This window comes from Panthera tigris, chromosome C1 (genome assembly GCF_018350195.1).
Source record: "Panthera tigris isolate Pti1 chromosome C1, P.tigris_Pti1_mat1.1, whole genome shotgun sequence".
In the NCBI taxonomy this organism is placed as follows: domain Eukaryota; kingdom Metazoa; phylum Chordata; class Mammalia; order Carnivora; family Felidae; genus Panthera; species Panthera tigris.
In genome coordinates, this window is record NC_056667.1 from 19,535,813 (window position 1) to 19,675,884 (window position 140,072).

At 49.7% G+C, this 140,072-nt stretch overlaps 5 protein-coding genes across 17 annotated transcripts; 2 read left to right on the plus strand and 3 right to left on the minus strand.

Moving 5' to 3' along the window:
- The first annotated feature begins 8,158 nt into the window (after positions 1-8,158).
- CEP85 (centrosomal protein 85) lies at positions 8,159-38,015 on the plus strand. Of its 5 annotated transcripts, XM_042995490.1 has the most exons (15): positions 8,159-8,248; positions 12,960-13,033; positions 16,111-16,263; positions 21,855-22,171; positions 22,442-22,549; positions 23,372-23,505; positions 23,931-24,048; positions 25,144-25,329; positions 29,118-29,270; positions 29,496-29,647; positions 30,796-30,910; positions 32,023-32,073; positions 34,488-34,595; positions 35,721-35,946; positions 36,320-38,015. In XM_042995490.1, exons 2-15 carry the CDS (start codon positions 12,979-12,981, stop codon positions 36,478-36,480), a joined length of 2,037 nt encoding a protein of 678 aa, XP_042851424.1. In that variant the 5' UTR covers positions 8,159-8,248; positions 12,960-12,978; the 3' UTR covers positions 36,481-38,015. The 5 variants fall into 5 exon arrangements, with proteins under 5 accessions (XP_042851424.1, XP_007078216.1, XP_042851425.1 ...); XM_007078154.2 differs by having other exon boundaries at positions 21,855-22,549; XM_015535715.2 differs by lacking the exon at positions 8,159-8,248 and adding an exon at positions 8,306-8,767 and having other exon boundaries at positions 21,855-22,549.
- Positions 38,016-38,311: 296 nt separating this feature from the next.
- On the plus strand, positions 38,312-40,726 carry SH3BGRL3 (SH3 domain binding glutamate rich protein like 3). Of its 2 annotated transcripts, XM_042995493.1 has the most exons (4): positions 38,312-38,372; positions 39,241-39,391; positions 40,010-40,177; positions 40,295-40,726. In XM_042995493.1, the coding sequence occupies exons 2-4, from the start codon at positions 39,344-39,346 to the stop codon at positions 40,358-40,360; spliced, it is 282 nt and encodes a 93-aa protein (XP_042851427.1). In that variant the 5' UTR covers positions 38,312-38,372; positions 39,241-39,343; the 3' UTR covers positions 40,361-40,726. The 2 variants fall into 2 exon arrangements, with proteins under 2 accessions (XP_042851427.1, XP_007078215.1); XM_007078153.3 differs by lacking the exon at positions 38,312-38,372 and having other exon boundaries at positions 39,197-39,391.
- A 718-nt stretch (positions 40,727-41,444) lies between these two features.
- Positions 41,445-63,949, minus strand: UBXN11 (UBX domain protein 11). Of its 7 annotated transcripts, none has more exons than XM_042996314.1 (15): positions 63,852-63,949; positions 59,391-59,496; positions 58,570-58,598; positions 57,875-57,973; positions 54,107-54,207; positions 53,555-53,609; positions 53,003-53,079; positions 51,911-52,032; positions 44,869-45,088; positions 44,503-44,580; positions 43,487-43,520; positions 43,189-43,292; positions 41,936-42,009; positions 41,720-41,860; positions 41,445-41,632 (listed from the first exon to the last, which is right to left on the minus strand). In XM_042996314.1, the coding sequence occupies exons 2-15, from the start codon at positions 59,459-59,461 to the stop codon at positions 41,473-41,475; spliced, it is 1,365 nt and encodes a 454-aa protein (XP_042852248.1). In that variant the 5' UTR covers positions 59,462-59,496; positions 63,852-63,949; the 3' UTR covers positions 41,445-41,472. The 7 variants fall into 7 exon arrangements, with proteins under 7 accessions (XP_042852248.1, XP_042852244.1, XP_042852247.1 ...); XM_042996310.1 differs by having other exon boundaries at positions 43,189-43,331; positions 43,424-43,520; XM_042996313.1 differs by having other exon boundaries at positions 43,487-43,541.
- A 10,509-nt stretch (positions 63,950-74,458) lies between these two features.
- CRYBG2 (crystallin beta-gamma domain containing 2) lies at positions 74,459-103,069 on the minus strand. 2 transcript variants are annotated; one of them, XM_042996655.1, is made up of 22 exons: positions 102,947-103,069; positions 100,817-100,886; positions 98,530-99,254; positions 90,544-93,166; positions 90,062-90,109; positions 89,864-89,976; positions 89,569-89,698; positions 87,581-87,720; positions 86,377-86,503; positions 86,099-86,134; positions 85,612-85,748; positions 85,329-85,455; positions 84,906-85,045; positions 84,682-84,808; positions 84,415-84,447; positions 84,212-84,324; positions 80,700-80,829; positions 79,229-79,368; positions 78,753-78,876; positions 77,715-77,873; positions 76,189-76,348; positions 74,459-76,085 (listed from the first exon to the last, which is right to left on the minus strand). In XM_042996655.1, exons 1-22 carry the CDS (start codon positions 103,060-103,062, stop codon positions 75,997-75,999), a joined length of 5,607 nt encoding a protein of 1,868 aa, XP_042852589.1. In that variant the 5' UTR covers positions 103,063-103,069; the 3' UTR covers positions 74,459-75,996. The 2 variants fall into 2 exon arrangements, with proteins under 2 accessions (XP_042852589.1, XP_042852590.1); XM_042996656.1 differs by lacking the exons at positions 78,753-78,876; positions 79,229-79,368.
- A 2,045-nt stretch (positions 103,070-105,114) lies between these two features.
- ZNF683 (zinc finger protein 683) lies at positions 105,115-112,887 on the minus strand. The gene is given in 8 exon segments (XM_015535704.2): positions 105,115-105,538; positions 105,540-105,835; positions 106,881-107,009; positions 108,558-109,261; positions 110,926-111,130; positions 111,793-111,917; positions 112,655-112,737; positions 112,878-112,887. Coding segments are annotated over 6 exon segments (1,731 nt in total). The 5' UTR covers positions 111,907-111,917; positions 112,655-112,737; positions 112,878-112,887; the 3' UTR covers positions 105,115-105,255.
- Between the last annotated feature and the right edge of the window lie 27,185 nt (positions 112,888-140,072).

A 140,072-nucleotide genomic window follows, 5' to 3' on the forward strand; every position in this document is an offset into this window, starting at 1 on the left:
GGCTTGTGCTGAGTGTGTTTGTTCCCATGAGCACAGATCCTGTCTCTTTCGTCTGTATCCTGGGTACATAAACACTGGGAGAAAGTAAAGTACTGGGTGAATGTTTGTTGAATGAATGCAAGTATTGTCATTCCCATTTTGCAGATGAGTAAACTAGGGCACAAGGAGATTAAAGCCTGTCCAAGATTACAGCCAATAACATTCATTCCTTTTACTTTTTCTTCAAATATTAAGGGCCTACAATGATAAATGTAAAAAACCAAAACCCAAACTGACATTTCAAAGTGCTACACACTATGCAATATACCTGACATGCATTACATTTAATAGCTAATACTGACACAGCATTTACCCCATGCCAGGCATGTTCAAATTACTTCACATATGTTAATTCCTTTAAGCCTCACAACACACTGTATAAGATAGTTGCATTTTTATTCCCATTTTATAGATGGAGAAACTGAGGCTCAGTTCACACAACTGGTAGACCTTTCTCGGTGCTGGGAAGGCCAGGTCCTTTACCTTTAACAGCTTGTGGTCAGAAGAACAAGCTGAGTCTCCTGACTTCTAGGTTGTATTTCATTAATATTAACAGATCTTCACAGAGCACAGTGAATCATTCATTAACTCACTGATTCCTGAAAATAGACCTAGGAAGTATTATTTCCCCCCACTTTACAGATGAGGGGATTAGAGTGGGTTCAGAGAGTTGAAATTACCTGACCAAGGGCACACCGTTGGTCTATTCACACTTTAGAGTCCGGGTTCTGAAATACCACCAAATCTGTCCTAGCATGTAATTCTTCCTTTGTCAGGAGGAAATAGAACCTAGTGATTAAAGGTATGGGCGGGCACAGCAGCCAGGCTGCTCCCTGAAGAAACTTGAGCAACCTAATTAACCTTTCTGAACCTCAGTTTCCTTATCTCCTTAAAAAGGAAAGGGTCTGTCAAGGTGGTATCTAGAATGGACTTATTGATGGTGAGCTTGAGCCCCAGAAAAAAGACCATGGAGTAAAAAGACTAAATGAGCTTTGAGGAGTACAAGAGACAGAGATCAGACAGGTGACTCCCTAATGCCCAAAGGAGGTAGCATCTGTGTGGACAGGTAACTCAGTGGGTAAGTAATTTGCTGTCCCTTAGGCTTTTGCATTGGCTGGTTTCTCTTCCTACAAACCCTCAACTGAGATACCCATAGGGAAAACTGTCATCTCCTTCAAGTCTTTGATAAAATGTTACCATTTCAAGGAAGCCTACTGGCCCATGCTATTTAAAATTGCAACTACTCTCCCCTCATCCATTCTAGATCAGTTTCTTTCTTCTGTGTATCACCTCCTAACTATATGTTATATTACATGAGATAATTTGCTTTTTAAAAAATTAAATTATTTACTGTCTGTCTTCCCTTAACCACAAGAGAATAGGAGGTTTTGGTCTGTTTTGTTCACTCATGTTCCCTAATTCTCCCAAGGAACTAGGACCTAGAACAGAACCTGTATATAGTAAGAATTTCCTTCCACCATGGAGTCTATAGCACAGGCCGATCCAAATATTACTAGTTATAGTGAAGCATTTACATTTAGGTTATTGTAACCTCAAAAAAGTCACCATGACAATAGCATGGACAGTTCAGACCATTGGCTCCTAATCCCTTAGCTCAGAATTTTCTATGTCTATCAGAGTTTGCCACTAATCCCTACATTGCCGTCAATAACTGAAGTTTCTTTTTTCAACTTGGAACAATTATTGCTAAATAAGTGATCACTGATAAACTATGCCCAGTCAAGCAAAAAATTATTGAAAGGAGAGAGCCTTAGAAAAACAAAACTAAGACAACGAAAACTAAAAGATCATCTTTCCATGAATTACCCCTAACACACTATCAAAATAATGATGAAGAGAAGGGAAGGAGAAGAAATAAAAACATAGTAGGAATGAAAAGATGGAAAGAAAGAAAGAAAGAAAGAAAGAAAGAAAGAAAGAAGGAAGGAAAAGAAAGGGAAGAAAGAAATGGAGGGAAGAAAGGAGTCGGAGGAGAGAAAGGGGAAGAGGCAAAAGTATATAAAGTATATAGGATTGATGTGAAGATGAAATCAAATAATGCACGTAAAGTTCTCAGTACGACACGCAGCGTTCACAAACAGCACAAGCGAAAAGGGGGAAATCAGTATTCGTCCGTCCACACCGCTGGCCCAAGCCAGGACTCCTAACAGTCAATGACTGCAGCCTCTTTCCACAGCTGCCCAGTCAGCAACCGGCTGCTAGGAGGCCTGCGGGTCAACGGGGCCTCTCTGCAGGTGACGCGGGCCTTCAACCTGTTCCACTTCGTGACCAGCGACACGTTCTACTTACGCAGCCGAGTGACCCTGTGAGACAAGCGGGAGGGACACCCCTGCCAGCCGGTGAGCTGGCAGCCCTGGGGGATCCTGGCAGTTTCCTTAGCCTACGCCTGGCGCCGGTGGAGGCGGCCCACTGGAGCCAGACACGTAGCAATACACCAATGCTGCCATCCTGGGGGCGGGACTAAGGCGGGGCCTGGAGGATGGCGGTGTTGGGGATGGGCCTATCCTGCCGGGGGCAGGAACCGGAGGCGGGGCTTGTGTTGCAAGGGACCAGTGGTTGACCTAAGGGGCGGGATTTGGGGGAACACACCTGGCTCCCCGGAGTCTCGCGCAAATGCCCGCCCTTGCTGGGGCGGGGAGGGACCTCGCTACCCTCAGGCTTGCATGTCCCCCGCCGACCTGTAGGCAGAAGAGTTCGCCTGGGAGAAATCGAGCCTGGGAGATTCCGATGCAAGGGCGCCTGAAGACCGGCGCTGGCTGGGTGGTGTTCGGAGCCCATCCGGATTAGCGGTAACTGGATCATTTCGGGGCCTCTCTGACTCCTCTTGCAAAGCATCCCACTGACCTGCTCTGAGACCCCTCCTACCTTCATGTCCTCACACTCCTCTCTTAATCCAGGTCCATATCCTCCCCAAACCTATATCCTCTTCAGCTTCTCCTCTGCTCAGGAAGGGTCTCCTCTCCTCACGGATCGTGTTCTCATTCAGTTTCTACTCCTCTCCTCCCACCCCCACCTTTCCCGCCACACCAGCTCACTCTTCTTGTAGTCTGTTTGTCCCTTGTGCCAGCCTACTTTTGTGTATCTTCCTTGCTGGTCTGGAACAGTCTCTCCTTTCATAACAGTCCTCCAAAACTCCGACCCTCATGGAAAAGCCTATCTTAGTAAGTCCGTTCTTATTAGAGGCAGAAGACTCATCATCACACCATTGTGAGGCCCTGCTTCAACAAAGGGTCAGCCCTCTTGCCCAATCTTGATGCAACCATGGGAATCCTGTCAGAATGTTTCCTGGAGTTCAATCTTTTTTTCTATGTGGTTTGAGTTCAATGCCTCCAGCAGCACGTGTTTGGCAGATTGGTACACAGAGATTGGTATGAAATTCTGGCGGGTGCACCAGGGTCTGGGGGGGGGTGCACACTGGGTTCTGACTGGTGCTGGTCTTGGATCCTATCTCTGCTCATCTCTGTGTGACTTGGGAAAAGTCAGTTACCCAGTTAGAGTCTCAGATTCCTCAGCAGTACACAGCAGAGTTGTCATTGGGGGTTGTTGGTACTTACAGTTAGAGCTTTACACTTTGTCAGAACCTGAGACTAGACAGAAATGACTTAGAGTAGGGGGTTAGGGTCAGGCAGGTAATAAGTGAGAGGAGATGAGTGGGGTCCACATTGAACTAGAGTACGTTTCATCCCTGTACTCCATCTCTCACCCCCATGGGAGGGACTGTCGGGACAGTGGGAAACCTTTGTTGAAAGAATGCATGAGTGGGTTACTAAATAATTCCCCAAAGTGGAATATCTAAGCCTAAATCCACTGAACCCTGTTGGTAATCATTTGTTTCTTTCCTGCAGAAGCCTGGATGGCTGTCTTTATTCTGATGGTGATAGGCTTGATGCTGTGATAAAATCCTGCCGAGATATCTTCCCCAACTCTAGCCCTTGGCTTCTAGTTTTGTTGCCTGAAGTAAGGGTGGGGTAGAGGAAGATTTAGGGAGAGATGAGTAGTTTGTCCTCTAGTTAGGGAGACAAGATGAAACCCCAGTGTGTCCCAACTACTATCTGGTAAGGAATGTGGCTGCTGAGCCTCAAGCTGTGCTTCCTCATCCCACCATCCTTTCCCATCTCTGGAACTCTTCCAAGGACAGGATTGGGCTGCTCAATACGGTAGGGGACTGGGCAGGGAGTATAGCCAATAAACAACAAGGAATTTTCCTACTTTGACTCCTTTTCTGTGTAATCTGACTACAAAGCTTCAGCACTTCATGAGTGTGTGTAGTTGTGAGAAGTCACTTTATTCTCTATAGGCATCAGTGTTTGTGCTACTATCATGTATCCATTCAAAAATGGGTTGGAACCTACTATGCCCCAGTTCCTGTGGTAAGCCTACACAAGACACAGTTGTTAACCTTACAGAAAGGACAGCTGAGTGCAGGAAGTAGGTGGTGTGGACCAGGAGACAGGACAGGCTTAACAGGTTGGCAGAGTGGCACTTTTACAAAACCACAAGAAGGCCCTTTTGCCTCTTTTTTGTTTGTTTTGCTTTTGAAATACTTTTGATTGATATCTATGACCATTTTGGAAATTAATTTCTTGGGAAAGTATTTTGCTACAAACAATAAAAGTTAAATTTAACAGTCTTGGGGCTTCTGGGTGGCTCAGTCGACTGAGCATCCAACTCTTGATTTTGGCTCAGGTCGTATCTCATGGTTCATGAGATTGAGCCCTGCATTGGGCTCTGCGTGCTTGGGATTCTCTCTTTTCCCTTCTGTCCCTCTCCCCCAATTGTGCTCCCTAAAAAAAAAAAAAAAAAAAAAAAGATGTTAAAGTTAAATTTAACAGTCTTAACATTTCATTTGCAAGAACTTTTCTTCTCATTTAATGCTTTAATAGCTCCTAAAAATTAAATCAGATGATCAGTCCATATTATCATTTTTAAAATTTTAATTAAAAAAAAATTTTTGAGAGAGGGTGTGTGTGCGAGCGAGGGAGAAGGGCAGAGAGAGAATCTTAAGCAGGCTGCATGCTCAGCATGGAGACCTATGTGGGGCTTGATCCCATGACCCTGGGGTCATTACCTAAGCCGAAATCAAGAGTTGGACACTTAATCAACTAAGCCACCCAGGAACCCCTATATTATTTTAAGCACACCAAAGTTACACATTTTTTTAAAATTTTTAATGTTTATTTTTGACAGAGAAAGAGAGAGAGAGAGAGAGAGAGACAAGAGTGTGTGAGGGGAGGGGCAGAGAGAGGGAGACACAGAATCTGAAGAGGCTCCAGGCTCTGAGCTATCAGCACAGAACCAACATGGGGCTCAGACTCACCAACTATGAGAACATGACCTGAGCCAAAGTCAGCCCCTTAACTGACTGAGCTACCCAGGCACCCAAAAAGTCACACATTTATTAAATTAGCACGCAAGTAATTACATTTCATTGGGATTTCATATTCACTTTATAGGCCTGGAGTAGAGTATTTAAATAGACCTTTTGGTGAAGGCATTAACTTTTGCCCTTATTTAAAATATATCCTGAAGGTGGGGTGCCTGGGTGGCTTAGTCCATTGAGTGTCTGACTTGATTTTGGCTCAGGTCATGCTCTATTTGTTCAATTCATGGGTTCGAGCCCTACATCAGGCTCTGTATTGGCAGTGCAGAGTCTGCTTGGGATTCTCTCTCTCTTCCTCTCTCTTTCCCTCTCCTGCCCTCTCTCAAAATAAATATTTAATATATATATATAATATATATATATATTATATATATATCCTGAAGGAAAAAGGCAAAATATTACTGATTGTACTATGCTTAAATATCTCAAAAAAATAGAATGAAACAAAATTAAGTAAACAAAGAAGCTACTGAGCTTAAACTATATTTAGTTGACTAATGAAAGAAGCCTCTGTGCTGTGTAACAATAGATGCTTATAAAATAAGCCACTAGACAACACTAATGCATGTGAAAGCAGTATCTCTAATGATAGGATTACAACTAAGATGCAGTTAGTTTATTTTCTTTTTTCTTTGATTAAGCTGGGGTGGGATATATCTGGCCAACTCTTTTTTCACTCAGGTTATAATTCCAAATTTTATTAAATTTGCAGCAAGTCTTTTTTTTTTTTAACGTGTTTATTTTGAGAGAGAGAGAGAGAGAGAGAGAACAGGTGGGTGAGGGGCAGAGAGAGAGGGAAAGAGAGAATCCCAAGCAGGCCCCATACTGCCAGCACAGGGCCCCACATGGAGCCTGAACCCACAAACCATGAGATCATGATCCAAGCCGAAATTAAGAGTCAGATGCTCAACTGACTGAGCCACCCAGGAACCCCAGGTCTTTTAAAAATAATAAAGTAACTGAAGATTTAAGACTATCTCATATCTAAAAACTGATTGTGAATATTCTCTGAAATTAACATCTGATCTTTGTTAAGACATGAAGACTCATTCACATTTGAAAATTAGTAGTATGATAATGGAGTTACTTTTAAAATACAGATATCCAGGGTACCTGGCCAGCTTAGTCAAGGTGGAGCATATGACTCTTGATCTCCAGGTTGTGAGTTTGAGCCCCCACATTGGGTGTAGAGATTCCTTAAAAATAAAATCTTTTTTTTTTTTTTTAAGTTTATTTTTTTATTTGAGAGAGAGAGAGAGAGCAAGTGAGGGAGGGGCAGACTGGGAAACAGAGAGGAGAGAGAGAATTCAAGCAGGCTCCATACTGTCAGCACAGATCCTGACCCTGGGCCTGAACCCACCAACCATGAGATCATGACCCAAGCTGAAATTAAGAGTCAGACGCTTACCCAACTAAGCCACCCAGGCACCCCTAAAAATAAAACCAAAAAAAAAAAAAAAAAAGGACAGATACCCATTGGAGAAAACTGCATAAATGCACTATGTGCCAGTTGTAAATTTAAATCTCAGCACTTCCACTATGTTTCCAGTTAGCTTTGTCTTCCATTCTCTTTATCAGCTCTTCAAATACTCTCCATTCTTCTCAGTCCTCTATATGCCCCTGTTCCCTCCCTCTTCACAGATGTTTTCCACAAAAGAAACAGAAGCAATCAAGTAGAAGTTTCCACCACCCATTAGTCTACCTCCTACCCACCAGTCTACAAATTTATTCATTTAGACACCTATCCTTACTATTTAAGAAAGGTTTCTGGTCCTAATTTAGAGAATATCCCCTAAATGCATCTATCACATCATACCCAGATTCATTATCCATTAAATCTGCTATTTTATGCCTTCTATATTGTTACCTTAAAATGTTATGAGACCAGGGTGGGGATAGAACTTTGGAGCACATCCCCAGAGTCCTAACTCTAGACTGAATTTGATCCAGTAATTAATTCTCTTTAAGTCTGGTTCTTCAAAGTTAAGAAATCCCAACTTTTTAATGCCTCTCCCTCCCAGGTCAGGTTTCCAGAAACCCGGAATTTGTCACTATCCTTTGGCTGATGGCTTTGTTCCTCCTTTTAACAATTCCCCGGTCTGATTCTTAAGTATACATTAACGCAAATGAACTTAGTTCTTTTCCTGGGGACGGAGTTTGGGTAGGGAGGCAAGATCGATCTGTTAGTTACTCTTCAACCTGAGTCCTGGTCACAGTCTCGACCACTGGCGACCCTAACCCAGCCCACGCCCTGCCCCAGCCACAGATGAGCCCTAACCCTGACGAGGCAGTGATCCAGGCCACACCCTCACTCCGGACCACCACCTGACCCTTTGCTTTATCTCAGGTGGGACCACTTATAGGTAGTGGGGAATGGGAGAAGGGTGGGCCCGGTTGGGGGCAGGGGTTCGTGGAAGATTTTCCCTGGCATCCAGCTTCCTGATCCGCCCAAGCCCAGCAAAGCACTTCAGACCTGAGTCTGGAGGGCTCCGCCCACAGGCGAGACCTGGCTAGGGGCAGGGCAGAAGGTCCCGAAGGGCGGTGAGGTCATGCGCAGAAAGATCCGTCCGCTCCCGGCGCCGAGCGCAGCGTGCAGGGGCGGGACACCGGCGCGGCCCGACTCCTGATTGGCCCCAGGCGGGCAGAAGGGGGCGGGGGCGGGGCGGCGCGCGCTCTGAGGCGCGCGGCCTGGCGGGTGTGTAACGGCCGTTAGGCGAGCCGAGGGAGGGAACTGCTGCCTGCGGCTGACGTGGTGGCCGCAGTCGGCGTCCCAGGGTGAGGGATTTCGCCGCCCGCTTTCGGCCCCACGTAAGTCCTCCTCCCCTCGGGAGCCCTTGACGGGCTGACAGACCCCGCCCTACCTTGGGGAGCCCCGGAGGAGCCCCAGAAACACTCCTGACCTGCCTTCTTCGGGGGCCGCAGGAGAGCGAGGCGCATGCGCAGAGCCGCTAAGCCGTCCTCTATGGGTCTCTCACCCGCTGGGCTTCCTAAAATAATACCCCGCACACGCCCCCTCGCGACTCGCTCGCGTCCCCGCCCTCTTCGCCTGGCTTTCTCCATCCTTCACTCCACAGCAGTTGCTTTACCTTTGTAAAGGGTAGGCCCCGTGCCAGTCGCCGGCGGGACGGCGGGAAGCACGTTGGTTGCCTGCACGCGGCACGCAGTCCCGGGAGAAGAGGCGACATTGCTCGGGTGACGACTCGTTCGTTAGCACTCAGTGGTGTGGGCTGGTCAAGTACGCAGAGCGCTAAGCACCAGGCGCCGGTGTAGTTCGGGAGGGCAGGGAGCCCTCCATGAGGAAGCGAAGTCGGGGCTGAGGCTTAAAGGGTGAGTAGAGAGTTATGGTTGGGGGACAGACAGCACTCGTGAAGGCGCCAGGCTAGAGTTTCTGAGCCGACTTTGCTCCCCGCGGGATATTTGACGACGTCCGGCGACATTTGCAGCTCTACAGCTCGGGGATTGCTCCTGGCATCTAGAAGTCAAGGATGCCGCTAAACATCCACCTTACACAGGACAGCCCCCCCCCCCCCCCACTTATCTGACCGAAAATGTCAGGAGCATCCCGATTTCCGAACCCTGCTCGACGAGGAGGAGCTGGTGCTTTGGATGAACCACAAGTTTAGTGGGTTACAGCATGTTTGTTCAATAGAAGGTATCCAGCACTTCACGATAAAACAGGAGGATCAGAGCCCTGTTTGTCTTTTACGCCAGTATATTTCCAGCATATGGCACAGAGCCAGGCGGATAGTAGGCACTCAGTGAATTTTGGTTGATGAATTGAATACTGTGTGCTGGGTCAGGAGAGCCGATAATAACAGGATGATTAAGATAACCATGCCTCGTTACTTATCCAAAGTCCTTTTCTCAGGACTTTGTAAAGATAACTTCTTGGCAAGGATTTGGCTTCTCTTTCTTTAGGTATGGTTTAATGAATGATCATGGTCATGACAGTGTGATGGTGTGAGATTTTTTTTTTTTTTTAATGTATGTTTGTTTATTTTGAAAGACCGCAGGCACAAGGGAGAGAGAATCCCAAGTAGGCTCTGCACTAACAGCACAGAGCCTGATGCAGGGCTTGATCCCACGAACCACGAGCCCATGATCTGAGCCGAAATCAAGAGTTGGAGGCTCAACTGACTGAGCCACCCAGGCACCCTGATGGTGTGAGATTCTTACTGTGCTTGTGTCAGCTGTGTATCCTTTCAAATCCATTCCTGTCTTGATGTGGTTCTCAGCAGCTGCCAAGTGTGACATTCCACACTAAGATTATAATTCTTCAGGGAGAGAAATATAACAGTCAAAACCTAACTCTTGGGTAGCACCTTGGAAAAGAGAGCCTGTGTGGTGACCAGGGGCAAAGTGAAGAAATTGTATGAGCTGTCCCTGCTCCCAACTTCTTTGGGGCTTGCAGCTCTGGCTGGGTCTGAAGCAGAAACCCCCAACTTGTGGTGCCTTGGTAACTTCCTTTATTTCTTTTTGTCACACACAGAAAAATGCTAACTAGACTCCTTTAGCATTAGAGCACAGTCCTGGCTTTGAAGCCTCTTGTGGCTGTATGACCTTCACCTCTGTAAGCCTTCATTTTTTCATCCATGAAATGAGGGTAATACTAGTAATTGCCTCATAGGTTTGATGTGAGCATTGATAAGACATGATACTTATAGAGTGTTTAGCACAGTGCTAGGTGGGTAGAAGGTACTGAATACGTATTAAATTTGTTGGATGAATAAATAGTTTAAAGGGCTTTGAAGATAGAAACCATCAATGTTGAGTGCTTTTTTTTTTTTTGTCTGCTTCCATTCACTCCTACCTTTCTTGGCTGTGTAATTGGTTATTTACATTACTTCTTGTATATTCATTTCTCTCACTTTTATTTCAGGAAATCTTTATCTCCTTCAAATGATCCTAAAAACTTCCACCAATAGCTCATCTACTTCTGAACTTAGTAGGAAAAAGTTAAGAATGATCTCTTCCATACTGTTTTGCTTCTTTTGGGAGTTCTTTTTTTTAATTATAATTCACATACAATAAAATTCAATTTTACATGTGTACAATTCAGTGGTTTTAGTACATTCACAAGGTTGTGCGGCCATCACCACTATCGAATCTCAGGAGATTTTGATCACCCTGGAAAGAACCCCCATATCCATTAGCAGTCACTCCCTATTGCCCCTCCTCTTAGTCCTTGGCAACCACTAATCTATCTATGTGGATTTGCCAGTTCTGGACATTTCATATAAGTGGAATTTATCCATTCATCAGTTGATAGACATTTGAAGTTTTTTTCTTTTTGGCTGTTATAAATAATGCTGCTCTGAACATTCATATACAAGATTTTGTGTGAGCATGTTTTTTTTTTTTTTTCTCCTGAACATATACTTAGTAGTGGAATTGCTGAGTTGTAGAGTAACTTTTTAAAAAACAATATTTTATTAAATAAAAATTTTAAATGTTTTTATTTATTTTGAGAGAGACAGAAACAGAGCATGAGCAGGGGAGGGTCAGAGAGAGGGAGACACAGAATCTGAAGCAGGCTCCAAGCTCTGAGCTGTCAGCAGAGCCAACCGTGGGGCTCAAACTCGTGAACCATGATATCATGACCTGAGCCGAATTCGACACCTAACTGACTGAGCCACCCAAGTGCCCCTAGAGTAACTCTTTAATTGAGAGTTCTTTTGTCATCCTATCTTCAACTCTTCTGAATTTGCAAAGGTCTCAGAATCCAATGAGCCTACTACCATTTTTGTTATACTTTAAAGAAATGAGTGAAGAAAAGGATTTTGATAGTGACCATTTGATATCACTACTAGGCAGATAATCTAATCCTTCTGTGTCACCATTAACACACTGAATGATAATAGCTGTATATGTTGAAGCTTTTACTGAACAATCTCTTACCTACTTTGTCAAGACCTGGGATTTCAGGGGATGGTACCATTAATGTAGATGCAGTGAATAAGTGAGGGTTTGGGTTGTTGTTACTAAGAGAAAACTATAGAGGTCAGTAAAGCATATTAGAGAAATTGTACCCATATAGCCTTTGTTTTCCCTTCAGAGTTGAATTTCACCTCTTAAGAATTGTGATCTACTGACTGATTTTGTTCCAAACTCTTTGGGAGCTCTTATAAATTCAGTTTCTAAATTCATACTTTATCTTCCAGGGACCACAATGTACCTCTTTTTTATTGACATAAACTGACAAGTAATAATAATAAAAATGTAATTAAGCACTTAATATGCGTCAGGCACTGTTGTGAGTTAATTCTAAATGAATTAGCATGCATTAGGTTTTGTCTTTATCCTCATTTTTATCTGAAGGAAGTGAAGCACATAGATATTAAGAAATTTGCCCAAGGTTACACAGCTAATTGAGAAGTCAGACTTCACATTCAGGCTGTCTGATCACACGTGCATACTCTGAATCACTTCCCTGTACTGCCATGCCTCTTAAATACTATTCAAAAATAAGATATTTCCTACTTTTAGTTACAGTTAATTAAAGCTTTTGTTTACACAGATAGTAATCAGACTTATGCTGAATTCTCACAGCCTAACATTAGAATAAATGTAAGTGTTTTAAGAAGTGGGGAAATGGGAAGAAAACCTCATGTTCCCAGCTGAGAATTGGAGTTATGCTTATGACCAAGAATTCTGTTTGTGAATCATATGACTAACTTTCATTACTGGAGAAATAGGAGAACTTAAGTTAATTATAACTGAAGGTATAATACTCCACTGGTGGTTTGGTTGTTTAGTTCTTTCTCCACTCCACTCCCCCATCCTATTTTCATGGCTAAGAAAATCCATGGCAAAGTTTGTTAATTAAAAGTAATATTAGGGGTGCCTGGGTGGCTCAGTCGGTTGAGCATTTGGCTCTTGACTTCGGCTCAGGTCATGATCTGACAGTTTGTGAGTTTGAGCCCCACATTGGGCTTTGCGCTGACAGTGCAGAGCCTGCTTGGGATTCTCTCTCTCCCTCTGTCTCTGCCCCTCCCTCCACTCATGTGTTCTGTTTCTCTCTCTCAAATAAACTTAAAAAAATAAATAAAAGTAATATTTTGGGGGTGCCTGGGTGACTCTTGGTTTCAGCTCAGGTCATGATCTCATAGTGAGTTCAGGCCTCACCTCTGGCTCTGTGCTGGTGATGCAGAGCCTGCTTGGGATTCTTTCTGTCTCTCCCTTTCTCTGTGCCCCTCCCCTGCTCATGCTCTCTCTCTCAAAATAAACATTTAAAAAATATATCATTTTTAATTTTTGCAGCAATTGAGGGGTTCTAGGATCATATAGGATCAGTATTGGGAATCTCTATTTGGTTCTAGGTTTTCTCTCCCTTAACTTAGGAAGAGAAGTAGGAAGGAGTATTAGGAGTTGCTTTGCCTTAAAAAATATCTTTAGGAGTAAAACAAGTGGAGGACTAAGGACTATTCTGTGTGGTTTTGGCAGTTTGGGTTGAATGGAGTGAGTTATAGGGAATTAAAAGTAATGGAGAGATCTGACTGGTTATTCCTTCATTCTGCAGTTGGCTCAAATAACTATTGATGGCCATGCAGGAGAAATACCCAAGTGAGAGGATCTCTCATGTGGCTTCGCCAGGTGAGTAGTCAAAGTTTTCCAGGTTAAATTCTGACTTTTGCTCTGTTGTTCCGTAACAAGTTCCTTTAAAGGAAATATTCAGCAAACAAGCATTCACTGAAATGCTTGAAAAGAACAAAAATAACAGGAGGCTATATTCAATAGAAAAACAGTCCTCTCCAAGAGAACAACTGTTTATCTCAGGTCCTACATGGCTTCCAACAAGCCCACGTGATTGTTTGGGAGGGGAGGACACATGAAGGAACAGAATGACTTTGGAACATAGTTTCATTTGAAATCAGAAAAACACAGCATAAATTACTGTGTTCTATGTTGTCTTTGTAGTCCTGTGGGTGTGTCAGTCATCTGCTAGCCCACAAAGATTGGAATTCTTCTTGGATGCCTACAGTCTCAGTTATGTTGTCACTAGAGACTCAGGAATTTATCTTTAGAGTGGATTGACAAGATTTTGAAAGCTCAGCAGATATACTAAGTGGATATATTAAGTATATTAAACATATATAAATATATGTATACACAATAAACGTATTAAGTAGATACAGTATATTCAAGTAGGAAGTAGCATAGAAAAATAACTTTTTGAATCTGGGGTATTTATGAAGAAAAGGGTACATTTTATTCAGCTAAGGATATGCTTTATTTTTTTTTTTTTAATCTTCATTTATTTTTGAGAGAGAGAGAGACAGAGGGTGAGCAGGGGAGGGACAGAGAGAGAGAGGAAGACACAGAATCCGAAGCAGGCTCCGAGCTGTCAGCACAGTACCCGACGTGGGGCTGGAACTCATGAAATGCAGGATCATGACCCAAGCCAAAGTCAGGCACTTAACCGACTGAGCCACCCAGGTGCCCCAGAATATGCTTTATTTAACTTTAAAATCCCACAGTGCCTTACAGCAGACATTTGTTAGATATTTGTTGTATTCTCCTAGGCATGCTGCCTTGCAGAAATTAAGCATTTTAAAAAGCATTTGTTGAATCAATTCAAGATTCATTCAGCAAATATTTATTGATCATCTGCTATATGCCACACATTGTTTCAGGGCTGGATTGTACAATTTCTTATGACAATTATGTGTATAACACACAAGTTTTTGGGATGTAGCAATTTCTAACAAAACTCACTGCTCTTCTGATGGCTTTTGTCTTTAGTAATGTCTCATTCGATTAATGATGGTCTTAATATTTTGATGAAGATGCTGGTGATAGGACATGTGACATAACACAAAAAATTTTGCTTTCAAATTTGAATTTGGAAATAAGCATAAGCCTCTTTACCTATATCAAAATAAAATCTTATTTTAACAAATATCTTTTCCGAATTGATGTGTGGAGTGAGCAGATAGAAAAGTGGTACCCATAAAGAATGGAAGGTTAGTAGTAGAAACAAGAAGTGATTTCCAGTAAGAGGCCAGGAAGATGGTAATAGAGGCTCTTAATCAGTTTTCCTTATTTCAAAGGGTCTGGCAAAGTGTAAGCTAACTAGGGAGAGAACGCCATATAGACTCATCAAGAAGTCAGATTACTTTCTTTCTAGTACTTAGTACAGATAGTAACACCAGCTAATCTTAGGCTGATCAGAAGCTCTGATTGTTGGGCATATCTTCTATGAAAGATTATTACTGATTACTGCATGTATATAAATTCTTTCAAATCAGGCAGTCCACTGTGACCCAAAGAAGCTCTGTTTGTTGGGTATATCTTCTATGAAAGATTATTACTGATTACTGCATGTATATAAATTCTTTCAAATCAGGCAGTCCACTGTGACCCAGAGAAAGTTAGGGTGCCTTCAGTAGAAAGCAGAAGTGTAGCAAAATTAGAAGAAAGTGGGTGAAAAAGATGGGAGAAGCACTAAAACTGGAACAAGAGAGAGGGTGGTTTGTGTTGAGATATCATTTGCTTCCCACTAAATCAAAGAGTCTGTAGAACTTTATTTTCTGATTTCAACTCAAACTCTGACACTTTAAATGGATAAGTAGACACCATTTCCTCTTTGTTTACACTGATCATCAGATACAGTTTAGAAAATTAGTGGTTTTTTAACAATAAATACTAACAAATTATTTATTGAATATTTTCTACTTACTGGCCTTTAAATAGCAAGCTAACAGAATTAAAAATATCTCATCAGTCTTGCTTTGTCTTACCCACTCGGAAATTTTAGTGGTTTCTTTGCATTACACTCAAAGTCTTAAACTCTTCAGATTGACTTTCAAGACTTACCTTGATCTGGATTCACCCTGCCCACAGGGTATCCTTGTTCAGTCAAGCAATGATTTTCAACAACAGACTGGACTACCTATTAACCTAGGGAACATTTGGAAGCATATGGGGTATTTTCAGGTTTCACAGTGATGGTGGGATGGGGTTAGGGCTGCTACTGGCTTTTAATAGTGACCAGGGATGCTAAGCCATCCTGCCACATATAGACTACACATTGAAGAATTGTCATGCGCAGAATGCCAAAAGCAACCCTGTAAGGGGAAAGAATGTGGATATTGGAATCTAAACAACCTGGGTTCAAATCTCAGCTCTATCCATTGTAAAATAGGGGTGATGATACTGTTCAGTAAGGAAGATGAGATCATGTTGATAAAGTGTTATGGCTTCTAGGTTTCAAAACATGGTAGTAGCTACTATTAAATAGTATTGTTTTCCATCCCAGTACTCCTGGGTTCTTGGTAAGTCTTATTTCTGTCTGTGAACATTCTCAACTCTCATGCTATTTCCATTTAAAATTAACTAACTCAGGGGCACCTGGGTGGCTCAGTTGGTTAAGCGTCTGACTCTTGATTTAGGCTCAGGTCATGATCTCAGGGTCGTGACATTGAGCCCAGCACTGGGCTTCATGCTCAGCATGGAGATTCTCTCTCCCTCTCTCTCTGCTCCTCCCTTACTTGTACTCTCTCTCAAAAATAAAAAAATAAAATTAACTAACTCAGAGTAACTGAAATAGGTACAGGAGAGAGAAGGGTAGGGTGCTATTTTTTCATAGGTTTAAGTGATTTATTTAAACAGTCTTGTGGGGGTTATATCAGCTGGTTCACACTAAAGGTGGGAAATGACACTTGTTTCAGGTTCCGGTGTAATTCAAAAGGGCAGTTCCCTGGGGACTGAATGGCAGACCCCAGTTATCTCAGAGGCTTTTCGGAGTCGCTTCAGCCGCTGTTCAAGTGTAGCTGACAGTGGGGACACAGCCATTGGCACATCATGCTCAGACATTGCAGAGGGTAAGTGTGAATTAATGTTTTGATTACCAATATGTGTTGTCATTTTCACATTGTGTTCCAGGTATATTGTCATTTCCAGAGTATTCATAACTCAGTCCCTTCAGCCAGGGAGTTTGCTTGATTTTTCTTACTCCCATGTTTCTTACAACTGGTCCTTTCCTCTCAATTGTTACTGTTTGTCCTATCTTAAACAACTTTCTAGTAGGTTTCTTGGCTTCAAGTGTTTCCCTCTACTGCCAGACTAATTTTAAAAGCCTGATTTCATAGTTTTCCTTTCCTGTAAATTCTCAACTGCTTCTATTACTTGGAGGATAAAGTTCAGGAGCCTTGCTGAGTTCTGTGATCTGGCCTTATTCCACCCATTCAGACATATTTCTTAACTGTCACCGAGTATGGTGTTTTATTATGTTATGAAAAAGCACAGAACTTTTGTTGTTGTTATTTTTGGCTATCTGAACTCTTTCCTTTTTTTTTTTTTTTTTTTTTAAGATTTTATTTTTTACGTTATCTTCACACCCAGCATGGGCCTTGACCTCACAACACCAACTGAGATCAAGAGTTGCACACTCTACCTACTGAGCCAGCCACATGTCCCTGAGCGCTTTCCTTCTTTAATCTGGGCCCATTCGTGCTGTTTCCGCCTCCTCTTGCCCTTCCCAGCTATGCTGATCTTATATTTCAAAATCTAGTAAAGTGTATGATAAGACTTTTCTCATCCCTTCCACCCATTACTGATCTCCCTCTCTGCAATCTTGTATCTTTATTGTGCCTGCCATTTTGGGGGCACATAAATTAAGTAATAACTGCCAGACAGTACTTTACAAGAGTTTTTTCTTTTTAGTTTGTTTGTTTGTTTGTTTGTTTATTTAATCTGTATACCCTGTGTAGGGCTCAGACTCAAAACCCCTAGCTCAAGAGTCACATGCTCTAGCAACTGAGCCAGCCAGGTGCCCCGAGAGTATTTTATTTTTGCATTTAGATAGTGAGTTCTTAGAGGGCAGAGACCTCATAATTAATAATAACTAAAAACTATTTATTAAATACTTTGTGATGGATACTATACTAAATTTTTTCTACATTTTTCATTAATGTCTTTAAGAACTCTATGAAATATTTTATTATTTCCATTTTACGGATGAGAAAGCTGAATTTCAAAGTGTTTAGATGACTTGATTAAAGTCACAAAACTAGTCACTAGTATTTTATCAGATGTCACAGCCACTAGGATGGCTATAATCAAAGACATAATAACAAGTGTTGGTGAGAATCTAAAGACATTGGAACCTCTATACAGTACTGGTGGGAATGTAAAATGTTATAGCTGCTTTGGAAAGCAGTTTGGCAGATCTTCAAAAAGGTAAACATGGAGTCACCCTATGACTCAACAGTTCTACTCCACCTAGCCAAAAGAAATGAAAACACATTTCCACACATAATCTTGTTATAGGAATGTTCATAGCATTATACATAGTAGCCAAAAAATGGAAACAACCCCAAATGTTTATTAACTGATGAATGGATGAGTAGAATGTAGTATATCCATATAATAGTACATTTTTCTGCAATAAAAAGAAATTAAGTACTAATACATGCTACAAAATGGATGAACTTTTAAAACATTTATGCTAAATAAAGCCAGACACAAAAGGCCACATATTGTATGATTCCATTTATGTGAAATGTCTAGAATAGGCCAATCTATAGAGACAGAAAATAACTTAGTGATTGCCCAAGGCTAGGGAAGTTAGGGGAAATGGAATGTGACTGCTAAAGGATAAGACGTTTCTTTTTGTGGTGATAAAATGTTCAATAATTGATTTTTGTGATGGTTATACACGACTGAATATAGTAAAAACCATTGACTTGTACACTTCAAGTGGATGAATTAAATGGATGTGAGTTATATTTCTGTTTTTTAAATTTTTAAAGTTTATTTTGAGAAAGAGAGCGTGTGTGCCTATACGAGCAGGACAGAGAGAGAGGGAGAGAATCCCAAACAGACTGCACTCTGTCAGCATGGAATCCGATGCGGGCTCGATCCCAGGAACCATGAGATCATGACCTGAGCCAAAATCAAGAGTCGGACACTTAACTGATTTAGCCATCCACGCGCCCCTGGGTTTTGTCTACATGTGCAGTCATGAAACCTTTTTTCATTTTGACTAAATAATCTTTTAAAAATCAAACAGTGGTCTAGATACTCTGCCTACTGAATTGACTGACTGTATTTAATTCAGTCACATCGTTACACAGATTGTATGCTTTTTATTCCTTTGGGGAAAAAATATACATATTTCCTCTTGTGCATTCTTTAAAAAAATTTTTTTTTAATGTTTTAATTTATTTTTGAGACAGAGAGAGAGAGAGAGAGAGAGAGAGCGTGAGCTGGGGAGGGGCAGAGAGAGAGCAAGACAGAATCCGAAGCGGGCTCCAGGCTCTGAGCTGTCAGCACAGAGCCCGACACGGGGCTCGAACTCACGAACCGCGAGATCATGGCCTGAGCTGAAGTCAGACCCTTAACTGACTGAGCCACCCAGGCACCCCAAAATTATAGTAGCCTTGATGTAGTGACCAAAGCCATTGGTCTAGAAGTTTGTTTGTTTTTGTTTTTTTTTAAAGGATCCAAGGTGTCTTCTCTGCCAAAACAGTTTTGTACAATGGTCTTTATCTTAATTCTTGTTCATTTTGTTTATGAATCTAGCTTGGTTTTGTTTGGAGCCCAGTTGACAAGAACCCTTTTGACTGGTATAAAATATAGTTCATTGTTGCATCTTTTTTTTTTTTTTTTTTTAATTGTTGCATCTTTAAACTAAACAGGCTTGGTTTTGTTTCCACCCCTCATTAAGATGTTTTACCTTTAAGATTCTCAAAGGACTGGTAGAGATATATACTTGAGAACTCAGAGGCTTTCAGCTCTTTGCTAAAGACTGAAATTGTCTCTGGCTTAGTTCAGACTACATTACTTCATAAACCAGTATGAGATATAGACAGAAATGATCAAGATTTGGCAATAGCTGAGGCATCTGGGTGGCTCAGTCCATTAAGTGTCTGACTCTTGATCTCAGCTCAGATCTTGATCTCTGGGTGGTGAGTTTAAGCCCCACATTGGGCTCTGCACTGGGCATGAAGCCTACTTAAAAAAAAAAAAAAAAAAAAAAAAAAAGATTTAGTTATAGGGAAATCTACCCCTTACCAAGAAAGCAGAGTTGTTAGAATCGGGGGAGAGAGGGTGGAGCAGGGCAGTGGGTATTGTTGAGAGGAGAGATTTAGAAATATGAATACCCTTAAAGTGGCCAAAACCCAATGATTCCAAGAACTGTAGACTTTTCTCTCCAAAAAATCACATATCCTATACTTTAAATTTTGAAAGCCTTTGAAAATTGTAGAAGGTAAGTGGCCCTTTTGAAAATAAGTGTTGCTGTTTGTTTCAAAATACAAACCAGACTTGAGGTATAACTTGACATTTAATACCAGTTTATCAGAATCACAGCAGATTCCTTACTATAAGTAGATAAACCTAATAGATAAGTGACAAATGATGAAGATTTTACTTTATTCTTTTTATTTTTTTATTTTTTAAAAGTTTGTGTGTTTGTGTGCGTGTGTAAGAGAGAGAGAGCGCATATAAGTTGGGGAGGGGCAGAGAGGTTGAGAGAGAGAATCCCAAGCAGGCTCCACATCATTGGTGTAGAACCCAGCATGGGGCTTGATCTCACCATCGTAAGATCATGATCTGAGACAAAATCAAGAGTCAAACACTTAACCAACTGAGCGCCCCAAGATTTTCCTTTGTTCTTTTGTCTGTAGATGAAACACATTCCTAGAAAATTAGGAAAACCATATTCTCCTGGGTCATTTGGTACCTTTTTTCTCGGCTTTGGTTTTGGCATTACTACTTTGGGAGTTGTGGGCTCTAAACTGAATTTGGTGAGTCTTAAGAGTGAGTGGTGCTGTAGATGAAGAATGGAAGGAGGTGGCACAAAGTTCAGTGTAATAGCAGCCCCTCATATGCTGCAACCTCACTGTCTTCTGTTCCATAATTATACTTTGAGAGCAGAGACCCTTGGTGAGAGTGGATGTTATGATGTTGTTAACAGAGGATTTCAAGTTGGGAGCTTACTATCCTTGGAAGTTTTCATCACCACCAGTCTACCTTATCCTTGTTGACTATTCCTATGTTTATGTTATGGGACATCAAAAACTGTATCCTTTGCCTCTGAAATGTTCTTCTGTCTTGGTCCTGAGAGGCAGACACATTTATCAGAAATAACTGTTGTTGTTTTGATTTGGTTTTTGTTTTGTTTTAGTATGGCTTTTTATATCCCCAAGATCATCTGAGTATAGGAGATTAGATACTTTGGCTTATCCCATACATGATAAGGGATAATTTGGCATGTCCATGTTTTTAAAGAGCTGCTTACAAACGCGTATCAGAAGATGGTAGCCAATCTATAGTAAGGTTATAGTATCTGTCCTCATTAGTTGAGTGTGTTCTGTGTTGGTTGATGGAAAGGAAAAAGAGAAATGAATTAAATTGGTAGTCCATTCTTCTCCATGGTAGATGTGCTTGGTTTGGAAATGAGTACTGGACATAGTTGAAAAAGGAAGACATTTCTATTCCTTGTCCCCTTACTCAGTTTTTTCCTGGTGAAAGTAACAGGTACGTTCCTTAATATTACTGTCTTGTTGTTTGCTTGCAGTCCACTTCCTTGGCACATTAGTTCTGTGACCCTGTAGTCTTTTTCAGAGTAGTACTTGAAAGTTGGAAATAATGTAGAAATGTGAACCTTTTGCAGTGGAGCTAATCAGAGACTTGTCTCCCAAGACCAATCAAGAGCTAAAGGAAACATAAATCGAATCTAAAGGAAAAGTGAAAAGTCACAGTTAGATATAAACAAGGGGGAAGTGAAAGGCAAAATATAAAATAGAGGATTTCAGTGTGTACCCACTTGAGAGTGCTTACTGTGCTGGAGTGAAACCTGAGAGTTACTAAGAATAACTTCACATATCCAGGCAGTCAGGTCTGGTGCGTGGGAGAGAGAATAGAATCCTGATTCAGATGCTGTACTCCCTGTCCTGGATACAGAGCAGCACTATCCACTGTACCTTTTTCTTTGGATAGTTTAGATTCATTGCTTACCTTTGCTGGGAAGCTTTCGGAGGCCACAGAGGATTCTGGCAGCCCTCCCTCGGAAAGAATATTTTTATTGGATCGGATTATAGCTTGAGAGTTCCCCAACTCCCAGAAGAGTAAGACCTAATCCATTTCCCTTAAGTAAGTGATTTTTTTTTTTTAAGTTCAGTTTTAAGCTTTGTTTGTTGACTGGCAAGATTTTTTATTCATATACAAAGGACAGAGTGTAAGTTAAAAGTAAAGCTAATGTTGCCTTTGGTTGGTTTACCTTGTGAATGGCATTTGAGATCCTAGAATACATACTTCTAAGTTAGGCTGCCTTGTCTTTCTGCCTGATACTTGTGATAATAGTGTCCACTCTGCCTGGTCTCAGGACAGAGAATGTCTGGTGTGGCAGCCATACTCAAAAAAGTATGCTCCTTCAGTTTTGACTTACGGAAAACTATTCTCTTTGCAGATTTTTGTAGCTCAAGTAGCAGCCCTCCTTTCCAGCCCATCAAAAGCCACATAACCATTCCAACAGCCCATGTGATACCTTCTACTTTGGGGACCTCTCCTGCCAAGCCAAATTCTATACCTTCTGGACCCTCTTCCTCCAAACTCCCTTTATCAGGGCTGGCTGAAGGTGTGGGGATGACAAGAAATGGAGACCTTGGTGCAATGAAACGTTCTCCAGGCCTATCTAGAGATTTCATGTATCTCTGTGGTGCTACCGGAGAAAATGGAATTGAGCAGTCCTGGTTTCCAGCAGTGGGCCATGAAAGAGAAGAAGAGGTGAGGAAGTTTGATATTCCCAGTATGGAGTCTACCCTTAATCAGTCGGCAGTGATGGAGACATTTTATTCAGATCCCCACTACCAAGTCCACTTCCACAACCCAAGAGCCGACACAAACAAGGAGTTATACAAAGTGTTGCCTGAGACCAAGAAGGCACCGGGCAGTGGGGTGGTATGTGAGCGGAATGGACCTCACCCTAACAGCAGTGGAGTGCTCCCTTTGGGACTCCAGCCTGCTCCTGGCTTCTCCAAGCCTATACCCTCTCAGGTATGGCAGCCGAACCCTGATCCTTGGCATCCCCGTGAGCGATCTTGTGAGCTCAGCACGTGTCGACAGCAGCTGGAGTTGATCCGTTTACAGATGGAGCAAATGCAGGTAGAGACCCCTTTCCTTGGATTTCACAGGTTCTGTGCAGATCTTAGAACTATATAGGTTTTGTCCTATAAATTTCGATTCTAAAGAAAACATTTGTAAGAAAAAGAGAAGATGTTTGTAGATGGGAAGTGAAGGCTTGTGAATGCCATGTTGGTGGTCTAATTAAACACCAGATAGGTCCTCCAGAGTAGAGGGTTACAGCAGAAGACCCCAAAAAGTATAACATTAACAATGATCATGTACTACATTCTGTGTACCAGTCACTAGGGCAGGGCCTTTCACATACAGAATCTTATTTAAATCTTGTAGCAATTTGATGAGGTAAATGTAAAAATTTTACCAAGTTCTTAGAATAAGTAATCTGTCCAGAGTCACAAAGCTGGTGACAGAGCTAGGGTTTAAAACCTATCTCTAAACTCCTGCTTTCCTTCTATTATACCAATTTTGTGTTTAAAAAGATAAAAAAAAGGCCTTGTACTGCTTAAGAGTGGAAAGGAAAGGAAAGAAGCAGGATACATTCTCCTTTCCTGGTTGGTGAGGACATCTTAGCCCCTGGTTTGCCTCTCTTGCCAGATAATGAAAGATAAGTGACCTTTTCTTAGAACCTAGAGCCGTTCTGAGCAGGGAGTGTCCAGTTGGCAGAAGTCTCCCTGGCAGGTTCTTTCCAGTCATGCATCAGAGCTAAAATTATTTCATAAACACTGGGCCTTCTCAGGCTGAGCCAAAGTGAACCTTGACTAGAGACCCAGCTGGGTACTCCTCAGGTGTTTTCAGGTGCTTGTGGGTCAAGGTCAAGCCTCTCTGGGCCTGCTTGTCTTCCAGCTTCAGAATGGAGCCGTCTGCCACCATCCCGCTGCTTTTGCTCCTCCACTGCCCACATTAGAACCAGCACAATGGATCAGCATCTTGAACAGTAATGAACACCTTCTGAAGGAAAAGGAGCTCCTCATTGACAAGTAAGAGGGCAAGGGGTGCCTTAAGATCAGCCTCTGCTCTCCCAGCCCCCATTGATGGCACCTAATGAGGTCTTCCCAAGGATAGCACATCCCCCTCTGTTTGGGTCTATACCTTGCCTCTTGGTAGAGCTAGGTTGATAAGCACCGAGTCCTTTATCTGACTAATGTGATAGGCCAATTGTGTGTCCTCTGCAGGGGCTCTGGAAATGCCTGTAGGGGGCAGCCAGTTCTTTGCAGCTGATCTTTCCTTATTTCCCAAGTCAGTTTTCTTATTTTCTCTTCTTCCTTCAGTAAAACAATACTGCCCAGAATGCAAGGCCTTTGTTTTATATACTATGAATCGTACTCAACTAAGGAAGGTGGGGGCTCATGTTGCAAGTAGGTTAGTGTCAGGACCCTGGACCTCATTCTGCTGGCTTTTGCAGGCAAAGGAAGCACATTTCTCAGCTGGAGCAGAAAGTACGAGAGAGTGAACTACAAGTCCACAGTGCCCTTTTGGGCCGCCCTGCCCCCTTCGGGGATGTCTGCTTGCTGAGGCTGCAGGTAAGCATTGGCAGCCAGAATGGTATTCTGATTGTCATAACTCAGTATCTTCCCTTTGCTTCTTACTGTTAGGTATCCAGGAAATAGAAAAGGGATCAAGTGATGTAAAATGTCCTTGCCCTCAAAGCAAGGACAAAGCAAAGCCCTCAAAGAGTAGACATCCTAATTATAAACCATCCCCTGTTCTGCCTTTGTGGGGGCAGAAAAGACTTAAGGGTAAAATCAGGTATGCCTTGGTGTCAGGACATACTTGGGAGAAGAGGAAGGCAGAGCAAGGTACATAGTAAGGTTCTAGAGTTGGGTGATGTTCTAAGTCTTAATCTCCCAGCCTTTAGCCAAATGGAGGGGGAGGCAGAGGTAACGGGATTTACAGCCATTCTCATTTTTATTCTTCCATGTCTAGAAGCAGCTAAAGGAAGCCATGTTTTCACTAATGGCAATGGCTCCTAAAAAAAAATCTTGCTTTGTTGACCAAGCTTCTTCTGCAATATGAGCTTTTGAGTGATGGGTATTAGACAGATTATAGTACTGGCTTTGCCACCTAGTGGACCTATTAAGATTGTGTTCTATGTTATGGCATCAGAATGTTAGAGTGAGAAGGGCCCTTATATAAAATCTAGTTCAGTCCTCTAATTTGCTGATGAAAATATTGAGGCTCAAGAAGGAGGAAGAATTTTTGCCTAAGGTCATGTAGAAAATAGAGGAGGACCAGGCCTTGAGCACAGGTCTTCTGAGATCTTATCCTGTGTTCCTTCCATTTTACTACTAGCACCTCAGGCGTTGCTTTAAGGCAGTGATTCTGAAATTTGAGTGTGCATCAGAATCACCTGGAGGGCTTGTTAAGACACAGATTATTGGGCCCTATCCCCAGAGTTTCTGATTTGGTGGGCTGGGAGTTGGGCTCAAGAATTTGTATCTCTGACAAATTCCCAGGTGATGCTGAAGATGTTAGTCCTAGAACCACACTGTGAGAAGCACTACTTAAAGAAATTCTTAGAGAAAGATGATATTTGACCACAAAGAATACTGAGGATAAGTAAAGTACGTGGGGCTGTAAGGGTAAGGAATGGTCACATATCAAGAATCTTTATGCAGGAATTGCAGCGAGAGAACACTTTCTTACGTGCACAGTTTGCACAGAAGACAGAAGCCCTAAGCAAAGAAAAGATGGAGCTTGAAAAGAAACTCTCTGCTTCAGAAGTTGAAATCCAGCTCATCAGAGAATCACTCAAAGTGGCATTGCAGAAGCACTCAGAGGAGGGGAAGAAACAGGAAGAAAGGGTGAGCTAAGGAGCTGGTAGCTCTCTAATTCACAAAGGAGTTGGCAGTCAGCCCTCTCCTGTCAAACCCTAAGCTGTTTCTGGCCCCCATTCTTGGAACTAGGAGGAGCCAACTGGGTGAGATCTTACACTGACTTTTCATGCAGGACTGGTCTACTGGAAATGGCACCTCTCCTTTTTGCTTATCTCCACAAAAGTACCACAAAGTCCCTCACTACCCCAGGTCGTGATAGGCCCCCAGCTGGCTTGGGTAGAAAACCAGCCTGGGCAGTCATACCAGATGGTACTGTTGCAAGTGTTTAAACACCTGTAGTAAATTTATATCATTCAGCCTGGTTTTTCCTTATTCTGCCTAAAAAGTAGAGAAGAATTCCATGTGTGCAGCCAGTTTGGGAATTTTTACATTTGTGCTAGTGCTCTTAGAATTGCCTTAGAGTGGGGCGCCTGGGTGCCTGGCTCAGTTCGTTAAGCATCCAGCTCTTGATTTCAGCTCAGGTCATGATCTCATGGTTCATGAGATCAAGCCCTGTGTTGTTGGACTCTGTGCTGACAGCACAGAGCCTACTTGGGATTCATTCTCCCTCCCCCTCCCCCTCCCCCTCCCCCTCCCCCTCCCCCTCTCCCCTCTCCCCTCTCTCCCCTCCCCCTCTCCCCTCTCCCCCCCCTCCCCTCCCCCTCCCCCTCCCCTCCCCCTCCCCCTCCCCCTCCCCTCCCCCTCCCTCTCCTTGCCCCTCCCCTGCTTGTGTTCTCTCTGTGTCTCAAAATAAATAAACATTAAAAAACAAAACAAAGAATTGCCTTAGGCCAAGATTGGTCATCATAGAAGGAGCCAATTTAAAATCTTTGCTTCTGTTCACAGTTTGCTCTAATGCAGATGTTCTTGGGGGACCAGTTTAATAATTTAGTTTAGTTCTGGACCAGTTTAGTTCTGGACCACTTGCATCAAAATCAACCAGATCAGTGCTTCTTAAACTTTAATGCGCCTAAGAATCACTGGGTGATCTTGTTTAAAATACAGATCCAGGGGCGCCTGGGTGGCTCAGTTGGTTGAGCATCTGACTTCGGCTCAGGTCATGATCTCCCAGTCTGTGGGTTCGAGCCTCACATCGGGCTCTGTGCTGACAGCTTGCTCAGAGCCTGGAGCCTGCTTCTGATTCTGTGTCTCCCTCTCTCTCTGTCCCTCCCCCGCTCATGCTCTCTCTCTGTCTCTGTCAAAAATAAATAAACATTAAAATTTAAAAATAAAATAAATAAAATACAGATCCAGATTTAGTAATTCTGGGGTGGGGTGTGCCTGGGATCTTGCATTTTTAACAAGTTCCCAGGTGATGTTGGTGTCACTGGTATAGCAAGGACTTAGAGGCTTGTTAAAAAAAACTTTTAATCAAAATACGTGTATCCAAGTTAAAATAATAAAATACCAATATGTTTATAATAAATATTAGTAGCTCTGTGCCCAGCTCCACTCCACAAAGATTTCTACCCTTAACTCTTCTTTTTTCTATATTTCTGAGTATATTCCTGAGATTTTTGCTCGTTTTGTCTCATGGATGCAATATCTTCTCTCTCTGATAATACTGATTATAATTTTGGCATGTCTACATCTGCTTATAGTATTGTTTCTTGTTTTTTTCAGAACCTTTTGTTTTGTTTTGGTGTCTTTCATGTCAGAGGCTTAGTGATCCTTGAATGAATGGGCACTTATGTTTAAGAATGAAGTATTTAAAAACTGGATAGAAGCTCTAGCTTCGTGATAGTTGACTGGTGGAGTTCACTATAGGATGATCAGACTTGGACTACCTTCTCTCTCGAGGACCCTCAAATATTAGTATCTGAATATCTTACCTCACTCTCTCCAGAAAAGAATCTTCAGCCTCCTGCCTAGTTTTGAGGCTAGGGACAGGAATGCTTTTGGCTTTTAGGATCTCAATACTGAGAAGGAGATTAGGCTTAGAGTCCCACAGTTCTCTATATAGATTTTTACTTATACTTCCTTGCAACCCAGTGCTACACGCTCTGCTGTGACTGATATCCTTGAGTCTGGAATCTCTCTGATTTCTCTGGAGAATAAATCTGCAGTCTCCTATTGGGGAAACTTAGGGTGAAAATGGTATCCAGCTAACCTGTATATAGACTTCCAGTGAGTGCCCTATTTTTCAGATCTATGGCTGATACCTGCCTCAGATGTACCTGGTGCTTTGAGTTGAGAAGTACTGGGAGGGTGTGAAGGGCACATTGTTCTCCAAATTGTCTGTAATGCCCACTGTGGTTATAACTCTTTGAGTAATTTATCCCCTGTCCACTTTCATCTTCTGTAAACACGTTGAAATCTCTCATATACTTTTATCTCTTCCTCTATTAGCTTTTTAAAATTAGTACTCTAATTTCCTTCCTGTCATTTGAGAGATGTTTTAGAAGAAGAGATAAAGGTCTTTGGGTAATCCACCATTTTTTTAAATTCAGAGTTGGTTATCAGCATTTTCAGTAAGTTTCCCAGCTGAGTCTGATGCATATTAAAATGTGAGACTCACTGGTTTAGAGCTTGAAAGGGTAGAGATTATACCTGGGATAAAGCCTTTGGCTGATTTTCAGGGATCCACTCTTAGTACTTTCTTACCTTTGGATTAAATTAGGTCTGTGTCTCCTTTTGACATCAGTAGATATGCCTTACTTTTTCTCTGCTTTCTCTAGCATCCTTTTTTCATAAGCCAAAGAAAAAACCATAATAGTGGAGAAAAAGTGTACATTCAGCAAATCTTGGTTGAGTGCCCACTTTGTGCCAAGCACTGAGCTCTGGCTTTTATGTGTGGGGGCTATAATAATAAGCAAAATGGACACAGCTCCTCCTCTCAAGAGGTTTACAGTCTCATTAGCCCTTCCAGGTGATTGCTTAGCTTTAAATCACATGTTCTGTTCAGGGAAGAAAGCATTACCTATTTCACTGGAACAGACCAGACCACTATGAATAACAAAGATGCTCCTATTGTTTGGGAAATCCTAAGAGTATAGAAGTTTTTTCCCAGAACCCCAGGACAAAAACCAGATGGATTCTTTATTACAGGCATACCTTGTTTTATTGTGCTTCACTTTATCGTGTGTCTCAAATACTGCATTTTTTACAAATTGAAGATTTGTGGCAACCCTGCCTTGATAAAAATCTTTTGGTGCCATTTTTCCAACAGCATTTGCTTATTTCATGTCTCTGTGTTATATTTTGGTAATTCTTGCAGTATTTCAAACTTTCTCATTATGATTATGTTTGTTTTAGTGACCTGTGATCTGTGATTAAGACTTGCTGAAAGCTCAGATGATGATCAGCATATTTTAGCAATAAAGTATATTTTAATTAAGACATGTACATTGTTTTTTAGACACAATGCTATTGCACACCTCATAGACTACAGTATAGTGTAAACATAACTTTTGTGTGAACTAGGAAACCAAAAAATTCATTTGACGTGTTTTATTGTGATACTCACTTTATTGCAGTGGTCTGGAACCAAACCTGCAGTGTCACCCAGGTATGCCTGTATGTAGAAGTGCTACCAGTTTTTAAAAACTCCCCAAGGAGCCCTTCTTCCCTACCCTTGATTGGAAAGTTCAGGTGTGTTAACTCTGCAGTTTATGCCCTAATTTCAAATGGCAAAATTTGAACAGCTCCCTGTCTTCATTGTAGTAGAACGACATTTACAGCTCTAAGGGCAGAGACAATGGTCATTTCAGAAAAAAAGGTGATGTTCAGAGTCCTAGAGGAGTCAGTGGAGACAGATTCTTGACTTCTTTCCTTAGGTCAAGGGTCGTGATAAACATATCAATAATTTGAAAAAGAAATGTCAGAAGGAATCAGAGCAGAACCGGGAGAAGCAGCAGCGTATTGAGACCTTGGAGCGTTACCTGGCTGACCTGCCCACCCTGGAAGATCATCAGAAGCAGAGCCAGCAGGTAGCAGCAATGTCTGGGCATACCTGGGGCTAGCAAGGAGTGGCCAAGCGGGGGACTTCCTCAGCCTCTGCTGTATGCAGTTACCCTGTGGCTTCCTAAAGGAAAAACCCAAAGGAGTCAAGTCCAGACTCACATCTGTCCAATTTGCAATTGGACTGCACATTTTTTTGAGATACGCAGTATTCCTTGGCTTATTGACCGTAAGTATGGGATCCTGTCTCTCAGCTTAAGGATTCTGAATTGAAGAGTACAGAGCTGCAGGAGAGAGTAACCGAGCTGGAGAGTTTGCTGGAGGAAACCCAGGCAGCCTGCAGAGAGAAGGAGGGTCAACTGGAAAGCCTGAGACAGAGAGGAGCAGAATTCTCCAGTAGACATAGGTAAATAAATACCCTTGTGTAGTTGAGGAAAGGAGTGGAGAGTTAGGTCTATCCTACTTACTACCTGTGTGACTTAGAGCAAACCACTTTACTTTTCTGAGCTTCGTTTCTTTGGAATATGAATAATAGGATAGCTGCTTATGGGCAAGGAATAGGTCTTTGAGATGGAGAGTGGAGGGTGTAGTAGTGCAGTGGGGGTTTGTCATTGTATCCTTTAGAAGGTCCAACCCAGTGCCTGGCATAATAATAACAATAATAATAATATGATAATAATAATAATGGATAGTAATCCTTGAGTATGTATGTGTTGAGCGAAAGGAACCACTTTATATACTGGGAAATTAGTTAACTGTATATTTGCAAAAGCAGATCCTGATGTTAAGGGTGGAGGGTGGGGGGTGATCTACATTTTGAACCTTGTAAGCTAAAGGCTACTAGGAACATCTGTTTCTCTTCAGCCCTAGGGATTGTTCTCGATTGCCACAACAGGTTCTAGGAACAAAACAAGATGCCATAATGTACTCTCAGGGTATTTTGAGAGCCTCTTCCATATCAATTGCAGTTTCTGAAAATGTGATGGCTGTGTTTCGACAGCCTCTTGGACCAAATCCAGTTTCTAATGGGATGGATTGGATTTCTCATCCCAAATTCAACCATAGTGACCCTGTTGTTTGTCTCAGTAGATGAGCCATAATGAAAGTGATTGTGGGGATCCATTGGAGGAGACCTTCGGTTGGAGTCAGAAGAGAGGTTGGGGTCAAAGTTGACCCTGCCCCAGACTATGTGTGCCAAGAAAAAAAGATTTTGTTTTCCAAAATTTCTACAGTATACATGTATGACTTTTATAATCTAAATACATGTGATGAGTGTTTATTTTTAAATATCAAAACAAATATAAAAGAGCATTGGGCAGGTAGAGAATTGGTGGAAGAGTGGATAGATGCTGGCCTCTAGGGAAGAGAACTAACATACGCTAGGCAACTTGTGTGTGGTACACCCTATGTTACAACAGACCTAACACGTTATCCCCAGATATGGCTTGGAAGGGCCTGAGTGTCTTACCCCAAACGTACAATAAATAATAGAATCAGGAGTCAAAGCCACATCTGCCTGACTTCAAAATTCTTAAAGAGGCCACTGTCTTTCAGCCTGCAAGATAAGCAGTGTGTGGAGGAGGCCAGTGGAGAAGGTCCAGCCCAACAGGGAGAAGGTCCAAAAGTGGAAATGGAGTCCTGGCAGAAAGAATGTGATTCCCTCCGAAAGGTGACTGAGTGTGTCCAGGCTGTAATAGAGGGCAGGCTGAGAAGGAAGAGAAGATTGTGTACTGGGAAGGAACCATGAATTTCTGGCCCTGGGCCACCTAAGATGCATTACCCAGAACTTTCCTCTCTTTTCTGAGAAGTCATCCCTGCATAATAAGTTTGCATTTTAGATATTTATTCTTACAACAGGCAAGCAGAATTAGGAGAGGATATGCTTTTGAACATCCAAGCTAGATGCTCCAAAATGGTACATTGATGCTTGGTGCACTTCATTCATGGCTTAGGCCCCACACAGAACCTCTTGCATTGGGCAGAGTTCTAACTGGCAAAGTGGCCCTAATTTAGCAGAGAAGAAAGAGTCCAAACCTATTAGTGAGACTGATAGGTAGGTTAAAAAAAAAAAAAGACCCAGAGGGGCATCTGGGTGGCTCAGTTGTTTAAGTGTCCGACTCTTGATCTCAGTTCAGGTCATGATCTTTCAGCTCATCAGATTGAGCCCCGCTTGCGCTCTGTGCTGACAGCACAGAGCCTGCTTGGGATTCTCTCTCTCTCCCCCCGCTCTCTGCCCCTCCCCTACTTGCTCTCTCAAAATAAATAAATAAACCCCAGAAATGGTTCAGAGAATACCTGAGGTCTCAAAGGACAGGAAATGGCCTATTCATGGTCTCTCCTTGAACAGCCTTGTGACCAAAGCTATAAATAATAGCATTCATCACAGCTCTGGATAGGCCAGACTTCATTAAACTGAATTTTTGGTCCTGTCCTCTACTAAAGAACCAAAATGTACACTGGTTATATATAAAGTTTATTCTACTGGCCCACAGTTATCAGAGTGAATTCCCCACTTCATCCCAGTAGTGGTCATAGTCCACATTACATTCCTGTTTAAACCTCTTTGTGAGTAGAGTACAGAAGTGTGAAGCTAGCTAGCTAGGATAGGGAATCTGGGTTTTTTTCTGTAAGTAGAGCTAAATTGCCTTCACCCTGGTTTCACTATTGATTGGCTATAGCCACAGTGGCACTAATAGACCATAGATCCTGATGTAGCCTCTTGCCCTCTGACCTTACCATCAGCCTGTGCTTATAGCCTTCCTTGATAACTTTGCCTTTCAGATTGTGGAGAAGCAACAACAGAAGATGGATCAGCTGCGTTCACAAGTACAGGTGAGCTGGTGTCCTTATGACACGGTGAGCAGGACTTGATGGAATCTCTAGAATTCGGCCAACTCTGTATTCTGTGTCATACAATTTGCTCAGTGTTAGGAGTATAGCAAGAATGAGACCCAATCAGTGCTTTTAGCCTACAATCTTGTGGGGAAGAGGTTTTAGCATAGTATTATGAGAACAATGTCCTTGCTGCTTTGGGGGAGCATAGAAGAGTCAGTGAGAGCAGGGCAGGTTAAGGAAGGGTTTCTGGAGATCATGAGCCTGGAACAAGGAGGAAAAGTTAGCTAGGCAAAGAAGAGCTGAATACTTTGGTTTTAGAATTCCAGATAGAAGGACTAGCACACAGAGCGCTTCGGTGGCTCGTTCGGTTAAGAGTCTAACTCAATTTTGGCTCAGGTCATGATCTCACAGTTCATGGGCTCAATCCCTACATCGGGCTCCATATTGACAGTGCGAATAGAATGTAATTTGGGTGTGAGGTAGTCAGATTTGCAACTCAGGCTTGAGTGTGGAAAGGTTGGCACTTGGAGAGAAACAAGGCTGGAGGCTGGTGGATTATTGCAGAAATCCTGGTGAGAGATGATGAAGGAACCTGGCAGCATAGCAAGGAGAAGAAGCTGTGAGGGACAGATTCAAGTGAATTTTAGGAAGTGGAATTAAGAGGAATCAGTGACTGACAAGATGTAGGGGGTTAGAGAATAAGGAAAAACTAAAGACAACTCCTGGTTTCTATTTTGGGCCAGAGTAGGGAGGTGTCCTTAATTGGGTTCTCCAAAAAACCTTAGGTAAAGCAGGTGCACTCAGGTTCTCTTTGGACTCCAAAAGAGGTTTTCTCATCAAAACTGTGAAATCCACTCACTCTGAGAGCAGCTCAAAGCTGCAGTCCTGCCTTTGCCATCATGTAGGTTGGGCTGTGTCTGTCTAGTTCCCCTATTTCAAGTCCTATAAGAAGATAGTCAAGCCTAGTGAGTGTTTATATCCATTTAAAATCCCAGGTTCCTAGTAGAGCTTTTAATGTGTCTCAAATACATACCCTGAAACCCTCAGCTCTCAGAAAGGTTGAAAAAGCCCAACTTTTAAAAAAAATATATATATTTTTTAAATATTTTATTTATATTTAAGAGAGAGTACGCGAGTGGGAGAGGGACAGAGAGATGGAGAGATAATCTGAAGCAGGTGCCAAGCTCTGAGTTGTCAGCACAAAGCCCAATGCAGGGTTCAAACTCATGAGCTGCAAGATCATGACCTGAGCCAAAGTAAGAAGCTCAACCAACTGAGCCATCCAGACGCCCCAAAAAAGCCCCACCTTTTACATTTACCCATGATGAAATTTCTCAGGCAAATTAAAATATCAGATGAATTTGCTGGAATCAAGCAGATTCAAAACTGTCACCTTGGGTATTTCATGGTGATGAGACGTTCTCCTTTGGCAGTTTTTTATTAATACAAAATGGGAAAATTCAGAAAATTTTTAAATACTTTATTCAAATAAGTTTCAAAATTGGGGGAGGGGAGTTGGAATGAATAGAATGAGAGGCAAAAAATAACAAACATAAATACCTCCCTCTCCCTGACCCTGACCATCCCTACACACACACACTCTCTCTCTCTCCCTCCCTCTCCCTCTCCCTCTCCCTCTCCCTCTCCCCCTCTCCCCCTCTCCCCCTCTCCCTCCTAACTAGATTAGGTGACTGTGGGAGCACTCCTACCCCTTATCTCTGTCAGAAGCATTTAATACACAGTATTCTCAAGGGCTTTGGCTGTGGGCTCCTCAAAGACTGGTATTGTTTGGTATTCTTTTCAGTATCCTCAGTGCCTGTCACAGTGTTCAATAAGTACTGAACTCAACTGAATAGACATTTCTTGCCCTCAAGACAGTTATGGAGGGAGGGGGGGGGAACCATGTGCACTGCCAACAAGTGTACTCGAGCCACGATGGAAGTATGAGTAGCAGGGCGAGAGTAGGATTAATAGAATCTGATTTGCGGATTAAGGAAGGCTCAGGTGGGCCTTGAAGGTTTCCTGGGTTATGGAGCAGAAGAGTAGCCTAGACAAAGGGGAAGGAGAGTGAGCAAGTTTGGAGCTGGAGCCTTTGGGAATGAAGGCTGTGCAGTCATTTGATGTGGCTGGAGTAGAGGCTGTGTGGAAGGTGAAAAGAGATGTGGCTAGAAAAGTAGGTAAGGGCCAGACTAGTCTGGAATGCCCTGCTGAGGAGCTGACCTCTAATTGGTCAGCAACTATAGGAGGGTTTCAAAGGGAAGTAGCAGATCAGGGCTTTTCTAAGATAATCTCTAAGCCGTGTATGGGCGGGGTGGGGCTTTACCATATAGTCCAGGCCAGAGGTGACATGGTCTAAACCAGATTTGTTACTCCTCATGTGCAATCCTACCACTCCTTGCCCTGGGATTCAGAGCCTAGAGCAGGAGGTGGCTCAGGAAGAAGGAGCAAGCCAGGCCCTGAAAGAGGAGGCCCAGCGGAGGGAGACAGCCCTGCAGCAGCTTCGCACAGCTGTGAAAGAGGTGAGCAGCAGCATCTGGGCCTCGTGGTACTGCCTCCACAAGCCTGATTTCTCAGTGTACCTTCCCCATCCCTACTCCCACAAGAGCCCTCATGTTTGAGAGGTCCCTGCTGAACAACTGTTTTTGGCAGAAGAATAGAAAGGGACGCCACATCATCCTTTCTGTTAAAGGTCGTAATCCCATCTTAGGCCATATTTACCCAGGAATGTGTTTTGGATGCAAGAAGTCAGTCTCTCTCCCTTTGTTTTCCTTTAGCCACAGGTTTGTGGCGTTGGGGAGGAAGGGTTCAAGAAGACTGAGAGCTCGGTGGTCCTCATGGAGTATACAGAGCTGTCAGCAAGGGGTGACCAAGTTCACTGACCTAGGAAGGAGTCTCTCAGAGCTGGGATTGTCACATGGCCCAGTGTACGTGAAAGGCTGGGACTGGAAGAAGAACTCTATTCAGTGTTTTTAAAACAGAATAGAGGGAGGGAGGGGAAAATGGGTTAAGCTGTTCAGGGAGAGAGAGAGAAGGAGACACAGGCATACATGAATAGCTGGTCTTTGTAGAAAAGCCTGATTCTACTGAGGTGAAGGTGTAAAAATGCAAGCAGGGCACATTCCAGTGCTGTGTCCTCCAGGTTCCTAGCTCCCTCAGGCCCCCACCCAGTGGCCACTAGCTGTATTGTTGTCTTTCTTGCCCCCTTTATTCCTCTGACACACTCTGATCAGGCTGGCTGGTGGCCACTTTTGTCAGGGTGGCAGGGAGAGATTGAAACCAGTGTCTCCTCAGATTTCACAGTTCACGTTAAGCCTCCTCTAATAGCCTGGTTAACAGAGTTGGCTGAGGGACTGCCTTCAGATAGAGTTCCGAGGGGCGGGAGTATCTTCTCTGGTTCCTGAACAGAAACCTGGAGGCTGATGACTCAGAGTCTGCTGGGGAGACTCCAGTACTGGAACCCTATGGGCCTGACCTACCTGCAGGAGAACTTAGGCCCAGTTTTGGGAATAGGGGGAGTGCTAAGCCTGTTGGTAGTGGTGGGGAGGGGGCAATATCCCCTGTGGCTCGTGTGTTCACGTACATGTATAAATAGTCTGCCCTTCCCTGGGCTTTGGGTTAATGTGTTTGCCCATCTGTCTGCTCAGCTTTCAGTACAGAACCAGGACCTGATCGAGAAGAATCTGACACTCCAGGAACACCTGCGTCAAGCCCAACCAGGGTCTCCATCTTCACCAGATACAGCCCAGCTGGCATTTGAACTGCACCAGGAGTTGGCCACTTGCCTTCAAGATCTGCAGGCTGTCTGTAGCATTGTGACCCAGAGGGCCCAGGGCCATGACCCCAATCTCTCCCTGCTCCTGGGCATTCACTGTGAGTCCTCAGGCCAGTCTGGGACACAGGAGGGAGTGGCTTTCATTCTTCTGTCACCCCCATCCAGTTTTCCCATCCTTTGGGTGATCAAGGCTCTGTAGACCTGGTCACTGCCCCTGGGAGTTTATGTGTTTTGCAAAGTAGATACTCAGTGAATCTGTTTTGGAAGCAGTCATCCTTAATGGGTACTTGAATGCGGGACAAACAGAAAATGGCCCTTAGCAAGTTTTCAGCCCGCTATCCCCATCTACTTTTTTAAAAACGTGTTTTAAGACCATGGGTCTCAAAGTACTGCATATCCATACCACCCCCTCCATTGAAAGCATCTCCTAACTGACTCACTAACATTCTCTTGAAATGCTCTTCTCCCCAGCTGCACAGCACCCAGGGATTCAACTAGATTTGCAGAAGCCAGATGTGATCAGGAGGAAACTAGAAGAGGTTCAACAGCTGCGCCGTGACATCGAGGACTTAAGGACCACCATGTCAGACAGATATGCCCAGGATATGGGAGAAAACTGTGTCACTCAGTGAGGAATGCTGGGGGTGGCATAGACTCCGTTTCCCCAGGGAAGATCTGGTCTGCTGAGAGCCCAGTCTTGCAGGTCCTGCCCTGACAATCTCTTGCCTCCTATTTGCTGCTATTCCCAGAGAGAAGGGATGGAGGGGGGTAAGAACCTGCATCTGGGGCCAAGGGCTGATTAAGGAACTGTGCCTGCCCTGCCCCACACTGGCTTTGCCTTGTTGGATTGCATTTGTCCTGTCATACTGATTTACCCTTTGAGGGTGAGTTACTAATTAACTTTTGCAGGTTAACTGATAAGTCCTCACAGACTGTTCCCAGCCCCAGGCTGACGTCAAAGGTAAACAGGCTGCTCACTTCCCTTTTCCATCCTCTGGATGGATCCACGTTCATTCCCACTCCATACTTTGGTCCTGCTGATGTCCACTGGAAAGGCTGAGTACCAGTCACAGTGGCCATGTGAGAATTCTCAGACCAGTCGGCTAGCCTGCCTGGGGTCTCAGTTGGCTTTCGGGGTATTCTTTGGCCTGGTCCCACTGCTGCTTCCTCAGGACTCTTGTTCTCACAGATGCCTCAGGGTGATCTGTTTATTAGCAAAGCACCCACTAGAATTGGCCTAGGGATTATATCCAGGTCTCCTTAATCTGAGCTGTCATGCCATTTTACAGGATACCCCATTCTCCAGCTGCTCTGTCCCATGGGGCCCTGGCCATGTGGTTAGCACAGCTCCCTTCTCCTTTGTTCTCAGGCCATCCAGGTAGCCCCCTTGTAAACTCTTCTCTATGGTTCTGGGTTTGGGCAGGATTTTCCCTCATATTGCCACAGGGCAACTGTCAAGCTACTCACCTCCTCCTCCTGGGGCTGAGGCCAGAGCCCAGTCCTGATTTGTGCCTCTCTTTTGTTTAGGGGCAGGGTCTTTTCCCTTTATTGCTCTGGGGCCCCTTTGAAAGTTCAGAGTACCCGGTATAGCTTGGCTCTAAGTTCTAGCTTTCCGTATTTGGTGGGTTTTGTTTCTCTGGGGCCTTTGGGGACCCTGTGCTTTCTATTTTCTCTTGCCTCCTCATGTATGGAGCATCTCAGAACACAATTGTTTGTATCCAGTTGTTGGGCTGGCCCCAGGCCTCCTCTAGATCTGGAGCCAGGCCAAGCCAAGGCTTTGTAAGGGTATGGAGGAGCACTGAGCAGTTCAGAGCCAGCCACTGAGTTTGTTGCTAAGCTTTGAGCTGTCAGAGAAGCATCCTGGACCTCATTCTTGGGTCTGAATGAGACTCGTTAAGTGTTTTTACAATTTTGTGTCTTATTTATGGAGTGATGTATCCCTTCCATTCAGAGCAGCCCCACCCAGCCATCCCCTCAGCCTCTGGGCTCCTTCCTGCCTCCTAAAAGCAGAGCTGCCTGGTTGGTCTCCACCCTGTGTTGGGAGCCCAGCCACCATGCTCACGGGTATTTTTCCTCAAAGTTTATAAGCAGTTATTTATATGAATCCTTGTTATGTCAACTGGTTTGTATTGCCTATTTTGATTACAAAATAAAATATTTAACAAACTCCTCAGTTTTCTATCACCATTATCACCATCCCTTACTCCACCCCTCATTTTGCCTTATTGGAGCCAAGGCCCGGGTGTTTAGCCAAGTTCCCCAGACAGCAGCAAGGAGGGACCTTTGGCAGGTCCAGCCTCTCGTCTGTTTCTACCACTTCCGCTCCTCTGGTGTTCTCTATGGGGACAAATAAGATCTCTTCTGACACTACTTTCTATTGGGTGAAGCTGCCCTGAGTCATTGAGCAAGTCTGTCGTTGGAAAGAGTTTCAGTAAGTCTCTGAGAGGAAGTCTGCTTCTAGGTTGCTGTGAGGAAGTGGCTTCCCTGGAGCCAGGCAGGGCCCTGTTTGCCTCACGGAGCTAAGGTGGTCTTTCTGGGCTGCTATTTGAGCCCGGGGGTGGGGTGGGGGGCCTGTGAGGGCAGTCCTGGCCAACCCCAGACAGACAGCTGAGCCCGATTTGGGCTGATGAGTCTCTCCACCCCCTGGATTTTTTCTGGGAGCAGGAGCAGCTTTAGAATGCCATCTGGGGTTGGAGTTGAGCTAGGGCCACCCTGAGACCAGCTGCGGATCTTGAACAAGGGCGGGCCGGGCTCCCCGGAGTCCCCGACCAACTGCTGCCTCCACCCGTTCTAGAGCTAGCAAACTCTTACCTTGGCCTCCATCTGGTGCCTTGAGGGTGTGGCCCTGTCTCCGGCCACCACCCTTCCTTGTCTAGACTTGCCTGAGTAGAGAGGAACTTGTGGGGAAATCTCCCAGCAGGGGCTGTCCCTGCTTTGGTGTGCCATGGGGTTAGCCATGTGTGAGTGTCACCCGGGGACTGTGGGAAGGGGTCCCTTGGAGCAAGATTCCCTAGCCAAGGAACTGTAGGTTTCAAAACAGCCCAAGCCTTCAAAGCTCCAGCTGCGCCGTGCTATCGTGGCACTGAGGGTGGGTAGCTGGGTGCAGCAAACCCGGGCGACGCTGAAAAGGCCTTTGCCAAGCCGTCACCCAGGCCCTCCCTGGCCTTTCCGGCCACCAGCCCCCTCCCCCCACCTCACGCCGAACCCCAGATCAGGGAAGGCGCGGGAGGGGACGGCCTCGCGCAGCACTGGGGTCCTCGGCGCGCCCCGTCACTGAGGGGGAGGGGAGGGGGCAGCGGCGCGCGGGGCGGGGTCGCGCAGGCTCCGCCCGGGCCGCACGCCTGCCCGCGCCGCCCATTGGTCCTGAGAGCGGTGACTCGCGGGCAGAGCAGGAAGGAAACCGCTCCCGAGCGCGGCGGCGTCGTCTCCAGGCCGTGCGGCTGCCGCTACAGCCAGCCATCCGTCCGCTTGTCGGCTTGCCAGTCCACCCGCAGCATGAGCGGCCTGCGCGTCTACAGCACGTCGGTCACCGGCTCCCGCGAAGTGAGTGCACGCCCCGGGTGAAAGCTCAGGCGGCGGAGTCCGGGCGCTACGGCCCGGCGCCCGTGACCCGCCCCCAGGGCGGAGCGGGGGGCGAGAAGGTGCGGGGCTCGGCCTCCTGGGTCGAGTCCCAACGCGGGCCCCGAGTCTGTGCCTTGAACCCCTCCGTTGGGCATCCTGGATCCTTAGCAGCCCCAGGACGAGCTGCCCGCGCCCATCCCATCTCTCGGACACGCACTCTCTGCAACCCCCCTGCGACCCCGATCACGTCCTGATCGTGCTGTTCCTCTCCCCCACTTTGTGTGTACCTAGGCAGGGGTGGCCCCTTAACCTGCCTCCACCAAGGCCTGCCCTGCCTTCCCCTCGCCGAGTTCCAGGTTCTCTCCACTGAACTTTATCCCACTTCCCTTCGTTCTGACTCCCCTCCGCATGGTGGTCCCTCTTTTCATCCTGCCCCGCTGCAAACCTGACTCATCCTCCTAACTCCCTAGCGGCCAGAACCCTCGCCCAGGGTGTGGAGGGACACAAAAACTACTGGCCACAGTCCCTGTCATTCTGCCCAGGTTTCCCCCGTAAATCCTCCAGCCTGCTCACTAACCCCTGCCCGCCCTCTACCCCCAGATCAAGTCCCAGCAGAGCGAGGTGACCCGCATCCTGGATGGGAAGCGCATCCAGTACCAGCTAGTGGACATCTCCCAGGACAACGCCCTGCGGGATGAGATGCGAGCCTTGGCGGGCAACCCCAAGGCCACCCCACCCCAGATTGTCAACGGGGACCAGTACTGTGGGGTATGAACCCCGGGGGTTGGGAGTGGGGAAGTGTAGGACTTCTGACTCAGAAGTCAGTCAGACCTGGGACAAAACACCAGCACTCAGGTTGACCATCTCTCCCCTCCCCTCGCCTAGGACTATGAGCTTTTCGTGGAGGCTGTGGAACAAAACACACTGCAGGAGTTCCTGAAACTGGCCTGAGCCCACCGGACTCCATCACCACGTCCCCCCGCAGCCACCGCCGGCCATGAAGGACCTTGTGACCAACTCCCTGTCATTCCTAGCCTTCCGACCTTGGAATCTCTCCCCGCAACCCAAGCCCCCCTCCTCCCCCTCTCTAATTTAGCCCCCTCTTCTCCCATTCAAAGGCAACATTCCTTACCCACTAGTCTCAGAAATTGTCTTAAGCAACAGCCCAAGTGCTGGCTGTTGTCAGCCAGGCCCTGAGGCTGCCACCCTGCCTGGCACTGGCTGATGGGCACCTTTGTGGGTTCCATTAGCCAGGGCTCTGCCAAAGGCCCCGCATTCCTTGTCCCTTAGAGACAATTAAATGTCCCATTCCACTGACACCGTGTCTGTTTGATATGGCCTGAGTCCTTGGTCTGAGCAAGGCTGGTAGATGGGATTGTCTGAGGCTGTGGTCCCACGGGCAGGTCGGTCGGGCCGTCTCCTGTGTGGCACCTCTGTGTATGATTGCGCACGTATGTGGGTGTATGTCTGGCATATGCATAACTGTGTGGACCAGCGTTTCTCTAAACAGTGTGGGTGGGTCACTTCCTGATTCACATGCATGTGATAGTGTCCTGACACGCCCGGCTTGGTGAGTGTAGCACATCTGTATGCCTGTCGGTAATGTGACCGCGCCATGTGGCTGCCTGCCTGGGTTCCAGCATCCTAAGTATGGGCGTGTCATGGAAGTGGGTTCGTGGCCGCAGTTCTGCCAGTTTGGGCACAGTGGCTTTGTGCAGAATGTTGGGGAAGTGGCCACATGTGCGTGTGGTTCTCTGTGTGCACAGGGACCTGCTCGTGGCACGCTTGCACATGAGGCCCTTCTGCACCAGCTGAGGCTGAGCTGGAGCCTGCCTTCCCTCCACTGGATCTGCTTAGCCCTTCTGGGGAGAAAGGAACCTAGAGGACAAAGACCCAGCAGCTAGGCCCGCCAGCTGGAGCTCGAGTTACCGAGGGGCGGGTCTGCACCGCCCCTCCCCCCCCCCCCCCTCCCCGGGCCTTCCCTGGCGCCCAGCTGGGCTGCCCCGCCAAGAGAGCCTTGTGTGTGCGGAGCAGCCAGTGTGGGAGCGGGCGCTTTATTTGGATCAGGGGCCAGGGCCTGGGGCAGGCGGTGGGGCCCGGCTAGCCCGAAGCAGCAGCGCTGCGTTGGGCACCAAGCCTGCGGCCTGCAGCGTGACCGTGTCGTCGTGGTAGACCGTGGGTGGGAATGTACTGATGATCTCGAAGGTCGTGGCGTCCACGGCTCTGGGGACCGGGCAGAACTGATCAGGCCGTGTCCTGGGACCAGAGACCCCCCCCTCCCCATAGCTGCCGGCCCCACACCATGCCCACCTGGCCTGTGCAAGCAGGGTGCGCACATCGCCAACAGTGTCCTCGGGCCGCATCATCAGCAGGAAGGCCTGCTCGCCGTTCTCAGACTTGATGCGCAGCATGGAGAGCAGGGGCGCCTGTGACTCGGGGGACTCCTGGCTCCTGTGGACCTAGAGGCCATCAGTGCCCCCTGGTGGCCCAACCCCAAGGTCCTCACCTCTTCACCAAGCCCCTCACCTCTCACGCTCAGCAGCCAAGGCTGGTGTCTCCACCACAATCTCCTGGATCCGGGCAGGCAATGGGCAGCAGTTCTGGAAGGCATCGATGAAAGAGGACAGAGCCCTGGGCTCTGCTAGAGTCACACCCTTCCCCCCAATCCTTAGAGGGGACTTCTTCCTTACCAGGGATGGATGAGACCAGTGAGCCAAAAGGGGAGGGGTGTTCTGTGTAAACTGGGGCCCAAGCAGAAGAAATGGAAGGGAAGCTTTGGAAGGCAGCCCCATCATTCCCCTAAGAAGCCTTGAAGTCCCTCAGTGTAGTGGGGGAGACAGAACCCCACACAATGACCAGCTTCCCAGGGGAAGCTTCCCAGGGGAAACCACCCCTGAGCAGTGACTAAGGATGAGGAGTCCATAGAAGTGGAATGGGCACAGGGATGTTCCAGACAACATGGGCAGAGATCCCCTGGTCAGGGAAGGCTTCTCTGGAGGTGATATATTTGGGAAAAGTGTCAGCAGTTCATGTGGCTAAAGCTGAGAATCAGGTTGGACTGGAAAAAAGAAAAGGTTAGAGGTGGGAAGAGGACCAACAAGGAGTGGTGGGCCTTGAGTGCCAGATAAGAGCTTGGCCTTACCCGAGAACCACTGAAGGGTCTCAACAGGGAAGGCCCAGATCCAACTTACGTTTTTACAGAAGCACAAGGACTGCTGGGGGAGGACAGTTGGCAAGGCAGGAGGGGAGGTGGCAGGCCAGTGAGAGGCCACTGCAGGTATCTGAGAGGGCTACTCTGGAGCCTCGACTAGCATGGCGGGCAGAGGGAACAGAGAGAAGACGTGGATTCTGGCAATGTGCGGTGAAGGAGGCAGCGTGGGGGAAACTGAGGTTTGGTACCTTTCACGGGTGGAGACGGGGGAGGAGCCGCGGGATGGGGAGTGAGGAAGGAGGAGGATGTTTCTGAGGGCCAGAAAGGGGTATCCAGGACTGAACTGGATAGTCTGGTCTGGACCTCGAGGGGGTGGCCTGGGCCCTGGGCTCACCCCTGGCCTAGACTCCGGCTCTCCCCTTCTTACAGCCATGCTGCCACGGAGACAGCCCATCTCTGGATGCAGCCCTCCCTGTTTTCAGGAGTCAGTGGAACTGCCTCGAGAGCCTCATTTCTCCCTCCAGGCCCCCTTCAGCAGCCCTCGAGCCTGAGTCTCCAGACAAGCCACTGCTCTGGTAGGTTGGGCCAGGGAGCCCAAGATGGCTGGGGGAGCTAGGGCTGGCCTCACCTGCAGGGTGTCCCGGATGGGGCCCCGGATGTCAATCACCTCGCCTCCCCGGATCACAAACTTGGGGAGCCTGTTCAGAAACTTCTCAGCGGTCATCCTGGAGCCTGCAGGGAGTGCGTTGGGAGCCTGGGCCTGGGGAGGGACTGGGAGTGACGGGTGATGGTGGAGGAGGCCACCTGGAGCCTGTCCCACACAGCGGCCCTGCCGCCTGGCTCGGCCTCAGGGCCAAGCTCACCTGGGGGCTCCATCCTGTCCATGGGCTTGTGAATCCTCTGCCAGCCCACCACGCGGCCCTCACCTGGGAACAGTTCCAGCCTATTCTCCGGGTAGACCTGATTGCGCAGATCACTCACCTGGCAAGAAGGAAGGGTGAAAGCGGTGGGCCTCGACCTTCAGCCCTGGGCTCCACCCCCACCCTTGCTCGCCCAGAGCACGCCCCCCCCCCCCCCAGGAACAGGCTCGAGGGACGGTCTGGTGCAATCCCCATTTTACGGATGAAGAAACTGAGGCCCCAAGAGAGCTGCAGTTCATGCTGCTCTCACCTACCTGGGCTCGGCTCCTCCTGCAAGCACCCCTCGCCATGCCGGCTAGAGCCACTGTACTGCCATCCTCCCCAGACAGCCCCTCTCAGGAGCCAGCCAGGAAGCAAGGGACCAGGGTGTTAGGAGAGGGCAGAGCCCGCCTTGGCAGGCACTACCTCCAACACCTCCAGTCGTGACTCACACGGTTTTCCAAGCCCGGGTGGTGGTGGTGGCACACACGCCCTCGTGCACCCTTGCTGTGGCATGACGCACCGCCTTCCGGCTGCGGCTCAGGAGTTCCCCCCACCGCACCCCTCATCTCACCCCCGCCGGCAGGGGGATGGCTCATGCCGTGTCCTTCAGGCCCACGTTTGTCCCCACGGCACTGCCTTCCGTACCCATCAGATGGTTTCAGGAGCCCCCGGGGCAAGTCAGGCCACTTTTGCATGGAGTCTCAGGGACCCCAGGCTGTCAGGGTGTCCTGGGCGCTGGGGAGGGGCACTGGCCCTACAAGGCCGAAGGCTGTGCCTCCAGGGTGCCAGCAGGGGGCACTGCCTGCCGCTTAGCCACAGGCCGGTGCCCTTGCTAACCGGGCAACTGCAGCCCCTGCAGCCTCCCTGCCCTTCTTGGCCGGGCTTCAGGCTCACCCTCCTCCCCAGAGGTCATCAGAGACTGGGTCCCCTTAGGTGGGGCAGTGGCTTCCCACCTCAGACCGGGTGATGCCTGAGGAAGCTGTTTGTCCCCACCCCCTCCCAAATCCCCACACAGGGTGGTTTGAGGAGCAGCCCATCACCTTAAAGGGGACCCCGTCAGGGTACAGTCGCTGGAGCTCTGAGGGGAAGAAGCCGTCCAGAATGTCTCGGAGGCAGCGCTGCGGCAGGGATCGGAAGAGTGAGGCCCGACTGGACCCGTGCGGCACCTACCGCTCTGCTTCCTGTCCAGACGGCGGGCCCCGGGCCCCGGGCTTACTCAGTGGGCCACACTCTGCACATATTCAGGGCCCCAGGACTTGGTGGGGGGAGGGGTTGTTTCTGCAAGTTGCACGTGGGCTTGGGTACCTATGGGGGGTGGGCTGGGCCCCCCATCACCAACTAATGGTGAGCAAGGGGAGGGGGCAAGGGCACCAGAGTGGCCTGTCTCCCCTCCCCACCCCTCCTACCTGTGTGGAGGGGTCATGGAAGGGCCGGAAGGGCCCATCGAACATCATGAGGCCATTCCGATAGAGCTTCAGTGGGATGGGCTCAAGGACATGGAGCCGTGCTCCCCCGGGCATTGGTGTCACCTGGGTGTCACCCTCTACCACCAGCTCACTGAGATCCTTCAGGCTGGCCAGGAGCCTGTCAAAGTCCACCTCGGGGGGCGCCAATGAGTCCCCTGGCAAAGAGGATAAACACCCATGAGCTACTCTTCATGGCAGCTGTGTGCCCAGCAGCCCTGGTTTCCATGGCCCCTTGCATGCTAAGCAGTGGCCTTCGCACCTCCTTAGGTGGCCACCTGGGGAGGAAGAAGGACAACTACCACTAGATAATAGCTGTCTTTTATTGAACCCTCGCCGTATGCTAGAGGCTTAATGCCTATAATGCCACTGTCTCTTCATACGAACCCTATGCTGTAGGGGCTACAATCACCCCCATTCTTCAGATGAGGAACCCGCAGGTCAGGGGTTAATGGCTGCCTAGGGATGCACGGAGTAAGTGGCAGGAGCAGGGTCTGATCCCAGCTCTGCCCGTGTCAGGCACGGGGTCAGCCACTGAAAAGCGCAGTGCAGAGCTCCCAGCTCTGGATGAAGTCCGTCTGGGTTCAAATCCCAGCTCTGCGGCTTCCACCTGTGTGACCTTGGTCAAGTCATTCAATGCTCTGCACGACAGCATTCTCTCCCAGAAGGGTAGGATAGTGTCTGCCTCCCAGGATGGCTACCGGGGTGCAGGAAGATGGCCAAGTGAGGGCCAGCTCGGAGCAAGCACTCTGTCCAGCTGGTTACTGTTACCAACCCCACCTTGCACAAACGGACCTCAGGCCGATCCAGAGGCTATGACGCAGCAGTCATTGATCTCCATTTTACACATGAGGAAACAGGCCCACAGAGATAAAAAATGACTTGCCCCAGGTCACTTGGCAAATTAGAGGAGGAACGGACTCTAGAGTCTGCTTTTCCCACCCGTCTGCACCATCCGGATGGGGAGCCTGGGGGTAGGGACACGTGGCTACTGGGGGGGGGGGGGATGTCAGGACAGCTGCTGGACAGAACAGGTAGGGGACACACAACTATTTCACACATCCCTTTGAGAAGCTGAAAGACGCTTTGGCCTCCTCTTCTGAAAAATGTGTTGTGCACACAGGGGTGCATACGCTTCAGGGGGTGGTGGGGACAGCCACAACAGATGCCAGAGTGGAAAGGCTGGAGGGCAGGTGGGATGCTGGAGGGGGACAGGCCAGGGGCCTGTTCTCAGTCCTTAGTCCTTGACTAAGGGCCTTAGTCCCTAGTGGATCTGGCTCCCAGTCTACTAGGGGTGTGACCCTACAAAACCTCAGTGACTTTCAGGGCCTTCTTGGACGCTATTTTCACCAGGACAGCCAGGCTGCGACAGGATGTGGGTCGGGACTCTGGGGACCGAATTCCTTTCCTCAGAGTGGTGCAATGGCTCTATAGGTGTGGTGGCTGTGCGGAGGAAGTACAGATGTGGGTGGCTCTGTTTCCTGTTGCCTCTGTGGCTGCTGAAATGGTAGGCCCCAGCTGGACTTCCCCCTCCCCTACATCTCCTAGGTTGCAGGGGCTGCACCGGCCCCCCACCTCCTCCTGGGGTCCCCTAGGGTTCCTGAGATTCCCAAGAAAAACTCACTGGACATTCTGGGCATTCCTGGCATGACTCAGAACAATATCAAGCCACTATTTTCCTTTAACAACAAACTATATTCAGAACACATTGGTAAGCCTAAAAATTACGCAAAAGCTCGTCTCATCGAACTCCTGTCCCCACCCCTGTACTCTTACAGGTGGAGACAGTGAGGCCCAGAAAAGTCAGATGACTTGGCCCACGGAGATCACATCAAGCGGACCCAGGACCACTCGGATACGCTGGGGCCAAGGCTTTTTCAGAGAGCTGATGGGCGCGGGATGGTCGGCAGTGGAAAGGGCTGGTGGAAGCCCAGGGGAGGATGCCAAGAAGCAACTAGAGGGAAAAGAGTTTGCTGAGGAAAATAGTGCTGGAGGCTCTCGGCCAGTGGGGCTAAGGCATGGAGAAGTGAAAGCCGGGCGGGCTGGGCACGTATGGGGTGCAGCAGCCCAGGGGGAGACAAGGGGACCAGGAGATAGAACCATAGCACCAGGCGGACCTGGGCTGAGACAATAAGGCAGGAACCCTGGCATGGCCACCACGCGGCCAGCCGGGAGTACGCAACAAGAAGCCCGGCCTCTTGCCAGGTCACATGGGGTAAGGCAGGTCAGAGGTCTAATGAGGCATTTCCTCTCTCTCTCTTCCTTGGGATGGGACAGAATAGAAACCTCTATCCCGCTGCCCGCAAGATCCAGCAGGAGGAATGGACTGTAAGGACGACTCGGTTTACTTCGTGCCAAGCACCTAGAGGCAGCTGTTACCACTCCCGTTTTACAGGTGAGGAAACTAAACCTTGGAAAGCGACCTGCTCCCGCTCCTGCAGCTTTCAGGGCCCAGGTGACTCTAAGCTTCTGTTCTCGGTGCTTCATGCAGGCTGCCTCTGTTCCCTGGGATCCCTTTCTCAGGAGGGGTGTGGTTCAGGGAGAGACCATCTCTGAGGCCTCAGACAACTTTGGGAGCCCGTGATTCTATTAAAAAGAGGAGTTAGGCATGGAGACCAAGATCAAGCTCCTTGGCTCAACTCCTGAGACCCTCGAAGCCCGGGTACCCCAGCCTCCCCTCGGCCTGTTCCCCCATCACTCTCTGGAGCCAAGGATTACTGCTTCCAAGCTGTGCGATCCCTGAGCAAGTGGGCCTAGCTCTTTGGGTCTTGGCTTCCTCTTCTATAAAATAATAAAAGTCCTCACTTCACAGGTGGCTCTGAGGCTCACAGGAAGTACCTGGCAGATGGTGGCTGTTGTCACTAACACCACACCCTCTTGCTCATCACTGGCTCAGTGTGCTCACTCACCATGCCCTCTGAGATGCCTTGCCAGGAGCCCCTCCCCTGGAGACTAAGCCTCCTGAGTCCCTGGAGCCTGCGGGCCTTGGCACAGGCTGTTGTCCTTTTCCATTCGCTGGTCTTGCCAGCCACAATGGGCACTCCTTGAATGCAGGCTAGAGCATCCAGCCCTAGTGGGTGCTCAGGAAGCACATTCTGGATCCATCCCTCCATCCCGCCAACAGGTCCGGAGCGTCCAAGCTCTGCAAGGCCCTGAGAATCATGGGTATCCCCATACCCAGAGTCCTTCCCTCCTCAAGATCATACTTGAATGAAGGAGACGGGGTGACAGCAGGGACAATGGCACGTGGTAAGTGCCACCGTGGAGGCTGCGGAGCCCAGAGGAGGGCCAGACCCTGCCACTCTCAGCAGGTGAGTGGTGGGCCTGCCCTGGGCTGGCTCATCACCCCTGCAGGAAGGACACACCTGCTGCTGTGAATACCAACGTGGTGCCCCGGGGCCCCAGCAGGCCTGTCCCCACCACCTCCCCCAAAGGCTGAACCAGAAATAGACCCGCTATCTCCGCACACCTGCAAGCCTGGCCCTGCTCTGGGGACCTGCATTCACTCTGCTCCTCAGGGGAACCAGTGGAAAGAAAACAGGGCCTCAGAGTCTGATCACTGCCAGGGGAGACCACAACCAATTCTCTGGCCCCCACGGTTGAGCATCATACCGCCTGCCCCCACCTCATCCGTGCTCTGCACGGTCCTGGCGTGCCTGACTGTCTAGGCCTGGGCACCCAGGCACCCCCACCAATATGTGCATGGGCCCAAGCCCTTGCCCACGGGCCAAGCACCGTGCTGGGCACTCTGGGGCCTGACAGGGGCCGAGCAGCCATGGCTCGTGGTCACCGATCAGCCACCATGCGGCAGCCTGCAAGAACCCCCACGTGCATTGTGGCATTCGGTGCTCTCAGGGGCCCGGGCGTCACACACCATCTCCTCGCTCCACAGATGAGGACACGGACTCTGAGAGGTGAAGCAGTTTGCCCACACAGGTCCCCCACTCCTCAGCTGGAGCCTTTAACCCTGTCACCCCAATGCAGAGCCCCTTCCCACATGCTGGGCGCAGTGCAGGTGGCACAGTCTTGGCCGCAGGCACTCGAGCAGGTACTCCATGAGGTTGGGTTTGAGCTAAGCTTCCAAAGAGGGGATAAAAGGGGACCAGGCACTTCGGGGGGACACAGCACAGGCCTGACGGGGGGGCTGAGGGTGGGGAGGAGCCTAGCCTGCCTAGGGTCTAATCCAGGCCAGTTCCAGGGACTCAAGGGAGGCTCAGGGATGAGTGAAGACTTGAAACGGCACAGCTTCCAGGCAGGGGAGGGAAGAGGCTCCACCCAGGTGCAGGAGACTGGGGCTTGGGAGGAAGGGTGCTAGGGGACAGGCAGAGGCCGCAGGGGGGAACGGGGATGTAGGGGGATGGCAGGAAGTTGGTGGTGAAGGGTGGGAGAGTGAGCAGCTTCACAGGGGACAGGGAAGGGGGAGGAGGAGCTCAGAGAAGACTGGGATGAGTGAGAGCAGGGAGCTCAGAGGGGACAAGGGGGAGTGAGGAGCTCTCAGCCCTGAGGCTCAACACCTGGCCATGGGTTGTGACCAGAGTAGGACTGTCCCTTTCATGTCTCCGCATACCCCCAAAGCACCTGGCATCCTATTTAACGCTCAATTTACCCGTGGGGAGGGTGGGAAGGGGTGAATGATCCAGCCTGAGGCCAAGTCCTTGCAAGGCTTCCCCTGTACTAGGTCCCCTTAAAGAGCAGTGGACTGCCCTCCCCAAGGCAGGAGTCCTGCCTCTAGACTGGTTGGCCCAACACAGATGCCCTGGGCCACCCTCAACCAGTCTGCTGGGGGGCCTGGGGGGAGTGGTATCCAACAGAGGGAGAGCCAGAGAAATGAGCCAGGGTATGGGGCCAGCAAAGGGCCGGTTTTGTGTACCCGGGGGCAGAAGCAGCCTGGCACCTGGGGACAAAGCAGGGGGAGGAGAAGGAACGGACCAGGAGGAAAAGCGGCTGGAGATGAAAAGCATCTCGTTCATCTGGCAGAAGAGCTCAGTTGAGGCCCCTCCATGTTGAAGAATCAGGAAGCCAAAGGAAGGGGTGGCTCAGTCGGTTGAGTGTGTCTGACTCTTGATTTCAGCTATCATAATCTCAGTCATGAGATCGAGCCCCATGTCGGGCTCTGGTCTGACAGTGTGGAGCCTGCTTGGGATTCTCTCTCTCTCTCTCTCTCTCTCTCTCTCTCTGCCCTTTCCCCATTCTGTCTCTCTCTCTCTCTCTCTCTCTCAAAATAAATAAATAACCATTTTAAAAATAAATAAAAAGAAAGCCAAAGGAAGAGGACACACAGATAGAGTTTTGGCAGAGGGTTTTCACAAGTTGCTTTGGCTGTGAGGCACTCAGCTTCAGAGCCAGCCTCTTGTGGGCATAAACAAACAACACAGAGCAGAGTGAAGTCAGCTCTGTTTCTGGCGGGAGAGGGTGGGAATCCACAGGGCCAGGTCCGGAAACCAGCTGGCTGGTCTGACCCCCAAAGGAGCAGCAAGGCCCCCACTGCCAGGAGGAAGCCTGCCCTCCAACCAGCAGGGACATGCGGGGGGCCCAGGGCATAGTGCTGGCAGGCCTCTGGCCCTGGACCCCAGAAACGCCCTTACAGCATCTGGCAGTCACCTTCCAGGGCTCGGCCTCTCACCGCAGGACGGGGTGTCCCAGGGCCACCCCCAATTCCTCCTGTCAGCTCCCTAACGCACAATCACCAAGGGCACAGATTCCACCCCCTAAATCTCTGCCCTGCCCTTCCTCACCCTGCCCGCCAGGATCACCCTTCCACAGGACATCATCTCATCGTCTGCCTGGATGACTGTACCTACCTCCTAAATAAGCTCTCAGCCTTAAGTCTTGCCCTCTTCACTCAACAGTCAGAGACTTAAGTGCCTCCATCTTCCCATCTATAAAATGGAACAAGCCCTGGCCCACGTCAAAGCTATTCATGAAAATGCTGTGCAAGCTCCACTTCCGATGGGAAGTGACGTGTTTAGTAGAACAAAGCAGTGAGGGAGCTGTGCCCTAAGATGTAGGGGGTCTGGCCAGGGCGCAGGCCTGAAGGGGAGGCAGGACTCCCATGTTTTGAGTCTCATTCTTCACTCAGCAACAAGCCTGTCTTGAAATCAAGGCAGTATTGTCATCTTCCAAACACTCCCCTCGGGAGCTATGCTCATCCGTGCTTCCACGAGGCTGCCCCTGCCATCGGACTGTGCAGAACAATTAAACCCCTACTTGTTGGGCTGATGATATGCAAGGTCAGTGCTAGGTGCTCTGCGTCTAACCCACTGACTCCTTCCCACTCTGCGGGGAAGGGTACACCATCATTTATTGATGGGGGACTGGAGGCTCAGAGAACAGAAGTCATGTGCCCAAGCCACACCTGGAACGGGTGATGGAATGAAGAGAAGGGCCCCGGGCTGACTGACTCCGGAGCCTGGAGAAGTGTACCTTCTGGGCAATCACCTCCATGCTTTGAAGAGAATGGACCCGGGCTTTCTATGGCCCCAAATCCATGGGGTGCAGCCCTCTAGATATTGGCAGTCAAGTTAAAAATAAAGACTGGTGGAATCTCACGGAAACAGGTCCCTTTCAACGGTCTGGCTAGAAGTGAAGCTAATAAAGGAGGTCCAAAGAGGGGACTGAGCCCTGGGACTGAGGGGCAGCTTCCAAAGCAGAGAAATCGTTTTTGAAAATCTTTTGGATGGACGCCATTTTGTAAACTACGGAGTGCAGCCTGAGACAAAGCCTGGGGTCTTGTTACATCTTGTATCTCAGGGTCCCTGGAGCCTTCGAAAGATGAGCCAGGAGGGAGTTGGAGGCAAGACCAGAGGAAGAAAGTGGTGGCGGGTTAGGTGGTCAGTGATGGAGGCTGAGGCCTTTCCTCCCAGTTCCTGTGTCAGGAGCACGGATGGCATGGTCTCTGGACAGCTACTGGCCCAAAGGAAGGTGTTGTTGGAGAATTCCCTTTGTAGGAGGGGCCAGGGACAGACCCCCTACTCTACCTGGCGGCTTCCAGAACTTCTTGGCTGTCATCCAGTCTGTGTTGCCATCCTCCGAGTCTGAGTTGTCTTCTGAGTCCTCCTGGTCCTCGGGCTCGCCCACCCACTGCAGCCCGTAATCACTGAGGAACCGCTGTGCAGAGAGAAGGGAAAGGTCCCAGGGGGCACAGTCAGTTCAGCCCCTCGGGGAACAGGCAGCATCCGCCCGGGCCCCAGCCTCAGGCCTCGGCTCCCAGAGTCAACTGGGCAGAAGAGATGGGCCCCAGGGTCTTGGAAGCTTTCTGGCTGTGACCTTAGGAAGCCACTTCACCTCCTGGAGCCCTGGGCTCTTTCTTGTAAAGCGGAGATGACAACACCTGACCCATAAGCTTGTGAGGACTCAGGACGGTAATTCAGGCCGAGTGCTTAAAGCAGGGTCTGGCATGGAGGGCCGCACGGAAGGTGGCCCTGATGGCAGCGGGGCACCCCATGCATCTGGCCCGAGCGGAGGAGCGGCGGGGACACGGGCTGCACAGGACCGAGGATGCGGTGAGCCACACGCAGCCGCTCTAGGGCCGGGCCTCACGTCCCCTCCGCCACAGGAAAACTTCTGACTTGTCTACACTTCCTGTCACTGCTTCCTCAGCTCCTTCTCTCCTGAACCCACTCTACCCAGCCCCTTTCTCCACAACTGACTGCAACCGCGCGGCTGCGGCCACCAACAGCCTGCCTGGCGCCAAACCCGGCGGCCCTCTTCCGTCTTCATCTCTTGCAACACACATCACTCCTTCTCGGTTTCACATTCCCAGCCGTCTTCGCTTAGACATCTTGCCTCACTCAACACGAGCTCATCCCCAACGGTCACCACTCCGGGTCCCCCCCACTGCCTCCTAAAGCTCTGCGCCTCCGGGGCTCAGTCAGCGGCAGCCCCTCCACCCGGGCCTCAGCCACGACCCCGCGAGCGCCACCTGCAAAGCAGACTCGAATCCCTCCTCTCTGCTCCAGCTCCTCAGGTTAGTCCTGAGGAGGGAAATACGGGGCAGGGCCCCACATGGGATATGTGGGAGGGAGACCCAGACGGGCGGGCTCCCAGCCAGGTCCTGAGGGGCAGGCGCCTCTCTTACCTCCATCTCCCCCACCTGCCGCTGCAGCTGCAAGCACGTGGTCTCCAGCTGCTTCTGCCGCCGCAGGGTGACCTTGCCTTCAGGGAAAGATCAGGAAGGGTTCCGCCGCCCCGGCAAGGAGGCTGCCAGACCACCTCTGGCCTCGCCCGGCGTTCTGCCCTCAGGGTCATCTGGAGAGGCTGCCCCTTGAGAACTCGAGGGGTCCCCTGAAAACTCTCCCCCTGACCTTGAGGCGGGGATGCCTGGACTGACTCTCAGGAGACCGCCAGCCACCCCTCTCACCACCACCCCCCCCCCGGGGGCTCCTGAGGGCACCATGTTCCCCGACATGGCATGCCCTATGCTCGGGGCTGGGCTATGTCTGCATTCGGGGGATCTGGTCCCACATAGGAGGGCACTGCCCTGAGTGCGTCATTGCCTCTCTCTGGGCTCGGCTGTCCAGGCCTCACCATAGGACTCAGCTTGATGCTCTTGGAGCCCTGATGTCCAGGAGCCACTGGCCCAAGGGAGGGGCCCCAGGAAGGCTGACCGCCCACCGGGAGCGCCCCTTACCCTGGTGCTCCCGGAGGGTCTGCAACATTTCCTCCAGAGCCCGTATCTTCCGATCCTACAGCAACAAGACAAGGGGGCGCAGGCAGGCCTGGGGGTTCCCAGAGCACAAGAGGACCCATCTTCCAGATGGGAAGATCCAAACTTTTTGCCTCTGTGGGGCACCGGGGAGTTGAAAGACCCTGCCCCTGCCATCCTTTGGCACAGCCGCTGCTCCTATGCCTCAGATATCCTTGTGGTTCCACTGAAATGGGGATAGGCGTGGAGTGTGCCCAAGTGGCCCAGCGCTCAGCAGTCACTGCTGCCACGTGGTCCAAGGCTAGTGGCCTTACTCAGCTGTAGAGAAGACCCTTAGCTTCTCTGCTCAGCTCCCGGGGACCCAGATCAGCCCCAGGCCATACCCGGCCCTTGAACTGGGAAGTTCAGTGGAAGAGATGGTTCTAGAACCCACCCACCCTGGCCTACTGTGGCAGTGAACTCACTGGCCTCCCCAGCCTGGGCCCCTCCACCCCTCAGACCGGACCCTGGCCCTACCCCCACCGCTGGGGGTCCCACCTTGGACAGCAGCTCATCAGTCTGAGCCTTCACTTGCTGTTCCAGGTCCCGCAACTTCCTCGACAGGGTGGCCACCAGCTCCGAGTCATGGAATACAGGGACTACCAAACAGACAAAGTCCTAGAGCTGAGGCTGAAGTGTGGGGGTCCAGTGGAGGGGGGACGGGGGTCCGCAGAAGCAGAAATAAGGGTGATACTAACAGCTGCCACTTAGATAATAGGGACTGTCCTAAATACTTCACACATATCAGCTCATGCTGTCCTCACAATGTGCCCCTGAGGAAATGAACTGCTTTAGGAAACTGAGGCAGAGGTGCAGTGAGGTGTCCAAGGAGTATGAGTGAGTGCTGTACCATACAGGTCACATGACCAGTGAAGCATTTTCAGAAAGTCACCCTCAATCAAATGAAGCGCCTACACCTTGCCACCCCCACCCCCACCCCCCCTGTTTACAGGAACACAGCGGAGAGAGGAGCAAGTCCGCACCAACGACAAACAAGTACACAGACCCGCATGGCCTGGGTCCTCACAGGGTCCGTGTCACTTTTTCAAAAGGCAAGGACTCTGTTCCACAGAGGTGTAACAGTCAAATGCAGTGCACGGCCCTGACCAGAACCTAGATCAGGAAAAACAATAGCTATGAGCTACTTCGGAACTCGGGAGATCTGAGCGCAGAAGCGGTGCTCCACAGCAGTCCTGAGTCCTCCGCATTCTTGGGTGCGGTCCTGGTCCCGGGGTCACGTGAGTCCTTATTTGTAGGAGATGCATGCTGAAGTTTTTAGAGGTGAAATGTCATGATATCTAAAATTGATTTCTAAGCCGTTCCTCAAAAAAAGACATTTACATTCGTACATATGTGTATATGGACAGAGAGCAAGCAAATTAGTGGCCAAATATCACCAACTGTGGCATTTAGATAACAGACATTTATATGGGTGTGCACTGTACCATTATTTTAATTGCTTTGTAGGCTGCAAGTTCTTCAAAATTAGAAATTTGGGGAAAGAAAACAAGATGGCACAAAAACAGACACTCAGATCAATGGAACAGAATAGAAAACCCAGAAATGGACCCACACATGTATGGCCAACTAATCTTTGACAAAGCAGGAAAGAATATCCTTGCTGAAGACAGTCTCTTCAGCAAGTGGTGCTGGGAAAACTGGACAGCGACATGCAGAAGAATGAACCTGGACCATTTTCTCACACCATACACAAAAATAAACTCAAAATGGATGAAAGACCTCAATGTAAGACAGGAAGCCATCAAAATCCTCGAGGAGAAAGCAGGCAAAAACCTCTTTGACTCGGCCGCAGCAACTTCTTACCCCACACATCTCCGGAGGCAAGGGAAACAAAAGCAAAAGTGAACTACTGGGACCTCATCAAAATAAAAAGCTTCTGCAACAGCAAAGGAAACAGTCAGCAAAACTAAAAGGCAACCGACAGAATGGGAGAAGATATTTACATACAACAACATATCAGATAAAGGTTAGTATTCTATAAAGAACTTATCAAACTCAACATCCAAAAAACAAATAATCCAGTGAAGAAATGGGCAAAAGACACGAATAGACATTTCTCCAAAGAAGACATCCAGATGGCCAACCGACACATGAAAAAATGTTCAACATCACTCATCATCAGGGGAATACAAATCAAAACCACAATGAGATACCACCTCACACCTGTCAGAATGGCTAACACGAACAACTCAGGCAACAACAGATGTCGGCAAGGATGCGGAGAGAGAGGATCTCTTTTGCATTGTTGGTGGAAATGCAAACTGGTGCAGCCATTCTGAAAAATAGTATGGAGGTTCCTTAAAAAATTAAAAATAGAACTACCTACAACCCAGCAATTGCACTACTAGGTATTTATCCAAGGGAGACGGGTGTGCTGTTTCGAAGGGACACATGTACCCCAAAGTTTATAGCAGCACTATCAACAATAGCCAAAGTATGGAAAGAGCCCAAATGTCCATCGATGGATGAATGGATAAAGAAGATGTGGTATGTATATATAATGGAGTATTACTCGGCAATCAAAGAGAATGAAATCTTGCCATTCGCAATTCCGTGGATGGAACTGGAGGGTATTATGCTAAGCGAAATTAGTCAGAGAAAGACAAATATATGACTTCAAGCATATGAGGACTTTAAGACACAGAACAGATGAATACAAGGGAAGGGAAGCAAAACTAATATAAAAACAGGGAGGGGGACAAAACATAAGAGACTCTTAAATATGGAGAACAAACAGAGGGTTACTAGAGGGGTCCTGGGAGGCGGTACGGGCTAAATGGGTAAGGGGCATTAAGGAATCTACTCCTGAAATCATTGTTGCACTATATGCTAACTAACTTGGAGGTCAATTAAAAGAAAGAAAGAAAGAAAGAAAGAAAGAAAGAAAGAAAGAAAGAAAGAAAGAAAGAAAGAAAAAAGAAAGAAAGAAAGAAAGAAAGAAAGAAAGAAAGAAAGAAAGAAAGAAAGAAAGAAAGAAAAGGAAAGGAAAGAAAAGAAAAGAAAAGAAAAGAAAAGAAAAGAAAAGAAAAGAAAAGAAAAGAAGGAAAACAAGAGAGACACACGGGAAGGAAAGGGTCCTCTCCTTCCCCTGCGTGCTGCCCTGTGTGTGAAGCAGGAACTGCATTTGTCACCATCCAGCCACATGGGCTAACATGTCAAGGATGGCTCAGTGGAAAGACGGAGAAACCTGTTCAAGGATGTCTTCGAGTCAATGGATTAACAGCCCTGGAGCTGCTTCCTGGACTTCTTGGTGGGCAGGACAAGTCCTCCTCAATGTTCAGAAGAGTTTTCTCTGACTTGTAGTCAAGGCTTTGTAACGGATATATAGACCTCTGGGCCCGGTCAGCACAGACAGCACTGATGAGCTCCCAAGGCGGAGCGGGGAGAGAGAGGAGAACCCAGGGGAGGAGCGTCGCACTGAAAAGCTGGGAGGAAAAGAAGAAGCTAGCAAAGAGAGGAAAGAGCCTGGGAGGCAGAAAGAAATCTGGGAGAGCAGTGTCATGGCAGCTAAGAGCCCAGGGCAATCGGAGGAGGGCACAGTGCCCGGTGGCCGATGTGGAATGCTGCTGTGCACAGAAGCGAGACAGGCAGGCAAGTCCTTGACTGTGACCTTGGTGGGGACAAACGCCAGCTGAGAGTGGGGTGGGGAGCAAGTGCCAGGGGAGAGGCAGAGAGCGCGCAGGATGGCTCCTCAAGGAGCCCCGGTTGTTGCGTTTACTAATGAAAGTGTCCCCGGCTGGGATGCAGGAGATCCCGACTTTGTGTCTGAATGGTTGTGGGGCCAGGTGCTTCTGGTCTCCTTTTCCACCTCAGTTCCCTGTCCTATAACAAGGAGGGGTGTTTGGTGCAGAACTGCCTCCCACCTCACAGAGGAAGTGGAGGCAGAGAGACAGGAGGTTGCTCATCCAAGATATCACAGCTAGTAGAACATTCTGACCTCACGCCCAGCTCCTCCAGGCCCACAGCAAACTCCGACCCTGCCCGCCCATGCCTCCCCTGTGCCCAGACCCATTCCACTCTCCCTCCTCCAGGATGCTTCCCTGTGAGCCCCATCTGGGCACCTCTGGGGTCAGTGTCACCACAGCCCTTGGGAGACAGTGCAGGCCAGGTAAGGAGGACAGCCTGGGAACCGTGGGCTCACCCAGAACAGGCAAGAGTAGGTCCATGAGTCTCTGGGCCTCGCCCCTTCTCTGAGGCCCTCTCCTGCTGCTGGGGACCCAGACCTGTTTAGGACTCTGTTCTCACCTTGCCTACTCACAGGAGCACCTATACCTCCATAGCAGGAAGGGACAGAGATCCTTTCTTCTGAGCCACGTCCATCATTCAGCATATCTACCTCGTCTTCTGCAGACAGAGATGCCCAGGTCACCGTTCTGGGGCTGAGCCCCGGAGGAAACTGCGGCCTTGGGTTCTGGCCAGGATGAAGCAGCCTGTACTCTGTACCCCCAAGTATATGCGGATAGAACACGTGGGACATCAGGGAGCAAGGACCCAACGAGAACAGGCTTCTTCTTGCAGTTCTCCCAGCCTGGCTCTGGAGGGGACCCGAGTGGCCAATGCCAGCAGCACGGTGGAGGCAAGAATGGGGTTGGGATGCAAAGGTCTGAGCCTGCAGCGAGGATGGGTCAGCAAAGCAAGGATGGGGCTTCAGGGAGAAAAGGCTGTAATGGGCTAGAGGAGGCTGTCAGGAGGAGGACAGGGCTCAAACCCCACCAGCCAACCCCACAGCGAGCGGAGGGCTTCAAATGTTAGCAATGACACCTCTGCTAAGGGTGTGGGGCCTTCTGATCAGAGAGCTGCCAGGACGCCCTGTCCTCGGGGGCTGGAGGAGCCACAGGGAGCAGTGCAGCAACCGCTCTCCTTCTCTCCATCTGCACGACCCCAGGGAGACCCAGCAGGTGGGAGGTGAGGGGGACACACAGGGCAGACCCCACACTTACCATCTCCGTAGATTTTTATCCCTCGCCTCCTGGGAACCCCGGGCAGGAAGGAGAAGGAAGACAGACAAGTTACGAATGTCATCAGGGGAGTGGCTCTGGGCACCAGATCCCCAGCCAAGCCTAAAGGAGAGGGAGGCTGGGCCTCTGCCTCCCGGGGCCGTCCCCTCGCCAAATCCCATCCCTGGCACTGGGACAAGCCGAGGGACAGGCTTTGAGGTGTCCCCTCCTCCCAACGGAGACAGGTGGGGAAGGGCTGAGGGGCAGAGGCTTGGGTGGAAGACAAGAGATCCCAGGCCCAGGAGCCCAGCCCCAGCTCTGTTCTGAAATGGCTTTGGGACCCCAGGCCTGTTGCTTAACCGCTCTGGATCTCCTTGGCCTTCAAATGACTCAAAGCGGTATTCAGAAGAGAAAGGAGAGAGGTAAAGAAAATGCTTCGAAGGGATGAAAGTGCTGGACAGATGTAAAGAACTCCCTTTGCCGAGAGACCCCACCCCCCCACCCCCCCCATGGCTGGGCCGGAGAAGTGGTACCATCAATGCTTGCGGACTAACATGGGGGCTGCGCCTCTCCCACCCGGCCCATACCTACCACAGGGCCCAGCCCAGTGTTTGCTCAGACGTGATGAAGGAGTTAAAAATTTTTGAGAAAGATAAAGGGGTCAGGGAAAGCTATGTAACTCCTCCTTGTTTTCCCTGAGACACTAGGAGCCATTCTCCTAGTCCACTGGGGGATGGGTGTGGGGGCGGGGGGGGGGGCGGGTAGTGGCAAGAGGAGGCAGGGGCATGAACACAAAGACACCCCCCCTGAGGCTGGCTCCTTACCCTGGATTCACAGGCTCTGACTCCAGGGGGACTCTTCGGGTCTTGCCAAGGGAGGCCAAAGGCGAGCTCATAGTTCTGCTTCTAGATTTTAGCTGTCAGGAACTCCCTGAGAAGAAAGAAGGAAGTCAGTCCTTGGGGACAGAGGGGACCCAGGGCTTTGGGACCAGGGAAACGTCCTCTTCCTGGCCCCTTGTCCCAGGAGGGAGCCTTGTCCAGGGAGCAGCACCCCTCACTTCTTCCCACTCCCCTGAAGAGGTTTCTGGAGGCAGCTTTGCCTCAGGCCCCCTGTGCTGGATGTCTGCCCGATCCTCTGGATATCCTGCTCTCTGCTCTGATCCTGGAGGCCCCGGGCCTGGCTGGGAAAGGGCGATGGGGGAGGGGTGGGGTACCGAGAGGGGCTGGAAGCCTGGGACTCTCCCAACTTAGAGCCAGGGCATAAGACTACCCAGAAGGCCGGAGTTTTTGTCTATCCATCAAGGAGCTGGTTGACACAAAGCCCAAATGTCCCCTCCCTTCCCACAAGAACCCAGGTATCACTCTGATTCTCAGAGCCACAGAGGGGCAACCCAAGGGCAGAATGCGGCCAAGGCATTCTTTGTGGAAGGGAGGTCAAGGGCCCAGGCTCTGCACAGGCTCTGCCATCCACCAGAATAACCCGTGCCTTGGCTCCCTTGGTATAAAGTGGGGTTGGTGGTAGTACCAGCCAGGCAGGGTTATCAAGGGGATTCAGGGAAAACTTACATAAGGCACGGAGCCCAGTGCCACACTGAAAGGAAACACTTAAAAATGTGAACTGTGGGGGCGCCTGGCCGGCTCAGTTGGTGGAGCCTGCAACTCTGGATCTCGGGATTGTGAGTTGAAGCCCGACGTTGGGTGTAAAGATTACTTAAAAATAAAAAAAACTTAAAAATTTTTTAAAGAACATTTATTTAGTTTTGGGAGACAGAGAGACAGAGCGCAAGTAGGGGAGGGGCAGAGAGAGAGGGAGGCACAGAATCGGAAGCAGGCCCCAGGCTCTGAGCTGTCAGCACAGAGCCTGATGGGCTCGAACCCACAAAGCACGGGATCATGACCTGGGCTGAAGTCGGACACTCAACCAACCGAGCCACCCAGGCGCCCCTAAAAAAAAAATCTTTAAAAAAATAAATAAATAGTTTGTTACTAGACACCGGGGGCACTCACGCATGCTCATTTCCCTTCCTCCCTCTTTCCCTTCCTTCCCTCTTCCTTCTGGAAAGATGAATGCACATCAGGGATGGAATTAAAGACCACTACTCTATTCAATGAATTAAGTATATTATGTGGCTAATATCTAGAAATCCTAGAACCAAAGGACCTCTATCAGGGCTTGAATCAAGTCTTTTTAGGACAAATCCAAGGCAGTTCCACTTTGAAAATGTGTGGCACTGGCTTCCACTGGTACCCCTGAAGCCTCCCAGCAAGGGGACTGGTACCAGCTGGAGACAGCCTTCTGGAGTTTGGGACTCATGCCCCCATCATCCAGCCTTCCAAATATGCCCCTAGCCTGCCCCAGTCTCTGCCGGCTCATCCAGGCATCCTCATGGTTTTTGTGGCCAAGTGTGATGGCCCTCGTGGTCCCCTGTGCAGCGTCCAGCCAGAGGGCTCTTCTTAAACACAAAGTTGCCTTGCCGCTTCCCTGCTAAAAGCTCCCAATGGCTCCTTCTCACCAGAGGAAAGAAATTCAAAATTCCATAACACAGGTGATCGGGTCCCCGCCCGGGTCTCCTGACCTCACTCCCCCATCTCTCCTCTGCTCCCCCACCCCCACACTTGAGCCAGCCCAGCCTCCAATGCACCAGGCCTTTACACACATAGCTCCCCTGGCCTGGAACCCCTTCCTGGAATGTGGTTCCCACTCCTAAGTGCACCCTTCCCTTGGTTGGGCTCTTTTTTTTTTTTTTTTAATTGTTTTTGTCTGTTTTGTTATAGTCTAAGTTTTTATTTTAAAATTACAGATTCACAGGAAACTAGGAAAATAGTACAGAGGGGATTTGTGTGCCCTTCACCCAGTGGCTCCCAGCAGTGACATTTTACATTACTCTACGTGTGTACCCTACCCTGTTCTGCTATTTCACCCAGGTAACCACTAATGCAGTCAAGATAACTACTCCATCACCACAAAGATTCCATTTCCATAACAATCTCCCTCATGTCAGCCCCTTGCTAGTCACACCCACACTCCTCCCTCTACCATCCCCAACCCCTGGCAACCACTACTGTTTTCTTACTTCAAGAATGTTCCATAAATGGAATCATACAGTACTGACCTTAAAAAAAAAAAAAGAGCTTTATTGAGATCTAATTCACATACTTAACCCTTTCAAAGTGTATAATTCAGTGGTTTGTAGTATATTCTTAGATTTGTGAAACCATCACCACAATCAATTTTTAGAACGTTTTTATCGTGCTAACAGGCGATGTTCCTTTTGTGGCTAACACTGCCCTCCACGAACTTTCATCAAACCTGATCATTCTCCCTTCTCCAAATTTTCATCACCATAACGACCCTTCAAAAGAAACTGGTTAAGGGGCGCCTGGGTGGCTCAGTAGGTTAAGCGGCCGACTTCAGCTCAGGTCACGATCTCGCGGTCCGTGAGTTCGAGCCCCGCGTCAGGCTCTGGGCTGATGGCTCAGAGCCTGGAGCCTGCTTCCAATTCTGTGTCTCCCTCTCTCTGCCCCTCCCCCGTTCATGCTCTGTCTCTCTCTGTCTCAAAAATAAATTAAAAAAAAAACGTTAAAAAAAAATTTTTCAAAAGAAACTGGTTAAAAAAAAAAAAAAGACAGAAATTAACAAGTGTCAGTGAGGAGGTGGGGAAATTGGAACCTTAGCTGGAATGTAAAATGGTGCAGTGGCTGTGTAAAATGGTCTGGCAGCTCCTTAAAAGGCTAAACAGTTTACCTACCTGGCTCAGCAATTCTGCTCCTAGGGGTGTACCCAAGAGAAATGAAAACTTACGTCCACACAAAAACTTGTATACATGTTCATAGCAGCATTATTCATAATATCCAAAAAATGGGAACAACCCAAATGTTCATCAACCAATGAATGGATAAAGAAATCTGGTACATCCTTACTAGGGAGTATTCTCGGCAATAAAAAGAAATGAATCCCATGTTGCCACATGAATGAACCTTGAAAACATTATGCTAAAGGAAAGATGTCAATCACAAAATACCACATGTTATGACCCCACTGATATAAAATGTTCAGAATGGACAATCTGGAGACAGAAAGTAGATTAGTTGACTAGGGCTGGGGGCAGCAGGTGGGGGTGGGGGTGCGGGGGTTAATGGGAATAATTGCTAAAGGGTACAGAGTTTCTTTTTAGACTGATGAAAATGTTCTAAATTGTGGTGATGGTTGCCCAACTCTCATGAATATCCTAAAAACTACTGAAATTTACATTTCAAAGGCGTGAAATACATAGCATGGGAATTATATCTCAACAAAGCTATCACAGAAAAAAAGGGATCTGGTCCCCAAACCAAACCCAACATCTTCCCTCAAAATAAGCTCCTCCCACTTCTCCCTTCTTAATGGGGCCACATCATCCAACCACTAAATTTTCCTCTCCTTCCTTCTCTCTTAATCCCATCAATTACCATATCTTGTGGGTTAAACCATATCTTGTGGGTTAAACTGTAGTGTCTCTCACAGAGCTCCTCCTTTCCATGCCTACTTTGGTCATCCTAGTGGGGCTCTCACTGCCCTTCCTTGGGGCTATCACAACGGAGGCCACCTGACTTCCCTGCTTCCTGTCTCACTCCAGGCCAATCCAACACACTGTCTCCAGATTAATTTTCCCATGGGTTATAAGGGACCCCTGAGGGTGACGGCTGCCTCTCCCTATAGTCTGGGGACCCCTCAGCGCAGGACTCCGTCTCCTCCTCCCTCAGACCGCGGGTGGGCCGGAGGATAGAGCCACGTCTACTCCCCTCACGAGGGGGCTTCCAGGGGCTGTGACCCCCGCCTCAGGCTGGAGGCTCCTAAAGGTTGGACTGTCTCCCCTGCAGACCGGGGCTTTGAGAGGAAAGCTGTGTCCCATGCCCCTACATCTTTGGGACCCAAGTCAGGGTTGTGCTTGACTGGTAACGTCCTTCGTCACACGTACTCAGCCTATTGGCACCCCCCACCCCAGGCTCCAGTGCTCTCCAGCGCCGACAGGACCCGGCCGCTTGCACGCCTTCAAGTCCTCTGTCTCCAGCTGGAAGCGCTCACGACGCGACTTCTGTCACGACCTAACCCTTCCCTGGGAGCTGCGTCGCCTCCTCCCGCCTCCTCGGGAAGCCACGGTCGGCGGGGACTCGAAGCCGCTCCCGTGACGCGGGAGGCTGCTGGGCAACCCGGCCGCGGGGCTCGCGGGTCCTCGGGCTCTCGGAGCGAGGACCCCAGCCTGCGTGGGAGACTCCGGAGCCGCAAAGGTTTGAGCAAAGACTCACCACGCAGGGCCACCGAGCCTTCCCGCGGCGCCGCCATCTTGTTGTCACGCGGTTTCCCAGGCGACCGAGACCCGTGCGCTTCTCATTGGCTAATTCGAGAGTACCGCCGCCTGTGCTCGGATTCTATTGGCCCACGAGTCTAAACTCTTCGCGGAATGCTGCAAATCCCAGAATCCACCACTGTGAGGGGACTCGGGAGTCTGGAGAAATGGAGGGTTTCTGTATTCCCTCCCCCCGCGAAAGTGGGGAGACTCACGAAGCCGCCGAAACCTGACTTTGTGTAATCGGACAATGCAACCGTTTTTGCTGAGTTGATTTTTGGGGGAGATTATCCCGCTGAGTCTGTTTCCCCATGTGATCAGTACAGTACATCGCGGGGGCTTTTTTGAGCATGAATTGAAATGATGCAAGTACTTAATAAATGTTTCCTAAATCTGAATTTCTCTGCTCACTTCTTAACCAGATGGCGCCTTACAGGGATGCTCAAATCCTAGTTCCTTTGTGTAGAAGTTCAGGTGAGACTCCCTTTGCCTTTGGATAAGACATTGACTTTGAGTGAGACAATTCTGCCCAGCTTCATCTTAAAAAGTAAGATGTTAGGTTAGATCAACTAGAGAACATGGACTCTAGCCTCAGGAGTCCAGGTGTCTGACTTGTGTGTCCTTGGGCAAGTTATGCACCTTAGTTTCTTCATCTGTAAAATGGGGATAATACCCTCCCCCCCCCCCCCAGGGTTGCCCTGAGGAGTAAAGGAAATAATGTATTCACAGTACCTATCACAACACCCATTCAAAGTAAGTTTTCAAAAACATTTCCTGCTTTTAACTATCTTTATCATTGCCTCTCAACCTTTCAGCTGCGGTGGTCTAAAAACCTATGACTCCTACTCTCAGGCACCCACTTCCTTATGCCTGGACTCAACCACCAAAACTGTCTCTCTGCATATTTCAGACTGCACTTTGTAATGTTTTCCATTTGACTACTGAATTCAGGGGAGGGGCAGCAACTTGAGGGGTTCCTTACCCACCCATTGGAGTGAGAGGCAACTACGAATTAATGTGTGTCTTCCAAGTGCCAGATGCCAACATTATGAGGTTTACTGATGAGAAAACAGGCTCGGGAAAGGAAAGTGATTTGCTCGGGACTATGCAGGTGATCGATAAAAGTAGATTCAAACCCAGAACTGTCTGCCTCCAAAATCTGTGCTCTTTCTAGAAGCTCCCACTTTGGTAAAACAGGCAGACAAAGATAAGCCAAGGTGCTGGTGGTCCAGGCCCACTGCCAAGGTAGGGATTCAGGTGGAAGGTGTGACTGGAAGTCGGAGGTGGGAGAGCTCTCTTGCCATTGAGCTGCTCCCAGAAATTTCTCTGAGGCTTGAGGTGTAGGAGTTGAGAAACTTTGAGGTCATCCTGGGCCAAGTGTTTTGGGGGGGTTGGAGCCATGGTCAGGGGATTAGCAACCTTATACTGTCACCTCGCTTACATTCATTCTGCTCTTGAAGGTAAGCAAGGACCAAAGCATGGGGAAGTCAGGGGGAAGGGGTTCTGGCCTCATGAGCCTGCTGTGGTCTGTCTACTGCCTCCCACCTCAACAAGACCGGGGAGCATGAACTGGCATTTACCCTGGCATCAGGATTTACCACATAACTCCCTCCTACCCAGAGCCTGAAGCCCAGCCTGAGATCCTGGAACAGCAGACACTCAGCAAATATCTTTTTCCTTGTGAGAGAGGTGGGAGCCCTCTGCCCCAGTAGGCCAGTTTATTAGTTTTTTTTTTTCTTTTTTTTAACGTTTATTTATTTTTGAGACAGAGAGAGACAGAGCATGAATGGGGGAGGGGCAGAGAGAGAGGGAGACACAGAATCCGAAGCAGGCTCCAGGCTCTGAGCCATCAGCCCAGAGCCCGACGCGGGGCTCGAACTCACGGACCGCGAGATCGTGACCTGAGCTGAAGTCGGACGTTTAACCGACTGAGCCACCCAGGCGCCCCTATTAGTCTTTTAAAAAACATTTATTGCAACAAGTAAGAGCCTTATTATAAAACAAGGATACATTTCACATAGAAACTTGCAAATAATTATAGCCATCATTTATCGAGGATATATTATGGGCCAGCATAACTTATCAAGTCTATAAAGCTGAGCTCTGTCGCTTGCTAGCTGGCTGTTCCTGCTCAAGCTACTTCACTGAACCTCAGTTTCCATATCTGTAAAATAGAGATACTAACAGAACCCACCTCATAGGATTCTTGTGCAAATGAAATCTCATACCATTGTCACATTCCTGATTTTAAAAAGGTGTTTTCTAGAAACAAAGTTAGGAAAACAAAACAAGAGAGTCTAAGCTCACCTCATAGTTATTTTTTGGACTTAGAATTCACTATCCCTCACCTTGGATGGTTCTGGAAATCTTTCCGAGGTCTCCAGGCTCATATAAGACTTAGGTGCGGGAGAATATTGGAGGCCATTCTGTCTGGCTTCCAAGGATTCCCTCTGGACTTCTGGGGTGGGGGCCACTCGGCCTCTTCTTCATTCCGTCCCGGGGTGGGTGTTCACTATTTGACAACAGTGGACAGATCCTGGACTGACAGGAGGGAGGCCCAGAACAAGGTTGTCTCTGGGCCTATTTTCCCACCTGTAAGATGAGGAAGTAGACCCCAGACTTGGCGTTAGATGGTCGTGGAAGTCTCTCTCCTTGAGAATGGACAGAGTCCTCTTTGCTTTTAGATCATTTCCTGAAAGACCCTTATCAATTATGACTCCTTTGGGGTTAAAGAGTTTATTGGGTCCTAGCAGCTGAGGAGGGAAAAGTAAATAATAAAGGAGAGAGAAGTCCTCCAAGTCCATACGTTCCTTCTGAATAAAACCCTGGCCATCTCTCCCACCTTCCCCTCTCCCCCACCCATATCAAGGCTGCCTTGAGTCAAGCACCCACCATCTCTAGTTTAGCCTGGCGTTTAAAGGGCCTTCAGATTATGAGTTCTGCCCTCCACGCTTCTCAGTGTTCCAGAAACTATCATGCTCTGTCCTGTGTTCAATGAGAACACATACTTTTGCCTTTTTCCCCTGGGAAAACCCACCTTGATCTTTCAAGAACTAGCTCCAGTGTCCCCTCCTCCACGAATACCCCCATTCCTCCCAACCAGAATCACACTATGCATTCTAATAGTCCTGCTGCTGTTACAGCATTTCCTGTTCAGTTTTGTGATTATTACGGTATTTGTCTCCCTCTATGAAGTCCTCAACTCAAGGGACCCTCACTCATTCATCTTGCCTGCCACACGGTAGGTGTCAATAAATTGCCTGAAATGGATGGATAGGCAGATGGGTGGATGGATGGGCGGGTTGAGGAAGATTTACCTTAGAGTGCTCTGTGGTGTTATTGGATCACACCCCTCTCTCAGTGGGGATGAAGGATGCAGGACAGACCATATTGTAATATGTGCTGCAACCCCCTCCCTCTTCCTCCCAAGGCTCAGACCCCAGTGATGGGTAGTTAAGAGCTCCTCCCACTTCCCTCCGGACCCCCCCCCCCAGGGCCTCAAGACCCCTGCTCCCTCCTTTTCCTGGCTTTCTCCCAGGGGTCTCCACTCTCAGTTCTTTTTTCTTTCTTTGTAGCCAGGGTTAGAGGCCCCTAAGGCCCACTCAGGTTTTTCTAAGGCTTGCAACACGAGGCTTAAAACCACAGAAGGGAAGTGAAAGGGGTTTTCTTTTACTACCTGCCATGCAAATACGGCACAAAATAGACTAAGGAAGGGCAAGTGGGTGAGGCTATGGCTGGGCTTGAGCCAACCACTAAGTCCTCTAGGAGGGAGAGGGGCGGGAAATCAAGACTTCAACAGTAACTTCTGGGGAAGCCCCAGAGGTTACATACATGGCTGTGGTATTCAAGTTCAAATGGGGTTGGCTCTACCATTTGCCACGTTGTACAGGTCACTTAATATCTAAGTCTCAGTTTCTTCATCAGAAAATGGGGATATTTATAAAACCTATTGTAGAGCCCCACTGAAAGAATAAAGTAAGAGAATGCATAAAGAATAGAGCACCAGTGCACCTGGGTGGCTCAGTCGGTTAAGTGCCAGACTTCAGCTCAGGTCATGATCTCGTGGTTCGTGGGTTCAAGCCCCACTTCAGGCTCTGTGCTGACAGCTCAGAGCCTGGAGCCTGCTTCGAATTCTGTATCTACCCCTTTCTGCGCCCCTTCCCCACTCAAGCTCGTGTGCTCTCTCTCTCTCAAAAATAAATAAACATTACAAATAAAAATTAAAAAAAAAATAGAATAGAGCACAATCTAAGCAGTTTTGTGATTTATCTCATTCTCCACCCCATGCTGGAACTTCATGGCCATCCCCACCCGGAATCCCTTCTGCTACAGTTTTAGTCACCTGCTTGTCCCTCAACTAGCCCTCCTCCCATCCATCCTAGATTGATACTGTGAAAATTAATAAAGGGAAGCCTCATTAAAATGGGCCGGGAGGCCAGAAGGGGGAGCTCTCATGCCATCTCACTCAAGGCCAATTCCAGGAAGAATTGTCAATTATGGACCCCAACAGAAGAATTGTTCAATATGAAAGAACCATGAATTATAGGCCTCAACAGGAAGAGATGTACATTGCATCTCCTACAAGAAGTCAACTAGCAACTCAGCCAATGAGAAACTGTCATCACCTTGATCTCATGCTTTTCTCTATTGGACTTTTGTTCAAAACAACTCTACCCAACTTCCTCCTTCTTCATAAAATAACATTTCTCTCCTTTGCTTGTTGGACTAGCCTATGGTATTTGCTGTAGGTTGCTTGTCCTAAAATGTAATTCTCTAGTATCCCAAATAAACCCATTTTTGCTAGTAGAATAACTGATAGTTTTATTTCACGGTTGACATTACTTGGTGTCAGAAGTGGGATGCAGAGATGACCCTATCCCCCCTCCCCACCCCACCCCACCGCCCCAACAACTCTGAGGCTGGTGAGCAAACAGGTGCTAGTACCTACCAGGACCATTGAGCTCACTGCTTTCTCACTGACACTGGAGCTTGCAGGTAACTCTCTGTTGGATTTCAAGCTCCACTCATTATTGTGTTTTAAGCTCTCTAGGCTTTATTCAGGATCTGTTTTAAGGATTTGTCCTTTCTTAGAGTACTTGTTTGGCTTTTGGTTTGACTGCTTTTTGAAACTATTCCCATTGGAACTAGACTGTTTAGGATATATATTTTTTCCCCTCTAGAAAAGCCTGTATCAAATGAGATCCCAGGAATCAAAATGCTTTGAGAATGTGTCCCTCCTTTCTGGCACACCAGCTGGTTTTATGCTTAAAAATTTCAGTCCCTTTTCATGTGCATTTCAAACTAAATGGATCACTTAACCAAAAGTAATTTAGAACATGAATGCTCATTATGGGGAACTTTCGATATCTTCAAACTTACTTTTCTCAAAATTGAATTGAACAACCGTGGATCTAAAATTGTCAAAACTGAATGGGATACCTCTTTTGATGTTTTAAAGCTTCCAAGTGTTATGAGGAATCTAAAATTGCCTCTCTGCAAAATACAATTTCTAGACCGAGGCAAAAAATTAAAGACAAAGGACTTATGAGGCCTCTCTTTTCCCTCTCCCATTTTCTTTGTTTCCAGACACATGACCCCTTTAAAGTCAAGTCATCTGAGGATTTAAAAAATAATAATAAAAAGAAAGTCTTCTGAGGATTCAATAACCCCCAAAAGTCTTCTGTTCCCTGGATGAAGGCTGAATTGTGAGCCATAGTTAAAGAGTTTCCTATGAAACTGACTGAAGACCCTCACAGGATTGTTGAAGAATTACTAGCTATTCAAATTCACCAGACCAGTTTCTCAGATTTGTTGGTGAGGACCAGTCCAAACCTTGGATAAAGCTTGCCTGATGGGAACATCATGAACAGGATTTTTTTTTTAATTTTTTTTTTAACCTTTATTTATTTTTGAGACAGAGAGAGACAGAGCATGAACGGGGGAGGGTCAGAGAGAGAGGGAGACACAGAATCCGAAGCAGGCTCCAGGCTCTGAGCCATCAGCACAGAGCCCGATGTGGGGCTTGAACTCACGAACCGCGAGATCATGACCTGAGCCGAAGTCGGATGCTTAACCGACTGAGCCACCCAGGCGCCCCCATGAACAGGATTTTAAAACCAAGCCCCTAACTCATGGCAAAATGCTGGAACGCTTGCCAAAAAGTTCAACCGAGCAATTGCAATAGTTTTTCCTAAACCTGTCATGGGAACAAAATTCAGGCTTGCACACAAAAATCTGATGAACCTGTTCATGACTGTTATAATTAACTTCAGATTGTTTCCAAAGAAAATTCTGGTCTTCCTTGAGATGTTAGATTCTCTTGGGGAGACCTTCAAATTTATTAATGGGCTAAGCCAGGATCTTTCTCCTTTAGTTAAAAGGACCAGGATGGAATGGGAAACTATGTCTACTCCAGATTTAACTGAGTTGGCAAACCACCTCACTTGTACCCTAGATGAGTCACCTAAAAGAAAGACCATTAAGGGGCACCTGGGTGGCTCAGTTGGTTAAGCATCCAACTTCAGCTCAGGTCATGATCTCACAGCTCATGAGTTCGAGCCCCACACAATTGTGCCTCCACCCTCAGGGCCAGTTGAACATGGCACTAATAAACCTCAACTGGCAAAGATTGTAGAAACCCTCCAAATACCTTGGCCTGACACATTGCCATTGTTCCTTCTAAATCTCAGATCCGCCCCCTGGATAGTCACAGGACATCCAATGCACTTGGCCCCTGCCTCCTTTGACCCACATTTAATAGAAGGAGATATACCTCAATATTGCAAAGGCCTAATTGCTTCTGTTAAAAGTAACCACACTTCGGTAGGGGGCGTTTGGGTGGCCCAGTCGGTTAAGGATCCGACTTTGGCTCAGGTCATGATCTCACAGTTCGTGAGCCCAGCATCAGGCCCTCTGCTGTCAGCATGGAGCCCACTTTGGATCCTCTGTCCCCCTCTCTTTCTGCACCTTCCCCACTGACTCTCTCAAAAGTAAATAGACATTTAAAACACACACACACACACACACACACACACTGAGGGACGCCTGGGTGGCTCAGTTAAGTGTCTGGCTTTGGCTCAGGTCATGACCTCACGGTTTGTGAGTTCAAGCCCCGCATCGGGCTCTGTGCTGACAGCTCAGAGCCTGGAGCCTGCTTCGGATTCTGTGTCTCCCCCTCTCTCTGCCCCTCCCATGCGCATGCTCTGTCTCTCTCTCTCAATAATAAATAAACGTTAAAAAAAATTAAAACAAAAAACACATTTGAAGTTGTGCTGTTTTGCAAAAAGTTCACCAATTGGAGCTTTATGTTCATACCTGCACTGTATCTTTGCAAATGCACTCAGTTAATTCTTTCAATGGGCTCTTGCAGAGTATTCACTGTTCTGCTTTTGTGGCCAAGTTAAGCAGGCATTTCCAGGAGGCATACGGGACTCGGGGTTTTGCCTCCACAGGGAGAACTTTTCTTCCCTAAGTTGGAATATGTGCCAATATTTTCAGTTGGCTACTTTCAGAGCAAGGGTCCTCCTGGTTTGGAACCACCATACGATTTGGAATTGTAGTGTTACCTTTTTTTTTTTTTTTTTTTTTAGTTTATTTCTTTTGAGAGAGAGAGAGAGAGAGAGAGAGAGTGAGAGAGAGAGAGAGAGAGAGAGTGTGTGTGTGTGTGTGTGTGTGTGTGTGCATGAGTGGGGGAGGGGCAGAGGGAGAGAGAGAGAGAGAGAGAGAGGATCCCAAACAGGCTCTGTCAGCACGGAGCTCAATGTGGGGCTCGAACTCATGAACCGTGAGATCATGACCTGAGCTGAAATCAAGAGTTGGATGCTTAACTGACTAAGCCACCCAGGCACCCCTGTCGTGTTACTTTTGTTTCTATACTTGTTGCCTGTCAAACCTTTGTAAAATAATGTACCCAATAAAGAGATGATCTCCAATACTACATCCTTGATAACTATGGACTCTAGCTGGGAAGTGCCTGAGAATTCTCCTGATTCCCCTCCTTCTCACTCAAATGTGAGTTTCCAGCCTGTACAATTGCCCTCGGATTGGGACATGACACCCAGGAAAGGCACTTCCTGGCACTGAGGGACAAAAGGCCACTGAATTAGGAAAACCTGACTCTTGATCAGAGATGCTTTTCAAGAAAGTTCTTGATCAGAAGAAGGAAATGTGGAAATAAAAGGAAACCTCAGTAAAATGGAGTCAAAGAGGCTAGAAGGGGGAGCTCTCCTGCCATACCACTCAACCTCAATGACAGAAAGAACTGTCAGTTTACAGACCCCAACAGGAAAAGCTGTACACGGCAAACTCCTAAAAGAAACTGACTACCCAGCAACTCAGCCAATGAGAAATCATCATGACTCTGGACTTGCAGGCACTTTTGTTCAAAACAACCCCTCCCAACTTCCTCCTCCTTCTGTTTTAAATAAAGTTTCTCTCTTTTGCTTATCTATCTTCTGGTTTTTGGTGTCACTTGCTTATCCCAAATTGCAATTCTCTGCTCTTCCTGAATAAACCCATTTTTGTTGATCAAAGAAATGTTTTAAGGTTGACAGTACAAACAACCGATCTGCTATTTTCTGTATCCAAATTACAAAATTCTAGGTCTTAAATCCGCTCCCCTCCCCTGCTCCTGTCTTAATTATATTGCATTTAATCCCTGGCAGCTCTTGTGTTAAAAGTCAGAGAGGGACAGTTTCTGGCCCAGGGTCTCAGGGTTGATAGGCGATTAAGCCAAGATTCCGTGCCCACTCTGCATGACTCCAGGCCCAGAGCCCTGCTTACTGTCTCCGCAGCTGCTGCATTGTTTTGCCCACCTCCGTCCCCAGACTGGCCTCGGTCCCCATCCAGAACCCACCATCTACAGGGGACCTTAAGAATCTAGGGCCTGGTGTACTCAATCCTGAATTCTGTAAAAAGGAAGCAGAACCCCCACCCCTGGGCCCTCCTTCTTCCCGCTTCTACCCCGCCCCCCCGCCTCCTGGTTCAAAAGCAGCCAAGCCAAGCAGCCTGCAGACAACCCTGCCTTCATCTCTAAAAGCTGCTACCAAGAGAGCCACCAAGATTCCCCCAAGATGAAGGGCTTCCTCTTCCTCCTACTCACCATCAGTCTCCTGGTTATGATTCAGGTAAGAACAGACTCTGGGAGCCCCTGGCACCACCGCCCAGGATTCTCCAGACCTGCCTGGCATGGGAGGGAGGAAATATAGGCTTCCCGGCACTGAGCCTTCTCGCATGGGAACACAGGCTCCAGCAGGGGAACCGAGGACTCAGGGGCCTGGTCCCAGCATTCCAGCCCTTCTGGCTGGGGTCAGACTGCTTGAGGTCTGTCTCTGGGCAGAATCCTGGACCTGAGGCTGGGGAGCATTCACAGGGCACCAGGCACACTGAGGCACGCAAGGGGGTGTTGTGGGATAAGGACTGAAGCATCTCTGAGTGAGGAAGGCGTCAATCCGCGGGGAGCTGGGGAAGTGGCCCTGTTGGGAAGGGGCCAAGACATGTTCAGGTGGAGCCAGATCTGGTCGTGGAGATAGCAGGGATCCCCCCAGGGAGAGAAGCCAGTGTGTTTGGGAATGCAAAGAAGAAGGAAATCTCCTGCTCCAGAAACAGCCGCAGACTCAGACTCAGCTGCTACTCCAGGAGGCAGCTTTCACAGTATCCCATGTGCCCTGAGGGCACTAGTCCCGGTAGGAGACCAGAGCCATCAAGTTCTTGATCAAGAACAGCTTGATCAAGCATCAAGAACAGCTTGATCACCACCAAAAACAGCTTAATCTCCATCAAGAGCAGCTTTAGTTGCAGCCTGATCAAGCACTGAGAACAGTTTGATCAACCATCTGGTGCTTTCCTCCAGCAAGAGGTCACACATTCCCCACCTCCGCACCCACCCACCCGTTGCCAGGTACCTTCTCCCCGCCCGGCCGTGTGACACAGGACCTCAAGACTATATGATGGGCTCATTCAGAAGAGGAGGAAACAGGTTCAGAGTCTCAGACCCTAGCCCAGCTAGTCAGGTCAGGGGCCGAGACCACAGGTTCCCATCCCCCATGCCCTGGAGGAGCTGGTGGCTTAGCAGAGGTGAAAGGAAGGTCCCGTGGTAAGGGGAGGAGGAACCCCCTTTCACCTTGGCTGTGTCATGGCAGGAAGCAACCAACTGTCCTTGCAGGGCCTTGCGGCAGAAGTCGTGGTCATGAGGGACAGAGAATTGAGAACTATGGTATCAGGGTAGGGGAACTAGGTCTCTAGATAACATGAGCTTTGCAAGTGCCCCGAGCTCGTCCTACTTCTTCTTTTGCAGATACAGACCGGAGTCCTGGGAAACACCACCACCGCCGCCACCACCACCAAGAAACCCAAGAGCGCGACCCCGCCCCTCAGCAGCCTGAGCGGCGGCAGTGTCCTTCTCTTCCTGGCCAACATCCTCGTCCAGTTCTTCTACCTCAGCTGAGGTGACATGCCTCAGCCCTAGCCCCGTGCCCCCTGAGACCATCGCTCGGCTGCCACCATCTCTAGCAAGAGAAGCTCCTCCCACCCAGCCCCTGGGAGGGGTTGGTGCCAGAGATGACCAGGTTGTGGGAATTGACAGGTAGTGCCTTGGAGGCATGACCAACACCAGGAGGTACTGATGTGCAGGGGGCAAGTACCACTCAGCTGGAGGTCAATAAAGTTGTCCTGTACTTGGAGTGGGGTCCCGTGTGTGGTCACTGGACGTCACTGGGCCCCAAGAGCCAGGTTGGCGATAGCGCCAAGGACCTTCCCATGCAGGGGAAGGAGGAGAGGTAGCACCAGAGGGCGCTAACCCCAGCGTTCCTGCCTCGAAGTCCCAGTGCCTTGGCCTCTCCCCTTAGGATCCCTGTGCAGGGACATGGCCCAGAGCCTGCCACCCTCACCAACCTCTTTAATTGCACCTGCTTCACCCATCCCTGGGTGTTTGGGCACGATGGTCCCAGAGGAAGCCCCAACCCCATCCCTGGACGTCCCCAGCTGCAAGGGCTCAGCCCCACAGTCACCCTCCTGTCCTCACCGGATACTGGATGTTGGTCCAGCAGGGGTGCTGAGAAGGATGAAGAGGAGGCCGTCCACTTCCTCCCCGCCGACCCCAGGCTGGGAAGGCGGGAAGGACGCACGACTGCTCCAACCACTTCTACCCTCCTGGGTCTGCGGTGGTGGTACTGGGAGCTATGAGGAGGGAAGGGAGACCCAGAGAAGCCCCCAAGGGCCTTGACCGTCTCTGCCTCTTCCTAGAAGACCTTGGCCAAGGGACAGGGAAGTGCTGGCTCAATTGGGTGATGGAGGGGGCTGTTCTTCTAGGTCCTGCCTTCTCTGGGCTGGGTTAAGAACTCAGACCCCCTGTCCTAGCTTCTTTGACTGAGAGGCCAGGTCTCTAGGCCTTGAGACCGGAGCTGGGGGAAATTAAGAGGAGTGCTGGTGGGCAAGGCGAATGCTGTGTCTCCCACTCTTTTCCCCTGCCTGGCCCACTGTGACCCCATCACACTGTCTGCCTCCCTAGAACACTCTCCCTGTACCACCCCATAGCCTGGCTGACTCCTTCCCATTCTCCACACCTCAGGAAGGAGCATCCCTTCCTCCGAGCGGCCTGCCCTGTGCCCCTAAGTGATTCAGGTTCCTCCCCGGTGCATCCTTCTACTTCCGTTCTTATCACTCAGTGTATCACCCTACCTGTCAAAATCTGCCACAGGACTGTGAGTTCTCTGAGGGCAGGTACCAAGGGGCTTGGCTCGTGTTTGTGCCCCACAGCTCAGCGCCAGACTGGACTCAGAGCAGGCTCTCGGAACCCATCAATTGAGGGGGGGACAGACAGCTTTAAAGACCACACTCACGGTTAGTCTGGGCCCAGGGCTCCCTCTGGTGGCAGAGGGAGGCCTTACACCTGAGCCCTAGAACCTGAGCTGGGAGAAAAGTAGGGCGAGTACAGGGCAAAGAAGGCAGGTGAACAATTCCGCACCCCAGCCCCAAATATCGAGGTGCACAAAGATGAAGATACCTGGGAGCATATGAGAAAATAGCTTATGTTACAACAACGACAAAAAAACCTATAAAAACATTTCATCCCAGGGAAAGCCTCCAGGGCTGGGAGGTGGGGGTGGTCAGAGCACATGGACTGTCCAGATCTGGGACGCCCGGTCCTTGGCCACCTCCCACAGCACTGCGTGGTCCCGGTCATAGCCCCGGCCACCTGTGGGAAGGGGTAAGAGATGGGGAAGATGGTCAGAGATTGCTGAGGACTCCACTGCCCGCAGCCGCCTCAGGTGCCTTCTCCCGCACACGAGCCCCCTTACCCTTCACATCCAGGATCCGGCCTTCGAACATGTCGCTGCAGATGTGGCCCGATTCGCTGATGCTCCACGTCTGGCGGGGCAGGCGGCTCTCGGCCCACAGTACCACCTTGGAGCCCGTGCTGGGGGGCCCGATCACCTGCAGGCTCATGGTAGGGGCCACCTGAGGCCCCAGCAGGTGATCAGGCACTGTTCCTTCCCACTGGGTCTCCTCCAGCCCGACACCCTTGACACACCCAGCTTTGAATCCTGGCTCTCGTGGACTGTGACAATGGGCCGATCTCTTAATTCTTCTGAGTTTTGTTTTCCTTGGGGATGGGAATCCCTGAGTGCTGGCTGTTGTGAGGGTTCGGTGTGAAAGACCATCAAACGTCTGGAAAAATAGTAGCTCGTCCAGGAAGACTTTCATGGCTGACTCCCTAAGCACAGGATTTAACATCGGACAAGCTCTCACACACTAATTGACTGTGTGACTTTCGGCTTGTTACTTAACTTCTCTGTGCTCTAGTTTCCTCACCTATGAAATGGAGAGTAAGTAAAAGACGAAACCCCTTCTATGGCCTGCAAAGGTGCACACCGCCGTAACCTTCCCTCCCTCGCCTCGCTCCAGCCAGTGGGGGGACCTTCTAGTCCTGCTGCCAAGCATTTTTCCACCCGAGAGCCTTTCCACTTTTGCTCCCTCTGCCTGGAACACTCTTCCTTCGCACATCGACACAGATGGCTCCCTCAAATGCCACCCTCTGGGGGAGAGTCGGCCTTGTCACAGCTACCGGTACCCCCTAGTCTCCTCTAGAGACTTTTTTCTCCTGCGCTTCGCATCACCTAAGACACAGAGATATTTGACTCATTTAAATTGTCTCTGTCTCTCCCCCCCTACGATGTAGGCTTCGGGAGGGCAGGAGTCATTTCCGTCTTCTCACTGCTGTATTCCCGGCCCCTAAAACAGGGCCTAGCACATAGTAGGTGCTCGGGAGATGTTTGTGGAGTGAATCTATCATCATTATTATTATTGTTTAATGTTTATTTATTCTTGAGAGAGAGAGAGAGAGCACAAGTGGGGGAGGGGCAGAGAGAGAGGGAGACACAGAATCTGAAGCAGGCTCCAGGCTCTAAGCTGTCAGCACAGAGCCCGATGCGGGGCTCGAACTCACGAGCCGTGAGATCGTGACTTGAGGCGAAGTCGGAGGCTTAACCGACTGAGCTACCCAGGCACCTCATGAATCTGTCATTACTAATAGGACCCAAGTTCTCCCCAGGATATCAGAGCTGGCAGGTCCCTTAGAAGGGTCTGGTTCAACGCTCTCGTTTTACAGATGGGGAACCGAGGCCCAGAGAAGAGCCCGAACTGCCCAGGGAATTGGTGCCTGCATCCTCTACCTGCCCAGGGTCCTGTTATCTGTGTGTATCTCTCTGTCTCTCTGGCCCAAGGGCAGGTCCTGCTTCTGACGGGCAGGCTGGCATTTCCCCTGGAAATGGGCCTTCGACTGCCTGAGGCTCTGGGGTCCCTGTCCCCGGCCCTCAACTCGTACCTGGTTCTTGAGCAGCCCGTCCTCGTAGTACCAGATGAAGCTGCCTCCCTCTTGGGGCTTGGAGACCACCACACGGCCCGCCTTCATGTCCTCCACATGGTCCGGCATGGCCAGGAATCCCCTCAGTGCAGTATTCCAGAGGCGGAAATAAGCCCGGCGCTGGTGAGCAGGGGAGGTTGAGTGAGGGACCCCTGGGCAGGGATGCTCCCACCTGGGCCCCCGACACCCTCAACTCTGGACCCGCCAGGATCCCAAGCTCCCAAGCCCTCCTCCATGCCCTGAACCCTTCCTGGGCCCTGCTTCTAAGCCACCCTTTCTTTCACACCCACGCACCGGGGGGCACATCCGTGGTGCACACCCACGGCCACACGGCTCCGCGTCCACAAACACTCACAGCCATGTGCAGAGGGACGCAGTGGCAGCAACACCCAAGGTCCACACGGTTGCACAGAAGTTTGTGGCAGATACAAACACACGGATACACAGCCGTGCAAACACGCTTCCTAACTGATGTACAGGCCCCTCCCCCGGCCTACCCCACACCCCATGTTTGCTAAAAGGATGGATGTATGCAGGAATACAGACACACACACACACACACACACACACACACCATGGCCATGCCTCCACCTCAATGCACATGCACATAAATGAGAAACAGGTCCAGACGTGCTCACAGACGGAGAAACTCAGGAGTGGATAGTGTCTCCCAGAGTGAGGCCTGCTTATTATTGCCGGTTGGTACGTGAGATGATTTTTCACCCTAAGTGGATGAACTTATTGCTAAAAATTCAATGGGACTGTGTTTATTATCATGTCAATTAAAGAAAAATCATACATACACATCAAACCCATGATTTTATGGTTATCAGCCCTTAGGATAAGGACGAAGTATAAAAAACAAGTGAGTTGGTTTAGAGAAAAGTGTTAAGTAGATAATGGTTCAAGAGGAATGACGACGTGGCAAAACTGTGACAAAAATGCACAAAGGCTGAGTTTGGGAAATATGGGAAACCCACAACCCGACACGCTACCCACCTGCTTGATGGGGTAGAGGGAACCCACCCTCTGCGTCCCGCTGTAAGTCAACCAGTTGGTGATCTCACAGCTGCCCACCAGCCACTGGCGTCCCCGGAAGTCACTGTGCTCACACAGCACCCAGCTGGGTCCAGCAGGTGCCAGAGATGCAGAGAGGAAGACAGACAGACACACAGACAGAGGAGGAGGCACAGATGAGAGAACATTCTCCGTCTCCTTTTCTCTCATGCTGAGACTTCTCTACCTGGTGTTAGGGTCCCGAGGGAGGAGAGGGAGGCTGGGAAGTGGCGGTTTGCAGAGCAGAGGAGGGTCCTGGAGAACCTGGGCTGGGGTCCAAGACCCTCCTTAGCCTGAACCTTTCCCTCCCTCCTGGAGGGGGGTGGGGAGTGGAGGGGAGGTGGGAAGGGACAAGAGGCCAGAGACCCAGCCTTCGCTCCCTAGCAGCCCCCGCCCTTATGCCCCCCCAACACACTCACACGCCCCCCCTGATCCGCACGGACAGCACGTGGTTGTTGAAGCCCTCGGCTTGCAGGCTGCGGACCTCCCTGTCCAGCTCGATCTCCTTCCCTTCAAAACACTCCAGTCCATACAGAAAAATGGAAGGCTCTGAAAAGTGCTGGGGCCAGGGGTATGGAGAAGGGGTGAGGCTGAGAGAGCCCCGGCGCCAGACTCAGCCCCCAATTCCAGATACTCCGATTCCCAGATCAGTATTTCAGGCCCTCTTCCCTCCTGAGGTCTGCCTCACAGGGTCCTGGGCTCCTGGACACCCCCAGTCCCCCAGATTCTCAGATGCAGCATATACCAGACTGGGCCCCCTACTGTCCCCTCAAACCTCCCCCTAGTGCCAGTCCATGGTACTTCTAAGAACAGTAATAATAACAATAATATGGGTAATTATAGCAGTTCTCACGTATTCGGGGCTTACCGCACACCAGATTCTGTGCTAAGTGTTTTACCTGACCTCGTTATAACTTCTCAACAACCTTATAAGGTAGGTGCTCTTATTATCCCTGCTTAACAGAGGGGAAACTGAGTCTGGAGAAGATTAAACCACTTGCTCAAATCCCTCGAGCTGGGCTTCAGAATCCAGTCTGTCTGCATTGAGAGCCCAGCACATAGTTGTAAAGCTCGGACTCAGCAGCTGGGCTGCCTCTGGGAGAACCTGGCTCTGCTTGTTACCAGCTGTGTGACCTGGGGCAAGTCGCATGACTTCTCTGTGCCTCAGTTTCACATGTGGAAAAGGGAGCGGATGGTAGTAACAAACCTCTTCGGGCTTTGGTGAGGACTAAACATCTTAGTGCATGGAAGCCTTTGAAACACTGCCCAGAGCCTGGTAGGGGCTCAGTGGTCAGCTGTCTGCTGTGCTCTAACAGCGGGCCCACCCGGTCCTATAGACTCTGACTCCTTAACACGGCCTGTGTCACTTCCCTCCGTCTCCTCCCTGGTGCAGGACATCATCGTTTATTCTGGCTTACTGTAGCAGCAACCCCACTGCCTTGTCCCACCCTTCTGTCCTCCACCGCGCAGCAGAGACGGCTCTCTGTTCCACTCCTTCCTGCACAGAAGCCCCACCTCAGCAGTCTGGCTGCCGTCCCCTGCCCACCCCAGAGGCGCTAGTCCCTACTGTCCCCATACCACCTCTACATCTGGACACACCACTCTGCATTGTAATCGTTATGTCAGTGTGGTCATGGGTTCCTTGACATCAGGGCTGTATCTGGTTTGTGTCAGTGTCCCCAAGACCTGTCACAGTGGGTGCTCAATAAATCTCTAGTAAGTGTAACTGACTTTGAAGCCATGGGGTCAGGGGAAGCTGGAGTTGTTCTGAGGAAGACTGGATTCAAGCCCCAGCAGCTGAGCTGACAGTGAGGACAGACTCGGCGCCCACACTCCCCCAGCAGCATCCCCTGTCTCAGTGGTTGCCCGGAACTGGACAAGGGTACTCACCAGGGGTACCTTCTGGAGAGAGCCCAGGACTCCGGAGGCTAGGCAGCCCATGGCCGTGAGAGTGGGAAACTCGCCCTCGGAGAGAATGTGCTGGTCACCTTCAAAGTTCTTCTCATCAAACAGGATCCAGCTAGGGAAGGGGAAGAGTAGGAGGGCATAAGTAGGTATTTGAGCCTGCCCTGTCCTGTGCTTGGCCTGCCCAGACCCTCTGAGATGCAGCAGAGTGGATGCAGACTTGATTGTGACAACCCCCCCGCCCCCCCTCGTCTATGGGAGGTCAAGGATGAACAGGCCCTGAGCAGCAGAGACTGAGGTCAAGACTTAAGAACTGACTGGATGAAATCCTACTGCCCCTATGGAGGGAAATTTGGCAACACCGAGCAGAACTCTATTCACAATTACTCGCAATCCCATTTCATGGAATCTCAAAACCTCCTTCAAAAACATGAAATGGCACACGCACAAGGCTCTTCATACAGCACTGTCTGCAAGGACAAAGAGTGGAAGCAGCCTGAGTGTCCATCAGTGGGGGATTGTTGAATCAACTAAGAGTGTTGAGTATAATAATACAGCAGTAAAAAGGAATGAGAAAGAGCTCTTAAGGGGATGTAAAGTGATCTCCAAACTGTTAGGGAAAAAAGGTGCAGAACAGCGTTTATAGTATGCTTCCCTTAAAAAAAAAAAAATTGAGATAAAATTCGCATACCATAAAATTCACTCTGTATGATTCAGTGGTCCTCAGTATACTCACCAGGTTGTAGTATGCTTCTTTTTGTGTAAGAAGATGAGGGAGAAGGGCAACAAATATATTTGGTTTCTATAGTTAGATGCAAATTTATGTAAGAGAGTATATTTGCTTATATTTTCATAAAAAAAACCAATAGATGAATTAACTAAACACTAAAAATAAAAATAAAAAGATTACCTATGGGGAAGGACGGGGGGAAAGATCGCAGGGATAGAGATAGATCTTATTGACTGACTTGGCTTTGGAACTGTTCTGGACTGAATGTCTCTCCAAAATTCACATGTTGAAGCCCTAACCTCAAAAATGATGGCCTTTGGAAGGTTCACATGAGGTCAGGAGGGTGGCGCCCCATGATGGGAACAGTGTCCCTATAAGAGGAGGAAGTGCTGTCTCCACTAGGTGAGGACACAGGAAGAAGGCAGCTATCTACCAGCCAGGAAGCAAGCCCTCACAGGAGAGCCAAATGAACCTGCACCTTGACTTTGAACTTCCCAGCCTCCAGAACGGTGATAAAACAAATTCCTGTTGTTCAAACACACCCCCCACCCCCAGTCTATGATATTTTGTTAGCAGCCCAAGCTAAGACAGGGATATTGTAAATGCTTTATGTAATGCAAAAACAATTAGGGGTGCCTGGGTGGGTCAGTCGGTTGAACTTGTGACTCTTGGTTTCAGCTCAGGTGATGATCCCAGGGTCATGGGATCGAGCCCCATGTCGGCTCCACACTGAGCATGGAGCCTGCTTAAAATACTCTCTCTCTCTCTCTCTCTCTCTCTCTCTCTCTCTCTCTCTCCCCCTGTGCCCCTCTCCGCCACTTGTGCATGCTCTCTTTCTAAAAAAAATAAATAAATAAAAATGAAAAGTATTCTTAAAAATGTAAATAAATTAAATAAAACAAATGAACCTAACTGTATATCAGGTTGGTGGCATAACCACACACACAAAAGTATTATTTCAAATGTCTTAAAAATGATATTTTGAACTGTTCATACCAAAAGGGATTTTAGTGAATGTCCCGAGGACAAAAAGAACCACGGAGAAGCCTCAAACAGCATTCACTGCTTTATGCTGTTAGTAGTAATTTAGTATTATGGTTTTGAAACACCCAGCTTCCATCTAAATACCATTGGAATCAGAGTCCCTTGGTACATAACTGATTCCAAGTTTAGGGGAAAAATGTACAAAGTGATCCTAGAGCATCTTATTGTACCAGAAAAACAAGGAAATCACAAAAAACTATTGGAGTCATCTCAGAAGCAGGCAATTTGAAGGGGCTCCCATTTGCCAAAGATAGAATGATTAGAGCACATAAATGCACTAAGACATTTCAATTGCATATAAATCCATGCATTCGTAACAACACTTAAAAAACAATACTTCATTACCCAGCTCTCGAGGTTGCTAGGGCACCAGTTCAGAAATTATCCTGAAATCGATCAAGAGAATTGATCCTTGGAAAAGGAGCAAACTGCCTTTTTTGTATAAACTATTTCAGGTAAGCAAATAGTTGAAAAGGAAAGTTCTTTTTTATGGAAGTATTCCAGATAACATCTATAGAAGGAATACCCAAAATCTTAAAACCATCATTTTGTAACCTCTAAAGAAATAGTGAGTCTAGGCAAATATCACCAGTGGATGCTAAAACCATTAGGTGAGAGATAAATTGTAGATCTTATAAGGTAGGCATCTTGATATCATTAAAGGTGGGACAGACAGACCTGTGCATGAGGTAATGTAGTAAGAAGGACAGGGTACCACCTACATAGATTTCTTGCCAAGAAAACACCCTGAATCTCATCAAGCCTTCAGATCTACCAGTTTACAGGAAATATGGGGCACAACGGAAAAAAAAAAAGACACCACAAGGAAGCAATGAGCCAAATACAGAAGATGGGAAACTTATAGGGTAAATTACTGGGTTTCTTTAAACAAACAAATGGTATAAAACAAAGGGAAGGAAGGGGAACTACTATAAATTAAAGACCAATTGACCAAAAGCAATGTGTGGACCTTGTTTGGATTCTGAGAAAAAGAAACCAATTTCACAAAGGCATTTTTTGAGACAATGGGAGAAATTTGAACATAGACTGGGTACTAGGTAATATTAACAAGTTATTTATTTTAGAAGATGTGATAATAAACTGTGGCTATGCGGGTTGGGAGGGTTTCTTTCTTATTAGAGATATATATTGAAGTATTTACCTGTGAAACTTTATGTTTGGTTGGGGATTTTTTTTTTTTTTTGGTCTATTTATTTGTTTTGAGAGAGAGAGAGAGAGCACAAGCAAGGAAAGGGCAGAGAGAGGGAGAGGATCCCAAGCAGGCTCGGAGCTGACAGCCCAGTGCCCAGAGCCCGATGAGGGGCTCGAACACACAAACTGTGAGATCATGACCTGAGCTGAAACCAAGAGTTGGATGGTTAACCAGCTGAGCCACCCAGGCGCCCCAAGGGTTGGGGATTTTAAATCCTCCACTAAAAAGAAAAGAAAAGAAGAGAAGAGACAAGACAAGACAAGACAAGGCAGAGAGATACATGAAACTAGATTGGGGTTCTTTATATTATACCGTCAAGTTTTAGGTTTTCCATTAAAACTTTATTTTACTTTGTGTTAAGATTGAATGCTTCGGGACAAAATAGCTAATCTCAAGGAAGCCCAAGGAAAGAAATCATTTGAAAGACCTTCCTGCAGCCCAGATCTCCAAGCTGAGTTAAGCACTTCTGGGCAGGTGCGCCCCACTTCCCACCTCCCCCCACGTCCTCACCTGCCGCCATGGACACGGCAGGACTGGGGCTGGAAGGAGGCAGGCAGAGAGGTCTGGTCATCTTCGAAGGAGATGTGGTCGCCCAGGAAGTTGGGGCCGGAGAAAAACTGAATCTGGAGGTAGAGACAGAAAGAGATGAGAATGGAGGGCGATGCAGTGGGAGAGAATGGGGAAAAGGAGACAGACCCCCACAGGCTCCTTACCTTTGAGACAAAGTGCAGATTGTGCTCCCCGACCTGCAGGGAGGGCCCAAAGTTTCGAGACTCAAGGAGAGTGCCAGACTCTAGCCTCAGTTTCCCTACCCTTTCCACGGCACTCCCGCTTCTCAGGCAGGCATTAGCTCCGCCCCTTCCCAGAGGCCCCGCCCCACGCGCGCCGAGCCGGCTTCTTCCAGTCCCGCCCCCACCGCGGGGGCACCTCCCAGGCACTAAGCCCCTCCCCCACGGCCCCGCCCCACCGCCGGCACGCACCTGCAGGACTGGCTGCAGCGAGGCGAGGGCGCTGTTGCCCGCTCCCCAGTCATCGCAGTTGCGGTACACGCCCTTCTCCAGGATGTACTGCTCCCCGGAGAAGCCCACCTTCTCATAGGCCACCCACCTGCAGGAAGGACGGGGCGCGGGTCAGCAGGGCGAAGCCGGCTTCTCCGCTGGAGCCGCTCCAGACCCGCCTAGCTCCCGGAGCCAGGGTCACTCACACGCCGCTGAGCACGTGGATGGCCTGCGTGTGGGGGCCGTGTCGCGCCAGCTCCACGTCCGGCAATGCCTCGCTCACCTCCACGCCGTGCCCTTCGAAGTCCATGGCCTCAAACAGCACCACGGCCGGGTTCCCGAAGTCCTGGGCCCCAGGGATAGTCAGGTTTCTCCTTCCCACCCACGGAAACCCCAAGGAGTGCCCAGGCCCCGCGGACGCAGCCCACCAGGGGACTTTGGAATGAGGCGATCAGTGAGTGTGGCCCGGGGAAAGGCAGCAGGCCGGAGAGAAGCTAGACCTCAGGGAACACTTCCAGCTGCTCTGGAGAACAGGGAAAGAGAGCACAAACTCTTCGCTCAACAGATTGTACTGGGGGGAGTCCGCCTGTACCCACAGGCAGAGGGATGGCCCAGTTGCTCCTGCTTACCGTCCGGATGACCCTCAGGGAGGTCAGCACCTCGTCATAGCCTCCCCAGTGTGACCAATCAGGATATTCCCCTTCCTCCAGCAGATACTGGTGGCCCCGGAAGCCTGCTTTCTGGTAGCCCACCCAGCTGGGGAAAGGCAGAGGCAGACAGACAGGGTCAGGGAAGGACCTCGGGTGGGTAAGACAGCTGCCCCCACCCCTAGGCAGCCCGGGGCATTCCCCATCTCTGAGGGTAGAGGCCAGAAGGGAGGATGAAGTAGAAGGAAAGGTTCTGAGTCCTCACCAGCCCCCAAGAACTCGCAGGGACCCCACGGAGGCCAGGTGGGGGCTCTGGCTGTCCTCTGGCTGCTGAAGGTTGTAGATGTCTCTGCTTACTTCCCAGCTCTGGCCCTGAAAGCCTGTGGCCTCATAAACCACAACCTGGCAGAAAGGGTGGTGGGAGGGTTGTGGGGAGGCATCTGGACCCAAATACACTCAGCCAGCCCAGATGGCTCTGCCCAGCGTCAGCCCAGAGCTAAGTCCTCCTACTCTCTCACTGAACTCCATTCCCTTAGGTAACTCCTGCCTCTTCTCTGACCTCTGACCTGGTCCTTACACATCAGAAGCCATTTCCCAGTGAGCTCATAGGATTCCACCCTTCCAGACCCAGCTTCTCAGCTTCTGTTTCCCAGCACTCTCCTCTCCTGTCTTCCACTTCAGCCTATGAGAGCCATACAAATACACACAACCCACCCAAAGGCCCTCCTTGACCCTGCAGCCCAGACTCTTACCTTGGGCTCCCCTGGCTTCTCCACATTTGGGCAGCCCTGCAGAGGAGACAGAGCTGAGACACCAGCCCAGAGATAGAGGAAGACAGATGGGGCTGGTGACTCAGGAATTACTTGATCCTGAGACCCCCCTAAAAATGGCCAACCCCATGACTTCCCTCTGCCCCATTCCTTGGGTTAATTCCCCCTGTCCTCAGCCCCCGTTCCCAGAAGCAGCTCCCAGGTCCTGCTTCTTCCCCCAGGCTCCAGGACAAGGTAACTTGGGACCACCTGCCCCTTACCAATCTCATGGGCTTTAAGGAGCCCACACTGGGGTCTGATGTACCCCAGGCCTCCGAGGTGGGGTATTCTCCAGGCTCCAGGATGTAGGGAGTGTCTTCAAAGAAGGGTTTAGGGTACAGCAGCCACCTGGTGGGGGGGAGGCAGAGAGGCGGCTGTATCCCAGATACCCAAGGGACACAGACTGGTGGATGGGGGGAAGGCTTAGAGGGAAGAAGTTTTAGGAGAAGAAGCCCCCCAGCAAGGGGATGCTTGGGGATATTTCAGGCCCCCATAATCTTTTTTTTTTTAATTTTTTTAAATGTTTATTTATTTTTGAAAGAGAGAGACAGAGACAGAGCACCGGGGGGGGGGGGGGGGGGGGAGGGGCAGAGACAGACAGAAACACAGAATCTGAAGCAGGCTCCAGGCTCCAAGCTGTCAGCACAGAGCCCGAAGCAGGGCTCAAACTCATGGACCAAGAGATCATGGCCTGAGCCGAAGTCAGATGCTTAACCGACTGAGCCACCCAGGCACCCCAGGCCCCCATAATCTCTTGCAGTAACCACTCCATCAGTCCCCCTTCCTCTGGCCTGGCACTCTCTAATTTCATGCAGCAGCTGGAGAGTTCTCTCCTGCACACATACCCACTTAGGGACCCCAGGTAGTTCCCCGTTAGCCCACAATACAGCCCAGATGCACAGAGGCCCTTTGATCTGTCTCCCTGCCTTCTTCCTGGGCCTCACATCTCCCCACTTGCTGCCTTCTTGGGCCAGCCTGAACTTTCGAGGCTTAGATCTCTCACCTCTGGGCCTTTGCGGGTGTTGTTCCCTCTGCTAGATATACTCTTCCCCATTCAATTAACAAATATTTAGGGGCATCAACCCTGTGCCGGCCTCTGCTTCAGGCATCAGGGATACAGCAGTGAACAAAATATACAAAAGCCCTTCGTGCCCTGCTCTCACTGTGCTGAGATTCTTCTGGGGCCAATTCACCCCAGCTGAGGTGCTTCCTCCTCCAAGAAGGCTTCTCTGACTTCAGGTGCTCTTCTCTGGTTTGGTGCCTTTCTATGCTCCCCCATCCCAGAACTCTGCCACTGTCTTCTTACTCGACTGTTGCCTCCAGTAGACTAAGCACTTCTCGAGGGCAAGAGCTGTGTCCTATCACCTCTCTGTCCCCAGCACAATGAATGCCAAATGAAGGGATTCCAGAATAGCCCAGACTCACAGTCCTGCAGAGACAGTGGCAGATGCCACCCGCAGGGGCCTCTCCAGGCCCTGGGGGTCCTCCAAGGCATCCGTTAGCTTCACTTGCTCCCCCTTGAGGCTCTCTTCAGAGTACAAGATGATCTCTGGGGTAATGTAGTCCTGCAGAAGGAGAGAGGTGGAAAAGGAAGAGTAAAACAGAACCCCTCAGAGACTACCTCCCCACCAGTATCTGCTTCCCCAAGTCTGTCCAGCCCAGGCCCCAGGGAACTTCTGGGAAGCCTCTGTGGCCATCTCCGCAGAAGCCAGGAGGGTGACTGGGGTGTTCTCTGCAAGGTCGGCCACACAAGCCTGAGACCAAAGCCCTTTCTTTGGCGCTGGGCCTTTGGTACCGGTTACCAAAGTTCCCAGCAAGAGCCTGCCAATTGCCATGCCCCGGATAGCCTGATTTCCAGCCCGGTTGAGAGACAAACTGGATGGACAGCCACTTCCTGAGGCCTAACTTTGACTCTTCCTCTGTATACAATTCCCGCCCTTGTCCAGACTGGCTTCTACCCACATCTTATCCTAGGCAGCAGCGGATCCTATCTGCATTCTGGGTGTTTCTTCCCCACTAGGATCGTTTTCATTCCCTCACTCCTCATCAAACGCTTAGGAAGCATCTACTGAGGGCAGGGGACGATGCTAAGGGCGTGCCCTACCCCATCCCACTTGGCCCTCCCAACGGGAGTTATGACTCCATTCACAGGCTAGGAAAGTGAGGCTCAGTGAAGTTGAGCGGCCTGCCCGAGGGCACAAAGCCTGTGCGTAGCAGGGCAAAGAACAGAGCAATGTAGTTTTTGTTCTCTGTTGCAACCAGCACCTCCCACGTGCCTGGAACACACTAGGCGCCCAATCAATGCTGAACGAATGACATGAAACTAGGTCCACCTGACTTCAAAGCCCTTGTTTTTTTTCTCCCGTACCTCGTTACCTCCTACATGAAGATGAATTTATTGTGAGAAGCTCACAATAAATTGTCCACAAACACTTGGGTGTTTCTGGAGAGGCTTTCAAAACTATTCCCCCTTCGCAGAGCTGGGCCACTGCCCTAGTTAAGACTCGTCGGCTCTCGTCCTCTCTTACCAGGAGGATTGCAACAGCTCTGTCTTAGGGTTATTTGTACTTTCATTAAAAAAAAAAAAAAAAAAAAAATCTAATCGGCCTTGCTTTCAGAGCTATTGCTTTCTCTTCTGTGTCTCCCTGGTGGTCAAGGTGGTGTTACCCAGCTTAATTTTGGTAGTTTGTAAATTTGGGTTATGAAAACGGTATTGTTTTTTTCCCCACTTTACGGATATGGAACTAGAATATTGACTATGCCTTTTCAAACCACACACCTCTCCCTCAAAATTCAGAGGGGCCCCTCACCTGGAAATCACAGCCCTGCCTCATGTTCCCGGCTCCGGGATTTCTCCTCCCGGCAGCCAGAGGGATGTTTATAAATCCCTAATCTGCTTATATGGCTTTCCTGCTTCAAACCCAACCCTCATACGCTCATGTGCATGAGTCCTGCAGGGCAGAGGGCAGAGGGCAGGTCTCCTCCTCCAACCCACTGCCTGGCACGGTGCCTGGCACACAGCAAACTACTAAGCAGCATCAGTGAGCAAATGACTGAACAGACGTCTGTGGCACCCTAAGTCTGCATGTAGGCCTGAAATCCTGGGCCCTGGGTGGTGGGCCAGCACCCACAGACCCTTCCCCCCATTTCTGTTGCTCTAACCGAACCCTTCTCCAACGCCAGCTCAGACTTCCCCAGGCTGCTTTCCGAAGCTGGGGCTTGGCCTCTGCCTGCCCCTCCCCAAGCCAGGCTGCGCACCCCAAAACCTCTTTCTTCCCCAGGTGGCTTGGAGGTCAAGAAGCTAGAGGCGACTACCTATAGACAACTCCAGGCACCTGCGGCTGTCCCCTTCCTCAGGAGCTGGGGCCTGGGGAAGGCAGGGCAACATCTGACCCCCGCTCCCAGCCACTCACCCGGACAACCCGCCTCAGGGAGCCAATGCCTTGCTTGCTCCATGCTGGCGACAGGGCTCCTAGTTCCAAATCTCCTTCCGGCAGGACCAGCTTCCGGCCCCGGAACTCTGGTTCTTCGTATAGCACCCAACTGTGGGCACAGAGACCCAGGGTCAGTGGTGGGGAGAGGACGTACCCACAAGGCAGGGTGGCTGAAAGGGGTTTCTGCCAGGTTGGCCTGGGCACATCTCACTGCCCCGGCATCCCCCAGGTCCACCAGCAGCCCCCCAGCCCCGCCCTGGCAGTCTGCACTCACCAGCCTCGAACCACCCTCACGGAGGCCATGCTGGCCCAGCCAGAGGTGTCGGCAACGTCTTGCCAGACCTCCTTGCTGCTGCCTTGGCAGCCAGGCTCTGAGAAGAGGATCATCTGGAGAAGACACAGAGGAAATCCCCAGGCCCTGTCCCTAGGTCCTTGCTTCCGGCTGCCCCCCCACCCCACGTGCCCACCCTACCTTTCCAGGCCTGGTGTTCCGCTTGCCCTGGGTCTTCAATGCTGGGCTCTGGCATGGAGGTGATAAAAAGTCTTACGGAGTTGCCTCCTTACCGCCTCCCCACAACCTGCCATTCCGAGGATCCCACATATTCCCTGTTGGCCTCCACTCCCAAGGAGCTGGCCTGCAGAGGATGTCACCAACCTCCAGGGACCTTGTCACCCCATCCCAGGGATGGGTGCCTCTTGCTCCCCTTCCCCAGCTTCCAAGAGATCAGGGCCACTAAGCCCTTTGGACTTCACAGTGCAAACCTTCTGCTGTGTGAACAGGGCAACTGAGGCCCAGAAAGATGTGGCTTGTGTAAGGTCACACTGAACTAGACATCAGACCCAATCCTCTGGCTTCTCGAGACTCTGTTCCCAGCACCATGGTCCTCATACCATCCAGACCCTGCCCCAGGCGAGGCCAGGCACCCTCCCTTGCTCACCCAAGGCCTCACTCACCCACTCCTCCAGGGGCCGGGCACATGCAGGTTTCTCTGGCAGTGGCCTTTCACTGCAGAGCAGAGGCAGCTGTCCTGGCACCTTCCTGAGCCCTGGTGCCACGTGGGGTGGCAGAGCAGACAGTTTTGTGCCCAGTGGTTCCAAGGTGGGGGCCTCCTGGGTGCCAGGCACCCGACCGCCAAAGAGAAGGCTGCCTCCAAGACGGGAAATGGGCCTGCTCCCCGCCTGCCACTCGGGCCCCAGCTCTGGGTGGGGGCCCTTGGCATCTGCTACGTGTTTCTTCATCATCTCCAGAGGAGAACTAGAGGCCTGGGGGGACCTGGCAGGGCGAGAGGCCCAGGAGGAGCTGGGCCTGGAGCTCTCCTGCCTACGCTGGAGCTTCTCATCATCGCTTAAGTAAGGATTCTCTGGTTCTTCCTCCTCTTCTTCCTCCTCCTCCTCTTTCTCTTCTCGTGTGGGCACCTCTTGGGGGCCGGGTCCCAGCACGCATGGTCCAGGCTGGTCCTCCTCGATGGCGGGCAACGTGGCGTACATGGCCAGGTAGGAAGAGCGGGGGGCTCGTGGCAGCCGGTGAGTACGGAGAATCTCCGGGGGCTCCATGCTCCGCAGAGTATCCAGAAAAATCTCCAGGTCAGCAGCCAGGGCCACCTCCTCCTCCTTGGCTGTCTCTGGGAGCGTCTTGCCCTCAATGGCGTCAGGGACAAGCTGCGACTCTAGACTGGCCTCTGCCCCCATCCGTACTGGGGCAGGAAGGCCTCCCGGGCTGGGGGACAACTTGCCCACGGAGGAGGGGGCAGGGAGAACAGCAGTGTCCTGGACAATCACTTTCTGGGTGGAAAACGGAGCAGCAGAAGCACCAGGACCCTGGATACCCTCCTTTTGGGTTGGAGATGAGATGGGGCTCACTGCAGAGCCGCCAACAACCTCACCCTGCTGGGGGGATAGGAGAGTAGAAGCAGTCAGGCCTCGAACAGCCTCATCCTTGATGAGAGGAGCAAGGCCGCCTTCTATACTCTGGACAGCCTCTCTTTGGGAGCTAGGGCTGCCTTCTGGGGCCTGGACAACCTTGGCTGGCTTGGGGGATGAGGTGACAGGAGCACTGCGACCCTGCACAACCTCTTTCTGGGCGGGGGGTGGGTCAGCCAGAACACCAGGGCCCTGTGCTCTCTCTTTCTGGGTAAAGGAGAAAATAGTGACGTCTTCAGAGTCCTGAACAAACTTATTCCTTGGGGGGGACGAAGCAGAAAGCCCTCCTGAGCTGGGGACAGCCTTCCTCCTTGTGGAAGGTGGAGCAAGAGGCTGTCCAGGGACTGTAACAACAACCTCGGTCTTCACCGCGGGCGGGATGGTGACAGCAGAGGGATCTGTGAGTCCTTCCCTCTTTACAGAGGGCAGCGCCTGGGGTCCCCTGGGCTTGCCACTGAGCTGGGTCCTGGGGTGAGCAGGCACCACAGGCTGCTCTGGAGGATGGACTGGGCCCAGGGAGGGGGGATGGGCCTGGTGTCTGGGAGAGGAAGGTAATGGTGCCCGGTCCTGAGAAGTCTGGAGAGGGAGCTGGGTGGAGCGGGGGGCTCCCTGCACCCTTGGGACCTCAGAGGCTCTGGCCTCTGGGGCTCTGCTCTGGTCTGGGTCTGGGTGAGCTGCAGGGACGTCCAGGTTCTGAGGTGGGTGTACATCCTCTGGGACGCGTGCAGGGGCCAGAGCAGATCTGTCCTTTGGCTCTGCCATCCCCGTGTCAGGCAGCTGCCCCAAGGCTGCCCCCACCGTGCTGCCCAGACCCGGACTCCTTGGCACCACAGCCGTGGGCCTGGGAAGCCGGCTGGCAGGTAGGCTACGCTCGCCAGGCACAAGGCTACTAATCAGCTCCCGGGCTTGACTGCGGCTAGGTGAGCCCTCAGCTTGCGGGCTCACCACCACCGCCCGTGCGGCGCGAGCAACATTGCGGCCCCGTGGCAGGGCCTCGCCCGAGAGCACTGGCCCCACAGTCACAGAGCTGTTCACCCGTCGCTCCACATGCCCTCCCACCACCACGGTGGTCTGCACAGTGCGTGTCACCCGCCGTTCCTCGAGGCTCCGGGGGCTCCCACTGATGAGACTTACACCCGGGTGGGGGCTTGGCTCGCGGGGCCCAGGCAGGGGCACCAAAATCTCAGTCCTGGCCACGGCTCCCCGGCTTGCTGGCTCAGTCCTGGGCTCCTGGGGACTGCCATCGCCCTGGCCTACGGCCTCCTTCAGCCTTCCCACTGGCCTTTTCTCCTTGGGGGCTAGTATGTACTTCTTGGAAAAGATGGGCCCATGGCTCTGGAAGCTCCTGGAGTCAGCCTCATCCCGGGGTCCCTGGCAATTTTTCGTTGTTTCTTCCCGTGCTGCAAAACCATTGACTTCCTCTCGGCCGTGGCTGTACTCAAGCGTCTCCTCCGGGGGGGCTTCTAGCCGGGCCCCCGACACCAGGGACACCTTGTGAAAACGGTGTCTCATCTCTTCCTGGGCAGGGGGCCGCCGCCACATCAGCGTGGCACTCACCACTGGAGCCTCAGCCTGAGCTGGGGGCCCACCTGCCTCCTCCATGTTGGGCCCCAGCAACCTGTCCTGAGGCGTCCTTGGCTCACTGTAGTCCAGCTGCCTGCAGATGGTGCCAGGAAGAAGAGAGACAGAGTCAGGGGGTGGTGAGAGTGATTCTCGGCAGGACAGAGGCACCACCCCTGCCAAGCCCGGGCTCAGTAACCCCAGGCAAGTCATTTGACTTTTTGGGTCTTTGTTTCTTCATCTGTAAAATGGGTGTGATACTCCCAGCTCTCCCACTATCTCCCCACTTTCAGATGGTCCCCAATGCCAGGGGTTCTTCAAGGGGTGCACTTGAGGCCTGAGCCTAAAGGAGAGAGAAGGGAGACAGCAAAAAAGCATATGGGGCAGACTCACTGGTCTATGGAAGGGGCTGCGACTCTGCCCAAGGAGCCCTGGGTCTAGTCCTCCAAGGAGCCAAAAACTAGAAAACCAGGCAACTGTTTTGATCCTGTTCCTGACCATTATAAGGGAAGGGAAGGAAAAGTGGGCTGTGACCTCAGGCAAAGCTGAGCTTCCCCTGACCCTATTGCTTACTAGCTGGGTGATCTTGGGCCGGCTGCTTCTCCCCTTCGAGCTTCAGGGTCCCCAGCCACAAAACTGGAACGGTAAGGATATGTTTCATAGTTATTGTCCGGCTCCAGAAGAGAAAAAGAATGAAAAGTCGCTTAAAAATGAAACCGCTGGGGCACCTGGGTGGCTCAGTCAGCTGAGCGTCTGACTTCAGCTCAGGTCACGATCTCGTGGCTCGTGAGTTCGAGCCCTGCATCGGGCTCTGCACTGACAGCGCGGAGCCTGCTTTGGATCCTCTGTCTTCCTCTCTCTCTCTGCCCCTCCCCAGCTCATACTCTCTCTTTCTCTCTCAAAAATAAGTAAACATTAAAAAATAAAAAGGAAACCACTGGCGCACAGATTTCCCACGGTCGCCTCGGAGAACCGTGACCAAATGTTAGCAGGCGTGCACACGTGTGTACCGGCAAGAGCATGTTGGTGACAGCTGTCCGAGCCTAAGTGCACATCTGAGTGCATCTGTGGGCCTGAACGAAGCCCAGCAGGACACAGCACTTTGGATTTGAATGTATTTTCCCTCAATTTTCTCCTCTGGGATTATTTGTGCAGATGAAGAAACTGAGGGTCAGAGAAGAGGAGCAGCGGGCCCAGGGTGACGGAGATGCTGAGTCGCCAGGCTGCGGTTAGAAATCACGTCTGAGGGGCGCCTGGGTGGCTCAGTCGGTTGAGCGGCCGACTTCGGCTCAGGTCATGATTTCGCGGTCCGTGAGTTCGAGCCCCGCGTCGGGCTCTGTGGTGACAGCTCAGAGCCTGGAGCCTGCTTCGGATTCTGTCTCCCTCTCTCTCTGCTATCTCCTCCCATCTCCTCTCCTGCTCTGTCTCTCTCTGTCTCAAAAATAAATAAACATTAAAAGAATAGTAATAGTGATAATAACAGCCATGTGTTGAGGGCTTACTCTGGGCCAGGCTTGCTAGCTGCTTTATGTTCATTGTCCTACTGAATCTTCAAAAGAATCTCACGCATTTGATGCCTCAAAGAATAACTTATAAACAAACATTCCCATTTTGCAGAAGAGGACAAAAAAAGGCTCAGGGAGGTTAAGAAACTCGCCCAGACTCTGCGCTGTCAGCGCAGAACCCGCTTGAGATTCTCCCTCTCTCTCTGCCCCTCCCCTGCTTGCACTCTCTCTGTCTTTCTCAAAAAGAAAAAAGAAAAGAAAAGAAACTTGCCCAGAACCACACAGCGGCAGAGGCAAGACTGAACCCCAACTCTATATGCTTAGCCACCAAACCAAACTCCTTAATGTAATTATCTGGTGAACGGAGACCCTGGTTTGGAGGTTTACTTTTTTTTTGTTTTATTAAATTTTTTAAACATTTATTCATTTTTGAGAGAGAGAGAGAGAGAGACAGAGAGAGAGACAGAGAGATAGCATGAATGGGAAAGGGGCAGAGAGAGAGGGAGACACAGAATCCGAAGCAGGCTCCAGGCCCTGAGCTGTCAGCACAGAGCCCGTGGGCTCGAATTCACGGACCGCGAGATCATGACCTGAGCCGAAGAAGTTCGACGCTCAACGCTCAACCGACTGAGCCACCCAGGCGCCCCTGGAGGTTTACTTTTAAAGGGAACCACAGTAGTCCTGGAGGGACCACCCAGCCCCCACCCCAACTTCCAAGCTGCACTGACCAAGACAGTCTTATTGTCAGATCTCAAGGACCCAAGAGGTCAGGCCTTTCATCCTTAGCCTCAGGGCCAGCCTGTCTTTAAGGCCACTCCTCCTATCCATGAGGCAGCCCCTGGGGGCCATTATAAGAGAAGCTAAGGCCAGAAATGCACCTATGCCCCCAACTTCCCTCCCCCATTTCTATCTTCTTCCCTCCTGAGAGCCTGGTGGAACCCAGAACTTTGATCCTGTTCTGTGGCCCTCACAGTGACTCAGGTTTTATGAGGAGCAGAGATGAAAGGGGTTGAGGCCCAGGGAAGCCTGCTTGACTCCAGAACCATGGAAGCTACGAGTGGCCCTGGAACAGCCTTGTGAATGGGAAAGGTAGGGGGCTGACATGAATCCCCAATCCTTTCCTCAGACCAGAATTCCTGAGAGCAGGACACAACCAGACGCCTGAGGCCCTAGATCACAGCCCTTGGCTGAGGCCCTGGCCTCCTCCTGTCCTCACTAAGGGGTCCCTTTTCTTCCATCAGAACCCTGTCTGCTTGCTGGGACTCCTGACAAGGAGCTCACCTTTTCGCTGAGCCCTGCACTGAGTCTCCTCTTAATTTCTGAGAAAATAGTAAGTATGATTTCAGTGAGATTCCCTACCCCCGAGGGCATTGATAGTAAGTGGCAGAGCCTGGGTTTTAAGTCATTGATCGATTGATTGATTGATTCATTCATTCATTCATCCAATGCTAACAGTTTTAGGTGATGTGCTAGGCCCTGCTTTGGTGTACCCAAAAGAGGCATCCTAGGAGTCCAGGGATCAAAGAACTCCATTTAAAAACAGGAACCACATTTGGAAGGCCCCATTGGTTTTGGCAAAGCAACAGAAGAAGAGCTTCAAAGGAAGCCACTGGTCATCAGATCAGACACTGTAAATGACCTGCCAGCAAGTAGGATTCCACGCCTTTCTCAAGCCAGCCCAGCCCGTGAGCAACACCCCTGCCAGTCACTCATTCCATAAACATGTGCTCATCGCCTTCTGCCTGCACATTTCTAGGATACAGAGGTCACCATTTGACAGTTGACCTGTCCCATCCCTGGACAGTCATGACTGCTAAAGTGTTCTTCAAACTCTGCTGGAAATCTGCCTGCCCATAGCTGCCCCCTTTCATCCTTGCTCTGAAGACACCCCCCGATGACCCAGGATGCCCTTTCTAGGCTAGCAGAAGTCCTCATTCCCACAGCCATCTCTTTTTCAGGGGCCCAGACCAACATGGACCTGTTGGCTGGGTGACTGTGACCTCCAAGCGAGGTGTGTGGGGCAGGAAAAGGGAGAGGCTGAGGAGGGGGTGGGGGGAGTGTGGGAAAGAGCCTCATCTAACCCAACAAGTCCTGGATTCTCCCCGCTTACCTGTGAGTCACCCCCAAACTAGGCCAAACCAGTCCACAGGCCCACAGGCCCACAAACACACGCTGCGTCACACAGGCACACACTGACACACAGTCACTAGCACGGACCCACCGAGTCACACAGGCACAAAGACAGACCGGGACGCTTACACGGACCCACACGGTCAGACACAGAGTCAGAGTTACAGACACTCAGAGACACAGCGGACATGCAGGTCACACACGCACGGAAACACACAGACACAATGACACACGTGCCTGTTCACAAGACACACAGGCCACTCACAGCCGTCCCCCTCCTCCTCCTCGTGAAATTTGCCTGCACTTGAACACAGACACACACATGGACGCACACGTATCTTACACATTCCCACTTACAGCCCCAACTGTGTCGCGCCTCCCCCCTGCCCCAATATCTGCCAATCCTGGCCCAGATATGCTTCCCCAGAAAGGGGACATAGAAGGAGGCTATCCCTGGAGGTCTGCTTCCTGCTTCTGCACCCGAGCCTTAGCCTCTGGTCAGAGTCTGTCATTAGCTACCTAGTCCCCAAATAGCCAGGAAGTGGCAGATAGAGCCCAGGTCCCCTCAGCTGAACCTACTGCTTCTTCCTTCTCCTCTCCGAGGCCTGCCTCCGCTGCCTACCTTCCCTCTCTCTGCAGCCCTTCTCTCCCAGCTGGGGCACCGGAGCAGGTCTCTGAGCAAGCCTGGGTCCACCTCTCCCTCTTCCTTGCCACAGGACGAGGTACCCCAACTCCTGCCCAGGGGCCTGGGCATTCCTGCTGCTGCCAAATCCACCTCCGCGAGGTCCCTGTAAACCCTCTACGGCAACCTCATTCGACCCTCTGCTGTCTGCACAGGACCAGCGAAGCCTCCGGGAGAGGCAGGATAAAGCAGTGGTTAGAGCACAGGCATCCGGGTTCAAATTCTGACCCCTTTGCTTTCTAGTTGACTTTGGGCAAGTGATGTAACCTCTCTGAGCCTTAGCGTCCCTATTGTAATGGGGGCGGTGAGCAACTTTAGTCCTACTTCATGGGGCTATTTGAGGACTGAAACGAATTATGCTTAGAAAACAAGCCACAAATAATAGCCACCACCATCATCACTAGGAACTTTTCAGAGCCCGGTTTGAGGCCTGGCGGCCCTAGAGATGTCACCCCCTCCTCAGTGAGTTTTAGGGGACCCACCCTTCTAGCTCTGGGCCTACCAGGCAGATTTAGGAGAGTCATTTCAATACAAATAAAAACCAAGGCTTGGGAGCCTTGCGCTGTTCCTGTGGTAGCCACCCCAGAGCCAGGTAGGGTAATTATGCTGCGACCGAGGCGTTAGTAACAAGCATCCCTGCTATTTGGACAGCCCGACTCCTGGAGTTCAAAGCATGTCCTGTGTCCACCTCCTCCTTCCTCACTACCTCCTTCCAGCTACCAAATCTACTCAACAACTCAAGACCCAGAGAGGTTAAGCAGCCTGCCCCCGGACACCCAGCGCTTAGGCTGGGTGCCCATTTGCGGGCTGGGTCTGAGGTCTCCTAAACAGCACCAGGGAGTGAGTGGTGGGTGTTGCTGAGGAGGTGACCCTCCCCCATCCCTTCTATGACAGGCTATCCCCCTCCGCAGGTGGACAGAGGAGGAGAGCGGCAGTCCTTCCTGGAGGCAGCCTGTGGGTGAGGGGAGGGAGAGGAGGGCAGAGCTGGGGTCGGGAGGAGATGGTGGAGTCAGCTCATGCTCAGGGTACTGAATGAATGAGCCTTGAATTGGAAAAGCCCAGAGATCAGAGACGCGAGAGCGGGGCAGCCAGGCCGGTTTCCCCTCCTGTTGTCGCCCCGTGTGGGGACTGACCTGTACTCACCGTCTGTGTGGGGATCTAGGTGTCCAGTGGGCCCGGAGCTCCTGCTGCTGGGCTGTGATCTCCTGATGCGGTGGGGTTCTTGGCCGGGGTTCCTGGGGCAGGTCTGTCAGGCACCCCGTGATGGGGCGGGGCCCCTGGGGAGGCTCCCGCCAGCCCCTGGATTCCTCAGGGCCGCAGGGGTGGAGAGCTGGTTGGGCCGGTTTAGGCTCCTCGTGCTCCTCCCCAGGTGCCTGCCCATGGCCCTGTAGGGTGATAGTGATGTGGTAGCGGGTCCTCCTGGCAGAGGGACTCCGGTGCAGGGTCTGGGCTGGATGTGGCAGCGTCGGCCCTGCTGGCACAGGCTCGCCCTTTGCCCCCTGGGCCGTGGGGAAGGATGCTGGGCGGGGCAACAGGTCTTCCAGGCTGCCGTGTGGCTCAGGCCTCAGAGGAACGTCTGGAGCAGTGTAGGGGGGTTGCAGGCAAGCGCAGCCTGAGGTTCCTTGTTCCAAACACCCAGGAGCAGCAGCGGGCACGAGGGCCAAGTCTCGAGCAGTCTCTGCTGCCAGCGCCAGGCTCTCCGGTCCCACGGAGGCACAGTTGGCCAGGTCAGAAGCACTGCCCACAGCTGGCCTCTGTAGGCGCCCCAGGGGTTGAGTGGTTCCCCCTGAGCTGTGTCGTCTCTTCCAAAGCCAGGAACCACAGCTCCCTGCCTGAAGGTCCCATTCTGAGCAGCTCTGGGATTGGGCCTGGGGGAAAGCAGAGACAGGGGTCCGGCAACAGCACTTTCTCCTGTCCCCCCCAAGCGCCTCTGAACACTCTTGACTGCCCTCCTTGGCACAGGAGAAGCTGAGCAGAGGTGCCGTAAGGCCCGTGAGAACTAGACCAAAGGGCAGAGCTCTGGGAAGGCCCACGGCATTTAACTCACCCCCTCCCATTCTACATATGAGGAAAGTGAGGCCCAGAGAGGACACTGACTTGACTAAAGTCACTCAGTGAGGGCCCAACTCTCAGGCCGACTGCTGCCTTCCCAGGCATCCACAGGCCTCTGGCCCTGTGGCACCAGCTGCTCTGGGGATTAGGGGCTGCATGGGCATGCGTGCTACAAGTGCCTGTGGCCTCTGCCTGCTTCGGGCTTCCAGACAGCTCGCAGCCCCCTCCCCAGTACCCTCACAGCCTGAGATTTCCAAACACGCTGGGCGCAGAGGTGCACCTGGGCCGTGGGGAAGCCAGGGAAGGTGGTTCCCCCGAAAGTGGGGCAAACCTAACCTCCATCTGCTGTCTTCCTCTGGGGCCCAGCTGGGCCGTGGGAATGAGAAGACGGGGCCAGGGATCCCAGATCCATATGGACACTGCTCCCCAAACCACCAATTTTCAGGGACAGGCTTGTGTCCTTGGCAACAGAGGAGCCACGTCTGGGGTCAAAATTCCTCCTAGCAGCGGCCCTTGATCCCAAATATCTCAATTTACTCATCTATGAAATAGATTCAGTCTCTCTTTCCTCAGGGGCTAAATACCTCAAGAGGGTACAGTGGTTAATGTAGGGGCCTGCAGCGAGGCAACCCGGGCTCAGATCCCAGCTCTGGTACTTCCTGGCACACTCTCAGTGTCCCCGTGTGTAAAATGGGTGTGATAATAACAGTACTTGCTTCCTGCGAGTGCTGTGAAGACTGTAGGAGATAAGCCGTGCAGGGTAACCAGCACATAATGAGTACTCAATTAAATGCTAGTTATTACTAATGGCATTCAGGACCACAGACACATGGCTGCTTGAGCCACCTCCAGAGAAGGCTATTTGCTTCTCTAAAGGAAGGACACCCCGTCACTGTTCAAGCCATGGCTCGGGTCCCCACTGAAGATGGGGATACTGTGGCCAGAGGGTTAAACCACTGGCCCAGCTTTACCCCCTGGGGAGCCATGCCAGGAAGGCTGGGGCCAAAGATGAGACAAGGTCAAGCTAGAGGAGGGAGGGTGGAGGAGGGGGTCCTGGGAATAGGCACTGGCCCTCAGCGCCTCCCCCAAGGGCCTGAGCATTACTAAGCTTATGCTTCCAGAACACCTAGTGCCTCATGCTGGATGTTTTACATGTTTACTTTCTTTCTCACAACACCTCTGAGCTGCATTATTGTCCCCATTTTGCAGATAGGGAAACTGAAGTTCAGAGGTGGGGGAGGGGGGGCATCTACTCAGGGTCACACAGTGAATCAGTGGCAGAGGGAGGATGAGAGAACTCCGGGTTCTCAGGGCCTGCCCAGCTCCTCCCCAAGCTTCTGGCCCTCCTCCTCTCCCACCCTTTCAGATTCTTTCTTACCTTGAGGCTGACATTGTTGGTGCTGCCCAGGCCCTGGGCCAGGTCAGGGCAGCTCTGGCCACCCCAGGGCCTAGGAAGGAAGCAAAGGGAAGGGAGTGAAGTAGCTTCCTCCTCTCCCACCCCTAGACTGGACCTTCGGGTCCTTCCCCACTTCTCTCAGGGCACACAGGCAGGCTGAGCTCCTGAAACCTTGTGAGTGGGGCAAGGTCTATGCAGCAGCCTCCTCTCTGCTCCCTCCCCCAGCTGGGTACTCCCAAAGAGAGAGAAAGAGACAAGGATAAGCTTGAGGCAAAAATGAGGACTAGGTCTGTAGCAGGGTCAGAATATAGAAGCAGGACAGCACCTCAATAATTCGAAAGCTTGCCATTTGTGGAGGCCCTCCCCATGCCATGCCAGGCTTAGCCTTAGGTATGGTGCTCATATGATCTTCTTCGAGCCTCACAATAATCCTAGAAGGTGGATATTGTGTCCATAGTTTTTCAGTAAGGAAACTGAAGTCCAGAAAGGTGAAGTGACTTGCCTGGAGTCACACAGCTAGTGACCCTTGGAGTTAAGACACTAGGACCGTCCCACTCCAAAAGCTGGTTAGACATCACAGCGCTAATGGGGGCAAGATGGGGAAGTGCCTTGACTGCCTCCTCCATGCACCTTGCGCCCAACTCCAGGCAATCAGCAGGGATCAGAGGCCTGTGCCTTGGTGCCGGAGTCCTATTCCCACGTCTGGTGAGAACCAACTCCAAGTGCATGCATGGGATGTATCATCACGCTGGCCCACGAGCATGTGCAGTCCCTCCCCTGTCCTCCCAACCCCTGACTCACCTGCATGCCAACCCTGCCTCCTCTCAAGTGGGGAAAGGGAGGGGCAGTGCCACCTGGGCCTATAGGGCAGGTTCCTGCCATACAGGGTAATGGGAGAGGGTGTGTCTTCCAAGTGGGGGCGGGCAGGGCAGTGTCAGGGTGTGGGTACTTCCCCCCCCCCCCCACCCGCCCCGGGGCATCCAGGCTTCCAGGCTTTCAGGGTGGCTAGGCCCTCCCCTCCCCTCTCTCTTTGGTGTGGAAGAACAGTACAACCCCTCCTCTCACTCTGCCCCCATCACGCTCCCACCCCTCCCAGAGGGGCCAAAGACAGCTCTGTCATGATAAGATCAGAACAAATTGCTGCATAACTCCGTAGATACACAATACCCCGTGCCTGAGAGCACATTCCTAGCTCTTTTCCGATTCCACTGTGAGCTGCTGGGATCCTCTTCAGTGTCCTCCCCCCCAGCCATTCAGCTTTGCCGTCCAGAGCCTTTTCCCTTTCACTTAGACATTAGCCACCAGTGAATGGGCTCAGAGAGGAAGCAATTTGTTCAAGGTGACAAGCCCAGTGGCACCTAGGGTTAGGATGAGGCTCTGGCCCCCTGGCTTTGCAGTCCTGAAATCTCTCTAGCACATCCAGGGCTGTCAGGATGCAGGCTCTGGAGTCAGGCCGCTTAAGCCTGTAACCAGGCTCGGCCACTTCCCAGCTGTGTGACTGGGCAGGTGACTTCACCTCTCTGAACCTCCATTTCTATATCTGAATCACATGAAATACCTGCCTCGTAAGAGCTGCTGTGAGGATTAAACGAGATAATCCAGGTAGGGCATGAAAGGCAAATAAAGTTTATTGTTGTTCCAGTCTGGGACGACAGGGGAAATCCTTTCTGTGGCACATAAGGGCAAATGCAGTGCAGTTGGAGGCAATTCAGGTACCTGTCCTGCTCATGACAAAGGGAAGGAAGACCAGAGGTAAACTGGCCTGTGATGTGAGAATCAAAGTCCACAGGGGTGGGGGGAGCTACCGCATTTGCCTTTAAACTGTCTCAGGAGAGGAAATCACTGTCTGCAGGCCGCCTATCGCGTGTACGGAATTGCAAAAGTTGTTTTAAAGTTTTAAAAGAGCACAGATACTTTTATAAAGATCGTTTTCACATTCACGTATCCAAAATCTTAGTACACTGACACGTATATTTTTATGCTCCGAGACACTCATACAGGCTTATTTGAACATCCACTACGCGCTCACTCACACACGCGCGCACACACACACGCACACACACATCCCTAGGGCCCAGGGGAGCCCCTGCGGCCCTCCTCCATCCCCCTCACCTATGCCGAGCTCTGGCCTCCTCCGGGGTCCTCTTCCCCCTGCGCTTCCTCCCGAGCCCTAGCCCTGCCAAGCGGCGGGCCAGGCGTGCCCCCAGACCCCCGTGCCGCTCGGCCATGGCAAGGGCAAAGCCCCGGGCTTCGGGACACCAGACCGCTGCGGAGCCACGGGGGCCACCCGGATCCGCTTATTTGCAGGGAAACGCCTTCTCCGGCCCGCCCCCCGGAGCAAACAGCGGCCCCGCCCGCACTCGGGGCGGGCGGGGGACTGACCCAGATGCTACCCTTGGTGCAGGGCACGAGGTGCGCTTCGCAGGGGCCGCCCCCAACCCGGGCCGCTCCGCCAGAGCCTCGCCCACCCCCGCCCAGGCCATGCTCTCAGTCAGGTCCGCGCTACTTCTTCAGGCATGGGGAGGCGCCAGGGGTACACCGGGTGCTGGCAGCCCCCATGCTGGCCTTGCACGAGGTGGGCGGGGAAAGAGGGACCTAGGTCCTGCGGGGGTCAAGAGGCAGGGAGAAACGAGAGGTCTCTCCCCGCCCCCGAGAAGGAGGGGCTAGAACGCAGGGGCGGGATCAAGACCGGTGTGGGCTTGGTCTTGCGGAGTGGGTGGGGCCTAGCCCCGAGTGGTTGGCATTTGGCGCAGAGCCAAAGAGGTGACGAGGTGGGCTTAAACTCGGACCTTGATTACTGCGGGGAAGGCCAAAGGCCACCCCGCCATTGCCCTGACAAGAGGGGCTCCCCATAAGAGTTTTCTCTTGCGCTCCTGGGGAGCCTACAACACAGGGCGAATCTTGCCCAGTCCCTGGTGGGGAAGCCGCTCTCAAACCCACAGGGGTGCGAATGGAGGCCCCCTGCTGGAAGTTGGCCAGTTATTACTGGGGTTTTTTTAGTTTATTTAATTTATTTTCTTGATTTATATCCAAGTTAGTTAGCATATAGATCAACAATGATTTCAGGAGTAGATTCCTTAATGCCCCTCACCCATTTAGCCCATCCCCCCTCCCACAACCCCTCCAGTAGCCCTCTGTTTGTTCTCCATATTTAAGAGTCTCTTAAGTTTTGTCCCCCTCCCTGTTTCTATATTATTTTTGCTTCCCTTCCCTTATGCTCATCTGTTTTGTATCTTAAAGTCCTCATATGAGTGAAGTCATATATTTGCCTTTCTCTGACGAATTTCGCTTAGCCTGATACCCTCCAGTTCCATCCACGTAGTTGCAAATGGCAAGATTTCATTCTTTCTCATCGCTGAGTAATACTACATTGTATATATAAACCACATCTTCTTCATCCATTCATCAGCCAATGGACATCTGGGCTCTTTCCACACTTTGGCTATTGTTGACAGTGCTGCTATAAACATTGGGGTGCCCGTGCCCCTTCAAAACAGAGCACACCTGTATCCCTTGGATAAATACCTAGTAGTGCAATTGCTGGATCATAGGGTAGTTCTATTTTTAATTTTTTGAGGAACCTCCATATTGTTTTCCAGAGTGGCTGCACCAGTTTGCATTCCCATATTACTGTTTAATAACAGCTATTGGTATTTTCTTATAGTTTATTTATTTTGAGAGAGAGAGAGAGCACCCTCACATGAGTGGGGGGGGGGCACAGGGGGAGAGGGGGAGAGAATCCCAAGCAGGCTCTGTACTGGATCTCACAAATCGTGAGATCATGACCTGAGTCCAAATCAAGAGTCGGTGGATTCTTAGCCACTGAGTCACCCAGGCACCCCAATAATAGCTACTGTGTATTGTGATTAATAATCTTGCTTCTCAGGCAGTGCCCTTTCCCCACCTGTTGCTAACTCCCAAGTGGGGGGCAGAAGACCTTGCACATCTGAGGGCATCCTCTGGGACCGCAGAGAGAAAGGTCATCAGGAGGGTCCTAGCTCCTCAGGCTCTCTTTGCCAGTTCTTCCCTCCTTATACTCCTTGTAGAGCCTCTACCTCTCCCCTGAGCTCGCACCTCCTCAGCCCTTTGCCCTCTTTGGTGGCTGGTCCTGGCACACAGGGGGATATCTTGCTTCTGGGTCATGAGTAGACATCGACATCCTTGTGTTCTTGTCCCTCCACCCCACAGGGGGCTCAGCTCCTAGCAGGTGCAGAGGGAGGAGCTCACCCCGCCCCCTGACCGTGGCAGGGAATACCAGCTAAGGAGGCACAGTGGCTTCTTACGAACTGTGAGACAAGAAGGTGGTGGGAAGCAGCAGACGTGCATCTGGGCAGGTGCTGGAACATCTGTTCAGGAAAAAGAGCAGTGTGCCCCGTGCGTGGCAGCATAGTCTGCACCGTGCAGAGTCCTGGAAGGCCGAACTACCCACTGGCAAGCTGAGATTGGAGGGCCTCGTCCCAGACCGGGAGCAGGAGATGGCTGCCTGCCCCACCCCAGGGGAGAGCATCACAGAATCTCTGTGGCTGTGTCCCCTGACCTGGTGGATTGCGAAGTCTGACCAATACACAGTGGCTTCCCCCGCCACTGTTGAAACTCAGGAGGCCTCGACTTGCCGTAGAGAAATATCCTTTAATCGCTCTGCCCTGCCCCCTCCCCACGACAGTCCCAGCACCAGGGCTCAGGCTGGCTGCCCTTACTTGCCCCAGATGCCGAGGACCTCTTGACCTTTTCCGAATCCCAGCCCAGCTGCCTCTCTGATGACACCCCCACAAGACCTAGTGCTTCCCGGTGCCATCGGGCAAAGCAGGCAAGAGACGCCAGGGGCAGGTGGGTGTGAGCTAGGCCGCAGGGCCGGCGGGCATGCAGCCGCTGGTGCAGCTTCAGGTGAACGTGCCGGGTGAAGCGACTTGGGCAGACACTGCACCCGAAGGGCCGGGCCCCTGAATGCATCCGCAGATGGGTCTTGAGGTTGCTGGAGCTGCTGAAGCGCTTGTGGCACATCTGGTGGGAAGGGGCGCTGGTGTCAGCTCTGCCCACCTGGCTGGCTCAGGAGCTCTGCTCCCCTCCGCACCCCACCCACCCCCCCACTCCCCCCCCCCCCCCCGTAATGCAGGCCCGGAAGCTTTCCCCTGATGATTTCTCCCTGGGACCCACAGCGTCTGGCCCATTGGAGCCAGGCAGACCTGGGTTAGCATCCTGGTTCTTACTCCCTGTGTGACCTTGCATAGGTGACTTCTGTCTGAGCCTTCGTTTCCTTATTGGTAACACGTTACTGTAAACACCTAACCTCACAGGGATGATGGACTGAGCGAGATAATCACATAGGACCCTCGTGCGTGGGTCTACAGCTTTAGCGGGCGTAATTAACATTTACTGGGAGCTGCGGCATGCCAGGCGTTGGTCTCCCATCGTCTTCCCCAGGACCCTGGAGAAGCATGACTAAGTACCAGTATAGCTCCTATATTTCAGCGAGAGAGCGAGGCTCAGAGGAGGCGAGCCACTAGCCCAAGATCACACAACCAGCTGGAGGTAGAGCTGGAATTTGAACCCAAGTAGCCCAGACTTAGAACCTCTATATTTCTTTCACGACTGCCTCTGTAAAACGGGGGAAGCATTCCTGCTGTTCTGACTTCCCAAGGGCTGTGGTGAGTGTCAGAGAGAGGGAGCTAACACCAAGCTGGTGTTACCCGCAGTGCGTACTTTCACACGCTGGGCCTTTTACTTCTGCAGCAGCCCTGGGAAGTAGGTAATAGGTATTCACTCCCCAGCACCCCCAACTTCGTTCTTCTCCTCCCGTAGGCCTTCATCTCTATTCCTCACGCCAGGCCCAGGGAGTGAGCTCCCGTATCACATTCTGGCCCTTCCAGGCTGACTCGGGTCACTTTCACCTCCCTCCACCTCCCTCCCCACCTCCACCCTTGCCTCCAGTCCTGTCTCCACCTGCTCCGGGAGACTGGGGAATAGAGGCTACAGGTGCCATCCCTCCGGGGCCCTGGAACTACTCACCAGCCCCCAGGAGTACAGGGGAGGGGAAGTAGGGTCTCACCAGGCACTCGTGGGGCCGCTCCCCGGTATGCACCAACTGGTGCTTCTGCAGGTGGGCGAGCTGAGTGAAGCGCTTCTGGCACAGGGCACACTGGAAGGGGCGCTCCCCGCTGTGCACGCGCAGATGGACCTGAGCCAGGTGTGGGACAAATGCTGCCAACTGCCCAGACCCCTCCGGCAGGGTCTGGGATCCTGTCCCCACATCCCCACGGGACCCCTATTTAGCCCTGAGGCTTCTCAATCCCCTTGCTTCTCTATCACTGCCCCCAGGGCCCCTCTTGCCTTTCCCCAGGATACCCTCACTCTTTCTGCTGCCCTGCAGGAGGGGACATGACAGTGGTCAGAAGGCTAGGTAAGGCGGTGCGACTCAAAGTGTGGTCCACAGACCAGCAGCATCAGCACCATCTGGGAGCCTGTTAAAGATGCACGTTCTCATTAACTAACTAACAAACAAACAAACAAATAAATAATGAGGTGCCCGGGTGGCTCATTTGGTTAAGCCTCCGACTCTTGATCTTGGCTCAGGTCATGATCTCCCGGTTCGTTAGATCGAGCCCCGTGTCAGGCTCTGTGCTGACAGTGTGGATCCTGCTTGGGATTCTCTCTCTGGCTCTCTCTCTCTGCCCCTTCCCCACTCGTGCTCTCTCTCCCTTGTGTTCTCTCTCTCACAAAATAAATTTTTTATTTAAAGTTTTTTTTTTTTGTTTTGTTTTAACATTTATTTATTTTTGAGACAGAGAGAGATAGAGCATGAACGGGGGAGGGTCAGAGAGAGAGGGAGGCACAGAATCGGAAACAGGCTCCAGGCTCTGAGCTGTCAGCACAGAGCCCGACGCGGGGCTCGAACTCACATACCGCGAGATCGTGACCTGAGCCGAAGTCGGACGCTTAACCGACTGAGCCACCCAGGAGCCCCAATAAATTTTTTAAAAAATGCAGATTTTCAGGCCCTGCCCCAGGCCAGCTGACTGAAGATCCCTGGGGCTGGGACCTAGGAATCTGCATGTTTCCTAGCTCCCCGGGTGGTTTGAGGCTCATTAAAGTTTAAGCACCCATGCCCTGGGGACCCGGAAGCGTCCCTCCTCAACAACCATAACTTTTCCTCAACTTCAGTGCCGCCGACATGTGCGTAGATCCCCATCTCTGCTGATACACAGAGGTGTGCCCATGGGGTCCCCTCCGGGCGATGTGGATGATGGCCCCAACGGCACTGTGCTGCTTCATGGGGTCCCACGTGAAAAAAGCTGGTTGTCAGGTGGGTGGCCTGGGCTCACTAAAATTTATGCCCCCACCAGACCGTCAAACAAATAAACAAGAAGAGGCTTAACTGGGGATCCAGAAAGGGCTTTGCACTAGATGTTGAGAGGCTAATATCAAGGCCTAACTTCACCATTAAGTCGAAGTAACTTTGGGCAAAACTTTCCCTCAGTTTCCCCATGTTTGAGTGCAGCGGACGCTCTCACAGACTATCTCTTAGAGTGGAGAGGACTTTTGGCGGCCATTTTGTCATCTCCTCTCCACAAACGTGACACCGAGAGGCCAAAGGAAGCATCCCAGGTCACAGCCTAGAGGCTGCCCAGGAGTTGCTGTGGCTTTAAGGCCCTTGATTCTGGAAGCCGGATAGCACGGGGTCATTGAAGGATGCCGAGGGGAGCAGCGGAGCCCAAGACGCAGATACCTTGAGGTTGGAGAGCTGCCCGAAGTTCTTGCCACATACATTGCACTCGTACAGGATCTTGCCATTCTCTTTCCTCAGTGGGTAAGGCAGCACTGCGGTGCCTGTCCGGGAGCCCAGTGGGGTCCGCCTCGCTGGAGCCGCCCTGCCAGCACTCTTTTGCCCTGAGGAGTAGGTCCTGGCAGCTCCAGGGCCTGGATTCCAGGCCTGGAAAGGCTGGATCTGGCCAGAGGCTTGGGAGGCCCCTGGGTAAGGATACAGGGTCTCCCTCTGGGCCGTGGGGGGCCCAGGCTCATTGACACTCATCAGCAAGCTGGGCATAGCCATGATGGGGTGGGAGGGATCTGGGGGCTGCATGAAGAGGCGGGGGCATCGGACAGAAGGTAGGGCCCCATAGGTAAGCAGGTAAGGAGGAGGCAGGAGAAGTGGATATGCAGGACAGAAGGGGTGAAGGCAGAATGGGAGCGCTTTGGAGATGGGAGTGGGCAGCAGGCAGGACAGACAGGAGCAGAAAGCTAAGGGGCTGGGGCTCCTTCTGTTCTGCCGGGGGGGTGGGCAAGAGCTGCTGTGGGGACAGAAGGATGGGCAGCGGGCCCCCTCTCCAGCTCTTTCCCATTGGCTTCCCCTCTGGTCCCTGTTTGCAGAGTGCTTGGCCGTGAGTTTCTCGCCATCAGTGGAGCCTGCCTGCAGCCCTGGTGGCTGGAGCGCTGAGCGGGAAAAGGAAGACAGTGGTCAGGGCCCCACTACCTGGGGGAAAGCTCTGCTCCCCATCTAACCTGCCCTGCTCAGGCTGGGAAATCGCCGTAGCCTTGCAAGCCTGTTGGGTGACTTGGGCAGGCATTTCCCCTCCCTGGGCCTTCCTGGTCTGCACTTGGACTTGCCAACAAAAGGACCTAGTATGTCTGTGGTGCTCAACCATTTTAGGGAGAGAAGATGATCAGGAAGCCTACTAGAGGGGCGCTTGGGTGGCTCAGTCGGTTAAGCGTCTGACTTTGGCTGGGGTCATGATCTCAGTTCATGCGTTTGAGCTCCGTGTCGGGCTCTGTGCTGACAGCTCAGAGCCTGGAGCCTGCTTGGGATTCTGTGTCTCCCTCTCTCTCTGTCCCCCCCCCCCACTTCTGTCCCTGTCTCTCAAAAATGAATAAACATTAAAAACAAAAAAGAACCTTATTAGACATCCAAGTGGAGAAGCCAAGTAGGTAGTTGGATGAACTGGTTTGGAATTTGTTTGGTTGTTTGTTTATCTGTTTGGATTGGAGTTTATAGAAGAGAGGTCCAAGCTGAAGACATAAATCTGGGTGCCAGGGACCCCAAGCAGACCGCATTAGGACGACCCTTGATCTGCTGTGTCCAAAACGGTAGCCACTTGACTCATGTGATGACGTTTCAACTACTTAAAATAAGTACAATAAGAATTTGGTTCTTCATTCACACGAGCCACGTTTAAAAGGCTCAGTAGGTACGGTCGTAAACAGCACAAGTACGGATCATTTCCTTTCTTGCAGGAAAGAAGTAGCTGTCAAACAGCACTACTACCCTCCGTAAAGTGAACAGGAGAGGTGGGAAAGAAGAGAAGAGGTGAGACTAAAGGGTGGGGGAGGGGAGAGAAGAAGGCTTTGGACTGAGTTATGGAGCATGGGGATATTTAGGAGGTAGGCAGAGAAGAGTGAGGAAGGGAGACTGAGGCACAACAGCCAGGGAGGTGGGAGACATATAAGGTGAAATACTGAAAAGAAAAAAGGTCACAAAGTAGATGTCTGCTTGGATCCTCATTTATTCGCTCAGCCAACTTCGCTGACCTGTCGTTTCACTCTGTGCTCTGTGCTGGGGAAATAAGGGACCGGGCAGCACAGTCTGCCCTCCAGGAGGTTACAGTTGTGTGATGAAATGGTGCGTTACGGTGCAGCAAATCTAGAACATAGGTATAGTGACATCCTACTCCCATGGAAGAAGAAACTGGCCTCGGTGATGTGCCCAAGGTCACAGAGCCGGGAAGGGCAGAACCAGGACTCTATCCTCAGCTCTCTGGCTCCCGGTCAGTGCTCCTATCTCATAATGAAGACTCCTTTAGCTCAAACATTCTAGGCACAGGGCGCCATGCTCAGTCCCAGGACTTGGACTACCCCTACTCCAGGTCCCATGCTCATGCCTGAGAAAGCCACTGTCCATCTACCTCCTCTGGCTCAGGTGTCACCCTGAAAGCCCCGCCCCGCCCCAGGCCAGGACTCCAGGCCAAAATATGGAAGTAAAGCGTGCCTGAGGCTCCGTCCTCACCAGTGACACTGGGTCCCCTCCCTTTCCTGTCCTGAAATCTAAGAGTCCTCTCCCACCCGCTGCCCCCTTCATGGTGCAGCCCTCTGCCCTGGCTTACTTGTGCTCGAGGTGTCGCTTCTGAGACCTTGTGGGGCCATGCCCAGCGATGCCGGCTGCAGGGCACACAGGTATAGGTCCAGGCCCTGGGGACAGGTCAGCAAGGCAGACTTGGCTGGCGCCAGCGGCAAGGGGCACAGCCAGCTGGCACAAGATGAGCCATGGGCATCCACAGTGTCAGGAAGTGGCCTGCGAGCTGAGGAGACCTGGCAGACAGGGGGCAAGGGACTTGGGCATGGGAGACAGGGACACCTGTGTTCCTAGGATGGTCCCAGCTCCAGTTTGGCTTCCAAAAGAGGAGAAGCTAAGACCCACCCTGTATCATGTCTGTCACTCAAACGGCTTCCCCATCCTTCATTTGAAGATTTCCCCAAAGACTTTCGTACCCACCCCAGTACTGCCCTCCTCCTATCCTCTACAACCCCTCACTTAGCCCTGGTCTCTCTCCCTTCCTTCCTTCCTGACCCCTTTGGCCCCACTGTGTCTCAGACCATCTACTGTGTTTTGAATGGAGCCTAGATGAACTTGGAGAAAATCCTCATCGAAGACTGTAAACCCCACAAGATGGCCCTGAGCTTCCCTCCCGCTAAGGCCCAGGTCGTGGTCATACAGCCAAGCCTCCTGCAGGCGCTATGCTATCCCTTCTCACGCCCCACAGGAAAGGTCTGGCCCCTGGGGCATGGGAGAGGGTCTCTGGCACCCCCAGGGCACATCTCCATGATGTACCAGGCGGGGTAGGAGTGCTCAGGACCAGGGGCCAGTGGGAACCTGGTCCCTTCAGATTTCCCCTTCCCCCCCACTTCATCCTAATATCCTCTCCCTTTGTAAGCAGGCTGCCCTCAAAGATTGGGCTGGGATCCCTCCTTACCTGGTTGCCTTGGCAGAGCTGGAAGTCCAGGCTGGAGGACAGGGAGCTCCCTGTACTCCCCGGAGGCTGAGTCTTGTGGCAACAACCCAATTCTGGAGCAGACTCCCCCTTCATGCCCCTACTACCTGATGGGAAGACAGGTCAGTCACAGGTGAGCGGTGAAGGACCTCCACACAGGAGCCTGGCTTCTAGAGCTGGCCGTTCCACTACACCACCGTGTGACTTTGAGTCACTGCCCCTCCTGGCCTCAGTTTCCCTATCTGCAAAACACGAGGGTTGGACAGGCTGATGTCTAAGGACTCAGTACTGACATTTAGAAGCCAATGATGCTTTCTTGGTAGGTGCAGGAAGAAGATCGAATGGAGACAATCAGAGGTGAGGAGCTGAGCTGGCCTTATGCTCATCCCTGGGGAAGAGGACAGAGAGGAAGATCCTCATGGAAGGTACTTCTGAGTGAACTCAGAGATCATCGACGCGGCTTTTCTGGGCAGCAGAGGAAGCCCTAGGGTCCTGCTGCTCAGACTACCCAGGCTCAGCTCCCTCACCAGGGACAGTCTGAGAAAGCAGGCCAAGAGTCCCCTGGGTCCCCTGACTGGCCTGACGGGAAGATTCTCTGATTGCTCAGCTGTCCGCTTCTCTGCCTTCTTTTCACCGAAGGCCACACAGCACAGGGACCACCTCAGCTCAGCAAGTGTCTCAAGGCTCATTCCCCTTCTCCTCAGTGGCCACACTTCCCTCCTCCTCCAGTGCTCCTCGGACGCGGACCCTAGCACGTTCACTCGAGTGTCTCAGCCTGCCAAAGCACGGTCTCCTTTTTCCCTTCCCCCACTCCTCCCGACCCTGCCCAGCAGAGGCTTTTCACCTGCCTGCGTGAGCCTCTTCACCTGGTTCTGCAGAAGTTCCCTCTGAGGGATGCAGGGAGGTGGGCAGGCGGGCAGCTGCTGCCTGTGGTTGAGGCCCCAGTGAGTGTGACAGGAAGGTGCTTCATTTGAAGTTGCCACAAGTAGGAAGAAGGGGGCAGGCGGGGGGTGGGGGGTGCTGTGAGAGACCTGATGAGAGGGACCCACCCACCAGCCTTTACCTACCTGTGGCAACTCTACGGGACAATGTGCTGATTTGGGACCACTACAAACTGGGGTTCTGGAATATCAGTGTGTGAAGCTGGGGCGAGTGGGGTGGGGCTATGTGAGGCCAAGAGGGACACAGCAAGGCTCAACGGCTGAAGCTGGGGTCCTTCTGGAGACAGGGGCCTGGCCAAGATGGAACCGGGCAGTGATGATGACAGGGAGGACAGGGATGGTGGTGAAGGGACAGGGACAGTTATAGACATAGACCACAGCAGGCAACACGGAAGGATATGGAGTGGAGCAGAGAAGAGAAGGAATCTGATCTCATGGAGCAGAGGCCCCGGAGGCAGCAAATACACCCTCCTCTTTCTCGTCCCATCTCTGATGTGCTTCTCCTGAGAAATCCTTTCTCTTATCCCGATACTGAGCTGAGGCCCCAACAGGGGTAAGAGGTGATTCAGTGGCATAGCAAAATGCATATAAGGAATGGCTAGATATCAAAGGAGAAGCTCCATTGATTAGGAAGCAGTTTTTTAGGCCAAGCGGTTTCATTACTTCTGAGAGCAAGAAAAGGCACACATTTCTAGAGACTCAAATTCTGCCCAGTCGGTGGATCCGTATCACACAATGTCTGGCTCCGTGTGACACAGGCCCAACCAGTCATCAGACTCCACCCAGCCATTCCATTGAGGTGGCCTGGAGCACACAGGGACATCTTGGACACTCCACCACGAGCAGGGACATATTACCGGTGTTTCTCTGCCAGCCCAGCCCCTGGCTGGTGACCACCTCCACCATGGCCTCCATCACTTCCCATCAGAATTATTTGCCCACATAATGACCCCTATGTGCCTGTGAGTGTCTCAGGGACAGGAACCACTGTCTACTCATTTTTACTTCCAGTGCAGACATTTGTTGGGTTTCTTGGATGCTCAGAATGTGGAATTTTCCCCCCACATGCATCTGGAGGGAGGCAGAATGCACCTCCCACTATAAAAGCCAAGATGGCCACACACTTAATTCCGACCTCCCCGAACCCAGCACGTGATACAGGCACATGACATGGACTGGGCCAACTGGATGCCCCCATCCAGACTGGATCAGAAACCAGGGGCCCGAAAGAGGCAGGTAAGTACAGACTCCACTCTGCACATCATGCCACGTCGGCTTCCAGGGCAGCAGAGGAAAGAAAGGGGTTCAGAGGGTGTTGCAGAATCCTCTCTGAGCTGGGTCCGGGGGGGGGGGGGTCTCAGCTTCTCCTGATCCAGCCCATTCTCTAAGTCTGGCTCTACAGCATTTCCAGACATTCTGTGAGCTTCCCCATATCTTTTAAAGGAATTGCTTTTCTTCAACCCTCCTGAAATGGTTTCTGTAGCTTAACCCGAGAATCTCCATAACATATGCCCAGAACAAAAGATAAAGCAACAGCGTTCAGGCTGGAATACTGAGCCTTCAGGATCTGAGTAGTCAGCTACCTGTACAAAGAGCCTCCCGCCTTTCTCAGCTGCCCTCTCACTATCCTTCAGATTGGTGAGGGAGCTCCTCCCTGGTGCCGCTTGTGGCCTTGATCCACCCAAACTGCATGCCCCAAAAGCTGGAGCCCTCCCAGCCTCCAAGGCCACAAGCCTGCCTTCCCGTGCAGCCTTGTTGGAATCACAGGGGAGCCAGGGCCTGGCTAGGCACCCACAGAAAACCCCAGTCTCATCTCCGAGGAGGAGTCACCTGCACATTTGGCTTCTATCTTCCACCTGCTAACTCCACCCACCCCGGCATCACACCCTTGCTCCCAACTCTCAGAAAAGTCTGTAAACCTCTTGATTAGAAACAAAAAGGGAAGTAGACTTGGAGATTTCTGACTGTCCGGTCCCTGAAAGGCCTGGCTAGGAATGTCCTGGGAGGTGGGCTGAGGACATAGGGCCTCGAGTTCCCACCCAAAGCAGCCTCCACCTGCCAACCCCTTCCTTGTTCTCATCTCCTGGGCCCTGCCAGGTCTTCTGTCCTGTCAGCCTCCAAGTCCACCGTGATGTCATTAGCCTAACTGTGAGGTCACCATGTTTCACATCCCTGTGGGGTAGCTCAGGCATAGAACTGCAGCCTCTTAGCCAGGGAACCTGTGCAGATACCTGGACCCAGATGAGAGACCCAGGCCAAGGCAAGTCCTCAGTGACCACAGGGGGGCTTGGGAAGTGCTTGTGGATGGGAGAGAGGATTCGGAGCCTTCAGGGATAAGTGGGGGACACCAGAGAGGCCTTTGACAAGAGCTGGAGGGCTGGACAAGGGTCCTCAGGCTCCTGATTCATGGACGCTTACTTTCTTCTTCCTTCTGTTAATTACAAAATAAAACATACTAGTGGTAAACATTTCAAACAGCAGAGAACAAAAAGACAAAAAAAAAAAAAATGGAAGCTCCCCTCCTTCACAATTTCCTAGGGACCAATGTGAATTTTTTGGTGTTTGGCCCCTGACATTTACATATGAACCTACAAACGAGTAAGTGAACTTTTTAACTTTGTTTTTATACAACCTAGTTTATAAGATACATATACTTTTCTGTAGCTCTTTCCATCCAACAATCTGCTGTGACCATCACTGCATGCAGAACAAACACATCTGCCTCCTGCTTTTTCCTGATTGCATAGTGTCCCACAGCAGGGATAGACAAACTGTCATTCCTGTATTGTGGACTCCTCAATTCTTCCCTCTTCCACACAAGGCTGGAAAAGACCTCCGTATGGAAGTAGTATGCAGAGTGATTAAGAACACTAGCTGGGGGGCGCCTGGGTGGCTCAGTCGGTTGAGCATCCAACTTCAGCTCAGGTCATGATCTCATGGTCTGTGAGTTCGAGCCCCGCGTCAGGCTCTGTGCCGACAGCTCAGAGCCTGGAGCCTGTTCAGATTCTGTGTCTCCCTCTCTCTCTGATCCTCCCTGGTTCATGCTCTGTCTCTCTCTGTCTCAAAAAACTAAATAAACATTAAAAAAAATTTAAAAAAAAAAAAAGAACACTAGTTGGGACTTAATCCCAGCTCTGTCACCGTACGGTAAGTCACTTAACCTCTCTGTGCCTCTTTCCTTATCTGTCAAATGAGGATAATAATAGTACTTGCTTCACAATGTTCTTTTGAAAATTCCTCCAGTTGATTCACCTAAAGCTCTTAGGCCAGTGCCTGGCCCAAAGCAAGCACTTGACAAATGTGGATTAATGTTAACATTGTGCATCAATCTTTGCCTAGTTAGGCAAGCAAGTTAGGCAGCTTCCGAATAGTGTTAAAATTGTGATGAATGTTCCTGGCTCACTTTGGAGAGACCAGAATTTGAGCAGCACCCTTGGAAAGATTAACTACATTCTGTTTTATTGCTTTATTCATCCGCCCCTAGTCGGAGACCATCGTGCTCACCCAATACTGTCCTGTCCCCGTGCCAGTCCACGCTCCACAATAATTAGAGTTTTCGGCATTTGGGCGCTCACCATGTGCCAGGAACCCTGCAGAGCACTTTGACATGTTTTGTTTAACTCAGTCAGCACAGTGACCCTCCGAGATGGGTACTATTATTCCTGTTTTACAGGCAGGAAAACTGAAACTCAGAGAAAGAAAGTGACTGGCTTAAGATCACAAGACCCAAGTTGGGACTGCAATGTCCCAGGGAGGAAGGGGGAGCCCAAGAGAGGAAGGGGGAGCCCAAGAAAGAATTTTTGGAGGGGCACTTTGAAGAGGTAAAAAGAGCCACAAATGTGGAACAGTAGAGTCTGGATTCCCTTCAGGACTATGAGAACTCTGTCTCAGGCACTGGACTACTTGCTGGGAATACAGCCTGTGGGAATACGATCTAGACCTTGGAAATTCACAGTTCAGTTATCAGAAGGCTTGCTGGTTGCTGCTGAAATAGAAAGCGGGATACAATTCTCAGGACTTACTATTATTAGAATAGGCACCCTCTACTCTGGGAAGCAAAGCACAGCCGGGGTGTCGAGCTGACTTGTTCAGTAAGAGGGAGAAACAATGGGCCCACAGGCAAAAGCCCTACTTCCTCTTTGAAAACCTCAAAAACTTCTCCAGTCCATCACCATGGCCACCTCCAAACGTTTGGCCAGCCGGCTGAACTCCTGGCTGGCCCAGCGCATGGGTCCTGGAGCTCTGTTGCATGGATAGTTTGAAGGACACCAGGTAGGCAATCCAGGTCAGGAGGAGATCTGGGACCATCACTGGTTCAGAAGTGAAGCAGCTGTGTGCGATGTCACTCCGAGGACAGAGTTAAGGGTGGGGAGCTCCATGCTCTCACCTCCCTCTGCTCTGTGGTTGACACCTTCCTCCTTCTGCCTGACACCCACTTATCTCATCTCCCTGGACAGTCTGTCAGATGCAATGAGTTCGTTTTGGCTTCACACCCCAGGGCGGGGAGATCCTGAGATAGGACGCACCAGCTTTCACATCTGCAGAAGGGGCCTCAAATTCTTGCATCTTCTCCTGCATCTACCCATGACCTCCCGGTCCTGAGGACAAAATTAAGAGATGTCTTCAAACGACATCTGAGTCATTCCACCCATCCTCTCATCTCTCCCTTTCCAAGTGGATAGGTGACACACTGGATTCAAATCCAGTAGGACCGATACACTCTTAACTGCTATGCAACGCTACAGAGCATGCACGTGGATGTCCTTGGCACCCCAAGAATGACTAATGTCTTTATCCAACTCTCGATCTCGTTTTTGTGAGTTTGAGCCCAACATTGGGCATAGAGATTACAAAAAAACTATGTGTAATAAAAGACAAGTGTTGGCAACGATATAGAGAAATCAGATGCTCTGCCAACTGAGCCAGCCAGGTGCCCTTTATTAACTATTTTTAAAACTTACAACCATCCGGGGTGCCTGGATGGCTCAGTCGGTTGGGCATCTGGCTGTTGATTTTGGCTCTGGTCATGATCTCATGGTTTGTAGGATCGAACCCGTGTCAGGCTCTGCACTGGTGGTGCAGACCCTACTCGGGACTCTCTCTCTCTCTCTCTCTCTCTCTCTCTCTCCCTCTCTCTGCCCCTTTCCCACTCACGTTCTCCCTCTCTCTCTTAAAATCAATAAATAAACATTTTTAAAAAATTACAACCATCCTAGTGCTGCTATGAACATGTGTATACAGGTGCTTGTTTGAATACCTGTTTTCAGTTCTTCTGGGTATATGCCTAGGCATAGAATTTCTGCGTCATATGGTAATTCTTTATTCAACTCTTTGAGGAACCACCAAACTGTTTTCCACAGCAGCCGCACCATTTTGCAGTCCCACCAACAATGTATGAGTGTTCCAATTTCACTACAACTTTGCCAACATTTATTTTACTTTTAAAAAAATGTAAAACCACACTTTCCTTTCTTGATGGAATCCTTTGAAGCACAAAAGTTTTTAATTTTAGGGGCACCTGGGTAGCTCAGTCAGTTAAGCGTCCAACTCTTGCTTTCGGCTCAGGTCATGATCTCACAGCTTGTGAGATCAAACCCTGCGTTGGGCTCTGCATGTTAGCGCGGAGCCTGCTTCAGATTGTCTCTCTCCCTCTCTCTCTGCCTGTCCCCCACTCGCACGCTGTCTCGAAATAAATAAATAAACTTAAAAAAAATAAATTATTGTGTTTAAAGTGTGAAAAGACAACCCACAGAACGGGAAAACATATTTTCAAATCATATACCTAATGAGGAATTTGTATCCAGAATATATAAACAACCTTTACAACTCAATAAGAAAGGAAAAATAGCCCAACTAAAAATGGGCAAAAGTGTTCATTCAGACATTTCTCCAAGGAAGATGTATAAATGGCCAGTAAGCACGTAGAGAAATGTTGAACATCGTATGTCATTAGGGCAAAGCAAATCAAAGCCACAATGAATCACTGTTTCACTCCCATTAAAATGATTGTAATTTTAAATGTACATTTAAATTTTAAATGTAATTTTAAATTAAATTTTAAATGTATAATGTATATATATATATATACATTATATATATATGTTATATTTTTTATATATTATACATAAAATAAGGGACACCCAGCTGGCTACATCGGTAGAGCATTCAACTCTTGATCTCAGGATCATGAGTTCAAGCGTCACACTGGGTATAGAGATTATATGCATGTATAATAAAAGACAAGTGTTGGCTCAAAGTGGAGAAATCAGAATCCTTACACATTGCTGGTGGTGGGAATGCAAAACGGTGCAGCCACTGTGGAAAATAGTTTGGTGTCATTCAAAAAGTTAAACAGAGAGTTCCCATATGACCCAGCAGTTCTACTTAGACATATATACCCAAGAGAATTGAAAACATATGTGCATACAAAAACTTGCACACAAAGTTCATAGCAGCATTAGTTTTTTTAGTTTTTGGTTTTTTGTTTGGCTTTTTTCTTTTGAGAGAGAGAGTGCCCAACGTGAGGCTCAATCTCCACCCCTCCCCACAGCATTTGTTATAAAGCTAAGAAGTGAAAACAACCCAAATGGCCATCAATTGATGAACGGATATGGTGCCTCGGTGGTTCAGTTGGTTAAACCTCCCACTCTTGATTTCAGCTCAGATCATGATCTCACGATCTGTGAGACTGAGCCTCGTGTGGGGCTCTGCACTGGGCATGGAGCCTACTTAAGATTCTATCTCTCTCCCCCTCTGTCCCTCCCTGCTCTCGAGAGCTCATGCACTCTCTCTTTCAAAAAAAAAAAAAATTGATGAACGGATAAACAAAATGTTGTATACTCATACAATGGAAGATTCTTCATCCATGAAAAGAAATAAAGTACTTACACATGCTACAATATGAACACTGAAACATTATGTTAAGTAAAAGAAAGAGGTCAGTCACAAAGGTGACATATGATTCCACTTATGTAAAATGTCCAGAACAGGCAAGTCTATGGAAAGACTGAAAGTAGATTAGTGATTGCTTAGAGCAGGCAGTTTTGGGAGCAAATGAGGAAGGTCTACTTTTACTGATGATGTTCTAAAATAAATCATGGTTGTTGCACAACTCTCTCTAAAAACCACTGAATTATACACTTTTTTTTTTATCGTCTATTTATTTTTGAGACAGAGAGAGACAAAGCATGAACGGGGGAGGGTCAGAGAGAGGGAGACACAGAATTGGAAACAGGCTCCAGGCTCTGAGCCGTCAGCCCAGAGCCCAACGCGGGGCTCGAACTCACGGACCGCGAGATCATGACCTGGGCCGAAGTCGGCCGCTTAACCGACTGAGCCAATCAGGCGCCCCTGAATTATACACTTTTTAAAGTCTATTTAGAGAGAGAGAGAGAGAGCACACTCACATGAGTGGGGGAGGGGCAGAGAGAGAGGGAGGGAGAATCTTAAGCAAGCCCCACACTGTCATCACAGAACCTGAAGCAGGGCTCGATCCCACAAACTGCGAGACCATGACCTGAGCTGAAACTAAGAGTCAGATGCTCAACCGACTGAGCCACCCAGGTACCCCTGAATTGTACACTTTAAATGGATGAATTGCATAATATATGTTTTATATCTTAAAACTGTTAGGAGGGGCGCCTGGGTGGCTCAGTCGGTAAAGCGGCCAACTTCGGCTCAGGTCGTGATCTCGCGGTCCGTGAGTTCGAGCCCCGCGTCGGGCTCTGTGCTGACAGCTCAGAGCCTGGAGTCTGTTTCAGATGCTGTGTCTCCCTCTCTCTGACCCTCCCCCGTTCATGTTCTGTCTCTCTCTGTCTCAAAAATTAATAAACATTAAAAAAATTTTTTTTTAAAAACTGTTAAGAAAAAGAGAGAAAAATGAGGGTATTCTTGTTTTCCTGACACCGGGATGCCTTCTTGGAGTTTCCCATAAACGCCTCCTGCTGGGATGGCAGCTCCAAGAAATGAGTCCTCAGTGAAGCCTCTATTAAAACCTACATGTCAGCATCCCCACACCATTATCGTAAGGGTATGTGGGCAAGAGCAGACCCTGGGCAGAATAATTCAATGCACAGACTCTGCCCCGGCAGAAATGGTGGCGCGGCATCTATAGCCCTTGCTTCCTCCTGGCGTGCCTTCCTGTACTGCGCAGGTGGACACAGGTGGAACGTGGAAAAAAAAAAAAAAAAAAAGAACTACATTTTCCAGACTCCCTTGCAGCTAGGACTCTGGGTGTGAATACGGTTCTGCTAATTTAGATACATATGGATAAAATTTGGAGGGTGAAAATGAAGAGGTCAAAGGCACTAAGTCAGCCATTTTTGCAAGAGTGTCCTCACAGGATCTTTTCCGGTCCAGGATCAAGGTTTGAAGCATCTTTTTTTTTTTTTTTTCCCTAGTATGGATCCCAATCAGTTTATGTTGAATGAATAAATGAGGCAGACAAGGAGGAGGATGGGTTCTAGGCAAAGGCTTGGAGGCAGGAGACGCTTTGGCTCCTCTGGGTTCCTGTATCCCTTACTCTTCTTTCAAGGGACACAATAACCCCTTCTAGGGCTTGACCCCTTACAAATGCTTTTATGCCCCTTGTAGCCTGTTAATCTCCCAACAGCCCAGTGAGGTGAACAAGGCACTATTATACCTGCCAATGGGGAAACTGGTCTTTGGAGAGGGAAAGTGATTTTCCCATGGTTCCATGGCAAACTTGGTGGCCTTGCTGAGAGAACTTAGGTGTCCCAGCTCTCAGGTTTGGCTCTAACTTGCCTCCCTGCTGCAGGGAGAGAACCCAGAATCTTCCTCATTGGGCTGTAGAAACCATGAGGTTGAGAAGCCATACAAAATAATGGTGATAATAATAATGAAGAGGAGAAGAATTGGAACTTTTCTCTTGTTATGATAGATTTCTTTTAGTGAGTGAAGGGCTAGACATCTATTCCCTCATTCATTCATCACCACAACCCCATGGAGTGGCTATTCTTCCTCCAATTTTACAGTTAAGAAACTGAGCTCAGAAAGGCTCATTAACTTGTCTGGGATCACACAGCCAATAAGTAGCAGAAATGAATCACAAACCAGGTCTGTTAAGATTTTTACCATCTTTGCTCATGTACAAAGATCTAGGGAGGTAGGATCACTGAGATGCAGTGTTCATGCTTAGGACTAGGAGAACCTCCGAGCTCTGGGCAGGAGGCACTTGCAAGGCCAGACAGATTCCTCTGGGCACCAGAGGCAAGAGTCTTGGAGGAAAGCTTATGGTCCCGACTCCTGCTGCCATAGCTGTGTCACAACAAACGGTTACAGACGCCAGGTAGGTGCCTAGCGCAGCCGGGATGCAAATGTAACCCAAACACCCAGGCTCTACCAGGCTTGAGAGTAAATGAGGCCATGTTAAAAGAAATGACTTAAATTTCATTCCAACCCAACTTTGAAGCCGCCCTCGGTCACTTCTCCTTGAGGGGGTTCAATATTTTGGTGAATAGCTCAAGGCCCCAGAGTCAACCAGACTACATTCAAATCCCACCTTTGCCACTCTAGCTTGCACCTTGAGCAAGTTCTGTTACATGCCTTAGCTTCAGTTTCCTTAAGTACAAAATAGGACTAGTAACAGATCCAAGTCTTGGTGTTGTTATGAGGGTTGTAGCAGGCCGTGCATGGAAAGTCCTAACCCAGCACCTTGCCCAGAGAAGAAGCTGGATGAATGGGAGCTGTTAGGAGGATTATTTCTGGGAAGTTTTGGGGATGGTCTTGTGGGCTCCCAGGCATGCCACCTGAGGAATGCCACCATCTATGTCCATGGGAAGCCGAGGACACTGTCTCCTGAGGCTCCCCAAGCACTGAACCACCAAGTCATACTTACCATACCAAAGCCATGTTCTGCTTTCAGTAATGGGAAGGATATCCCCCACATACCTGGGTCCCGCTCTGTCAGCAAAGGGTAGGAGAGCTGACACCGGCACTGCTTGCTGTCTGACACATCAGAGTCCCTCATGGTAGCAGCTCCTTCAACTCTGACAAGAGGGCTTGCTGGCCTATCGGACCCAGTGGCTGTGGCTCAGTGTCTTGGCCATCTCATTATCCTGGGGGCAGGCCTTGTACACAGTGACTTCCTGGATCCATTCCAGCCCACAATGTCTGAACCTCAGTAGACTCCGCACCTTCTGGCCACTAAATCTCCTGGTCTGGGTAGAAAAGAACACCATAAGGGGTAATGCTGAAGAGCTTTAAGAGATAGAGAAAAGTTTTGAGGGAACATAGAGCAGGGAGCTTTACTTCTGCCCATCCGTGGCTGAGAAGGCCATCTCACTGTGCCACTAATGACTCAATGCTTCAGTGCCTTCCCAGACCCCCTGGTTCTGTCTGTGAGCTAGTCTGATGGAGCCCCTGGCCAGCTCACTACTAAGTATACATGACCTCGTTTCATCCTGCCGAAGAGGTATCATCTCTATTCCACAGACAAGCAAATAAGGCTCAGAGGTTTTAAATGATTGGCCCAAGGGTACATAACAAACAAGGATTTGAACCCAGGTCTAACGTCAGAGCCTATACTCTAAGAATCAGTGTCTTTTTAAGAACTAAATGACGGGTGCTGAGGTTCCTCAGTCAAGTGTCCAACCCTTGATCTCAACTCAGGTCTTGATCTCAAGGTCGTGAGTTCAAGCCCAGCATTGGGCTCATGCTGGGCATGAAGCCTACTCAAAGAAATAATAAAATAAATTTTAGGGCGCCTGGGTGGCTCAGTAGTTAAGTATCTGACTTCAGCTCAGATCATGACCTCACATTCCAGAGTTCAAGTCCCACATCAGGTGAGCATGAGCCCTGCTTCGGGAAAAAAAAAAAAAAAACAAGACCCCCACTTTATGTGAGCCCCGCTTCTCTCTCTCTTTCCCTCTCTCTCTTTCTCTACCCCTTGTTCACTTGTGCCCTCTCTCTCTCTCTCTCTCTCTCATAAATAAATAAATAAATAATCTAAATGAACAACTTGTGAAAGCACTTTGGAAAGCATAGGAGAAAAATTTAAAGACACCATTTATAGTAAAAATCTTTTGAGTTAACTCAAAAATGTTTTCGACATCTTGATCAAAACCCCCAAGGGTTATCACCTCTAGATCTGGTCATTCTTAACACATCAAAGGAAACCAATGAGGTCAACACAAGGTGGCTGACAAAACGGAGGGTCCTCTTTTCTGCACGGGATGGGCAGGCACCAATCCTGGAAGACTGCAGATGATGGCAGGGCCAGGCTCTGCTCTGCCCTCGGCCAGAAGAAGCTGTCTAACGCCCATTGCCCTGAGCAGCATCAGGAACTGAGAGGGTACAAATGTTCCAGGTGGGTTTGGGCTAGCTCTTCACAAACTCATTTCCCACAGAACACTCATAAAGTAAGAATGTATTAGAATACTGCCAGGAGGTCATGACCTCCAGATTAAAGAAGATATCCCAGCCTCTCACAAAGCAACAGAGGCGTCACAAATTAACTGCTACAAGAAATGATCAAAAATCGATTCCTATTTAGAGTAGACAACAAGCATTGAGTATCCCAGCCACTGACACCGTAAGAAAAGTTGCAGGACACAGTGAAATTATGAAATATCTTTCTCTTTTAATGTTTATTTTGGAAAGAGAGAGAGTCCGAGAGCAGGGGAAGAGCAAAGAGAGAGGGAGACACAGAATCCAAAGCAGGGTCCAGGCCCTGAGCCTGTCGTGGGGCTCGAACTCACGAAGTGGTGAGCTCATGACCCGAGCCAAAGTCAGATGCCCAACCGACTAAGCCACCCAGGCGCCCTGAATTATGAAATATCTTAAATGCGATTCAGTGTGTGGCTGGTGGATGCATTAAATACAAAAGTGGGGAAATATCTGTTGGACTGAAACAATGCATTTCCTCCTTGGGGAATAGCTTGTGGAGCTTGTAGGAAGGTGTTAGTTCAGGCCCCTCTGGAAGCAGATGTCAAGAGACGGTTAGATGTGGGATAGATTATTGGGGAAAACACTAGTGAGGGAAAATGGGCAAGGAACCAGATGAAGCTGGGAGACCTGGCAGAAGACTGGGCATGGAGGACAGAGGAAGGAATGAAGGTTGGGCAGGAAAAGTCTTAGACCGTGGTACAATTCTAAGAAAGTTTCAGCAGAGCCAAGGGGGAGTTTTCAATTCAAAATTGCCCATCAGAGGACTCCCTCATCTCCCAAGATGGCCCTGCCTTTCAGTCCCTGCCTGCCTAGTCACTGCCTGGGGGCAAGCCATGGGAAACATGGCTTCGGAGAGAATGTGGTGAGGGATTTATGCCATTAACAGTTCGGGCATGCACAATGCTTGGGCATAACGTACCATTTATTAAAGGCAATGATTATGTCACAGCAAGGCCAATCATAGAAATGTGTTTAGCTTTTATGAGGCATATATTTTTCCAATAAATTTTAACAGAAAAAACATCACTAGCCTTGATTGTGCTTTCAAATACTCCATGAAGGGGCACCTGGGTGGTTCAGTCGCTTGAGCATCCAACTTTGGCTCAAGTTATGATCTCACGGTTCAAGTGCCGTGTCGGGCTCTCTGCTGTCAGCACGGAGCCCACTTTGGATCCTCTGCCCTTCTCTCTCTGCCTCTCCCCTGCTCATGCTCGCTCTTGAAAACAAACATTTTTTTAAAAAAATAGAAAACTACATGAAGTCTCAAAACACATTTTGGAACGTTCTGAATTCCATGGGTTCCTAGCCAAGGGACAATTGGGATTGTGGACAGAAGGTACAGGACAGAGTGGGAAATCTAGGTTCTAGCATAATATTGTCGCTGGCTTGTTCCGGGAGTTTCTTCAAGTCATTAGTCTCTACACCTTAAAATGGGTTCAAACAAGAGAAGCTCATACCTGCCTCTGGGGACCTGCTGTTCAGTGCCCCTTAGAGACAAACTCCCAGGCAGAGGACTTCATGGCAATGTAACTGCTTTTGTGGCACCAGGGCCTACTGGTTCTGCACTTCCCACCTTGGGCGTGCCAAGCAGGGACCTAGCCACCCCACCATCCTCTGCCTGTGGACTTTCTGAGCAGACTGACTCCACTTCTGAGCTTCTGGTTCCCCCCTGTCAGCTGTCAGAGCACTTGTGGGTGCTAGAAGGTGACGTGGCTTTGGAAAGGGGGCTGTGGTAGACAGGGGTAAGGTGTCACCTTCCAAAACAACCCTTGGCTACTTTGAAGCAGACTCGGCGCCACCCCGTTTCCAGGAAACCCCCAGAGGCTGAGTGAAGGAGGGCGTTTTTTGTTGCTATTGTTGTTGTTGTTGTTGTTGTAGTTGTTGTTGTTTTATTTTTAAAAATTTATTTCTTTTAGGTGGAGATGGGGATCAAAATTTATTTTTTCTTCATACATTATACCAATTGACCCAGAATGATTCTTCAAAAAGCCCATCCTTTTCCCATGCGTCATTTTTTTCTGTCACAAATTAGGGAAGCAATCTCACAAACCAGGTGATCATGACCTGAGCGGAAACCAAGAGTCAGATACCTAACCAACTGAGCTACCCAGGCGCCCCTCCCCAGTCATCTTTTGTTGTAATGATTATTCTTTGGAGACTCAAGAAGGATCCATGGGTACAAAAATTCCTAAATCTTAGCATGTTTAAACTGTGTTCCAAGGAGGAGGTTTTTAAGAAATGTAGCCTGGTTCAAGATCACAAGGCCTTCTGGACAGGTGGGGGACAAGCCGAGGGTCTGAAGGCCCAATCAGATTTGGAGGGGGATCTGGGAGCAGAATGAGGAGGAGGGGGGCAAGGTTAGTGGTGAGAAGGTCAGGGTGTAAGATCCCCAGGAGCAGAGTCTGTGTCTCCCCCATCTAACTAGGGGTTCCTAGGTAGTCATGTCCTAGTCTCCCCTTGAGATGTATCTTGCATTAAGTCAGGAGTTTCATGTGGAGCCTCCGAAACGCAGCCTTGTCCACTTATCTCCCCAAGTCTCGTGCAAAGCTTCTTCCCATCTCCCAGAAGTCTGCCTCCATCAGTGCCCTCCACCCTGTCCTGTGCTACAGGTCCAGCCTTGCCACGCTCCTTCTGGCTGCCGCCTGTAGCTTTCTCTGGACTTTACTACCCATCTTAGGCCTTCTTCCTCGCACACTTAGCCTAGTTCAGTTCTGCTTGTTCGGCCAGAAGCCTTCCTGCCTCTGAAAGGGGCAGAGGCCTCCAGCCAACCAGTGACTCCTGGCAATAGCTCTAACTCTGTGCACATACAAACAGTCCACAAAACAGACCACATGCAGTAAACACGAACAGTGGTCCCCACTGCCTGCTGCGTACCAGGCACGATGCTCACACTACAGCTCATTCCTTCAAGCTCCTTGTGTGCACTGGCCCTTGCTCGGTTTGCTAGGTGCCAGAGGCACCACAGTCAAAAGCATACAATGATCCTTGCCTTCTTAAAATTTTTTTTTAATCTTTATTTATTTTTGAGAGAGAGAGACAGAGAGAGACAGAGTGAGAGCAGAGGAGGAACAGAGAGAGAGGGAGACACAGAATCTGAAGCAGGCTCTAGGCTCTGAGCCATCAGCACAGAGCCCGATGCGGGGCTCAAACGCACGAACCGTGAGATCATGACCTGAGCCGAAGTCAGACACTCAACCGACTGAGCCACCCAGGTGCCCCTGATCCTTGCCTTCTTAGAGTTGACATCCTCACCACAACTCTGGGGGCTAGGCATTATTGTTTCTGTTTCATATTACCTAAGATCACAAAACCACTAAGCAAGATTGATGTTCACGCTCAGCTCTTTTCTAAGGTCAAGGCTCTTTAAGAAATTCGGAATGTTGGGTTCTACAAACACAATGCCCTAGACAAATAGGAGTACAGCTCCCGCTTATCATTCTCAGTTTGTAAAACACTTGGCTCCTTGAAGAGGAGCTTATCTGAGTGCTGGGCTGGGAAAGAGCAGGTCAGCCTGGAAAGAATGAAAGTGCCAGAAAGCAAGGGAGTGCTCCAAGAAAGATGAGGACCCAGGACCCAGGAAACAGTGTGAAGGGGTTCCCGCTGGCCCAACCGAGGACAATTTAAACATCAAAATAAATGATAGAATGGACTACAGCCCGTTGAAAAGTGGGAATCCATGAGTCCATTCTGATATCAATGAATGAGTCAACAAATGGCGAAGGCAAACCTCTTCTAATAAATGCAGAGATAATGTAATTAGAAAATCACCATTTGATAGCCATCACAGTAAAAACTGATTTAGCATCCAACCAACGGATGCTGAAACTACGGGGTGAAAGGTTGGAGAAACAGGATATTTATGTCATCTCAGCATATGTCCCTAAAAAATCCCTGTAGGGAAAATATAGTCACTTTGCAGTGGGGAAACCTGACACTTCAGAAACCAACCAATTCAACCTCAACACACAATGGTTCAAACAAATATCATTTCCTTCCTGACATCATGTACTGAGAGAGGAGTATCTTTTCTGTGATGTGTCTGCCCAGAATGCAAAATTTGAATCTAATCATCGAGAGACAGTACACAAACCCATATTGAAGGATACTTAACAAAATAACTGGCCTATTATTTTTTTAAATGTCAGGTCATGGGGCCCCTGCGTGGCTCTGTCAGTTGAGCGTCAGACTCGATTTCGGCTCAGGTCATGATCTCAAGGTTCATGGGTCTGAGTCCCATGTCTGGCTCTGTGCTGACGGTGCCGAGAGTGGAGCCTGCTTGGGATTCTTTCCCTCTCCCTCTCTGCCCCTCTCTCACTCATGCACTCTCTCTCTCTCTCTCTCTCTAAAATAAAGAAAATGTGGAGAAACAGTAAAAGGCTTTTCCAGATTAAAGAGATAGGGATGTGAGAATTTAATGGAATGAGTAATCCTGGATTGATTCTAGACAAGAAAAGACATTATTAGAACTTTGGTAGAACAGGGGCGCCTGGGTGGCTCAGTCGGTTGAGCGTCCGACTTCAGCTCAGGTCACGATCTCGCGGTCCGTGAGTTCGAGCCCCGCGTCAGGCTCTGTGCTGACTGCTCAGAGCCTGGAGCCTGTTTCAGATTCTGTGTCTCCCTCTCTCTCTGACCCTCCCCCGTTCATGCTCTATCTCTCTCTGTCTCAGAAATAAATAAACGTTAAAAAAAATTTAAAAAAAAAAAAAGAACTTTGGTAGAACAATTGCAAAAACTCAAGTAAGGTCAAGTAGATTGTATTATATCATGCTGACTTTGATAATTGTATTATGATTATGTTTGAGAATATCTTCGCATTTTTAAGAAACACAGTCTGATGTATTTAGGGATAAAGGGATAAGGTTAGCAATTCACTCTGAAATAGTTAAGTGTGATAGAGGAAGTAGGAGAGGAAAGAATAATAATAAATGAGGTAGAGTTCTAACATTTGGATAATCTGGGTAAGGGGATACAGGAATTCATTTATTCTTCTTGCAACTTTTCTATAGGCCTGAGATGATCTCAAATTAGAAAGTTATAACGTCTGGCCATCAATTATCTCATCGGCAATTCATGTACAACTTGAAAAAGACAGTCCCATGACATCCTTATTTTGCAAATGTGGGTACAGGGTTTAGAGAACTGAGAGTACTTGCTCGGGCTGTTAAATTAATGGGTGACGCAGGATTTGAACCCAGATGGGGCGCTGGGGTGACTCAGTTGGCATCTGACTCTTGATCTCACCTCAGGTCATGATCTCAAGTTTGTGAGATTAAGCCCCGAGTCGGGCTCTTCACTGACAGCACAGAACCAGCTTGGGATTCTCTCTCTCCTCTCTCTCTGCCTCTCTCCTGCTTGCATGCTCTCTCTCTCTCTCTCTCTCTCTCTCAAAATAAATAAGTAAACTAAAATTTAAAAAAAGGATTTGAACCCAGATCTCCAAGCCTCAGATCCAGGAATCTTCCGTGTGGGTCTGAAGGGTCAGTATCATCCAGTGTCTAAAGGGGATGCATCCCTTGCTCAGAGTCTCTATCTGTCCTAAGAAATCACACCATTCAAAACATTCTCACCTCCCTCCCCCTACCCCATCTCAAAATACCTAAGCATCTCCAGTGGAATGGGCCCTATTTGTCCGCAGCACCGCTGGGGAAGTGGGTCTACAGAGATGCCCCTGACGCAAGCCTAACACAAACCAGTGAAACAGACATCAAAGCCAACAAGGCCCCTTAGAGCTGCTGGGTGGGTCAACAACACGATGCAGGAATGAACTAATGAATGAGCGGATGGCAGCACTCCCACAGACTCTCATTGTAGCCTAAAGACCTTGGATAGTTCGAGATGTCTCCTTCTTCAGGAGGGGCTGGGCAGCGGCAGTCTGGCGCTCTGTACCCCTCAACATGCTTCTCCCCAGGAGCCAAGGGGCGGCTCTATCCCCTTAGCATTCTCCTTACCCATGAGCTGTCTGCCCAGGGAGTGTGGACCACAGAGCAAAGGGAGAGGGAGGGGCCAGGGGCCAGTTAAGATCTGGCGCCAGAAGATGGGGCTCTGGAGTCCCACTCAGGCAGATCCAGGGGTACTGGACCTGGAGCTTTTATAATTTAGGAGGCCCTCTTTAACCAAAGGAAAACTAGATTATAAATATAAAATGTATACCCCTAGAGAATGTTTATTTAGAATGAGAAAAGAAGGCATGATAAATCACATCTTTCGAAAGCTGAAAAATACCACAAATCTCATTAAACATATTTGTATTAATTAACTGCCTGGCACACCTCTATCCTACTTTTCAACAGAGTAACTGTTGGTATGCCCCCCTTTCAAATTCCCAGCTGTGACTAAAATATCTCATTTGGGCACGTTTCATGAAAATATGTGAGCACATGACTTCACTGCCCCACAGCCGCGGGAGGGGCCCCGAGCTTAAACCTACTTCTAAATCTACTAAATCTACTGAAACTAAATCTACTTCTGTGGCACTCCTGGACAAAAAAAAGTTTTGAGCTTGGGAAGGGGATAACAGGAATTCTCCCTTCCAAGCTTGGTCGCTCTAGAAAGGCCCTAGCGACCTGCTGACTTTCGCTCCTCCCTTTCTCAAAAAAAAAAAAAAAAAAGCAATTATCAAGAGAACTGAGCCTAGGAAAGCCCAGGGCTCCAGCTGTGCATGTTCCACAATACAAAGGGTTAAAGCTCTGACCAAAGCTGAATGCAGCCACCATGAAGGCCTCTTTCCTTCCCTCTGAAGGGGTCCTGATCTTTCCTGCTTCAGGGTCTTTGCACATTGTTCTCTACCCCCAACACACCCATCTAAACCTCTTTTCCACATCGTCACCTGGCCAAGATTTAGGAATCTGCTAAGTCTCAGTTTAAAAGTCAGTTTTGCAGGAAGTCTGTCCTGATCCCCTTTCCCTTAAATTAAATCTCTGTAATTATTTATTCACTGTAATTCTATCCTGCTAGCACCGCAAAGAATGGGTCTTTGTCTGTCTGGTTCGTACTTGCATTTTTGCAGTCCAGTGGCGATGTGTCCGGTGCACAGTGCCTGGCACACAGGGGGCTCAATACTTTCGAATGAATGAAGGAGTAAAGAACTTGGTTCTGTTGGGTGAATAAAGGGGAAATATGGAGACAGAGCGCCCCCTGCTGGACACCAGAGCACGAGGGACGGAGGACTTCCTCTTAGTTGGGGAGAATGATGAGGTGGTAAATTTCTCGCCGCAGTAGTCCTGGGGATCCCAACCTCATTTATGACTCCTACCAATTTATGCCTTCTCACTTCTATAAGTTCCGCCCCAACTCTCCTTCCAACCTTTAGAGAACAGTCTAAGCCTTGCACCCATCCTCCCCCACACTGCAGAACACCTCACCCTCCTCTCAGCTCCATAGTGGATCTCTGATCCTCCCCACAATTAATATCCACCCCCCCCCCACTCCGGACCTTTAGCTTTGAATAAGAATAGGCCCAGATTCTTCCATCGATCCTCTTTCCTCCTCCTTAATCAATCAATCAGAAGTGATTGGCTGGAGAATTGGGCTGGATGTGGGGAAGAAATGGTGGGCAAGGATCATGGAAAGTTGGGGGGGGGGCTGAGGCTGGAGTGGGTGAGTGTGTTTCTGAAACAGGATCCTGTTAATGTTAGAGACAGGAAAGCGGATTCGCTCTTGGGGAGAAGACGGGGATGAGAAAATACCTGGTACGAGATATTTAGAAAATGGTGAATAAAGAATTCCTGTCTACTGCTTTGGCTGAAAAAGCGTAAAACATCTCCAGATTATACAGCACAATCTGGGGGGTGGGGGGGCAACCACAGGAGATTCAGCCAGGAGAGATGTAGGGTTTCTGTGAGGGAAGGATAGAGCTCAACAAACAGGATGGAGGCCCAACCAAGAGATTGGGTTCGGGGAGGAGGGTCAGAGTTCAGTGCTAGGGATATGTTGGCGGGGCGGGGTGGGGGGGGTTGGACAGAGAGAGCAGGAGTTAATCTTGGGGGAAAGGGTGGGGGTCAAGAAGAGATAGAAGTAACTCCCTGGTGGGGAGGAGAACTGGCCATACCTATGTCTCCCTGTGATGTTTCCCATTCCTGGCCCCTCCCCCAGCAGTGCCCTGAGTGGGGCTAGGGAAGAGTGACAGTTACTTAATGACCCTGAGTCCTGCTAGCTCTTCTGAACAGCCTGTGGTCACTGGAGGGCTAAAGGGGGCTGAAGCCAATGTCCCAGGTTATTGATCTCTGGCCCCAAAGGTCAGCATCAGGGGCAGAGGGAGTGGTGTTGCCACAGTGGGGCCTCGAGGGACCCCACAACGTGGGACTGTGCTGCACAGCCTGGTTTTCACGTCTGTATCCTTGGCTCCCCATGGCCTGCTCCTCCCCGCAACACATACATTCCCCCTCCATCCTGTCTGGTCTGAAACTTCTGCTTGTGAGACATCTCAGAATAAATTCTTGGTGTCTGGACTTTTGAGCAGCTAGAGAGCATAAAAGCAGGGACTTGGGTAGAATTATTTGCTACTACTCTCACCCTGAAGACAATGCCCTGTGAGTCCATGAACTCACTGATGAGCTCTGAGAAAGCACCAGTCTGGTGGTCAGGAAGGACAGCGCAATTTACTGTGTGGTCTTAGGCAAGCCTCTTAACCTCTATGGTTTTCTTTTTCCTTCTTCTTCTTCTTCTTCTTCTTCTTCTTCTTCTTCGTCTTCGTCTTCGTCTTCGTCTTCGTCTTCTTCTTCTTCATGATTTTCTTATATGCAAAATGAAGGGGTTGAATCAGATGAGCTCTGAACTTTCTTCCAGATAAACAATCTAAGATTCTAAGGAATTAAGTGGGGACAGGGGCTAACAGCAAGGGTTAAGGGTAAGAATTAGGTTTGGTTCAGAAGATGGTAAAAAGAATTCTTGGACTTAGAAATAAAACCTGGATTCTACTTTTGGCCATTATTATTCATGCAACCCTGAGCAAGTCACTCATTTGTTCATTCAACAAATAGTCGTTTTAATTCATTTTTTTATGTTTGTTTTTGAGAGGTAGAGAGAGGCAGAGCATGAGTGGGGAGGAGCAAAGAGAGAGAGAGAGAGAGAGACAGAATCTGAAGCGGGCTCCAGGCTCTGAGCTGTCAGCACAGAACCCGATGGGGGACTCCATAAGATCATGACCTGAACTGAAGTCAGTTGCTTAACTGATGGGGCCACCCAGCCACCCCCCCCCCAATTCAATGAACATTTAATTTAACAAACTATTACTCTTTTCCAAGCTTTGTGTTGTGTGCTGGGCACACAATGAACAAGACAGACATAGTCTCTGACTTCATGATGTTACATTCTAGCAGCGAATGGGAAAGACAAATAACCAAATATAATAAAGTGGGGGAAATACTCTGTTGTTGAAATATAGGGTACTATAAGAACAAGTGAGGAGGTGGTAGGGGGGTGAGTAGGTGGAGGCAAAGAAATCCCTGAAGGAAGTGACACCTATGTTGGAGCCTAAAGAGTGAGTAAGGGAAAAGTGAAGTAAGGGAAATGGTGGTTTGGACAGAGGGGTAAGCATTGAAAAACACCAGGAAGAAAGGGAGAGCAAGGGTATGGAGGCCCTGGAAAGCTAACTGATAGGAGTGAGGAGTATACGTTTGGAGGTAAGTCTGGTATTGAGGGTAGAGACCAGCCTCACTTGCAAAACTGAGATAACTACATGACTATCTTGCCCCCTTCCTTTTGTAGCAACCCTGTTCTCCAGGGTCTAGTAAGACAAGGCATGGGAGAACACTTTGCCGTTGCGTAAGCATTGTATGAAGTGATGCACAGAAAGTGGGAAAAGATTGTGGATCAGTGAAGAACACGCTGGGTAAATCTGGCATTAGCTTCCAGAGGAACAGTGGGAAACCAACCAAAATTCAGGCGTTGAACCTCTAACAAATTTGCCCAAGGTCACACAACTGGGAGAGGGTGATCCTGTGGTTTGAACAGAAAGCTTGACTGTAGAGTCTGCAGAAGAGGATGGGGACTTGTCCTAAAGGCAAGTGGTTAAAGGCTATAAAGATCAGCTTCAATTCAATGGAAGAAAGAACTTTCTAACAGTCCAAACTATCAGGGGATGGGCAAGGTTTCCAGAAGCTGTAAGATCCATGTTGCTGGAGGTTTGCAATTTGAGTCTAGAAATCTGGGGTCTGGGAGGGCAATGGCTGATCTGCAAGGTCCCTTTTGGCTTGAGAATCTTGGAATCAAGGACTCATTCTCTGTGCTCCATACTCTCTCCTTTAATAGAACAGCAGTGGGGGCATCAGAACCTCAAAGGGTGGCTTGCATTCAGGAGAGTCCAGAGTGGGGGAAAGGATAGCTTCTTCTTTTTCTTTCTTTTTTAAAAGATTTTAAGTAATCTCTATACCTATTGTGGGGTTTCAACTTATGACTCCAATATCAAGAGTTGTATGCTCCACCAACTGAGCCAGCCAGGTGCCTTCTGTCACCTTTCCTCCACCATGCTCAAACCACAGGGGCCCAGTGGTGGTTTGGACAGAGGGTAGGGACTGTCCCTTGTCATCTGGAAGCCTTGATTCTGGATTGGTGTCTATGAAGTATGGTGCAGACTCAGACATCATCAGAGGTTGTAGCATCAGGCAGACCTGGGTGGGTACTTACTGTTAGAGTTACCCTGGACAAATTGTTCAATTTCTGAATCTCTGTTTCCTCATCTTGAAAATGGAGATGATAATTCCCACATCATGGAGTTGTTGAGGGATTATATGAGCTAATGTAGGATCTTGACAGAGTGTCTGGCACATGGTAAACGTTCATACATATTAGCTATTATTTTTTGTTGTTACTTGCTGGGAGAATTTGAGGACGTTATTCAAATAGTTTGAGCTCCAGTCTCCTCTTCTGTTAAATGGGGAGATGACACCTTCCTCACAGGGTGGCTGGAGGGGGCTATGCCCAGAACTTAGCAGAAGTTAACAAATGTTATTTTCTTCCTTACTCCAAAGGAAGGAAAGTCAAAGACACTTAGACACCTTTTGCCCTATTCTCATTCTGTAATTATCACAAATGCAGGAAGAGACCTTAGAGATCATAAATCTACTCTCTTATTTGATATATGAGGAAATAGGCCCAGAGGAGATTTGCTCAAGGCCGGTCAGTGAATTAGTGATAGAACCTGGAACTCTCTTACCATACCATTCCATCTCTCTTACTGACAAAATCTTGAATGAATGTGTGATTGAAGATCGAATGGAAGGAGGGAAGGTCTCTCTGTCTGTCTTCACAGGGACATAGAGGACTTGCAGTGTGGTAACCAAGCTTTGTAATTGTTCCCCAAACAAGCTGTTCACCAATCGTCCTGGCTTTCATTTTTGCTGTGCCTTTCCTCTGGAACACACTGCCCTCCTTGGCTTTCAAATCCTTAGACAAGGTCCAATGCAGTGGCACCTTCCTTGTGAAGCTTTCCATAACATATCACATGAGTTAGCTTTCATTGTTTCCATCGTGCATCATACATGCTTCTACTACACATCCCAGCTACAATCTGATGGGACATAAATCTTTGATATCTGTCCTTTCTAATAGTTTTCTCCCCACTAAACAACCAGGGAAACCAACTTTCAGAAATGAATCCTGAATTTGAACACTCTTTCCTTGATTGAAAGGGTGATACTAGGAAACCTGGGTTTCTAGTTCTTGTTATTAACTAGTTAAGGGACCTTGAGCAAGTCACTTAGATTTTAGGTCTTGTTTCCACATTTACGAAATAGATGGGAGGAAGACAAAGTCTGAATATACTAATCTCTAAGTCTTCTCCAATGTACGTTACTGAATCTGAACTTGGATTCCAGAGTCAACCTACCTACCAGGGTTTGAATCCTGACTCTATCACTTACTCCATGAGCTTTACCAGGTCACTTAAAGTAACCCTTCGGTGCTCAGCTTCACCTTAAAACTTTTTAAAAATTATTTCTTTATTTGGAGAGAGCGAGAGAGAGAAAGAGAGTGAGCAGGGAGGGCCAGAGAGGAAGGGAGAGACAATCTCAAACAGGCTCCGCACTGTCAACATAGAGCCTGACATGGGGCTCGAACTCATGAACTGTGAGATCATGTCCTGAGCTGAAATCAAGAATTGGACACTTAATTGACTGAGCCACCCAGGAGCCCCTCAGCTTCATCTTTAAATGGGAACAATAACCATGCTTATTTTTATAAATTTGCTGTGAGGATTAAATGAGATAATTTGTGTAAAGCATTCAGCACAATGTCTAGCACATGGTGAACCTTCAAAAAGCATTAACTATAGTAATTTTTATTCCACTGACAACGCTGGGTTCAAAACCTCAGAATCTAGAAAAGACATCTCCAACTTCAGTGACCTCAGAGTAAGCCAAGTGTCTTTCTTCATTTTGCTAGGGGTCAGCATAGCAGAGTGGTAAGAAAGGTATGGCTTTGTAATCATCAAAAAGCAAGGGTAAAGAAAACAACACACTTAGACTTGTAAGGTCCAGAATATTTCCCTCCCATGCACCCTTTCTTAGGCAGTTACTTGAGGATGTGCTCCTTAAGTGTGAACCAAGGAAGAGATTGACATGGACTTCCAGGAATCGGTAGGTCTAGCCACCGTAGTGAAGGTGACAAGGTGACAACTATGAAGCATGCTCAGAGAACAACCAGGAAGGAAGGCCTCAGGAAAGAGGCTCTGGGAAAAACAAGGGCTAAGTGGAAAAGATAATGTGATGGATCCCTTGAAAATAATTGAAGATATTTCAATGGCAAATATTGTAGGAAAGACAGAAAGGTAGGGGTGCCCGGATGGCTCAGGAAGAAGAACATTTGACTTTTGATCTCGGGGTCATGAGTTCAAGCCCTATGCTGGGTGTAGAGGTTACTTAAATAAATAAAACTTAAATGAGAGAGAGAAAGAAAGAAAGAAAGAGGAAGAAAGAAGGAAAGAAAGAGAGAGAGTGAGGAAAAATAAAACATGATAAAGAAAAGAAATTTTGTCCTACTTAGTATACAACTTGGCAATAAGGTGAACATTTCCATAATCATAACAGTATAAACATTGGTTATCAATTTGGTTGAAAATGGTGATTTAACTGTACTAGGAAGGAAAAGGGGGAGGTAGGTCCTGTAAGAGAGATAAGTCCTCATCCACTGTAACAGGAAATCAATAGATGATATCTAAAATCGATAAATCAAGGAACAGAGGTACATGCATATAATTTAGAGATATGGAAATATCCTACAGGAAAAAATGACCCAAAGAGTCGTTGCCTCACGGGAGCAGAGGGGGTAGGGTAGTCAGAGGACTATTGTTTTTCATTATAATTCTTTCAATACTAATTGATTTTTTAAACCACATACATTAATTACTTTAACTGTTAAAAAAAAGTGAAGAAGAAAAATATTGGATTGAGCTAGATTTGGGTTGCACCCTTTGTGATTTGTGAGTCAGGGCAAATCACTTAACTCTACTCACTAAGTCTCCGTTTCCCCTCGAGTAAAATGGGGGTCAGATTAGGATGGTTGGGGACAGAAAGAGACAATACACACAAACACTTGGTACACACCTGGCATAATCAGCTCTCAATAAGCAGTAACTACCGAGTCAGGGAAGGGTAGGTTAAAGGTCGAGGCTGAAGTGGTATTGGGGAAATGACAGCATTTGGTTAGACACCCTGCCTCCATGGTACATGACAATCACTGGACACACACAAATGGACACCAGGTGAATGACAGTTTCATGAGTTGTGACCCATGGGCCAGGCTAGAGTCACAGCGAAGATCACTGAAAAGATCAGCAGTCGTGAAGTAAATTATGGGCATGGCAAGTTCCATGCAACAGGCCATCGGGTGAGGTACAGTCACTGGACAGTGGGCTATAGTGGGCTCATCATTTCCTCTTCTTGCTTGTACCTTGTGGGGGATGTGTCAGAAGGAAAAGATTTAGAGGCTGTCAGGGTGAGGGTCAGAGGTCAGCTGGGGTCAGGAAGTCTATTTCACTGAGGTCACTCTGGTCTCCTTTCAATGTAATGAAGCCATTATTGGTGAAAGCAAGTGCCTGGCGTCCTGCTCTGTGAAGCAAGGCCCGCATGCAGAGCAGGACTGAAAGAAGGAAAGGGACTCCCTTGGCTCATCCTCCTTCTGCCAATTCAACAGGCCTAAGAGGTGAGAGGTACACAATCCCACTTGATGTAGGAAGCCCTAGTCCCTAGAGCGGGATGAACATGACAGCATGGGTGAAAACAGATTGCTTCTCAGCGTAGTTAGGAACGGGGTCTCTCTCCCAGTCTCTGTCTCTGTTTCTCTGTCTCTGTCTGTCTGTCTCTCTTGCACACACACACCCACCCCCCCCCACCCCACCCCCCCCCACACACACACACTAGAATGTCAGAACTGGAAGAAACATTTGTCTAACAATGAATCCAATTTCCTCATTTTACCCTTAAAGGGTAAAACTGGGTTCCTTTCCTGAGATAACAGAGCAAATTAACAAGCTTGAACTATATATACTATACGTTTTACTTAATTACTTCTTTATTATCTGTCCCTCTCCTCTAGAATGTAAGCTCTACAAGGGTAGGAATTTAATCTGTTTTGTTCACTGACATATCATCAGTGCTTCAAACAGTGCCACCTGACACATAATAGATGCTCAATAAATATTTGTTAGGTGACTGAGTGAATGAACAGATGAATGAATGGAAACCCTGCACACATCAATATGATTGCCTCCCTGATGAATCACAGAGTGCATCACCATACTAGAGGCTTTGAAAAGTCCTGCATAGGAAATCTAGCTAATATACAATTTTCCAAATATTTCACTATAGAAACTTTAAAAAAAATTTTTTTTACATTTATTTATTTATTTTTGAGAGACAGAGAGAGACAGAGCACAAGTGGGGGATGGGCAGAGAGAGGAGACACAGAATCCGAAGCAGGCTCCAGGCTCCGAGCTGTCAGCACAGACCTGGACACGGGGCTCGAACCCACAAACCACGAGATCATGACCTGGGCCGAAGTCAGACGCTCAACTGACTGAGCCACCCAGGTGCCCCTAGAAACTTTTCAGTTTAGTAAGATATATTAATCATTCCATGGAACTAGTATACTGAAGGACACATTATGGGAAATACTTTTCTCAAATGCACACTACCATTCATGTTAGATGGTAAGGGCTTTAACTCCAACCATCCTGGCGGTGTCTGGCTCTCTCAGTTGACAGAGCATGAGACTTTTGATCTCAGGGTTGTAACTTCGAGCCCCACTTTGGGTATAGAGATTACTTAAAAATAAAATCTTAAACACACACACACGCACACACACACAACCATCCTGGACCTTACCAGAGAATTCTCAAAACACCTCCGAAGTGGGAGTTGGATGTAGATGATTGCCCCGCTCTGGTCAGCTCTTTAATTTATAAAGCCAAGGAGTTTGGGGGAGGGTGATAACTACAAATGACAGATGAGCTGTGGCTCAGGGACAAGCTTGGGTCCTATTTACTAATCATATTGAATATATAGTTTTGTTTCACAGCCTTTTTGCTTGTACAGATCTTGTTCCTTATTGGTAAAATGGGGACAGTACCAGTCACAACTTTCTAGGACTGTGGAAAGAATGTGAGTTTTGGAGTCACGTATGTGAGTTAAATCTGCTTCTGCCATGTATTAGCTGAGCTACATTAGGCAGGTTATATTGATTCATTGAGCTTCAGTTTCCTCTCCTACAAAGTGGGAATATTAATACCTATTACTCAGAGTTATTGACAGACTTTAGTGAGATAAGAAATGTGCCTTATTCTTTTTAAAAAATATTTTTGGCTTTCCAAGTTTTTATTTTAATTCCAGTTAGTTAACATACACTGTTATATGAGTTTCAGATGTACAATATAGTAAAGAAATGTGCCTGTATTCTTGACAAATAATAGCTCTTGTTATGATA

Coding starts and splice junctions, on each gene's coding strand:
- CEP85 (XM_007078154.2), top strand. CDS start 12,979: ATGGCCATGCAGGAGAAATACCCAAGTGAGAGGATCTCTCATGTGGCT. Junction 24,049..25,143: donor TCTGCTTGCTGAGGCTGCAG/GTAAGCATTGGC, acceptor ATCTTTATGCAG/GAATTGCAGCGAGAGAACAC. Junction 32,074..34,487: donor AGCTGCGTTCACAAGTACAG/GTGAGCTGGTGT, acceptor CCTGGGATTCAG/AGCCTAGAGCAGGAGGTGGC.
- SH3BGRL3 (XM_042995493.1), top strand. CDS start 39,344: ATGAGCGGCCTGCGCGTCTACAGCACGTCGGTCACCGGCTCCCGCGAA. Junction 39,392..40,009: donor CGGTCACCGGCTCCCGCGAA/GTGAGTGCACGC, acceptor CTCTACCCCCAG/ATCAAGTCCCAGCAGAGCGA. Junction 40,178..40,294: donor ACGGGGACCAGTACTGTGGG/GTATGAACCCCG, acceptor CCCCTCGCCTAG/GACTATGAGCTTTTCGTGGA.
- UBXN11 (XM_042996309.1), bottom strand. CDS start 59,461: ATGAGCTCGCCTTTGGCCTCCCTTGGCAAGACCCGAAGAGTCCCCCTG. Junction 52,033..53,002: donor GGCAGGTGGGGGAGATGGAG/GTAAGAGAGGCG, acceptor CTCTCTGCACAG/CGGTTCCTCAGTGATTACGG. Junction 43,542..44,502: donor CTGACGGGGTCCCCTTTAAG/GTGATGGGCTGC, acceptor CCTTCTTGCCAG/GTGAGTGATCTGCGCAATCA.
- CRYBG2 (XM_042996655.1), bottom strand. CDS start 103,062: ATGGCCGAGCGGCACGGGGGTCTGGGGGCACGCCTGGCCCGCCGCTTG. Junction 100,887..102,946: donor GAGGCCAGAGCTCGGCATAG/GTGAGGGGGATG, acceptor CTTCCTTCCTAG/GCCCTGGGGTGGCCAGAGCT. Junction 90,110..90,543: donor CCCGGCCCCTGGAGGAGTGG/GTGAGTGAGGCC, acceptor CCTCCATGCCAG/AGCCCAGCATTGAAGACCCA.